Source organism: Rhinolophus ferrumequinum, chromosome 25, assembly GCF_004115265.2.
Source record: "Rhinolophus ferrumequinum isolate MPI-CBG mRhiFer1 chromosome 25, mRhiFer1_v1.p, whole genome shotgun sequence".
Lineage (NCBI taxonomy): Eukaryota > Metazoa > Chordata > Mammalia > Chiroptera > Rhinolophidae > Rhinolophus > Rhinolophus ferrumequinum.
This window is the reverse complement of record NC_046308.1, coordinates 10,536,405-10,663,153: the sequence shown is the minus strand read 5'-3', so window position 1 is coordinate 10,663,153 and position 126,749 is coordinate 10,536,405. Positions and strand designations below refer to the sequence as shown.

At 46.7% G+C, this 126,749-nt stretch overlaps 3 protein-coding genes and 1 long non-coding RNA gene across 8 annotated transcripts; 3 read left to right on the top strand and 1 right to left on the bottom strand.

The window, feature by feature from the left end:
* The first annotated feature begins 16,883 nt into the window (after window positions 1-16,883).
* HRK (harakiri, BCL2 interacting protein) lies at window positions 16,884-31,756 on the top strand. Its single transcript, XM_033097508.1, has 2 exons — window positions 16,884-17,215; window positions 30,291-31,756. Exon 1 carries the CDS (start codon window positions 16,884-16,886, stop codon window positions 17,157-17,159), a length of 276 nt encoding a protein of 91 aa, XP_032953399.1. The 3' UTR covers window positions 17,160-17,215; window positions 30,291-31,756.
* A 20-nt stretch (window positions 31,757-31,776) lies between these two features.
* RNFT2 (ring finger protein, transmembrane 2) lies at window positions 31,777-99,866 on the bottom strand. 2 transcript variants are annotated; one of them, XM_033097502.1, is made up of 10 exons: window positions 99,690-99,866; window positions 99,130-99,188; window positions 94,050-94,528; window positions 92,001-92,077; window positions 88,387-88,487; window positions 85,159-85,312; window positions 47,725-47,874; window positions 46,385-46,450; window positions 46,152-46,253; window positions 31,777-32,922 (listed from the first exon to the last, which is right to left on the bottom strand). In XM_033097502.1, the coding sequence occupies exons 1-10, from the start codon at window positions 99,711-99,713 to the stop codon at window positions 32,890-32,892; spliced, it is 1,245 nt and encodes a 414-aa protein (XP_032953393.1). In that variant the 5' UTR covers window positions 99,714-99,866; the 3' UTR covers window positions 31,777-32,889. The 2 variants fall into 2 exon arrangements, with proteins under 2 accessions (XP_032953393.1, XP_032953392.1); XM_033097501.1 differs by lacking the exon at window positions 31,777-32,922 and adding an exon at window positions 37,029-39,943.
* A 2,078-nt stretch (window positions 99,867-101,944) lies between these two features.
* SPRING1 (SREBF pathway regulator in golgi 1) lies at window positions 101,945-117,644 on the top strand. 4 transcript variants are annotated; one of them, XM_033097506.1, is made up of 5 exons: window positions 101,945-102,159; window positions 110,209-110,365; window positions 113,923-114,074; window positions 114,476-114,589; window positions 116,301-116,436. In XM_033097506.1, exons 1-5 carry the CDS (start codon window positions 102,046-102,048, stop codon window positions 116,367-116,369), a joined length of 606 nt encoding a protein of 201 aa, XP_032953397.1. In that variant the 5' UTR covers window positions 101,945-102,045; the 3' UTR covers window positions 116,370-116,436. The 4 variants fall into 4 exon arrangements, with proteins under 4 accessions (XP_032953397.1, XP_032953398.1, XP_032953394.1 ...); XM_033097503.1 differs by lacking the exon at window positions 116,301-116,436 and adding an exon at window positions 116,464-117,644 and having other exon boundaries at window positions 101,950-102,159; XM_033097505.1 differs by lacking the exon at window positions 116,301-116,436 and adding an exon at window positions 116,464-117,644 and having other exon boundaries at window positions 101,972-102,223.
* LOC117017379 (uncharacterized) lies at window positions 103,360-105,261 on the top strand. Its single transcript, XR_004422073.1, has 3 exons — window positions 103,360-103,549; window positions 103,885-103,986; window positions 104,264-105,261. It is a non-coding gene; the product is annotated as an uncharacterized LOC117017379 (long non-coding RNA).
* Window positions 117,645-126,749: the final 9,105 nt, after the last annotated feature.

The following is a 126,749-nucleotide window of genomic DNA, read 5'->3' as shown; positions in this document are numbered from 1 at the left end:
GTTCTCAGGATGCCCCTGGACCAGCATCACCCAGGAACTTGCTAGGAATGCAAATTCTCAGACTACTGAGTCAGAAACTCTGGGGATGCAACCCCAGCGGTGTGTGTTTTCACAGTCCTCCCAGGTGATGCTGATACACGATGTGGTTGGAGAACCACTATCCCAGAAGACCGTATGAATGGCCTGGCTTGGTCACATTTCCAACCCTTAGTTGGGGCACAGGGCTTACAAGGGGCTGGATTTTCTGGACCACATGAAGTGGGGGGTGGGGGGTGAGGGGTGGCAGAGATCCCCAACACAGAAGAAGGAGGAAGGGATACTGGGCCAAACTAAAACACCTACAGGGCTATCATTGTTGATATGTGGTTCATTTCCCCTCGGAACCCCCAGCTTAAGTCTGCCAGAGCCCCAGAAAGATGGCTGAAAAATGGCCACCATTCTTCCCTCAAGTACCTCCTGTCTCACTGTCCTCCTTGGACCAGTCACACACTGTGTACTAAGGTGCTAGAAGGTTTTTATTGCAGTGTCAGGTAGGTCTTGAAACAGTAGTGAGGATTGGGGACAAAAGCCGAGACTGTTAATTGGTTTGTTCTCATGTGCAAGGTAAGAAGGCTTCTCAGTTTTCCACTGCTGCTGTAACAACACATTAACTGGCTTAAAACAACACAGTTATTCTCTTACTGTTCTGAAAGCCAGAAGTCCAAAATCCCTTTCACTGGGCTGAAATCAAGGTGTGCTGGCAGGATCGTGCTTTCTCCAGAGGCCCTAGAGGTAAATCTGATGTTTTGCCTTTTCCAGCTCCCGGCACTGCATTCCTTGGTGTGTGGCTCCTTCCTCCATCTTCAAAGATGCTGGCAGTGTAGCCTCTTGCTTTAGTCATCGCATGCCCTCTGCCTCTGTATTCAAATCTCCCTCTGCCTCCCTCTTCTAAGGACACTTGTGATGACACTGGGCCCACTGAATAATCCAAGATGCTCTCCTCATCTCAAGATCCTTAATTTAGTCACATCTGCAAAACTTTTTTATCATCTAAGGTAACATTCACAGGCTCCAGGGATTAAGACCTGGACATCTTTGAGGACCATTGTTGAGCCTACCGCAGAAGCCCGTCAGTGACTGCAGACTCAAATAGCCTACCAGTGACTCCAGGAATCAAAAATGAGGCAAGTGGGCCAGGTGTGGATTGTAGAAATTGGATTCCCATTCATCCAGTGTGGGAAACCAATACTCTGCTCCACCCAACAAATCTTGGATCTTAGTCCAGATCTTCTAAAAATCAGCAAATTATGAGCAACAAATTCCACTTTTTGAAGAACAAAGATTTTTATTAAAACAGTAAGTTGCATTCAGTAGCCTTCAAACCCCACAGTAGTTCATTCTTGAACAATCCATGATTAGGACAAAACTCCTTTCAACTTTCATTAGGAGATCTCCTTAGCTCTTGCAAGGAGGGACTGGAGAATGACCCCTCACTTGGGGTCACTAGTGTTTGGAGAACACCAGGAGACTAATACAGGAACCAATAAAAGGCAAGATTAGAAACTTTAGAAACTTTAAGTTTAGAAACTTTGGAAACTTTAACTAAGAAACTTTAACTAAGGGGTGGCTGATTAGCTCAGTTGGTTAGCGTGTGGTGCTAATAACACTAAGGTTGCAGGTTTGATCCCCTCACGGGCCACTGGGAGCTGTGCCCTCCTTAAAAAAAAAAAAAAAAGCAAACTTTAAGTAAAACATCCGAATGATATAAGTAGCCATTTTGATATCAACAGGACCCCGATGTACTCATCACTCTAGGCATTATTGTCCTTTGCTGCTGTTTTATGCCTTCATATTAGCAAATATAAAATTCTGTGGAGGAAAACAAACTAAAAAAAAACCTTGGCTTTTAAAAAAAGAAAAACCGTCTGTAGCAAGGAACACTTTGCTTGTTCTTGAGCACTTTCCCTTCAATATTTCCATTTGTTTGTAATACTGCATATAAAAAAAAAAGGGATTCAGCTGCAGTTACAGTGGTTCTAAAGGAGGTTGTTCCATTTGGACACCACTCCCCACCTCTCTTTCTCTCTCCCCAATCCCCTCCTGCTTTTATTTATTTTTATTTTTTTCTTTCTTATTTTTTTAAACTTTTAATTTTTTTTTAATTTTTTTATTGTAAGTGTGTTTTTCCAGGACCCATCAACTCCAAGTCAAGTAGTTGTTTCAATCTAGTCATGGAGGGCACAGCTCACAGTGGCCCATGTGGGGATCGAACCAGCAACCTTGTTGTTAAGAGCACCTCACTCTAACCAACTGAGCTAACCAGCTGCCCCCCTCTCCTGCTTTTACTGAAGCTCCCTCCTCCCCACTTTCACTGCTCCATCCTGGTTCCAAGACCCTTCCCTCTGAAAGCCTTACCCTCCTCCAGAGAAGGAACAGCTTATGTCTTTGGGTCCCTTTTATTTGTCTTGAAAATTCAGCTCCAGTCTGAGGCTCATCAGAGAGGCTTTGTTCAACCCCCGCTGTCACAGAAGGAAGAAGCCATGGGTCTGCAGGATGGATGCTCTCACTCCAGCTCAGACTCTGAGACTGCAAGAAGCCATTTCGTCACCTCAGAAGCCACGCACCAAAACAAGCATGAGTTTTTCCTGACGCCGTCCCAGTCAGGGCTCACAGGAAGGAAAGACATTCTGGTTGTTAGCATGACTTTGCCCCTAACTCTGATGAAACAAGGAGCCCAACGTTATTTTTTTTATTGCAAATCATCCCTCCCCACTTGTTTTTTTGCAACCCCAACCACATTTTTCCTGTCTCAGCAAAGGACACCACTAGCCTGATGCTTCAACCAGAAAGCATCAGGTTCTCGCTCTCCTTTTCTTCTCACATCAGCAAGTCCTGACATGTCTACCTTCACAATATATCTTGAACCGTTTCGTTTCTCTCCTTCTCCCCTGCCTCCATCCTAGTCCAAGTAGGGTTACCAGATAAAAGTACAGAAGCCCCATTAAATCGGAATTTCCGATAGACAACTTTTTTTGGTATAAGTATGCCCGTGCAAAATTTGACTTTCAGATAAGTAAAGAATAACTTTTAGTACAAGTATGTCCTATGCAATATGTGAGACATACTTATACTAAAAAAAAAAATTCTTTGCTTATCTAAAATTCCAATGTAACGAGGCGTCCTGTATTTTATTGGCTGAATTGGGCAGCTCCAAGTCCAAAACACCATCATGGCACCTGGATCACTATACTTACTCCGCTATACTTACTTACTGGTCTCCCTGACTCTGCTCCCGGCAATGGATCACACACCTGCTAGACAGCTTTTGCAAAAGTGAATCAGATCAGGACACTCCTCTATTTTAATACACCACTGTTCCTGAAAGAACAAACAAAATCATCTTTACAAACAGCTTTATTCAGGTATAATTGACATTCTGTTCAATTCATTCATGTAGAGTGTACAATTCAATGGCTTTTAGAATATTCACAGATATGTGCAATAATCACCACATTTTAGAACATTTTCACCACCCCAAAAAATAAACCCAACTCCTGTTAGCCATCATCCCTAATTCTCCCCAAGGCAACCACAGTTCTACTTTCTATCTTTATAGATTTCTATATTCTGGACATTTCATACACTAAATGGAATCACGTAATATGTGGTCCTTTGACAAAGTGGTTTCTAGGTTCATCCACGTTGTATAATGTATCGGTACATCATTGCTTTTTATGGCTGAATTATATTCTGCTGTATGGATAGACCACATTTTGTTTATCCATTCATCCATTGATGGACATTTGGGTTGTTTCCACCTTTCGGCGACTGTGAATAACACTGCTATGAACATTCACGTACAGGTTTTCATTTCTCTTCGGAATGGAATTCTAAGGAATTCTTAGGAATGGAATTGCTGGGTTAAATCACTTTTAATCATGTTTAATCATTTGGGGAACAGCTACACTTTGTTTGTTCAAAGTGGCTGTACTGCTTTATATCCCGACGAGCAGTGTATGAGAATTCAGCGTGTACACCTTCCTATTCAAACCTATCTGTGGTCTGAAGAAGCTACGCCCTTTTCCACCTCAGGGGCCTTTGCACACACTTCCCTCTTCCTAAAATACCATTCCCACATCACTCCTGAACACAGCTGCCCTCCTTCACCCTTCCGCTCTCAGCTGACATGTGACCTCCTCAGACAAGCCATCCTGAGCACCTCATCTAAGGAATGTGTCCACACACAATTTTCTATATCACTGAAATTGAGCCTTCCCTTCAGGGGTAAATAGTTTTCTTTATTATTTATTTGTGTGTCTCCCCCCGTAGAATGTAGGCTCCCTGAGGGTGGGAACCACATCTATCTTGTTTGTCCCGGGTTCTCAGCCCCTCACACAGAGTCTGGTTCCTAGGATGTGCTCAATAATTGTTGGTTGAATGAATGAATGAATGAACGAATTAATCCATGAATGATGGAACCAGGAGAGGGCAGAGGGATTTCTGAGGTTTGTGTCCACACATAATAGATACTCAATAAACCGCTGTCTTGCTGAAGAGGCTGCAAGTAATAAAGACATGCACAACCACACACACACACATAGACACACAGTAGCACAGAGAAAGATGAATTCACTCCTTTAAGGAAGAAGTGAGGGGGTGGCCATAGCGCAGTCGGAAAAAAAAGTGAGGGATGTCGTTGTTGGTCTCCTGCTTTCTGTTTTCATAGAAAAATCACTTGGAGCACTTTGGTGCACTGAGCACTTTGGAACTCTAATTGCAGGTGACACACAAATGGAAAGAAAAATAGGAAATCAAACATTTGATCCAATCAGTTGCGATTTATATGGGCACTTAATAGCAGCAAAGTGCCCTAAGCCGCTCAGAATTATCTCAAGCACTTTGCAGGTAGACATCACAGGAGCCGTCACGAGGATGAAGTCAGGGATGTCTATTATGTGCCTGCATTCTTTGGAGACGTGTCAGTGTTGTGAATCTTAATATCCAGTTTCACAAGATTTCTCCAAGGTCAATGCCATATAAGACTTTCTAAAGTTTGACTCTAGCCCTTCTCTGTAGCCTGATATCTCAACACTTTGCCTCCTCACCTCTAAGCTCTAATCCTCTCAACCTCTTACAGCTTCCCATCCCATCATGCTCTCTCTTCCTTGGAACTCTCATCTTCTCTCACTTGCACCGGCCTAACCCTACCAGGTTTTATTTTAGAGGTCACTTCCTCCAAGAAGCCTTCCCTGCCTTTCTCCTTCTCCAGACTGGGTTAAGATTCTTAGGTGGACTTCTGGTTCTGCACGAGCCTTGAAGTCTCCACTCCATCCTAAGAATTAAAAAGCTGAACAGAATGACAAATCAACAACTCTTCTTGAATCTGTAAGAGAAGCGAGGACACAGGACAAAGCACGGCTCCCAAGGCTGCAGGAACAGACAGGTAAACACAGCGAGTCCCGACTTACTGGAGCAGAAACCCACAAGGGGAAACCACTGTAGGAAACAGTTCCAATTATTATCAATTATTCAAAAATAACAGTTACAATGAATTCAATTATGTATGTTTATGTATACATTTTATTGCATGCACATATATGCTTAAGAATGCTTATATATAAGTGAAATGAATGACAGCAATGATACAAGAGATGGGAGGGAGGAATTAGGATTATTTTGTTATTATAAGGTACTCACACTACCTGTGAAGTTGTATAATATATTTGAAAGTGGACTTGGATTAGTTATAAATGTGTATTGCAAATTCTAAGGCAACTACTAAAAATAGTAAAAAAAAAAAAAAAAGAAGTATAACTGATATACTAAGAAAGGAGTAAAATAGAAACATATAAAATGATCAATTAAAACCACAAAAGGCAGAAAAAGAGTGGAAGACAAAAACAGCAATAAAGAAAAAGGGCAACAAATAACAAATAGAAAATAGTAACAAATATGGTTGCTATTAACCAAATATGGTTAGATATGAATCCAACCATACCAATACCATTTTGAAAAGCAATGGTCTAAATGCACCAAATGAAAAGACAGAGATTGTCAGAGTGGATCAAAAAACAAAGCCCCAATATATGTTGTTTACAAGAAATCCACTTTAAATATAGAGATATATAGAGTAAAAATAAATGGATGGAGACAAATATACCATGCTAACATTAATCAAAAGAAAACAGGGGTAGCTATGTTATTTTTAGACAGAGCAGACTTCATAGCAAGAAAGTTATCAGGGATACAGAGGGCATTACATAATGATAATGGGATTAGTTCTCCAAGAAGACATAACAATCCTTAACTTGTATGTGCCTAACAATAAAGCATCAAATTGTGTGCAGCAAAAACTGATGTAGAATAGTCAGGAGAAACAGATGAATCCACTCTCATAGTTGGAGACTTGAACACCCTTCTATCAGAAAAGGACAGATCCAGCAGGAAGAAAATCAGTAAGGACATACCTTCATCGTCACCACCATCCATCAACTGTGCATAATGGACGCCTACAGACAGACCACTTCATCCAACAACAGTACAATACACATTCTTCTTAGGCTCACTCGGAACATTCACCGAGACAGACCACGCTCTGGGCCATAAAACACAGCTTAAAAATTTTAAAGAATAGAAAGAATACAGTGTCTGCCTGTAAACCACAACAGAATTAAATTAGACATCAATAACAGAAAGATAATTTGGGGAAAATACCCAAATATATGGAGATTAAACAACACACTTCTAAATAACACATGAAGAAGACATCCAAAGAGAAATTTAAAAGCATTTTCAACTAAATGAAAATGAAAACACAACTTGTCAAAATTTGTGGCATGCAGGACAGTGCTGAGAAGGAAATTTACAGCATTAAATGCATATACTTGAAAAGAAGAAAGATCTAAAATCAATAATCTAAGTTTCCACCTTAGGAAACTAGAAAAAGAAGAGCATGTGAAATCCAATGTAAGCAGAAGAAAAGAAACAGTAAGGATTGGAGCAGAAATCAATGAAATGAAAAAGAGGAACTCAATAGAGACAAGCAGCAAAATCAAAAGCTGTTTCTTTGAAAAGATCAATAAAATTGATAAGCCTCTAGTCAGGCTAACTAAGAACAAGAGAGAGGATGTAAAATTACTAACATCACAAATGAAAGAGGGGATATCACTATAGATCCCATGGACATTAAAAGGATAATAAAGGGATACCATGAACAACTCTGCCCATAAATTTGATAACCTAGATGAAATGGACCAATTCCTTGAAAGATAAAATCTGCCAAAACTAAATCAAGAGGAAATAGACAATCTGGATAGGCTTATATCTATTAAAGAAATTGAATCAATCATTAACAACCTTCCAAAATAGAAAGCACCAGGCCCAAACGGGTTCACTGGCGAATTTTACCAAACATTTAAGGAACAAATTATACCAGTCTCTACAATCTCTTTCAGAGGGTAGAAGCAGAGGGAATACTTCCTAACTCATTCTACGGGGCAGCATTGCCCTAATACTAAAACTGGACAAAGACCTTACCAGAAAAGAAAACTATAAACTAATATCTTTCATGAACAGATGCAAAAATTCTCAACAAAATATTAGCAAGTCAAATCCAACAACGTGTATAAAAAATGATACACCACAACCAGGTGGGATTTATCCCAGGTCTGCAAGGTTGGTTCACCATTCAAAAATCAATTAATGTAATCCATCACATTGACAGGCTGAAAAAGAAAAATTACTCGATCATATCAATAGATGCAGGAAAAGAATGTGACGAAATCCAACACCCATTCATGAAAACTCTCAGTAAACTAGGACTAGAGGGGAATTACCTCCACTAGATAAAGGCTATCTGCAAAAAACCTCCAGCTAACATACCTGACGGTGAGAAACTAGAAGCTTTTCTACTAAGGTCAGAAACAAGGCAAAGAGGTTCCCTCTTACCACTTCTTTTCAACATCATCCTGGAAGATTCTTAGGTTGAAAGACAGAAATCCAACTTAAAACGACTTTAGCTAAAAAGAATTTATTTTCGCTGTGGGAAGTGCAAGGATAGAAGTAAACTCAGGCTGTCAATCAAAGCTTCAGACTTCTCTTGCTGGTGTTTTTCTCTCCCTGCCTCCCTCTCTCTGTAATCTTGGGCAAGTCACTTGACTTCTATTACCCCTGCTTTCCTCATTGGCAAAATATAAAAGACAATCTAGACTAATGAGGCCACACACACACACACACACACACACACACACACACGCAGAGTGGCTAACTGAGGGGGTCTGGGTGCAGCCCAAGAATTTACACTTCAAACAAATTCTCACACATTCCTGATGTTGCTGTTCCAGGGACCCCACATCTTGAGATGATTTTCCTGGGGACTTTTCAAATCTGAAATTCGACGGATTTAAAAGTTGTTGGAATAAGTAAAGGAAAAGATTAATAACAAGGTTAGGTTTTCAGATTTGGAATCATGATGATGTGTTGGGGGTTGGCAATTTTTCAATTGTGCAGAAATATGTATAACATAAAATTTACCATCTTAACTACTTTTAAGTGGAGAATTCAGGGCCATTAAGTACACCCACCACGTTGTGCCACCATCCCCACCACCATCTCCAGAAATTTTTCATCATCCCAAACTGAAATTTTGTCCCCATTAAGCTCTCACTCCCCGTCTCCCTTCCTCCCAGCCCCTGGCACCCACTATTCCACTGTCTGTCTATGGATTTGACAGCTCTAGGTACCTCATATAAGTGAAATCATGCAGTATTTGCCCTTTTGTGTCTGGTTTATTTCACTTAGTGTAGTGTTTCCAAGATTCATCCACGTTGTAGATGGTGTCAGAATTACCTTCCTTTTTAAGGCTGAATACTCTTCCATTGTAAGGATAGACCACATTTGGTTTGTTCAGTCATCTGTCTTTTGACTTAGGTGTCAGGACTTGCATTTGAACAAAGGTGGAACATCGAACATACTTATTGTCATGGTTATTGTAGGGTTTCCGAGGAACCAATCTAAGCTGGAGACTGGCATACAGATTTATTAGGGACGGCCTTGGGAGTGCCACCTGTGGAAAGGAGGAGAAAGGAGCAGGATTGGGCACAGGGAAAAGTTGAGCTGTGATGTGGTGCTTGTGACCGGGCGTGCTGTACCTTAAAGTTGTCGCAAGTTGTGGCAAAGGGACCAGGCCTTTACACCCCCATGTTAATGAGTCAGTGGATACAGACGGCCCCTAGAAGGAAACACAATCTTGGGCGAGGCAGTTTCTACAACTGAAGCCATCTATCCCACATGGGACTAACAGCTGGGGGCGGTCTTCCAGCAACACTTATAGCACCTGGAAATACCTCCTTCCTTCCCAAAGGGAAGTGTGTCCTCAACTTGGCTGCACATTGGAATTACTTTAGGATCTGTCAAAGCTACTGCTGTCTGGCTCCCACCCCAGACATTCTGATTTAATAGGTCTGGGGTGTGTCCTGAGCCTCAGGATTTAAAAAAGCTCCCCAGGTACAGCAAAAATGGAAAAATCACTGCTGAGGAGTTCTGAGAAGTGCACCACAGTGCATGCCAGAGTTATTCATCAATTGTCCTACTCTTTTCCATGCATCTCCCCACTTTGCAGAGTCCCTTACTATTTTATCTCCTGGGAGGGGCTCTGGGAACATATATCCCATAGGTCCTGGATTTTCATTTGCTAATCTATTGTGCATCAGTCAGTGTTCAACTGTAGAGGACAGAAAAGCAATGATCACACTGAGTTAAGTTGCTTACAGGTTTGGTGAGAGGGCTGAAGAAATAGACACCAGGCTCGGCTCTCAGGAACAGTCCCAGACCACACCTAAGAAAGGGCCTTCCTTCTGCAGGAGGCAGGAAACTGGCCACACATCTATCTCCAACCATCTCCTGAGGCCAGGGGGGGCGGGGTGGAATGGCCCACAGAGCTACCAACCTCTGTGACCTAGTAGTGCAGAGGGTCCTAAGACTGGCAGCGTCTACCAGCATCACGGGACCAAAGGAGGGCGAGAAATTCCCAGAAAGCAGAGGGTGAACGCTGGGCAGGTAGAAGTGATACAGAAAAAGATACAAGACGCTGTAATAACCAGGGAAATCCTTATTTGTGTACTTTTCCTCAAAGTAATATGGGAAAACGCAAAGATGTCACAGAAAGCTGACCTTCATTATTTCAAAACTTGGCATCAAATTCCTGAAATTGAAATATGTTCAACTGCTAGTAAGTGCATGTATATCTTCCCAAAGTCCCTTTTGTCAACTGCCCCATTGCTATTTCTACCTCCAGCTCCCAGAGGCGAAGGCAAAACCACTATTGTGAATTTCATGTGTGTCCTTTCACCCGTTTTAAAGAAACTCAAGTGCGTGTGTCAGTGGATAATTTCTACGATTGTTTCATGTGTGTTTCAAATTTATACAAACTGCACAAATAATTGTGCAAATGCCTGTTTTTATTCAACACTATGTTTTTGAAATACATCTATCTATAAATCTGGTTCATGCCTTATAATTCTTTACAATATCCCACAGCACAAATATACCACATTTTATCTACCCACTCTCCTCTTGGAGGGTATTTTTGTTGCTTCCTAATTTTGGTGATTTCAAACAATACTGCAGTGAAGATCTCTGAGCACCACTGCAAGACTTTCTCTAGAGCAACAGATACCGTCGTTTGCTCCTCCTTTGCCATGAAAACCCTGACTTCTTTTGGATAGCTTTGCGCCCAATCTCAAGCAATAAGTCATAATTCATCTAAGGCAGGGGTTGGCAAAATGTTTCTGTAAAGGGCAAGACAGTAAATAAGTTAGGCTTGCAACCCTGCAGTTTCTGTCACAAGTGTGCAATTCTGCTGTTACAGTGTAAAAGCACACATAGATAATGCATAAATGTATGGGTGTGAGTGTGTTCCAATAAAACTTTATTTACAAAAATAGATGGGTTCACCAAAGAAGATATACAGATAGCAAATAAACACATAAAAAGATGTTGAACATCATTAGCCTTTAGGCAAAAGCAAATTAACACCACAACAAGATATCACTACACACCTGTCAGAATGGCTAAAATAAAAAAAATTTAAAAAGTGACAACACCAAATGCCAGAGAGGATGTTGAAAAACTGGGATCACTCATCCATTGCTGGTGGGAATGTAAAATGGTACAGCCACTCTGGAAGACAGTTTGGCAGATTCTTAGAAAATGAAACATGCAACTATCTTAGGACCCAACAATTGCATTCCTGGGCATTTATCCCTGAAAAGGGCCAGACAGTAATATTTTAGGCATTACAGGTCATAAAGTTTCGGTTGCAACTATTCAGCTCTGCTGTTGTAGCACAAAAACATCCAGAGATAATATATTAATGTGTGATCCTGACTGTGTTCCAATAAGATTATTACAGGGGGTGGCCGGTTAGCTCAGTTGGTTAGAGCATGGTGCTAATAACATCAAGGTTGCAGGTTGTATCCCCACATGGGCCACTGTGAGCTGAGCTCTCCTTAAAAAAAAAAAGATTATTACAAAAACAGGCAGTGGACTGGATTGGTCCACAAACCCATAGTTTTCTATCCTCTGCTATGGACTTGTTGTTAAGTATATAATAAAAATCTTTATGATTTAAGTCTCTACCAGTTGGACTTTCTGTAACTTGTACCAAATGCATACTAGCTGATATATCTAGGGCAGGGTTTCTCACGCTTGGTACTACTGACATTTTGGGCCAAATAATTCTTTGTCATCTGTGCATTATAGGACATTAAATGGCATCCCTCGCTTTTCTACCCATTAGAGGCTAATAGCACCCTTCAATTTTGACAACCAAAAATGTCTCCAGATATTGCCACATGTCTCCTGGGGAACAAATTTGTCCCCAGTTGAGAACGACTAATCTGGAGTCGATAGCTAGAAATGCAATCACCTGGTCACAGGCCATATCTATTTTCTTTTTTTCCAGGTCTGCCAGATTGTTCTTCAGCATTTATCCTCATTTACCCTCTCATCAATATAATTTCAAGTTTAGTGATTCACTTGTTTAAACTAAGCTCCGTTGCCTTCAATAAAGTGATTATTGCCTGAGCAAAGGACAATATGTCTGAATTTTCACAGCAGGAGTGCAGGTTTAATCAACCCTGTCTCTTGTGACTCTAGTAATCAAAGCATTAGGGTTTATTTAGTGAGGTTTACCCTTTATGCTTAAAGTATTGATGAGACTATAATTATGGGATGGTTAATTTTTTTCTTCCCTGCTGTGGACATGCGTCTGCTTGTTCCCCCTTTACTTACAATAAAAAGATCCTTAAGGGAGAGGTATCAAGTGAACAATTAGGAGATCCCTGGAGGAGGCGTTACCCCATCTTTTCAGGTATCAGACGGTGAAACAGGATAAATGTAAGAGATGAGGGCTGTCCTGCTCTGAGTCTATTGAATGGAAGGGACTTTCCTGGGAGTAACTGTGATGTAATTGAACACTGAACTCACTGAAACCTGAATCCTCTTGTTTTCCCAGTGGGTTTGGGTCAGGGTCCCCATTCTGTTTCTTAAGTGGATACTTAATAATCCTGATATGTCAACAAGGACCATAACTAACACTTATTGAGTGCCAAGCACTTGGCTAAACACTTGGTACGGTCTCTCTTTTAATCCTCACAACAACCCAATGAAGTACCATGGATATTATTCCCATTTTACAGATGAAAAAGTGGAGGCTCAGGAATGTGAAAAATATGCCCGAAGGTACCTAGCTATTGCTTGGTGGGGCTAGGGTTCGAACCCAGGTCTCTCTGGCTCAGAGTGTGAAACCACGCTGCTATGACTCTTTGATTCAAGAGCTCTGTTGTTCACCAACTCCTGGCATCCAATCTGGCCTTGGCACTAATACATGGCTTTAGGAAACACAGCTGTTTGGAGGCAGCAACAGCTGTTCATTCATTTACCACTTCACCAAGCCACACGAATTAAAACACCATAAGGTAAGGCTCACTTGGTCTCAAACACCAGGATAGGTAATTATTGTTTTAATTAAAGAAAAGAAATCCTCCTCCCCTTCCTGCTCAAAACACTTGAGCAGTGATTTCTGCAGGAGGTAAGGAAATGATTTGGGACAAGAAATTTTTTGTGTTATTGATGATAACAATTCTATGTACATCACTGTGTATGTCTGAAAGAAAGACAAATCAGGATGCTTACCATTCATTCATTTATCCATTCAGTCATTCCTTGAGTCTTCCTTTCAACAAATATTTACTGAACCCCTGCTATGTGCTCTGCCCAATTTTAAGCACTGGGGTATCAGAGGAAGCCTTCATGGACTAAAAAATTCTGTCTTATTTCTTCACTCTATGAGAGAGAGGTAACACATCCTTGCAACTGGTAGGGAAAGTTTTCTCTGTATTTCATGAAGTATTTCTCAAAATAACCCCCTAAAACAACCCCTCCTTTAAACATCTCCAACAGGGCATGAAAAAGGAAGGAGGGGGAACAGGCGAACAGTCCCCAGAATGCAACCCTTCTCACAAAGAACCCACAAAGCTGTGCAAGCACATGCTGGCAGTAAAAGCAGCCAAAGTCGGGTGAATATCTGCTTCTAACATCCCTTTCAGGAGAGTCCTCACGTCTCATTGGCTCTGTATTCATTTGCTCAGGTTGTCACAACCAAGTGCCACAGACTGAGTGGCTGCAACAGCAGAAAGTTATCTTCTCCCAGTTCTGAGGCCAGCAGTCCCCGATCAAGGGGTCGGCGGGGTAAGTTTCTTCCGAGGCCTCAGCTTGCAGATGCCACCTTCTTGTGCCCCTGGTGGCCCTCCCTTTTTAAAAATAAGGACACCAATCAGGTTGGATTAGGGCCCCACTCAAATGACCTCACTTAATTACAGTCACATTTGAGGTACTGGGGCTTAGGACTTCCATAGAAAAACTTGGGGGGGGCGGACACCGTTCAGCCCGTAACAGCCTCCCTCCCTCTTCCCAAATCCCCGATGGTGAAATAATACTAAAGAGCAGCCCAACATCTGGGGTCCCACAGCTATATGACCTTGGAGAAGTGATTTCAATGCTCCACCGCATTTAGTCATCCATAATCCAGGATAAATAATAGTACCTGTGCCATGAGATGGGTTGTTAGGAGGGTTACATGAGTTGATATGTCTGAGCACTTAGAACAGTGCCCAGCGCACAGTCAGCACTATGTAAGTATTTATTAAATTAAGCATTAAAAGAAAACACTCCTTTTTTCTAAAGTGTTAGGACAGCCTTCTGTTGTTACTCTCCCGAAGTAGTTGCCTTTTCTGGACAACACTTAACATCAGCAAAAGAATCACCAATTCACTGTAGGGGAACCGGATGTACTCTTTGAGGGTGCGGGCCCTCCAACATCCTTCAAAGCACACTGTTTAGGGACAACACGATCTACTTAAAAAGATTATCAGCAGCCAAACTTTATTAAACGCGGATGACACGGCGGACACCGTGCTAAGGGGGATTTATTTCAGTATGATTTTATTTCACTCTGTGAGGTAGGTACTATTATTATTCCCACTTTACAGTCAAGGAAGGGAGGCTCCAAAGAGCCTCATCTCTAGGCCGCATTCCCCGAGTAGTGAACAGTGGAATCGGCCAGAACTCCAGTGTGCGCCAATCAGGGAATGTCCGACGACCAGTATGTGTGGTGGTGGTGGGGGGTGGTTGTGGGGTGTGGGGACCTTCTCTTTCCCCCCACTTTTCCATCACCCTCTTCTCTTCTCCCTCTGCTGAATGACACATCCCCATGGCCAACGCTGTACTCTCTTTGCTACAGAAAACATCCAAGCGGCTGGGCCCCAACCCAGCGCCACCTTGCGAGCCCAGCATTTCGAGGGGCAGGCTTCCAAACAGGGTAATAATCGTCCCATTAAAATTAATGTCCATGAAGTGAGCCGTTAAAAGCGTGCAGATTAAAAAGGGGGGGTGGGCGGGAGGAGGGAACGGTTCAGTTTAAATCCAAAGGGCCTTTTAAATAGACACTGTAGCTTCATTCTTGGAACACTACACCCGGCAATGGCTCAGGTCCCCTCTGCAAAGACTAGGGGGGATTAAGGAGGTGAGTCCCAAGAGAATGGGCAAGTGGTTCTGGCCAGAAGCAAAGGGAACCAAGGTTTATCCGGGGCCCACTGCATGCCAGGTGCTTGGCACACATTTTTCTCATTTAATCTCTGCTGCCGTGATCCTGAGAAGGAGGTATTATTATTCCCAGATTACAGGGGGCAGTATAAAACCGTGGTTAAGAGTTTAGAGCCTGCCACAGACAGTTCTAGTTTAGATCCAGGTTCATTCTTCACAAACTGTGAGTTTGGGCAAGTGGCCTCACCTCCCTGTGCCTCAACTTCCTCATCTGCAAAATAGGATAGTAATAGCAACCCCCCCCCTGCCCCCCAACTGTTGGGAGATTTACTTTAGGCAGCCAGGCAGGGACCATAGCCCAGGAACTTACATACAAGGCACTGAGGAAGTGTTGGCCATGATTAGGGGTAAGAGAATGGGGCTGGTTGACAGTAGGGGCCACCAAGATCACATAGCAGAGCTGATATCTGAGCCCTGACATGCTGTAGAGGAGGAAAAATCTCTCCTCATACTAAATCCAGACCCAAACTAAGTGCAATTGTCTTGAAGAATCTTTTCCCAGTGACCAAAGGACTTACCAGGCCTTGGCAACACTGCCTGTGGGGAGCAGAGAATCAAAGATTCCTCATTTCTGAATCTCAAAAGTTATCTGAATCCCAATGGATTTAAGATCGGAGAAGGTCTCATTCTCCCTCAAAGAATCCTGGGAGCCCCCTCGCCCATCTGTAACTTCACTATCAGGAACAACTCCACACTTTCTAGTCTGGAGGGACCTAGGACAGTCGGTTTAGAAAGAGAGGGGCTCATGTCCCCGTGGAACCCCAACCCCTGTCGACCCCTTAGGGTCTTTACTGCGCATCGAACTGTGATCACCACTAGAAACTGTAACCCCGGCAGCAAAATAATATTCACAAAGGAAGCCGACAAAAATGAGTTTCCTTCTAGAAAGCCCCTGGTGAGGGTCTTTCCGCTGTGAGTGCGGAGCGCAGAGAATGCGGGCGAGGGCTGAGGCTCGACCTCTGCAACCCCCACCGCGCCTCCATCAGGGTTTCTAGCAGCGCGGGGGGCGGGTGCCGTCTGGCCAAGAAGAGCAGTGGGGTGGGGAGGAGGGGTTGGGGCGTGTGTCCAGTGTGCCCAAATCCGAAGCCTACAGGTGCCGAGTGAGACCTGAAAGTAGGCAGGTTGGGTTGAATCTGGCCCTCTCGTAAGATTTTGAACCAACCCACCTCCCCAAAACAAAACAATAGCCTTGGACTATTTTTGAATAATGCAGCCGAATTCGATATCAGCTTTATCCAAAACGGCAAACAAGCCTGCTTCCTTGGCCAAATTGGAACTGGAGCTGAATTCAGGAAAAAACGGAAGGAGAAAAACCTTTCCTGGCGTTCCACGCCTCCACTGGGGTCCCCTGCGACATCCCCCGCCCTAGCCCGGGACCTCCGCGGCGAGGCGTCCTATCTCGCGTCCCAGCGCCGCGCTCCTCTGCTCCCAAACCGCGCGCCCCCTCGCTGCCGGCGCCGCTAGGGTTAAAAGTTACCTCTCGGTTTCTTCTGCCTGCAGCCCCCCCCTCCCGGGGCCGGATGATGTAACCCACCCTCCCCCAGCCCTCCCCGCCCCCCTCCACCATGTGACACTTTAATTAATAATAGCGCCGTCAGCACAACAAACGCACAACACAAGGAGAAACTTGGTGTCCAGGGGAGGTCCCCGGCGGCTGGAGCGCGGCGGAGGCAGGCGCAGAGGCCGGAGGCAAAGGAGGCGAGGGGCGGCCCGAGAGCGGGGAGGGAACGAGGCGAGCGGTCATGTGCCCGTGCCCCCTGCACCGCGGCCGCGGCCCCCCAGCCGTGTGCGCCTGCAGTGCAGGCCGCCTGGGTCTGCGCTCGTCCGCGGCGCAGCTCACCGCCGCCCGGCTCAAGGCGCTCGGCGACGAGCTGCACCAGCGCACCATGTGGCGGCGCCGCGCGCGGAGCCGGAGGGCGCCGGCGCCCGGCGCGCTCCCCACCTACTGGCCCTGGCTGTGCGCGGCCGCGCAGGTGGCGGCGCTGGCGGCCTGGCTGCTCGGCAGGCGGAACTTGTAGGAACGCGGGGCTTCTTGGTGGGGCCGGAGCCGAGACCCAGCCGGAGCGAGCAACAGGTACGCTAGCCAGCCAGCGAGCGCCAGGGCGCGGCAGCTGGGGACTGGAGACGCTAGGCTGGCCAGGGAGCGGGAGAGCGGCAAGTTTGGCTTTCTTCCCTTCCCATCTCCTTCCTCTACTCCCTTCTCTCGCAAGGATCCCCGTGCCCCTCCTATCCAGTCCCCATCTCTCCTTCCAAGTGTCAGGTCCACCGTTTCTGTCCCCTTCTCTCCGACTCCTTACGCGCATCTTGCCATTCCCTCCAAAGGGGTGGCTTTTGGAGGACTTCAGCCTCCATAATCAAGTAAACACACAAGTAAAAAGTGTGCTTGCTGTGACAACAGAGTTACAAGCCACGCCAAATAATTATAATCTATCGCTGTTTCAAGACAAGCCCCCCCCCCCGCCCCATCCTCTTCCGAGCCGCCTGGCGGTCCTAAATCGCCACCGTCTCCATCATCGCCACTCCCCGTTCTAAGTGTCACTCCTCCAGTTTCTGTTCCCTATTCTCCCGCGCCCCGAGCGCATCTCGCGACTTCTCCCCCTCCAGGTTTCTGGCTGGCTCTCTTTCTCCCAAAGGCCCGCGCGCTTTACAGTTTTCCTCCGCTCTGCCAACTTCTTCGCTCTTTCTCCAGCGAGGTGTCCCGTTTAAGGATCGTGGCCCACTCTTCACCAGACGGTTGGAACTGAGCTGGAGGAGATGCCCCCGCAGTAGGCTGGGATCTGAGGTTCTTAGGGAAACTCCGTGGGGAAGTCTTAATGAAAGGGCATTTATTGAGCTCCTTCTGGGTGTTAGGCCCTGTTTAGCGAGGGAATGTTTGAGAGCTTGCAGAATGCTAGGCATTGCGCGGTGGTGGGGGTGGGGAGTGAGTATTGAGCGCCTACTGTGTTTGGCGCTCCAGTGGGAGTGAGGTACTGAGCACCTACTGTGCTCTAGGCTCTTGGGGTTGGGGAATTATTCATCCCCAACTGTGTGCCTGGCACTACGTTTAGGCACTTTGAGGGAGCAAACGTGTAAGAAATGTCTTTTCAGATTCTGGAATAGAGAGGAGAGCTGCAGAGCATGGGGGTGGAGAGAATCAGGCTGAGTCCACCATAGGCAGGTCTAGGGTGGGAAGGTGAAGGTCGAAGGTGAGAAAGCCAGAGACACCAAGATGCCACGGCCCACGATGCCCCGCGCTCAGGTCGCGTCTCAGCCCCACCGAGCGTTGACATCCTGGGAAGCTGGCGCGGCGCCCGGAGGCGAGGCCCGAGCGTCTGCGCCCGCGGGAGAGAGACGGCAGCCGGAGCGTGGGGGGTGGCAGCGCCCCGGGAGCTGCGGGGGTGCGCAGGGTGTGGAGCCGTGGAAGCGCAGGCGAAAGATGTCGCGTGGGCCTGCGCAGCCCGGGCTGCTGGCGAAGAGGTGAGCGCTTCGGGGCGCTCCTGCCCGACTCCGGAGGTCCCATACGCTACTACTCTCTCGGGAAAGAGGGTCTTCTTCGACCGGTAGAGGCCAGGCTGGGGCTGCCAAATCTTCAGGGGAGGGAACAACATTTTGGACCGGACGCAGGGAGCAGAAAAGGGAGGAGAGAGAGAGAGAGTAGAGAGAGAGAGAGAGAGAGAGAGAGAGAGAGAGGAGATGAGAGAGATGCGAAGCCAAAGCGTGGAATTTGGGAAAAGGAGGGGGAGAAAAGGTTGGAAAGAGAAGGAAAAAAAACAAAACAAAACCGGTGGCGAGACAGGGAAAGAAGCAAGGTCGCGCGCGGGAGCTGGAGAAAAAGCCTAGAGAACAAGTTGCACGCTAGTAGGAAAGTGGGCTAGAAGGAACGATGGAAGCTGGAAGAATCCAGAAGAAATGAGGAGGCGGGCTAGGACACGGCTTCCTCTGGTCTTGGGGTCCAGGTTAGGTTTTGGGAACGCGTTCTCTTCCCAGGAAAAGGCGGGGATGCTGGGCGCCCCACCCAGGGGGCGGGAACGTCCGGCCAGAGCCCCACTATGTGTGCGCGTCATGGCTGGAAGTGCTCCCGGACCCCAAGGAGGAGGCTGCCGGCCATGCGACATGTGAGGGGGACGGAGAGGAGTTTCGCTGGTGCGGCGCCGGCAGATAATTGTGACCGTAGAGAGTTTATTTTCCCCTCCTTACTCTGCTTCAGCGCCAGAGTTCTCTGCACTGCGTCCTGACTGCAGGCCACCCCTTCACCACATCCCTGGGTTCTCCACCCGCCCTCTGTGTCCGCTCGGGAGCCCCCAGCAGCCACACCCTCTGGTGTTCTCCCCCCGGGGGTGCCCTGACCTCAGGATGTCCCTCTCAGCTTTCCTCCAGCGCCTCCCCTCATTCCCTCAGGACACCGGTAGGATTGTGTACCCCCACCCCCTCCTGTGCTCCATCCAGGGGTTCGCCTTGCTCGGGCTCCCAGCCTCGGTTCCTAATTCACTGCCTGCTACCTGCAGCGCAGGCCTTTTCTTGTGTTTTTGGCTTAATTGGGGAAACCCATCTTTCTCCAGCACTGGTAAGTTATGAGGAAGTGAAAGGAAATCCATGAGGAGAAAGACTTTGCTGAGTTGTGTGTGTGGTCCTCTCCACTGCTCCTACCCTGGAGGAGAGATGGAAATGCTCATAGGATACCTTAGGGGGTTCAGAGAGCCCTGAGACAGCCACATAGGACAGACAAGTCTCCTCTGAGGCATGAAGGGGGAGCTTAGATGCAAGCAGGACGACAGTTTCAGCAATCTTGTTTTGAGCCTCTGCTGTGAGCCAGCAATTCTTTTCTCAGAAGTCATCATTAAAGAAACAACAAAACCTGAGGCTCAGTTTTCCCGTATGTACAATGGGGACAATAATAGTACTTAATGCACAGATGTTGCCAAGAGGGTACAATAAACTCATACACAGAAAGCTCTAGAACAGTGCCTGGCGCATAAGAAGTGGATAAAATATGAACTAGCATGATTATGACTGTGCATTTCTTTCTTTCCCAAAGTAGACAACATTTTGCCATTGTCATTTGCTGGCAATTCCACACCATTCCTACTTGCCCTTTTGGAGAATTAGGGCTAGATGGGCCAGGATAGTAAACCAGTTAAGAGCATGGGTTTAGGGATCAGATGGAAATGGATTTAAGTCCCAACCCAGGAACTTGCTGCCTGTGTGACTCTGGGTAAGAACCACAACCTCTCTGAGCCTTTTTGTATAAACTGAAGCAGTACTTCTCTCAGGGTTGTGGAAGGATGATAGGGGAGCATCCATTAATGTGCCCAGTGCAGTGCCTGGCATTTTAGTTCACATCAACAGAGGATGTTTATGAAATAGTTAATGCCATTCTTACTGTTTCAAAGGGGAGGACTGAGGCAGAGAGAGTCCACCTGTAGTCATCCCCAAGGATCAGTGGCAAAGTCAGAAATGGAATTGGAGTTTCTGTCTTTGAAGGCCTGCAGCACACAGCCCCGACAGATGACTTGGGAGGTGCAGGGGATTGAGAAATACTGGGGAGCATAGCAGAGTGGGCAGTGAGCCTGGAATTCCTACCCTGGAGAGATTCCACTTCTGAGAGGGCCTCACTGGGAGGCCGGGACCGCCAAGGGAGGATGGGTGCGATTTAAGCAGTCACTGCTCTAAGATACCGGAGAGAGGGGAACAAAAGATGTTTTATGGTGAGTGCTGGCTGGTGGGAGGGAGGCCTGGGAGGGAGGGAGGAAGTATTCCTGGAGAAGGAGAGGGGAGGGAGAGAATGGAGCCCAGGGATCTGCCTGCGAGGGGGCTGGGGTGAGAAGAATCTTGCCTTGGGACTAAGAAGGGGAGAAGAGGGGACTCTGCAGGCCCAAGAGGTGACATGGTCGGGGCAGGGAAGATAAGGAGCCAGCAGGAGCCTGCTTTCATGAATAATGACAGCCTGGCCCACCAGCCAGACGCGCTCACTGGTTCTTGGCAGGTACTTTGGGGATGAAGTGGTTAAACCTGGAGGCACATCCCTCAGGCCTCCCTTCCGGCCTGCACCCCTGCCAGCATTACTGTTAGAGCTTGAAAGCCTAGGCGAGGCGAGGGAGAGAGCAGAACGGAAGGAGACAGCTGTTGGGGAGGAACCCCCGGGAAGGGGCCAGATGTGCAGCCTTCCTGCCACATGGTCCCTGTCTGGAGTCATCCGCTGCCCAGTGAGAGGCCAGGGCACAAGTGACTGAGCTGTGGGTGTAAAAATAGTCACGCCCAGGATAGTTAAATACAACCCCAAATGTGGACTGGGTGATTTAGCAACTGCACCTCTAGTTTTTGAAAAGTTAGCTTTTCAGACCTGTACCGGGGTAGGAAGGAGTGGAGTGGGGGCTTCTGTTTCCCCTCTGATCATCACCATGTGTGATAGGTGATGCCCCACAGTGTCCCTAGCCCCCGGCGACTTGCTTGTCCCATAGTAAGTGTACAGTAACTATGTGATGAATACAGGAATCACTCAGAATCTATGCAAGATGGGTACTATTGTTTCCCAACTTCAACATCTTTCACTTATTCACCTAGTAATTATCAAGTGCCTACTGTGCGCAGGGCACTGTGGACACAGGAAACACCAAGATAGAGAAGCCCCTGCTCTCAGGAAGCCTGTGTTTTACTCGGAAGAGCCAAAACGCCTAAGTCAATAAAGATTGTTTTGGTTACTATTGCAGTGTAACGACTCCAAAACTTAGTGGCTTCAAACAACCACTCGAATATACTCACACGTAGGAACTCAGCTGGGCAGAGCCGGGGTGAGTGGGCTCTGCTCCAGGCTGGCTGGGACTGGAATCATGGTGAGGGAATTGTGGGGGAATTGTGGTTTACAGATCTGGCTGTTGACGCTGGATGCCAGCTGGGAATGTACACTCAGGCTCCTCGTGGCCCGGGCTTCCCCCACAGCTTGGTTATTAGAGTCTGACAAGGGCACTTCGAGCTCCAAAATCAAATGTCCTGGGGGAGGGGGCGGGGGCTAGGTGGGAGCTGCTTGGCTTTTTTCTGACCAAGCTTCAAGAAGTCACTTTGGTGAGAAGCAAGTCACAAAAGCCCCCAGATTCAAGGAGAGTGTAACTAGATGCTGCCCAATGGGGGACTGGAAAGGTCCTAGAATCACGTGTGTGCAGGAGATATTGTGGTGGCCATTTGGGGATTATGCAATCTAACACAGAGATCAGTTCAGAAGGTGCCAAGGGCGCCGAAGGTCATACACAAAGGTGCTGTAATAGCGAGAGCCCGAGTGACCCCCGCCCTGCAGTGGTTTGGAATGCCCACTTTGAACAGGAACCAGGGGACTAGTGCCCTGAATGGCAAGGAGCCAGCCATGTGAAGACCTGAAGAAAGGTGTGCTGGGAAGAGAGGCTAGCACGCCCGGTGGCCTGGAGGTGAGACTTTGCACGGTGTGTTTGAGGACGAGAAGAAACGAGCAGTGTGGCTAATTCCATATGATCTTGGAGGAGAAGACGTCAGAGAGGTAGGCAGGGCTAGATCAGGCCAACCGTAGGGAGTCTGAGTTTTGTTCCGAGCACAGTGGGAAGAAGGGCCTGGGGAAAGCAAGCTCAGAGCGACTTTCATAAGGAATGGGATTCGCAAGTGCCAACAGTGCACGAAGAGACCCTTTACAAGAGGAGAATTCGATGTGATGCCCTAAAGGGGGCTCTAACATTCCATCATCATGCATTTGCAAACACGAATTGAGCACCAGCTCAGAGCTAGGCACCAGGATGCAGGGATGCAGAGATGAAGCAGTCCCAGCCCCTGGCTTCAGATGTCCCTAGACTTCTGGGACGGGAGACCTAGCTTCTCAGTGGAAGGGAACCAGTTCATGGATGCCCGACCCTCAGTGCCCTCAGAAAGTTGTTGGGCCACTGGCGGATTTCCATCGCCTAGGCAATTTCACCTTTCAACTCAGTATCATCCTTCTCTTTCCTCTCTAAACTGGTACCCGCTATTGCGTGGGAGAATCTCTGTTTTAGCACCCATTTTGGTGAGATGCATCTTTTTAATTTTTGCTGGATACGCAGAAAAGAGAAAGCTCCTTTACCCTCCTGGAGAGAAAAAACTGGCGGCCTCATGACTGTGCCATCATTGAACCTTTGACTCCATAGGCCATAAACTCGGGCAAGATGGAATTAAATTGCTTTGGGAAACGCTATGTAATGTTCCTATTGTTTCAAGGAAAACAACCCCACATTTTCTTGATTTCAAAAAAACATCGCAAGTTCATTATGTATCGAATATTCGGAAAATGCTGGTCAAAGAAAATTTTAGTCAATTGTTTTTATCTCACTACCCATTGTTAACATTTCGATAGATTTCTTTCCATTCTAAAAATGCATCGGTAGATTCTTTGACACGGGGAATCACTTAAACATATTCTGTGCACCCTGACTTTTTCATTCTATCACAGGCACTTCTCCACGCCTTACAATATTTTCTCTGACACACTTCTTCGAGGCTGCCTTAGTATTTTCATTATTTCACTGCTCCATCATTTACCTTTCCAGTCCACCCATTAGACATCTAGATTCTTCCCAATTTGGCGAAGACTCTCCTTGTATATAACTCTGGCACATCACAGATGATTTTCTTAAGAAAGCCCACAAGTGTATCAAAGCATAGGAAAACATTCTTTTATCATAAAGGTTGTCTAAAGAGTATAAAATCTTGTCCTAAAGGTCCAGAAGGGCTTTCTAGACAAACACTGTCATCTGTTCCCATTTTTCATTCATGTCACGGGCCTCTATACATAATCTGTTATCGGCGTGGCCCTTGAGTTGGCTGTTCCTCTCCTCAGCTAAATTGCGTTGTCTTTTGTGGAACGTCCTTTGCAGATGGCACCTCTAGCCATGGTTGGAGTGCATACGAGGGCAGGTGACTCCTTGCATGCTTCAGGGATAGGCTCCGAGTCACAGTCATGTCACTGAGGGTTTGGAGAGCTTCTCTGCCTGCTTGGCTGTACCTGTCACCATGGGACAGCCACGTACCATATTCTTCTGATATTCTTGGATCCATCACATGGGACTTAATAAAAGACCACAGGACACCAAACATACTGATGAAACTTAGACAAAGTGGCTTCGGGTGGGGGGTCTTCAGAGAGTGGGATGGATTCAGGGGCAGTGGGATGGATTCAAGACGATGTACCATTTGCAAAGACAGCCCAGATTTAAAATGTTGTAGCCTGGGTGCACACCATTGGGGCCTAAATTCTTGATCCGGGAAATTTAACCACTGGTAACTTTATTCACCCAGATTTTATGCTGAGGCAGGACAGCTGGGTGGAAAGTGACATGAACCCTGGAGGCAGGTTGACTTTCAGATCAGGTCTTGATCTGCCATTTCCCGGCTGTGGGGACCTCAGGCCTGTCCCTTTACCTTCTGAGCAGTATGCGGCACATTACTGATGTTCAGAAATTAGTAAAGGATAGTGTTGTTCTTATTTGGTGTAAAATTCAGTCCACGGGCCCATATTCATAGTATGGTGGGACTCATAGGGGACTTTCCTGAGCCTTTGCAGAAGTCAGTTGCTGATTCTGCTTCTTCCACTCTGTGGCTCACCAATAGCCTGCTTAGAGCCACTGAACTAGGGCTGGGAGAACCTCCAGGACAGGACTTCCCAACCTGAGTGAGTGACACTCGCCTCCAGGTCCCAAAGGATGCCGGCCATGTTTATTTTGGCCCATCACCGTATCCCCGCACTTGGCATGGCAACCAGCACAGAGCAGGCATTCACTCACTACTGAGTGAATGAATGGATGGATGGATGAATTTCGGGAGGCCTCAGGGGATTTGGGAATACTTAGAAATTACAAATAAAATTGTCTGATTTCATACTCCTCTTCTTCCCCCCACTTGAGAGAGAAACCCTGGCTTTCATCTGATTCTCAAAAGACCTGTGACCCAAAAGGTCACTGTTCTAGAAACACAATCAGAGCTACACAGGACTTTAGAGACTACCTAACTCAACTCCCTTACCTTAGAGATGGGGAAATCGAGGCACAGAGTTAGCTACTGAGGGTTAAGATGAGGTGGGCTTACATGCCAGCTGACTCTGAGTTTACAGGCAAAAATTGAAACCTAGTGGGCTCCCAGCTGAATCTGGCCTGCAGTTGAATTTTTTTCACCTTGCATGTTTTGTCCCCTCAACATTTACACATCAGGCACCTTCGCAGTGCCAATTCTTTATGTAAAAGCCTGTATTTCTAGTTTTTCTTGGGCAAATGGAACATCTGACAATACCAAGTCTGTATTTCCACACGGCAGCAAAGGCTGGAGATGAGCCTTTTAGATGGGACATAAACTCTCCAGTTACCCCCTCCCGTCCTCCTGGGAGCACTTTACTGGGCCCCATACATTAAATTTTTGACCCCCCGATTTAGAGGACCCCCTGCCAGACATCCCTTGATGCACACACACACACACACACACACACACACACGTATCCTATTTTAAATAAATGATTTCATACTATTCATGCTGTTTGATAATCTGCTTTCCCCCGAATAAAAAACAGGTTGCTGAGATCTTCCCATGTCAACAAAGAAAGGTTTTCATCATTCTTTCTAATGGCTGCAAGGTGTGTCCATTGTTGGAGGGACCATGCGTTACTTATTTGGCCATCTCTCCAGGGACATCTATGCTGTTTCCCATTTTCTGATCGTGTAAACGAGGTGTAGTGACCATCCTTGTTTGGATAACTTTGCAAAAGCAGTGACATTCCTTAGAGGTGAAATTGTTGGGTCAAAGAATGGGGCATGTCATACCGGGTGGTAGTACATACGGCCAAGTTTTGGCCCGTTGGATCTGGTGCAGATTCTGTGCTGAGCTAATGCCTCCCGTCTCTCAGTGCTTAGCTTCCTGGAAGTCAAGTGGGTTTGGCATTTAAGGCATTTGGCATTGAATGCCTTATGGCATAACCTCATCGGGGTGGGAGGTTGGAGTCTGGTCTCTCTCCACAGATTTTACATAATTAATAACTATTTACTGATAGCATTGATAACTATTCAGGTAGCAGGGGGCTGGGCAGAGGGGGGCAAATACTTTTTCCAGGAGCTGCCAAATGGCCTCTTCCTTTTTCACACGCCCAAAACTTAGCTTTCTGCTCTTTCAGCCCCCTCACCAGTCTTCTCAGATCCTTACTGGGCAGCATGAGCTCCACGGATGGAGATGTAAGAAGTGACACAGACCAGAGCAATCTTCTCTCTAGGAAGGTTCTCGTGGAGAGCTTTGTCCCAGGGGTCCTAGGTACTACGTAGGCTCAACAACCGCTGGTACCATCTGAACTCCATGGGCAAAATCAACCCATTGAAACCAAGATGGAAGAGTGGGGAAGTTGCCACCGTTCTTCACTTGTTCACTCTTGTTCAACGTGTTGAATTGAAGACCTACTATGTGCGGGCATTGTGCTGGGCCCCCGGGGCTTCATGATAGGGTGGGGGGGGGATGTAGTGTCTGCAGATGCACAGAAAACATTTTGGGAGGCTCAGGGGTGGAGTGAAGGGGGCTTTCCTTTTATTTCTATAGCCTTTTCTGTTTGAGTTTGTAAGTTACCACATGTGGAAATAGCAAGAGCAAAAACACGTACTCTTTTTTTTCAATGAAAAATTGTGGCCCCTTAGTGTGGCCCCAAAAGTCCTCACTCTTCTCAGATGGAGGGAAAAGGGTGTGAGCCTCCCCCGCTTTATCTAATGTGGCAACAGAGTTCACAGGCCACAGCTTTCTGCCTTCAGCACCCACAACTGCAGCCCAGGGTGGAAGGACCCTCCGTGTTTCACCTTCTCTCCCCCTCTGCCCGCCCGCCTCCTCCACGTTGTGGTGAAAAGTGGAAATAGGGACATTTTTTAAAGGTGTTTCATGAATCATTTCTGTTGTGAGCTTTGGTTGTGCGTCAGCATTCGAGAAAGTTCTATAGGAGCCAACTTTGAGGAAAAAATATCCAGGGGCAGGACAGTGGCTTATGGCGGGGGCCGGGGTGGACTCAATGTTTTAAATGGTACAATTACTACTTGCTCCTTGCAAAAAAACAAAACAAAACATAAACAATACAGAAGTAAGTATATAAAGTAAAGCATTGCAAGGGCCCTTTCCTCTGTTCCCAAAGCCACTACCTAGGTAACTCATAGTCTGGAGTATATAAAACAATAACAATAATAATAACAACAAAGGCAGACCTTACTATGTTGCCAGACTTCTAAGTGCCTCACATACGTTAATACTTTTACTCTTACATCAACACAATGAGATTTGCTATTACTCTCTCCCCTTTTCCATGAAAGGAAAGTGAGGCCCAGAGGTTAAATAACTAGCTAAAAGTCACACAGCTTTTATGGGTCTGAGTCAAGATTCCAGCTCATGAGTGGGTCTCCAAAGTCTGTGCTATTAACCATTACACTATTTTGCCTCTCTGCCACACTTTTTATATGGAGATACACACATGTATTCATTAATGGGAAAATGATCTGGGATCATGCTATTTAGCTATTTGCTCATTTCAATTAAGAATCATAGCCATCTTTCTGTCTCAGCATGGTTAGATTGACCTCTTTCTAATATGCATGTAGCTTAATTGTTAATCCAGTCTCCAATTAATGTTTGCTCCTGTTATAAATAAAGGTGGAGGGAAAACCCTTGAGCACTTTTATGTCACTACTTCTGTGGGTTAGATCCCCAGCTTAGGGTGTCCTATTTAAGATCCCCAAGTGTGCGCACAGGCCCACTTTCGAGTTGGGGCTGGGCACGGGCACACACACTCAGTGCTGTGCAACGGTGTGCTTCTGACGTGCATGTTTCACTATAGACACCAACCTGTAACCAACACATACATGGGTGTGGGAATTCATCCATTTAGCAGCCCTGGGAAACCCTTAGAAAGAGTCATAGACTCAGTGATTTACAGGTAGGAGAAGTGACAATCAGTTGCTGGGCCTACTTAGTTTTGCAAGAAAATGCCATTCCTTTTGTGAATGCAGTCCATCACAGCTTGAGACGTACAGTCTCTCTCACCTCTCCCGATGCCCTTATTTTCCCTTCATCATCTGCATTCAGCTCCCAGACAGCCACAACCTTCCTGTGTGACGTCGCTGAGTAGGATCCTTGAAACTATCAGCTGATGTAGATGATGGGGTCCAGGGTTGCTCATGTAGAAAGTGGGGTCCGCGTTTATGATTCACCTCTTTCGTGCAGTCACACGTATTGCTCAGGGTCCAAGTGAGGCAGAGAGCACCCCCAAACTGAGTAATCAGAGATTTAGTAAGGGTTGGACGACAAAGTGTGGGCAGGGTTCAGGAAACCAATGGGGGACAATGCAGTACCACTGAGCTGACAACACCCCTGACCTGCAGGGCTGAGACGAGGGAATAAGACCTGGAGCTTGGAGAGGGGCAGGGAGCTGAAGCAGAGAGCCGCCTGGCAGGCACTGGGGTCCGTCTGTGGCCCCGATCTTGCTGTCCCATGAAGGCCTTCTGTTGCGTAGAGCTGGCAGGAAGCCAGAGACCTCGGTAGCCTGTTGGTGCAGTTCCTACAGGTCAATATCCCGGACTTTTTCCAATTTGGAGGAAACACAGGGATCCCTCTCCCACTTTCTCTTGTACACCACTTGGCTTGCCTTACTTACATGGCAGTTCTTACACCACCTACCTGCTTTGGAGTGATGTGTGAAGTGCTTTTATCTCCTCTGCTAACTTGCAGCCCTTGCTAATTCTCTACCCTCATCTGTCCCCAGGGCTGACCAAGCTCCCACTGGGTCCCTGACCTAGGAGTGGTGTCTCATTCCTCCTGCCTTTCCTCATCCTGTTTTTTCTCCCTTCCTCCCCAATCCCCCTTCCCTCTTCTTTCCTCTTCTCCTTTTCCTCCTCTTCTTCCTCTTCCTTCTCCTGGGTTCCCTCCCGTCCTCCACCTTCTTCTGATGTAATTCACCTACCCTAAAACCCACCCTTTAAATGTAACAAGTCAATGGTTTTTATTATATTCACAGAGTCGTACAACCATCTCCACAATCAATTTTAGAACATTTTTGTTCCCCCAACAGAAACCCTGTACGTATTAGCAATCAGTTCTTCCCATTTCCCCCAGCCCTGGGCAACCACTAGTCTACTTTCTGTCTCTAAAGATTTGTCTCCTACGGACATTTCATTTAAGTGGAATCATACAATACTTGTTCTTTTATGTCTGGTTTCCTTTTAGCATAATGTCTTCATGGTTTATGTGTGTTGTATCATGTGTCAGTACTTCCCTTTTTATGACAGAATAATATTCCATTGCATGGAAATACCTCACTGTATTTATCCATTTATCAGCTGATGGACATTTAGGTTGTTTCCACTTTTTGGCTACTAGGACTAATGCTCCTTCGGACATTTGTGTACAACTTTTTTGTGTGGATGTGTGTTTTTGATTCTCTAGGATATGTACCGTTTTTTCCTGCCCTGCCTAGAGCCCCTCGTCTTATCCTGACTAATGCCTGACGTCCTTGGCAGGGGTCTGCCTCTTTCCTTTAGGAGCTTTCTCTGACTCTCCCTCTCCCTCAAGAGCTCCCTCTCCTCTGGGCTCCGATAATCCATGTTTACCCAGATTGTATGACCTTCACATGACCCTGTCGGTGACTTCTCATCTCTCCCTGTTGGCCTCTGAGTCCCTCAAAGGCTAGAACTATGTCCTTGGATCTGTAACACTTAGTGTGGTGCTTGGCAATGGATGAATGGATGGATGAATGAATGAATGAATGAATGAGAGCAGAGACTGTCTTCCAAGTCTGCCTTCAATATGGATATATGAAATGAATAGGTGAAGACCCTCTTCCTGATTTGGAGGAGCAAAATGGTAGCGTGGCAATGCAGTCTCCTTTTGAATCTTAGAAGCTGCCTGTGTAAACATCTGAAAACAGAGAGGGGTGTGTGCGTGCGCAGAGATGTATGTTTAGGGAAGGCTGCTATGCGGGCAGAGCTTTGCGGGGAGCACAAAGACTAGCTTTGGGGGGAACGTTTCCTCCAAAACCTCAGCTTTGTATCTAGCAGCTCTCCCCATCCCCCGCCACCTCCCGACACACAGGCTGGCTGTGCAGAAGCCCAAGGCACTGACGTCATCCCCAGTGGCTGTGTGCACGTGCCTACTGACCGAAATACAAATCTTTATTTCTGCAGGTTGGTGAAAACCCTGTGTCCTTGGAGAAAGCTGGTTCCCATTTTCCTGAGGGGGAGCCCAGAGCTTGAAAGGCCGCGTTGGCACTTCGAGAAGGAAGTGGAGAATAAAGACAGTGCCTGGGGCACTAGAAGCATCGCGGAATGGGACTGGGGACGCCCTTTGGATATCCAGCTGCAGAAACAGACGCCCCAATGCTATTGACACACAGCTCTCTCTATATATAAAAAAATATGAATATTACTATTCAGTGCATGCCTGTCGAGGACGTGGTCCCCTCCCTTCTCTGCATCTTCCCATGTGAACTCTGATAGTCTTTCATGTCTGGGGCACCGGAAGAGAGATGCCTACTGTGTACCGAGAAAATTTGCAAAGACTGGTGGGAATTAGCCTGAGTCAACCAACCACCTGGGGAGGGATGCTTGGTGGAGTGAGAGGTGACATTGCAAAAGGCAAAATAAGAAAAGTGGGGAGGATTCAAGGCCAGTTGGTAGGGGCCGTCTGGGATACCTCCATTTCCAAGTCTTGACAAGTCCCAGCCTCTCTATACCTACCTAGATAGCTAGTCCCACTGTCACATCAAGACAAATGGGATTTTTTTTTTTTCCTGCCAATCTGGTGTCTCCGGTGCTTCTCTTCAATTTTGCTGGTGCTAAGTGTGTTCTTGCTGGGTGCTGCCGTGATATTCTGTTGCCAGACAGGGGACAAGAGAGATTTATATTTTGCTGTTTCGGATTCATTTTTTAAAGGGACGAGGGAAAAGTGCCACTTGAGAGTCTCGTCTCTTTCTCTGTGTGGGAACGAATATCCAGAGGCGTTTTGGAGCAAACCTTCGGGGTCTGGGAAGGAGAATGGAAGGGGTTGGCACTGAGTGGCATGTTGGTTACGAAGTGGAAAGCTGACCTCATATGTGACTTGTTTGCTGTCTCCTCCACCCCAGAAAAAGTATCCTGGGAGTTCAGCCCACAGCCGCCCTCACTCCCCAAGGGGATTTCAGGGCTTAGGTTTTATGGATTAAAGAGCCAAGAAATGGCTATGTTCTGGTCAAGGGTGATTTATAAGCAAGGGATGTCGGGGGAGGGAGCGGGTCATTTAAATGAAATGCACCAGCGTCTCACTGACTGACAGAGGGTCTGATTCCCGCTGCCCCCCCCCCCATAAGCTCCTATTTTCAGAAGTTTCTAGAAGGGCTAAAAAAAGATGTGTGCTGGACCGAGACTTGGCTGCAAAGACTCTTCAGGGAACAATGATTATTTTTTTGCTTTCATTTTAAAAAGTCCAACAAAAACAGGTATTATTCCTCTGTGCAGGGTATCACACACTGATGTTTTCAAAGCTGAGATGGTGAGGCGCCAGGCTGCAGTTTCAGTCATTCTACAAGGCTGGATTTGTAGGTCACCACCCAGTACGTATAGACGCGGTGTCCACTGGGCTGGTTAGCAGACACCCTTCCACTTCTAAGAAGTCGGCAGAGGGATCAGCCGTTCTCATGGGGCTGCATGAGAATAATTCCCCATAGGCTTTGCTGAAAATGACCAGGCCCTTTAGAATGTAGGACCTTTCACAGCGCTGCTGCAAGCTGGGAGCTGTCTTTCTTTAAAAAACAAAAAATAAAAAAAATCCATGCCCAATGTTTTCCTAAACAGCCCTTTAAAGAAAAATGCAACCCAAACGGCTAAAGGTGAGGGCAGCTCCCACCTCCTACCCCCACACAGCCTGGAACGTAGCAAAGCGAAAAGGAAAGCTTGTTTATGGAGAACTTGTTTTATTTCATGGCTGGAGCCCTCCCTGCAGTTATGTTTACAGGGAATGGGCGTGGAGGCAAGATCTTCAGGGAGCAGCAGGTGACATCCCCACCAAGCTGCGAACTTAGAGAAGGCAACATTAATTGGAATGATAGGAAAGATTATTCTCTGCTTTTACTTAGACACCAGAGTCTTTCCAGCTCATCCCATTTGGGGGAGGGGCTTTCCATTATCATCGATGTATGTAATCACAGCTGTTTGCTGCTTTTAAGGCTGCACCTTCAAGACGGGTGGGGACATGCTGACCACGTAGACACAGAAGTAAGCGGAAAGGTCAGAGAATCCCTTTTTCAACCCTGATTTGCCGATTAGCTCACGACAGTTCCGCTGGAGGATCCAAACTCCAAATGCTGGGGTTGGTGTTTTGGGCAATTTTGATTTCAATGAAGCCACACTGCTGAGAGAACTGGGCACCCATGACCTCCTCATGGAGCTTTGCAGCCAAGTCCCGTGTACATATTCTCTTGTATTATTAGAAACCGTGTATTTATCTAATCCTGGTTTTTCTTGCACATCATTAATTTGAGTGCACTTCTCGACTGCCCCGATTTTTGACAAGGGGTTGTTTTTAATGCTTGTTTTTATATGAGATTTGACTTCTTGATGGACATTTGTATTAGGAAATTGACGCATGATATATATGTATATATTACCTTCACTGTCTCTCCTGTTGCATTACTTGGATTGCATGAGATAGTGGGGTGGTGGTTTTCTTTTAAAAATATTTCCACAGTGTGCAAAGTGCTGGCACCAGTTCTCCCTCTCCCCCCATCCCTTTTCTCCGGCTGCCAAGGAGTCATTGATTTTGATTAGTTTCACTGCAGAGCGTCTGTGAAGAGAGAGAGAGAGAGGGAGGGAGGCTTTGAAATAAATTTTAAAAAAGACCTCATATCGGGTTTCAGCAGACAGCAGTGTGTGTGTGTGTGTGTGTGTGTGTGTGTGTGTGTGCGCGCGCCTGCACAAAGCAGAGGGAGGCCTCTGAGATCATTGTTTAGGTAGCTTACTGCATAATGAGGTGAGGAGCAAATGGAAGGGTCTCCTCCTTCCTGACCGGTGCTGGTGGTTCTCAGAGGGTGGGGGTCCAGGAGCCATTGGGATTGCAGTCTCCTGGGATGTCCACATTCCAAAGTAGATCCATTCCCTTTTGGAAGCTTCTCTCCTCTACCCCATCTTCTGCAATGAAGGAACCCCTTTTCAAATTTGGGGTTCCATTTCATATTCCATTTGGCATAGGTGTAGCTTGAGTAACAGGTTTCTTTGGGGGAGCCTAGTCACCTCTTTGTCTGCTGTCCATGGTCCTGGGCCATGAACGTCTCTGAGAAGCGATCGCTATTTTTTCCGCTTTCATTGCGATCCTGGAGACTTTTCACTTCTTCCAGTGGTCTCATTTAAAAATTCTTTTCTATGTTGATGACAAATGGTGATTTGAACAATACTGTCACAGAACAATGGAGCTGTGACTTCGATTTCACAATTTACGTATCTGATCTCATGTGCTCCTAGGCTCTATTATATCATGTTTCTGACAGTGACAAAATATCACTTCCCCTTGCTGGGAAATTGGGAGAGTCCTCTGATCCTACACAAGTATCTTTTGGGGACACTGGTTTGTCATTGTGGACTTTTTGAGTGTCCACCTGGATTAGCTGCAGTGACCAGCACACGGGTTTTCTCCTATGCTGCTACCAAGTCCTCTTCTGAATGTTCCCTTAAGTCCACCTGGGCCAATCAGAGGGTCAGAAGCTTTAGGGGTTGTGGGGGGAGGGGGCAGGCTAGACACTCTGACCTAGTCCCATGGGAGCTGACCGAAAGAGGAAGTTGATGTCAAAGTGTCATTTTAAAGCTTAACACAGAACGTTTATTTTTGAAATTTTAATCCGTTCATTCAACACCTATTTACGGAGCACCTACAATGTGCCAGGTTGTAGAATCCCATCTGGGAAGAGACTTACTTATTAATTGTGACAGGGCAGCCCTGCTTGGAACAAAGGATGCTAAATGTCCCTTCTCAGTCTGGTTCACAGTTTTTAACAGATTTGTCAGGTCATCGCGGTGACCCCAAGCCTTGCTGGCAGATTGTTCTATAGTATTTATATTTCCAGAGCGCACACTATCATGAAAGCAATTAAAGAGACTACAGTCTCAACTCATTTCCTGCACGAAGAGACTGGTTCTTGCTGCTTCACACAGTAACGAGAGCTGCCGTGTATGGAGTGCTCACTGCTCCCAAGCACTTCACTAGTGCTTTGTGCATTTCCACCTCAGTTATTCCTCACCCCTACTCTGGAAGATGGTATTGTTATGATTCCCATTTTACAGTTGAGGAAACTGAGGCTCAGAGAGGTTATGCAACTTAGCCTAAGGCCACACAAGGAGTGAAGTGGCTGAGCCAAGATTTGGACTCAGGTCTGTGTGATCCCCTAAGCCCACGAGCTGACTGTCCTGTTAGGCTGGATCCCTTCTTGAGCTGGTCCCAAGGCATTGCTAGCTAGTTGAAGGGCAAGCCCAAGCCAGGGGCCCAGCAGGGAGCAGGAGAGCCTGATTTAGGTTTATTATGTGTTGTATTTGGGGACACTGAAGGGCAGGTGAGATGGTTTACTTGGGGTTTTATGTATTTGTCCCCTGCCCTTTGTGTTCCTGATTTCTACAAGATCCCTGGGAGGTGCATCTGATTTGCAAACAGGGCCTATTTGACTTACTTCCTAGGACACGGGAAGCTTTTCTTACCTCCTTCCTGTCCCCTCTCCCACCTGAACCCTCAAGTTCTCCCCAAGATCTTTTGCACTATAAGCGCCCAGGAGCCTGTGTGTGTATGGGGTGGGGATGGTTGTGGGGTATTTGGAATCTCGGTGAGGCCTCTGGCTCAGCTGGAGAGGCAATAAGCTTGGGGACATTCCGTTCTGGGTTCTGACCTTGCTGGTTCGTTTGCTCTTTTGTAAGAGGAATTTCATACCTTGGAGATGCTTTGTACATATTTGTAATGACTTTATTAAAAAACTGGTTGTGCGCTTCCAGCCAAAGACCTTTGTGTTTTCATTTTTGTGGAAGGTTGGTCCCCAAAGACTACAGGGGGACCTAGCTGTACACCTCAACCTCTGTGGGGCTGAAGGCCACAAACTCACCTTCCTTCTTTGTCTCCTGTTTCTGAGAACCACCCCCAAGGGGAGGGTGGCATAAGTAGCACCCTTGGACTGGGCAACCGGTTGGGGGACCTTACCAAACAGTTCAAGGTCAGTGCACAAAACCGTCACTTAGGTATGTCATCACGTAGAGAAGCTAATGAGCCTGCAGATTGAGGTCTCCAACTACAGGCAGATGGTCACTCTGGTGGGGTCCTTTCACCTGCATTTACCTGGTCTGAGATGTCCCAAAAGACCAAGTTCTAGAATCTTCCAAAGAATAGCGGGTTGAGGACAGGTTGTTTTTCTAGAGAACAGATCCCGTCGTTTTCTTTGCTGACCCTCCCCTCCCCCATTCAGTCCATGTGACCGACAGCAGCTGACTCCATTCTCCCACCCACCTCTGTCCCCACCTCCTGGGCTCAACACCTGACCCAGGCCTGGCCAGCGTTCCAAGTCCCAAAGGCTAAAGTGACTGGTTTGGGGACAAACTACTGAGTCAGCCTCGGACTCCTGCTGGAGATTTGGGGAAGCAGAAGCTTTCTTTGCTGGGCTTGGGAAGACGGTAGAACGTAAGGAGAAACTACTGGAAACCGTCGTACTACTACATGGAATCCAACTGCCTGAAAATTAAACCATCAGAGGAAAACAGAATCGAGGGCTGGAAAGCCACGATTCTAATATCATCACTGGAGCCCCTGAATCCAGCTGTACCTGAAGCCCATGCTGCTACATGAACCAACTCAAGTCCTTCTTTCATTTAAGCTATAATTGAGGTGGTTTTCAAGTAACTGCAACCCGAAAAGTTGTGCCTGATGATGTTTTTGTGACGGCTTCATAATACTGCCCTGAAAGGCAGGAAATGTCACCGAGTGCTGTTACAGTTGACCTTTGAACAACACAGGTTTGAACTGCACGGGTCCATTTCTATGCATATATTTTCAGTAAGTACGGTAACTGTATTTTCTCTCCCTTTTGGTTTTTCTCAACATTTTCTTTCCTCTGGCTTACTTTAATGTAAGAATATAGTATATAATACATATAACATACAAAATATGTGTGAATCAACTATTTACGTTATCGGTAAGGCTTCCGGTCAATAGTAGGCTATTTAGCAGTAGTAGTAAAGTTTCGGGGGGAGTCAAAAGTTATATATGGATTTTCGACTGCACAGGGGGTTGGCACCCCTTCACTCCTGTGTTGTTCAAGGGTCAACTGTAATTTACATTTAAAATATCCATCATAATCTCTGAGGCCTGGAAAACCCTTCTTAAATCAGCCTATACATTCGGGTCCACACAACCGGTCGTGAACCACTATAGTGGGCACTGTAGGTGCCACACCCAGATCCCTTCAGATGCCTTTTACCAGTTCTGTGTTTCATCCAGCACCCTGCGTGCTCTGTGGCATGACACCGTCAGAGGCCTGGGGCCTCATCAACGGAGAGCCTGAGAGGTCCCCTCTACCAATCAACCCATAGCCAGTGTGGAGAATAAAAACCTCAGCGTGGGACAAACTCTGAGGTGTAACGGATGCTCCAGAGCCCCCTGTGGGACCCAGCTGCAATTTCTCAGAAAGGCGCCCTCTTGTTTGGCCCATCCCCCTTCCTTCTCCTGTTCCACTCATTCCCTTGCTGGTTTCTCCTGGGAGCACTTCCTTAAAAATCACGTGCCACTCAGCGGGATCTGCTTTGGGCAAAAGCCAACATCAGCTATCCACCCAGGGCATGAAATGCTCCTTTGCATTGTCTCCTAAACAGTTCCTCCTGGCCTCAAGGGGTGACGGGAGACACAAGGCCACGATCGTAAGTTTTCATCGACAGGTGACATTTATTGGCAGAATGGAACTTAGGGGGACATTAAAAACACCAAAGGCGGCTGTTTGGCCCAGAGCAAAAAGTCCTGAGCGATTCCAGGACTCGCTTTACATTTCCTCTTTCCCACCGGAGTCTCAGCAGCCTGGAGTTCTTCCAATGCCTCTCTCACTCTCCACTTAGGAAGGTGATGAACCTGTTACATCCAGGCGCAAAGCCTGCCTTTTTATTCCCTCGCACTTACGATGCTCAAGACCTTTTACATTAGGGAGGCCATTTCCAAGGACTTCGTGGAACTTGAGTCAGTGAATCATAAAATATGAAGAGCAGGGTACTCAGATCTGATACTCGATGGATTCTGCTTATAACAAATGAGATTCAGAGCCAAGACAGGTAAGGGAGAGTGGCATTGTTCTTCCTTTCCAACAGCGACTCTTGGACACTCATGTTGGGAACACACATGGGGTGATGTTTGGAAAACCCTGCGCTGGCCACTGTTCCTCCCTAGAGCAGAAGTTAAATCCTCCTACCTGAAAGAAAACCTCCAAACAGGACTCTTCCCCAGAGGGTAGGGGATAAACAAAATCCTAAATTAAATCATCCCACCTGCCCCAGAGTGTCCCCTACATGGGACACTATAGTGTCAGAGGCATGGCTTGGTATTTGCAGAATGTCAGATTTTTTTTTTTTGGCGTGGCATGAGTGTCACTGACAAACCCCATTGGTGTATTCACCAGTAACCGACACTGTTAATTTCCCTGGTTCCAGTAGATGATACACTAGCTTTTTGTCACCCTGGCGATGGCCACAGGGAGATGAAGGGATTTCGCAAAGTCGTGCCGAGTTTAGAATCCAGAATTCCAGGCCTGATTCCCAACAGAATGCTCTATCTGCTCCTTCACACGCTGCCACTTTAATAAGTCTTCTCCAGCTCCAATTTCTCATGCCTCTTTGACGGCATCTGCAGGCAGGGAGATCTTTCTGATAAAAACCAGCTGCCGAAGCTCTTGTTGCTTGCCTTTGGTTCTTCCTCAAGGCGTGTGTGCGTGCATGTGCATTGTGTGTGTGGTGTGTGTGTGTGTAAGGGGGGGACAGAGCAGCCACAGCCACCAGGCCCTATTTCCCTCCGCTTCCCCTTCCGACTTGATTATCCAGGCAAGTGGGATTGTAACATCATGGCCATTGCCATAGTAACAGAGCTTGAAAGATGCCACGCTGCCCTGGAAGGGATGTCTTGCTGGGTACCCGAAGAGAGCCAAGGATGTCAGGGAAAAAAAAAGGTCCTGGCTTGATAGCACACAGGGGCAAATGTCCTGAATCTATTGGGGATGGGGTGGGCATATTAATACTGGCTGAGAGTAAGGTGGCGGAGGCTCCCACCGTTTCTTCTGGGGCTTTCTTGCTAATCCGCTCACTAGCCACCCAGATTGCTTTGTCTGTAATGGTGTGGGCGCCAGCCTGTTGTGCTGAGGTTGACAATGAGAGAAGCGAGTTGGGAGAGGGGCCGGGCCGGCAAGATTCCAGTGGCTTCTATGTGATCACCTGTGCCACTCCCAGCTTTCAAAGCAGGGAGGGAAGCTGTTCTGTCGTAGAGATTAGTAGCTGCTACAGAGATTACAGAAATACTCATGGCTTTGTGCTCTCTGCCAACACCTGGGCTTGTGGACAAATCCGTAATGTGGATTGTCCCTTTTGCTCTGAAGGCTACCACGGGAGAAGTGACATCCAAAAGCGCGGTTGACAAGCCTGAGATTTAGGAGAGGGAGAGGACAAGAACCAGAGGAGGAGAGAAACACAGATGGGTGTGGAGACCCAGTGGGATCTGCCTTTGGGCCAAAGCTGGTCTGTTTTGGTACCCACACAGCGCTAAGCATCCCAGCCCAGAGCCTGGGAAAATAGCCATTTTAGGACCAAGTCTTTCTGTGGGCCCAGCCACAGTTCAATTTCAGGAGCTAGCATTCACCATGAGCATTCTCAGGATACCTGGGCCACCGTGGACATCAAAATCACCTTTTGCGCTTTTACGAAACCATGTCTGCCAGGCCCCGCACCTTCAGTGTCTGAGCAGCGGGCCAGCACGGTGGTTAAGAGCGTGGGCTCTGAAGCCAGACAGGCCTGGGCTGGAAACTCGGCCCACCATTGCCAGCTGGGTGACCCTGGCATAGCTACCACATCGAGCTCGGTGCCTCAGTCTCCTCAGCTGTACAATGGAGGAAACAATATGTCTACCCCCGAGCTGTCGTGAGGATCACAGGACATCATTCAGGCAGGACGCTAGGTGCTGTGCCTGGCTCACTCTAAGTATCTGATACACTAAGTTATTGTAGGTAGAAGGTGGGGCCCGGCATTTGTGTTTGAAAAGGACTTCACAGCGATCCTTATCTGTAGCCCTGGGCCATTTGGGGGGAGACAGTGATCTCTAGGCCCCGCCCCAGTTTGCAGCATCACATATTTGGTCAACTCCAGTTAAAATACGCTGCAACAGGTGGGGCCCTGACTATTTCCAGTTTCTTGACTTGGAGGGGGTCGGAGACCTACCTGGGAGGAGACCGAATCTGAAATAGGAGGTTCCCCCTTTGTAGGGGAGGGATGCACACACTGGACCACAGACCAAGAGGGGAAGGTGAAGGTGGGAAGGACAGTGGCCCGGCTTTAGGGGAGGAGGTGGAGAAAGCAAGAGGCAGGACAGTCCGTCTTGCGGCCTGTTTTCCAGGAAGTCCCCCGAGCTGGACCCAACGACACTGGCCCTCCGCCATCTCCCTGGGTGTGCCGCAGCTTTAGCCCTAATACACCTGGAAGTGTGCCGAAGTAGCCCCATCCTTCCAGCAGCGCAGGGTGTCCACGGCAACGGAGCGGCAGAGTGGGCAGGTGCGCTCACGATCCAGCCAGAGGCAGAGGCACTCCTCACAGAACACGTGCTGCGGGAACAGCAATGAGTGCCACCAGGGCTGCTTTACCGAGTGTCCACTACGTGTCCACCTTGGTCGTAGGGGCTGGGGGCGCAGCAGCGAACAAAACAGACAACTCCTGCCTTCACGGAGCTTGCACTGGAGTTGGGGAGACAACTGGCAAAATGAATCTCTACAATGTAGAGTGTGTCAGTTTTAAGTGCTAAAATGGAAAGCAGGGCAGAGGGGATGGGGCATGTTTGGGAGGGCTGCCATGTGAAACAGGGTGGCCCGGGAGGACTTCACTGAGATATTGACATTTGGGTAAAACCTGAAGGAGGGTGAGGCGTGAGTCCTGATGATACCTGGGAAAAGAGTGCTTCAGGCAGAGGGAACAGCATGTGCAAAGGCCCTGAGGCAGGAGTGTGCCTGGTGTGCTGGAGGAACAGTAAGGAGAGTGTGGCTGAGCCTGGAGTGGTGAGTGGGAGGGGGAGACGAGGTCAGAGTTGGTGAGGGCGGTGGGCTGCAGATTGTAGGCCACTGTGTGGACCGTGGCTTTTATTCTGAGAGAAGTAGGGAGCCATGGCAGGGCTCTGAGCAGAAGAGTGACTTGATATGATTTGCATTTGTAAAAGATCCCTTTGGCAACTGGGTTGAGAACAGACCACAGGGGTCAAGAGAAATGCAGGGAGCCTGGAAACATTCACGGGTTCCACCACTTTCTGGCTATAACTTGGACAAGTGATTTAACCTCCCTGTGCCTCAGTTTCCTCATCTGTAAAACAGGGATAATAGTAGTCTTCTCACAGGGAGATTAACTAACGTTAAAAGCACTTAGACATGACAATCAAATGAAGTACACAATTCTTGACTGGATCCCGGATGGAAGGCAAAACCCTAGCTATTAAGGACAGTTTGAAGACAACTGGAGAAATTTGAAAATTGGCATTTTATATCAATTTAAAATTTCCTGGGTGTGATAGTGGAATTGTGGTTATAGGAGAGAATGCCCTTGTTCTTGGGAGAGTATGCTGAAATATTTAGGGATGAACAGTCAAACTGTCAGCAGCTTATATGCAACAGGGTTAGGGGGAAAAATTTACAAGAAAGGCCAATGTGGTAAAGCGTTAATGGTTAGAGAATCTACACGAAGGGCAGAAGGGTGTTCATTTTACTATCCTTCAACTCTTCTGTAGGCTTGACATTTTTCAAAACAAAATCTTTGGGGACAATGTTAATATAAAAGTCTAGGCAATATCTTTTTTGAAAGAATAAATAAGGAAAAAAGGCAATTAGAACAATGCCTGGCAAATAGTAAGTGTTCTATAAGTGTTGGCTACTACACAGTAATAGTTATCATTATATTCTATTTTCTGTCTCTGGAAGCCAAACTGGAGGCATGGTATACAGTAGGTGCCTAATTGTGGAGAGTGCTCTAAAGGAGCTTCATGGTGCTATATGGGTATGTAACAGGAGGACCTGTTTTATTTTGGGGCGGGGGAGGTCGTCCAGGAAGGCTTCCTGGATGTGGGGACACTTGTGTGTAGGATTGACGGGTGTATAGGAGTTAACTGGGTGAAGAGAGGGGGCGGGGATAGAGTATTCCAGGCTGAAGGGAAGACGTGTGCAAAGCTCTGGGATGGGAAGGCATCCGAGCACTCAAGGACGGCTATTGTGGCCATAGGGAGGTGGGCGTAGGGGAGGGGGAGAGAGGAGGTGGGCAGGCCTCGTGGAGCTTGAAGGCCATGCCGGGCTCCTCACCATGCTCTGAAGGGCAGGACCCAGGGGTCGGCAGGCCCAGCAACTGCCCAGGAGGGCGGTGACTATTGCTGTTGCATTCCCCCTGCCCAGCCCCGAACCTGCACAGAGTAGGGACTCTGTAACTGTAGCTGACAAATGAATGCCAGAGCAGATGAGAGCATCTGGAGATACTGGGATGAATAAAGTCTGGTCCCTGCCCTCCAGGAGCGCACAGTCTCCTCGTCAGAGAATTAGGCAGGACAGAATGTGGTGCGAAAGTTAGAGATTCAGAGCGCGTAAGTCCACTCAGAGGAATGCATGATCCTGGACTGCCTCCAGCATCTGGAGAAAGGGCTGAGCACCTACAGAGGGAGGGGAAGGAGGGGGCCTTCTGGGCTGGGAAGGATGGGGTCGGTTTATGGTCAGCGGGGGATGCAGGCGGTGCTGAGCTGTGAACAGTTTCCTGGCTGTGTCTCCTAGAGCATGAAGTGGGGTCAGGTGTCCCTGGGGTTGGATGGGTCACCCCACTCTCACCAGCGTTCCATCCAGACTCCCTGGGTTTTACTCAAGGAATCAGAGCAGGCTTTCTGAGTTATCACAGTCACTATTTTCTCCTCTGTACAATACAGTTACTATTTCCTCATCAAGATGTCTGTAAGGACGAAAACAGACAAGGGCTATCACAGAGCATCAAGTGTGAGGCGCCTGGAAGCTCAAAATCTATCGGAGTCCCCATTCTCTCGCCCCCTTTCCTTTACATCATAACACTCAAAAGAAAAGAAAACAAACTCAGAGTGGCCAAGAACTGGAGGGCAGTTTGTTTTCTAATTGTACTCTGGCTCTTCTCTTTGGCAGGGAAGGCTTTAAGTAAGCCAAGTTTCTGACTTTGTGTTCAGAATGCTTACTCTCTGACCCCCTATGGCCTGGCAGGGGGCATGCCACAAATACTGTGGAGTGACTAACGGGGCAAGTGCGTTCTGTCTGAGCAGAGTGCTCTACCCCCTGGCCCCATGCAGTGTCTGTCTGACGAGCCTGAATGGACAATCGGCTCCTCAGGCGCTGGCTCTGGGGACACGGGGGTGGGGGCTGGGTGTGAGTGACACACTGATCTTAACTTGATGACTCTGTGAAGGAGAGACAGGATGTTCCTTTAGCCTAGTGGGCTCTTCATCTATCTGTTCTTCTGTTCATCTATCCACTGATCTATCATCCATCTACCCACCGTTTCACCCACTCATTTCTCACTTATTCACCCACCCATCTGTCCATCCATTGCCCATCTACCCAGTCCCCACACATTTATACTTCTATCTACACACTTTTGCACTCACCCTCCCTTGCCTCTACCTGGCCACTGTCCATCTCCATCCCATCCATCCATCCACCCATCCGTCCATCCATCCCATTCCATCACATCCCATTCATCACATTTCATCCATCCATCCATCACATTTCATCCATCCCATCCATCCATCCATCCATCCATCCATCCATCCATCCATCCATCCCATTCCATCCATCCATCCCATTCCATCCATCCATCCACCCATCCATCCATCCATCCCATCCATCTATCCATCCATCCGTCCATCCATCCCATTCCATCCATCCATCTATCACATTTCATCCATCCATCCCATCCCATCCATCCATCCATCCATCCATCCATCCATCCATCCATCCATCACATTCCATCCATCCATCACATTTCATCCATCCACCCCCATCCATTCATTTAATTTTTACTGACTCAGCACTGTGACTCTGCTGCTAAACAAGACAGACCTGGTCACCACTCTCAAGTTGCTAATAATCTGGCAAAGAGGAGGCAGACCTTCTACAACCAGGTGCCTAATTAACTATCTAGCTGACCACTGGGATAAGAGCCATGAAGGGATCTATGAGACAATATAGCTGGGAGCACCACCTAGTCCGGAGGGAACATTTGACTCATTCAATCATTCGTTCAATGCACCTTGGAATTAACTATGCCCTTTGACCTGTGGAAGTCCCCTCGGCCGTTCCAGGCCCCGAGCAGCAGAGCGGGACTGAGGTGTGTGCTCTGCCTGGCCATGTGTGGGCGTTTCAATCACCACGGGTGTGGCTGTTGCTCCTAGATCTCGGACAATGGTGTCACCCCCTCCCACGAATTCTCATCCAGCTCTGGGAAGTTGGCGTAGTACCAGGAGAAGACTGGGAGAGAGACAAACAAACTAAAGCTCGGAGAGATTGCCAGAAGGGAAGAAGGAAGACTTTCACCTTGACATCATGTTCAAATAATCGCTGCTACTGAGAAGGAAATACAGATGGCTCTGAAGCATATGAAAAGATGCTCAACTGAGCTCATAATTAGAGAAATGCAAATTAAAACTGCACTGAGATAGCGTTTGTCACCTGTCAGATTGGCAAAGCTCAAAAAAAGGCTCCATAATGCAGCATGTTGGTGAGGGAGGGGAGCAAGGGGTCGTGTGGCACTCGCACTGGGAGTGTAAACGGATACACTCTTTATGGAGGGCAATTTAGCAATATCTGTCAAAACTGTATACCCTCTGACCTAGTAATTCCATCACTAGGAATCTATCCTACCAAGAGCCCGCACATGTGTGAAATGGAAGGCGTGCCAACAAGAGCTAATATTTATTGAACGCTGACCACGTGCCAGGCGTAGTTCTAAATGCTTCGCTTGAATTAACTCCTTTAATCAACACGATGGGCCCAGGCAGGTGCTATAGAGCTCCCCATTTCTGACCTCTCCTGACAGCCATGTCTGTAATAACAAAAGATGATGAGCCACTAACTGCCCAGAGAGGAGAATGGTTCAACAAGTATGGTCTGTCCATAAAATGGGATGGTATGCAAACAAAGAGCCATTTCTTAAGTCAGAGTTCCAAGTCAAAAAGGGAAGACGCAGAACGCAGCTTAGGTAGACGTATGCTGCAACTTACGTCTTGAAAAAGACGTTCGTGCGTGTGTTTAAATTCTACAAAGGCATCTCTGGAAAGACATAAAGGAAACTGGTAACAATGGCTGCCTCTGTGGGTAGTTAGGGGTCTGGAGAGCTGGGGACAGGGGTAGGAGGCCTGCCACCACTTTCCTTTTTATAGCTTTAAAACACTTTTTAAAATAAATTTTTATTTTGGAATAATTTTAGACTTGCAAAAGTTGCAGTTAGTAACGAAAGTCCTCGTGTACCCCTCATCCAGTTTTTGTTACCCCTAATGTTATCATCTTGCATTACCGTGGTACTTTGGTCACACTGCTACGTTCCTATTGATTAAACTCCAGACTTTCTTTGGATTTCATCAGACTAGCTTTCCTACTCATGCCCTTTCTCTGTGTCAGGATCCAGACCAGATCCCACATGGCTTTTAGTCATCATGACTCCTCACTCATGAATTCCTTAGTCTGAATTTTGACTCATACAAATACATTCTCGATTTTCAAATAAATAAAAAAAATGAAAAACAAAACCTCCTAAAATCCCCCAACAGCAAAAACAGAAAACATTTTGCTGATGCCAAAAAAAAAAAAGACCCCCACCTCCTGTCTTCTCACCCTTAGAAGGTGGTGCTGGTGGGTGAGCCATATGCTTGCCCAGTCCTTCTAGTCTGCAGGCTAGGCCTCCTCCAAAAAGCCTTTCCAACCAGGAGCTCATCGCGCTCTATCCGGGTCCCCCGGGAGGCTGCATGAATCTCTCTTACACCGCACTTATCACCGCCTGCCTTGTTTCACGGTTATTTATGTATGTGTCTCCCCAAGGAGACCGTGGGCTTCCAGGAGGGGACAGGGTCTGTGCGCCCTCTGCCTCCCCTCCCTGGTGTCTGATAGGACGCTTGACTCATACACATTTGCTGAATTGACATCTCAGCCCCTGATGTCAGAAGGAGGAGGAGGAGGAGAAGGAGGAGGGATACATTTAGGGAGCTAGAAAGGACTGAGCAGTACTTACTGTGATAGGTTGGTGACCCACAACTAATAATGCGAGCAAACGGCAACAATAATTGTAACAATACTGATAATTATAATAACAACTCTTATGGCTGAGTAATTTAAATTTAGTTCTTTCCATAGATGATCTCATTTAAGCATAATGATAGCTCTATGAAGTAGGCATTATTGTGATACCCATTTTATAAATGAGAAAAACCAAGGATCAGGGAGATGTAGGGAGATGTAGCGACCCTCCCAGGGTCCAGATTTATATCAGGATATTCTGACACTACGCCATATAGGATTTTTCATTGTTGACATTTTATCAGTGAAACTGAGGCTCAGAGAGGTGAAGTAACCTGCCCAAGGCCACCCAGCTAGTAAGAGGCAGAGCGGAGATTTGAACCTGGGTCTGGCTGACTCCATTCCTGACCACACTGTTCTTAAAGACCCATCCCAGAGCCACGAAGTCTGGTCAAAGAACCTGAGACTTTTGCATGGGGTGGGGCCTGCTGATCCCCCATCTTCAGTCTCTGATGGGGTCTTCAGTCCCCCCAGCCCTGCTCACCTGGCACATAAGGATCAGAGGCTCCCGGAACTCAGCCTGGCAGATGGCACAGATATCGCCGGCTTCTGTGCATTGTTGCCCAGTGGCCCGGACGCCGTAATTCTGTTCGCGGAAAAGGAGAGAGACAAACACAGCTGTGGACCCTCGCTGGAGCGATCTCAGAGGCATGACGAGATCTGTTTCTGGCTCCTGCTTCCTGGGACTTTGGCCAGGACCACATGAAGCAGACTCACCTGAGAGGTGCAGAGAAGCTTCAAGGCTTTCCTAACTCCACCCACACGGCCACAGATGTCAAAGGACTGAAAGGAGAGCAGGGTGATAGTTGAAAAATATCCAAGGACCATACAGGATGTCTCTCACCACTCCAGAACAACTCCCATGGACCCCCTCGTCTTTGCCTCTGAGCATGTTTAGGACACTCCCTGCCATTTGAAAGTCCTCATTCCCATCAATTTTGCTTGGCTTTGGTCTTCCTGCCTTATGTCAACAGCGTCCCATGCTACCTGGGCCAGGAGAGCAAATACATGCATTTCCCCATTCCCAAGCCCAAGGCAGGCATTGCTAATCGATGTCAGCACTCTTCTTCTGAGCCCAGCCAGGGCCTGATAATCCTTCTTCACCCCACACTCCAGTCAGCCACTGCCAATCGATCAGGATCAGCAGGCAAGATGAGCCGCAGTGGCTGACACTGCATGGACTGCCTGGCTAGCCCAGCTTGGAGGAAGAAAGAGAAGAACACATGCTTTCCCCCAGGATCCCCCCAGAAAGAGAGAAAGAAAAAGAAAGAGGAGGATGTACTTATTGTTAGGGGGGGAAAACTGATTTGTACTAATGATGAAAAGAGAAGCACCCATACTGATGTGAAGAGTTGAGGGTGTGCAATTTAAGAGGAACAGAAAACAAGCTCAGTGGCCATGCTGCACGTGGGTGAAGAGCTGCAGGCTTTGGAGGCAGGCTGCCTGGGTTGGATGCTCATGCTGTTATCCCTAGCGGAGTGACACTGGGCAAGTGACTTCTCTCTGAGCCTCAGTTTCCTTGCCAATAAAATGGGAGTAATAATGGTAGGTATCTTGAAGGGTTGTTGTGAAAAAGACTATCATATGGTTAGATGTATCGGCAAGAAATTAGGGCGGATTTCACCCTAAAAAGGAGTAAAGTGCCGATACGTGCTACCATGTGGAGGAACCTTGGAAACATGATATTAAGGGAAAGAAGCCAGACACACAAGGTCACGCGTTATTATGATTCCATTTAGGTGAAATGTCCAGACTAGGCAAATCCATCGAGACAGAAAGAATAGCTGTTGCCAGGGGCTGGGGGTGGGAGGTTGGAGGAGTGGGGAGTAACTGCTTAAGGGATACGGGGTTTCTTTTTGGGGTGATCAACACATCTTGGAACTAGACAGAGTGGCACTGCACGGCGAATCTGCTAAATGCCACTGAGTTTTGTGTCGTATGAATTTTACCTCGATTGAAAACAAGAGACGTTAGGGTGCTATTCTAAGTTCCCCACTTGTCCCCCAGGCCCAGCTAGTGAATGGGACCCTCCATAGGCCAGCCCTCCTGCACCTCACCTTGCAGAGGCTGTAGAGGATCATGAGGACCCCTCCCAGAAAGTAGCTGTTGGAGGTGTCGTCCCCCATGATGTATTTATACCACAGCTGGATGGGGACAAGCGATCGGAACAGCTGGCTCAACTCCTCGATGACCAGATAGAACTTTCCCTGCAACCACACAGAAAGCATCAATTATTATTAGCAGTAAAGACCCAAAGGACTCAGCCCGGGGGGCCCACCGCCCGGGCAGTAATGACATTCCAGGTCATAGGCAGGCCATTAATCAGCTTGGGAAAGCACTCAGGCCTGCTCCTAATGGGCCTGAGATATGGCTGGGGAGACGTGGCCCCTGCCCGTTGCCCTCACCCGCTGCCCACCAGCCCAGAAGATCAGAGCTCCGAGGATCGTGTTGCAGGGAGGGAGAAACCGGACACCTTTGGCAGAGAGCTGGAGGGAGGGTCACTCCCTGGTGCCTGCTGTGGCTTGGAGCCTCAAAGCCAAATGTGAGGGCATAGTCCCTGCACGGCACACAGATCACCCTCGTCCCCAGAGGGCTGACCAGGCATCACAGCCACCGCCCTCAGGGACATGGGCAGGATTTACCCCAGGATACAGGTAAGGGCAGGCTGAGAGGTGGACAGGGGGAAGATATGCATTTTCGTTCCCAGCTCCATCACTGACTGTCACCAAGAAGGCAGGATTATACCTGGTGAAAGGACATGGACCTGGGGACTTAGATGGGGCCAGGTTTGAATCTTATTTTGCTGCAGGTTCGTGAGGAGCCTCTGTTTCTGCATCTACAGAATGGAAGTCACAGTTCCTACCTTGTGGGGTTACTCTGAGGGTTCAAGGAGATAAACAGGAAAAGCATGCAGTATTGTACTTGGCACAGAACTGTGCTCAACAAGTTCTATTTCCCTACCTCCCTTTGCCCTTGGACAAGTCCCTCAAGCTTTCTGTGGCCTGTGTTATAAAATGAAGATGAAAACGGCCCCAGCCTGTCATGTCGAATCAAGTTAAACATACACCTACTTACGACCCAGCAATTCCACTCCTAGGTATGTACCCAAGATAAATGAAAACATGTGTCCACTTGTATGCTAACGGTCAAAGCAGCTTTATTCATAATATCCCTATACTGGAAACAGCCCACATGTCCACCAGTGGAAGAGTGTATAAACAAACTGTGGTATATTTATACAATAGGGTACTACTATATTTCCCTGAAAGTAAGACCTAGCCGGGCCATCAGCTCTAGTGCGTCTTTTGGAGCAAAAATTAATATAAGATCCGGTCTTATTTTAATATAACATAAGACCAGGTATAATAATATAATATAATAATATAATACTGGGTCTTATATTAATTTTTGCTCCATTAGAGCTGATGGTCCGGCTAGGTCTTATTTTCAGGGAAACACGGTACTCGGCAATAAAAATGAGCAAATAGCTGATCTACACAACATGGATGAAACTCACAGACATTACATCAAAGGAGACAGTACCATAAGAGTATATATTGTATAATTCTGATTTATATGAAGTCCTAGGATATATAACACTAACCTGTAGTGACAGAAATCAGATCAGTGGTTCCTGGGATGTGGGGGGAGGGGCGAGATGCAAGAGGGTACCACAAAAATTTTGGGGAGTGATAGAAATATTTTATCTTGTGATTGGGATGGTGGTTACACGGGTGTATATATTTGCCAAAACTCATTGAAATATATGCTTCAAATCTGTGCATTTTATTGTATTTTTAAATTATACTTCAATAAAATTGATTGAAACAAATGAACAAACAAACAAATAGCCCTGTCCCAGGCATGCACAGCCTTAAAATGTAAATAATCTTTGCTCCAGCAGTTCTACTTCTAGGAATTTATCCTAACAAAATAATCAAGGGTGTGTGCTAAGACGTGCCGACAGGAATGGTCAGTGCAGCATTCTTTGTAACAGTACAAACAAAAACAAGCAACAAACTAAATGTACAAAAAGAGGATCTGATTACCGTAGACATCTCAATAGAAAGCCCTACAGTCATTCAAATAGTATCCTGAAAAATAGGTACTTCACGGAAAAGAAACCCAGCACAGACCGAAAAGAAAGGTTAACATCCCTAATAAGTCATATCGACAGCCTGAACTCCTTGCTTGGATGCACTGAGAAGAATGCAGTATCACTTCTGTGGTATTCTGGTCAAAAACTCATAACCCCAAAAAGAGACAAAGCCAGAATAACTGTCTACAAAGTCACTGTCCAGCACTCTTCAAAAGTGTTAAGATCACAAAAGACAAAGAAAAGACCAACGAACTGTCAGATCGTAGATTAAGAAACATGACATATAAATGCAATGTGGGATTTGGGATTCAGTCCTGGAGTAGGAAAAATATGGGAGTGGGAGCGTTGGCAAAATCTGAGTCAGGTCTATAGTTTCCTTGATAGTAGCCTTATGGAACATATGGAGTTGACTTCCTGGCTTTGCTAACTGCAACTTTGTTGAATCAGATGGTAACACTCGGGGAGGCTGCCTGAAGAGTCTGTGGGAGCTTGTTGTACTATTTTTGCAACTTTCCTTTAAGTCTAAAATTATGTCAAAATAAAAAGTTAAAAAAGAAATTATTCTGGTGATGGATACTATTGACTCAGGGAAATGCTCCTAACTATAGTTCCAAGTGGGAAAGACAGAGAATGCAGAAACGCTCATTTTCTTTGTGTTTTTCTGCCTTTTCTAAATTTTTTGTACTGATCATGTGATATGTTTAAATTAGAGGGGGAGAAAAGGTTATAAAAACATGCTGTGTATCTACGATGTATGTGGAAGTGGACAGAGAGACTTTAGAGCCACCCAATTATATTCCATCTTGATGGGCTGGACACAGGCCACTTGGAAGGGGACCCCTTGAAGCAGGTGTGCCCACTTCTGCTAAGGACCAAGCAAAGGCATCCAGTCGACCACTCATCCCACTGCTTGACCTCTGTGACTGGCTGCCTCCTCACTGTGAGGTCATTGCTTCCCAAGGGGGACTCCCAGCAGTCCCTGATACAAGGAAATATTCCCCTGGAGGGATATACTAGTTTCCCTCTGCTGCCTGGGGGAAGGCGGCAGTCAGTGGGGAGCACAGGTGTGGGGGATGGCCACCATGTTTGTTTTACATGCCAATGGCGTGATGGGTGCAGCAGCTCAGTGGATGGCGACGGTTGCCCAACTCTGTCCACGTTCTGACAGCAAGCCCCAAGCTCTGCTGAATACTCAGCCTGTGAGCTCTGTTTTTCTGAACCACCCAACCTCAGCTGCCTCATGCTTCCCTCACTGCTCTCAACTGCTCCCAACTACTGCACGTTCCATCTATTCTGGACCACAGCCAGTCTCTCCCAACTTCCAACCTTCACTTGCTTTTGTCACTCTTCCTTGAACCTCTGAAGTGTACCGCCAAAGAACTCTCTTTTCCTTTCTTCCTTTCCTCCTTCACATCCATCCATCCGTCTTTCCTTCCTTTCCTTCTCTTTCCCTCCTACTCATTGATGGCCCCTTTTCCCCCTCCCTCCCTCGCTTCCTTCCATTACTGATGATGGGAACTCCAACACATCCCAGGACTTCAGAGCAGGCTCAGGTACCAGTTTCTCAGCCCTTCTTTCAGTTGTTTCACTATATTGACCAAGCTCCTCCCCTGCAGATGGAATACTGGTCCCCTCCTCTGCCGAACTAACACCTGTTCATCTTTTGGATCTCAGCTAACTGTTAACTCCTATGAGAAGCTTTCCCCAACTCCTTAATTAAATTAGGTGTTCCAGTTACACCCTCTGAAATCAACCCTCCAGAGCACTTCTCACAATATTTAAAACACTATTTTGGTACCTGTCTGTCCCACTGGATCGGGATCCCCATAAGCGTAAAGATAATTTAGCTTCTGGTTGTATCCCCAGCATGTAGCACATAGTAGGGGTTCATTTAATAACTGAGGAACTCTGAAGCTAAAGATTCTATACTCATTACTCACGTCAACTTCCTAGAGTTTGCTGATGAAGAAAAAGAGTTGGAACATCAAAGAGAAAATATCTCTTTATAAGTAAGCACCAGTGTCACAGAAAATAAAATAAAGGGAGTGAGTGCCTGTATGGCACCATGCTAAAGGTAGCAATTAGCTGCCAGGGGGTGGGCCACTTGGAGGAGACAAAACCACCGGGGAAAACTGGGCATATACCAGTGAAGCCATCTCTCTCTAATTAAGCAGTTTTATAATTCCAGGTTTCTTAAGCATGTTATTTCTGACGACCACCAAATGGAACGTGTGGTTTCTCCGGGGTGTCAGAGAACAAGGAAAGCGATCAGATTATGAGCCTTCTGGCCTCCCTGCCACCCGTGAAGGGAGAACGGTAGCAACTGCTACAAGACTGGGGTACTGAGAGTTCTCTACTGAGATTCTCATCAAGGGCGCGGGGAGGCAGATTCTGTTCCAACGTCCTTACTGCTAGAATGTGGGGGTTGGGCAAGAGTGAAATGGGAAACAAGGAGATAACAGGGGGCTGACTCTGGAAAGGGGTGGGAAATGAAGGAGACTGGGATGCTGAGCAGCAGAAGAAATGAACACAGAAGGAATATAATTTTTGAGAATGCGCCTACACGGGAAAGATGATTTGAAGTATTATGGGGATGAAGAGGAAGGGAGAGGAGACACAACAAGATAGTTGTTAGCAGCGTAAATGTATAAAGAATGGATAGAGATCAAAATATTTTTCTGCATCAAGAATAATAATGAAGATTTACATAGCTTTGCCTGTTCATGAATTTCTTTCATACACATTATCTCATCTCCAGACACAGGACAGTATAGTGGGTAAGGACGTAGGATTTGGGGCTCCAAGGTCAGATCTGCCACCTACCAACTTGGTTGATCTAGACAAAAACTTAACCTCTCTGAGCCTCAGTTTCCTCATCTGCAAATGGGGTTGAAAAAATATATACATATATGCACACATTAGTTTGCTGGCAAATCAGCTCTCTAGAAAACAACAACAACAACGATGAAAAGGCCTGATTTGTGTGTTTGCCAATTTCTATGGTGTAAATACTCCCACAAGGCCAATTTCAAACTACCAAGGGTTTAACAAGTGCTTACAAATTTTCTGAAAATTTAACTATTGCTCTCATAAGCCTGTGCAACCTGGCTGTAACACACCAGTGTGACTGTGAGGTTTCAATGAGTGAATGAACCTAAAATGTGGGTACCCAGGAAGGGCCCCGTATGTGATTAAGAGCTAGTAATGAACCTCACGATAATCCAGGGATGTGGGCACTGTGACTGTCATTTTTTAGAAGTGAGAAACTGGGGTGGCCAGTTATCTCCGTTAGTTAGAGTATGGTGCTTATCGCACCAAGGTTGCCGGTTCGAACCCCACATGGGCCACTGTAAGCTGTGCCCTCCTTGAAAAAAATAAAAGAAATTGCCTGCTACTAGAAGTGAGAAGCCTCAGGTCCAAAAGAACTAAGGAATACTAGAGTGAGGCAAAAGGGCTGTCTGGGACTTCCAAACCCAGGCCTCAGGACACCTGGCAGCTTTCACTGCCTTCCTGTGGCTTGCTGTTCTTCCTCCAACTGCCATGTTGTAAGAAGACAATGCAACATGGAGCGATCACGTGAAGAGGCCACGTGGAGAGGGACAGGCTCTGAGGCTACCTGAGGAAGAAGCGAGCCAACGCAGCCCAGATACAGGATCCTGGGCAAGTCATGCTGAGGCATCAGACCTGTGAGTGAAGAAGCCATCTTGGATGGTCCAGCCGCAGCAGACATTACGTGGAGACCCGCTGTCCCCAGTCTGTCCAGATAGAACTTCTGACCCCCGGAGTCATGGGAAATAATAAAATGGTTGTTATTTTAAAAGAAAGAAAGAAAAAAATCTAAAGCACTCATCTAAGGCTACTTAGTGAGTGCTAGGGATTGAACTATGTCCCCACAAAATTCATATGTTGAAACCTTAATGTTCGATGTGATGGTATCTGCAGAAGGGGCCTTTGGTCGGAAATTAGGTTCGGAGGGTGGAGCCCTCATGAATGGGATTACTGCCCTTGTAAGAAGCAACATGATCTTTCTCTCTCTCTCTCTCACTCTCTCTCTCTGCCATGTGAGGACACAGAAAGAAAAAAGCCATTTTGCAAGCTGGGAAGAGAGTCCTCACTAGACATAAGAATAGGCCGACACCTTGATCTTGGGCTTCCCAGCCTCCAGAACTGTGAGAAATAAATGTCTGTCATTTAAGCCACCCAGCCTGTGGCATTTTGTTACAGCAGCCTGAGCAGACAAATGCAGCTGGCCAGTAGGCCACCTGTGATTTGAATGGAGGTCTTCTTTTCTTATCTTGTGACTGGGTTCAAGTCCCAGCTGTCACTTTCTAGGTGCTTACTTTTGGCAAGGTCCTTCCTCTCCCTGTGCCAGAACCCGTGTGGTCATCCTCGATTCTCCCTTCTCTCATCACCAGCATCTAGGCTGTCTGCAAACCCTGTTGGAAACAGCTCCTTAACTGACCCCTTCTTCTGTCCTGGTCCCCCTCTGGTTTATTCTTCACACGGCAGCCAAAATGAGCTTTCCAAAATACAAGGCAACTCAAATCATTAGATTGGGCTCGAACTTGCCAGTGTCTTCTGTCTCACTAGGAGTGACATCGGAAACCCTTGCCATGTCCTCCAATCCTAGAGCTCTGCCCCCAGCCCACATGTCTGAGGGGGCCTGTTTCTTAAAACAAGTCCAGCACATTCCTACCCCAGGGCCTTTGCATTTGCTTTCCCCTCGCCCTGGAGCATCCTTCCTCCTGATACCTGTCAGCTGGCTCCTTCACTTCCCTTGGCTCTCAGCACAAATGTCACCTTGTCAGGAAAGAACACTGAACAATGTACATAAAACAGCACCCCTGGATTCCCCACTTCTCCTTGACATTCCCCCCCGCCACCCCCGTATTCTGCGTTTCTTTTCTTTATTGCATTCACTGCCAAACATATTTCTTCACATGAGAATATATGCTCCTGAAATGCAGGGACTCTATGTCTTTTTGGCACTACTATTTCTGTCTACAGAACTAGAACAGTGCTTGGCACCAAAGAGGGTGCTCAATACATGTCTGCTGAATGAATTAGGGGCCTCAGTGTTCTCGTCTATAAACCAGAGATAATAATAATAAGTCCCTTGAAGGGTTGTGATGTTAGTAACAGCAAATATATACGTTGAAGGCTTATTATTTGCCAGGGGCTGTTCTAAGTACTTTGTATTAATTAATTTAATCCTCACAACAACCTATGAGATAGGAGCTACTATTATGTCCATTTTGAAGAAGAGTAAACCAAGGTACAAAGAAGTTAGGCCACTTGCTCAAGGTCACACAACTTGCAGGTGGCAGAGACAGAATATGAATATAGGCAGGCTGGCTCTATTTGTCAGAAAAATAAGTAGCACATGTAAAGAGCTTAACACAAGGTGTGGCATACCACAATGTTACATATTGGCTATTATTATTATTATTATTATTATTACTATTAGGTTGGAGCAAAAGTAATTGCGGTTTAAAAGGTTAAAAATAATTGCAAAAACCCCAATTACTTTTGCACCAACCTAATACTTGCAGCCAGCAAAAAGCAGCTCATTTTGGACTAAGAGAGATAAGTCAGTCACCCTGGGTGCTGCCTGTCCCCTAGGGTCTGATGTGTAGATGGCTGGTGATGTTTGCCAGTGCTTCTTAAGCCTGGCTTGGTGGGTTAGCATTCCAAAACCTTGTGCCAAAAAGCCAGCAACACTGCCACGAGGGCAGCAATACCTGTGCCTCCTCCCAGAATGTTCTTTACAGAACACAAGTCTGACCATTAGGGATCCCTGTTAATAACCCTCCATGGCTCCCCACCACCCTCAGGACAAAAGCTAAATGGCTTACCATGCCCTCTTGACCTGGCCCCGTCTACACTGCAGCCACATGGCACCTTGGAAGCTCCAGGCGTGTGCTATGTTCCTGCTCACCTCTGCACAGCTGGTCTTTTCCATCCCCCATCGCAGCTTGCCACTCTGTCACTGAGCTTCCATGAATCGGCTCCCCCAAATCTATTCTGCTTTGGGGGAAAACTTGGGACCTTGACAGTGTCCACGATTCAAAATTACTGGGAGCATCCAACTAAATCAGTGTTTCTCAAAGTGTGATCCGGGATCCTAAAGGTCCCAAACCCCTTTCAGGGGGTCTGTGAAGTCAAAACTATCTCCATAATATTTCTAAGACATTATTTGACATTTTTATGAACCAGTGTACCGTGAAGTCTTTCCTAAGACTACATTACATGGCAACGAATATGGGAATGCAAGTATCTTCTACTAAGCCAAACATTAAAGAAATCTATAAAAACATAAAAAGAAAATCCCCTCTTCTCGGTAACTAAAATATAGTTATGTCTCATTAAAATGCTATTTATGTTAACATGTAATGGGTGATTACTCTAAATCAATTAGTAAGTATCCTACAAAGTTCTGTTTTAATTCTATCATAGATAGCTATAACCCATGTAAACAGAAGCTCTTTGAGGGGTCTTCTTCAATACCTTTTAAAAGTGTAAAGAGGTCCTGAGTCTAAAATGTTTTAAAACTCCCGAGAGACACCTGGCACAGAGTAAGTGCTCAATACCTTTGACGACGATAATGATGGTGGCAAACTGTTTCTTTGACGAGGCTGTGAACTGAGTACAAAGTACCATATCCTGTTCACCATCTTTCCTCTATGTTTAGTCAGGGTATGTCCCTCTCTGCTGTCTGTCACCCCGCATCCTTTTTCCCCTTCCTTCTTAGTGCTAGAGTCCTCCATTTTTTAGCTAGATGCACAGCTGTCTTGAACACAGATTATATCTCCCAGCTTCCCTTGCATCTACATGCCATTTTAGTCACCAAGATAGAGTATAAGCGTCACGTGGCAACTTCAGAGAATCTTCTACCTTATTCTTCCCCTCTATCTCCAGCCCGCTGCCTGGTACTTGGATGTGATGGCTGGTGCTCTGGCCACCATCTTGGACCATAAGGAAGAGTCCCACACCCGAAGACTGGAGAAGCAGTAAACCAGAAGGTGCTTTTGGGCTTTATATGGAAAGAAATAAACTGTAAAAATTTAAGCTACTATTATTTTTGGTTATTTGCTGTTACGAGCTTATTCTAACTAATACAAAGGGTTTGGCACCCAGTAGGTGATCAACAAGTGTTTGTTGAATGAATGAATGAACAAGGAATTCAATAACCTTGTGACTCAAACAGCGAGTTATTCTACAGGTGTGGCTCACAGAGAACCCTGATACCAAAGGTGCTAGGAACCAAAGATGTGCATATAAATAAGTGCATATAAAATGATGAGGTTAGGAGAGAGGACAGGGGTTTGTTCAGTGTCTGCTGGGTTGGGGACCAGAGCATCATGGGAAGGACACACAGTGCAGAAGGAAGCAGGAAGAATTGTGGCACTGGGTGTGGGTCTCAGCTCTGCCTCTTCCAAGATGGTAAGGCCCTGGAGTCTGAGCAAATACAACAGTGAAGAGCATGGACTTTGGAGTCAGATGACCTGGGTTTGAATTCTGACTCTGTCTCTTACTGGGGCAAGTTAATTTATCCCTCTATGCCTCAGTTTCCACATTGGTAAAATGGGGCTAATACTAGTCCCTACCTCCTAAGGCTCCTGGGAAGATAAATGAGCTAAAGCACGTCAAGTGTTGAGTTCAGTGCCTGGCACATGGAAAGCACTGCTGCCGCTGCTAGCAGTCTAGCAAGTATAAATCCTCTTATGGAGGAAATGAATTAGGCCTGAATAAGTAGGATGGCAGTGGACTAAGAAGGCAGGATGGAAAAGAATTGATTTTTATATTAAGCATTTGTACTGTGAAACAGTGTTAAAAGTGTGGAGTTTGAAGTCAGATAGCTAGGTGTGCATCCTGCCTAGCTGTGTGGCCTCGGGCAAGTGGCTCTCCCTCTCTGGGCCTCGGTGTGCTGTTCTGGTGATGGGAGTGTTAACCAGCTGTGACATTCCGGGCCTCTAAACACTGTTACAAGAATTATTGGTATAAGAGTCTGTAGTACAGTGTCTCTTTAGGTTGTAAGTGACAGAAAGCTAACTTGAAGTAGGTTACACAAAGAATGAGATGCACTGGGTCACAAAACTGGGGAGCAAGGGGTGGCTCTGGTTTCCAGTACACCTAGATCTCGGAGCTTGAACAGTGCAGTCAAAGATCTCTCTGTGTTCCTCCAGTTCTATCTTTCCATCTCTCCTCCTCTTCCTGTTTAAACTTCCTTTTCTCCTGACAAGGGCAGGCAGTCTCTCCAGGTGGCAATCATGAGAAGGAAGAGAAAGCAGGGGGTGGAGGAGGAGGACTTAGCTCTTACTATGTGCTAGGCACCACTCTGCACAACATTTTGAGGTTGGTGCTATTAATCCTCCCATTTTGCAAATGAGGAAACTGAGGCAGAGAGGACAGGTAACCTGCTCCTGGTAACACAGCTAGAAAATGCTGCATTGACTTTTAACTGGTAGGAAAGATGACCACTGGTAGCCTCAAGCCAACTCTTACAGCTTGAACTCCAACATAAAGAGAGACCGTGTTTCTCCCTTGGCCCTTTTACCACACTGAATGGCAAACGTCGGATAGTCCTACTGGGGTCAAGCCTTCTTCACCGTTGGAACCAAGCTCGGAGGCCAAATCCGGCCATGGCGTTCTATCATTGGTTGGGCCTGGTCACATGGCCACAGATGTGGGCGGGGCGCCGTGACAGACAGCCTCACCAGAACTCCAGGGAGAGGGCGAGGCGTTTCCCCCAAAGAAAGGGGCTGTCAAGAGGAGGAGGCCGGAAAGTTTCCCTGAACCAAAGTACCAGGTCAAACAGAGTCATCATTGCAAAGCCCTGCTTTAATGTGGGAGGTGGTGATAGTGGGGTGGGGATGGAGGTGGGGACGGGGGTGGGGGAATAGATAAGCAGGAACTGCGTCCAGCCTCCAGGGCCACAGGGGCCCCTCGGAAGTGCAAAGGGCCCTTCAGCCTCCCGGGTGGTTTTCCCTCATTTGCTTTTCTAGCCCAGGACTGCTCGTTAGCTCCCACACCCACAGGGGACGGGGCCACACTTCCTGCTCTGAAATGGGCGGGCTGGACAGGAGCAAGGGGCTGAAAACAAAGACTTGTTTTTCTGGGAAGGCAGCCTGCGGGTCTGTTATGATTGCAGGCTGCGCGGGGGGACCACAGCTGACAAAGCTCTTAAGAACAAAACAGCTGGAACAACGACCATCAGCTGAGGGGCAGGCGGGCCCAATCTTGGTTTCTCCATTTTGCAGATGCTGGGAGTAAGGGATAGCGTAATAACCAAATTCAGAACAGTGTGCCCAGGAGTGCTGGTGGTAGGTGGAAGACGTGTACAGGGAACCGGGAGTAGAAGGAAGGCTAAAAGGATGCAGGGACGGAGCGAAAGAGATAGACACAGGAGAGAAAAAAGGGAAGGTGGGCAGAAGAGAGGAAAGGACAGAGTTAGAGACCAGAAGAAATAGGGCACCCAGGAGAGAGAGACCACGCAAAGGGGGACAGGGAGGAGAGGAAAAAGCGAAGAAAGACATGTATTATTAAGCACTCACTATGGGCCAGAAATTCTACATCAGATGTTCCCCTGGTGAGGCAGTTGTGGTCTATTCCCATTTCTCAGATGGAAAAGCTCAACAGAGTCATGGGAGGGAGGAATAGAGTATGGGAGACTAAGCTAGTGAAAGCGTTGTAAGATGGACGAGAACAGAAACTAGCAGAAAAAGAGAACTAGGGCTGGCTCAGTTTGGTGATGAAAGTTTCTCTGTGAAATATAGTACCTGTGTACTGCCCCCAAACTCTGACAACCCTAGGTTATGGACCATGTTAGGAACTCCAGTTAACAGGCCAGGAAAGAGAGGCTCAAAGAGGCCAGGCAGGTGGTCCAAGTTTATAGACGGGGTAGAGCCAGGATTTAAATCCAGTCTGACTTCCCATCTCCTGCTTTGAGCCATCATGAGGAACAGAGGAAGGGAGACTCTAGGAGATAAAGTGAGATGTGAGGAAAGAGAAGAAAAGATACAAGGTGTGTGTGGTGGGAGAAAACTAAAGCGGAATGGGAAAAGTCAGAATAATGGGTACGCTTGGCAGGAGTACTGGCCAGAAAGAGGAATGAAAGAGACTTCCAAGTACTAGAAGTGTTCTATATCTGCGCTGCCCGATACAATAGCCACTGGTCATGGGGCTAGTGAGCACTTGAAATACGGCTAAATCCGAACTGGGATGTACTGAAAGTATAAAAAACACAGGGAATTTGTCTTAGAAAAACAAAAAGGTAAAATATCTCACTAAATTTTTTTTCTATTGATTTCATGTTGAAATGATTAATACTTTGGACATACTGGGATAAATAAAATATATTATTAGATTAATGTCACCTGTTCCTAATTACTTAACATGGCTACTAGAACATTTTCAATTGCCTATGTGGCTTGCATTATATTTCTATTGGAGAACGCTAATATCTAGAAACATATGGACATGCATATGTAAAAACTCATCGAGCTTAGTATACTTATAATTAGAGCACTGTACAGTATGTAATTTATATCTCAAAATAAAAAACAAAAAAAGAAGAGCGAGCCAGGAAAGAGAGGCTGAGAGTGGGGCAGGTGGGGGGGCGAGGCTGGTGGGGCGGGGCCAGAGGCCAGTGGCTGCGTGTTACCTGGCAACGGGCGCTGCCGGTGACGTCACCGGCTGGCGGCAGCCATTAATCTCCCTCCGGGCGGCCTGCCTACCTCCTCCTCCCCGGGGCCGGATGAGATCACCGTGGCGGGCGGCCGGCTGTCCCCGCGCTCCCAACAAATCGACTCCTCGCCGAGCGCCGGCATCTCATGATCTCATGGCCCCGCGGGACGGCGCCGGCCGATGAGGTCACAGCCCCGCGCCCCCGGCCGCCCGGGTCTGCACACCTCCAGCTCCCCTCCAGCTGCGGGTCGGGGGCCTCCGGGAGACCCCCGCGCCGGTTCCAAGCCCAAGCCCCAAGCCTCTTTGGCCTCTGCGGACAAAGGAGGTCGCTGTTTGTGATAGGCAAAGCCGCCTTTACCATGCTTTTGACCCGTCTTCGTTCGCCCTCTCTCTTATTTGAACCTTTCCCCCTTACGGCCATGTGTCCAGCAGGGAGTGACCGCACCAGCTCCCTTGGACTTGAGGTCAGGAACGGTGCGAGGTGACTTGCGTGCATGATTTCACAAGCGCGCAGTGAAGGAAATTCTATTTTTAGCTCTCTTACAGGCTGGGGAACTGAGGCTCGGGGATAAGGGACCCGCACCAGGTTACCCAGGCAGGAAAGAGCGGGGCAAGGACTTGAACTGGATGTTGTGAGTTAGCACTTTGACTCTCCTCTTTGGCCCCCTAGTTGTACCCAACACCTCTCTGCACCTTTCTCCCAGTTCCTCCCTGCTCTGATGGGAACAGTGATAATGGCCCACGCTTGCTGAGTGCCCACGATGTCCCGGGCACTTTATATTAAAAGTCACTGTTCCATATGACAAACCCACAGAAGAAGTATTATAAGGACTAGTTTGCAGATGAGAACGGAAGGTTCAGAGAGGTGAAATGACTTGCAGAGCTGGGATATGATTCTACAGCACAGCCTTTCCATTACTTTACCTTCTCCAGAAAAAGATTCAGGCATCTTGTTGACAGTGAACAATATACCCTGTCTCCTCTCTCCCTCCCCCAGGGTTAGCCATCAAATGCAGTCAAAGAGAGGCCAGCGAGACCCTCTTAGAGAGCTTCCAACTCACTGGCCAGCAGCAGGTTCTCCATCACTTACTAACTGCTCATTAACACGGCTCCTCAGCAGATCTCCAGCAGAATACACTGCCAGGGCCCATAGGGAGGAAGGGAAATAACATTTACTGAGTGGCTGTGACGAGCCAGGCACTGAGTCAGGGCATATTACCAAGGGCAAAGGTGTGAGGGGGTAATTTCCAGCTTCATTTTGTGGATGAGAAACCTGAATTTATTTTAACCAGAGTCAGATGGCAAGGAAGTCCAGGTGTCAGCTCAAATAGCATTTCCACAGAGAAAGCTCTCCCTATTTCCCTAAATGAATCCTTCATGCATTGATTTATTTTCTGCCTAGCGCTTATCGCAATTTGAAGTTTTATATTTGTATTTGTTTAATGGTGATCTCCCCAACTAAATGAAAGCAGGGACCCGGTTTCATTCACCACTCACTGCATCCTTATACCCACGCAGTGCCTGGCATACAGTCGACACTCAATAAATATTTCTGGTGTGAATGCAAAGAACTGGTGGCTCAGGCTGGTGAGCAGGGCTGCTAGTCAAACCCAGGTTTGAGCACCACGCTTGGACTTACTCCTTGCTTGCTAGGAAGTCGAAGCCTCTTGGTACATGTACCTCACTCAAAGTAATATCCCTCTGGTGCTCACTCAGAGCCTATTATAATAATTCTACGTTTACTACAGTTCTGATAAACTTGACGTTCAGGTTTCCCAACCGGCAGTATCCTTGCTTGGTAACAGAGAGGAGAGGGCAGGAGGAGGAACTTGGCAGCAAATTAGGTATGGAAGGAAGGAAATATAATGCTTATGCCCACTCTGGTCTTTAGTAATACTCAGCAAGGAAAGAGACATAAAAACTACAAAAAAGCAGACTCAAGGAAAATGAAGGAATGGTAACCACAAAAATTCCGTGGTTTCTTATGGGCAGAGAGAGGGAGGGAGATGGATGGAACCCAGGAGGCGTGCACAGGGAACTTCTAAGGCACTATTAATTTTCTACGTTTTAAGCTGGGTATATGAGTATTTATTACTTTTTAATACCTTACATGTGTTATATATATATATATATATATTTAAAAAAAGCCACAAGTTGAAAATTTGCTTGCCGACTTTTTAAATTGACTGTAACAACCCCCCGAAGAAGGGGGCAAATGAGTCCCCCCAATTTGTATGAGGCTCAGATTCAGCGTTCATCATTTTGCCTAAGATCAGAGCTAATAAGTGGCCGAGGTGGGATTTGAATCCAGGTCTGTCTGATGTCAGCACGATCATACCCACCATCACATCCTGCCTCCTGATAAATGGATACTCAGTATTAAAGACCAGAGCCAGTGAGAAAACCTGCCACCTTCTCCCTCCCACTCCCAATTCCGATAAAGATCCTGTCTCTGCTCTTCTGGCTTCTATGCCTAGGATGAAGAGGAGACCAGAAAGCATGCCAATGGCTGAGATCGGCCTCTGGTGCTGTGGCCCCAGGGGCCACCTGCAAAAGAGCCTTTGGGGCCCGGCCGAGGCCCCACAGGAGTCGCTAGGCAGTGAGGAGAAATCTGCCTCTCAACAGCAGCCAGTTGGGCGCCCAATTTCATTGGCTGTGGTTCCCTTGACTTAAGAGCCTCACCTGATGAATACAAAGGGCCCAGGCCACGTGTCCCAGCAACTTGCACATGAGAGGTTCCTTGCAAACAGGGCTCTGCTCCCCAGGACCCAGGAGAGGCCTAATTATAAGGTGTTGATGATGAAGCCTGAAGTGGCCTGGGACCCTGTGAGCTGCCTGCAGAAAGGTGGCCTCTTCCCTCTGTCCCAGTCCCAGGTGGATGGATGTGCTTAGTACCTGTGTCAGCTATAATCTTATGCACAAACGCTCTGGGCCGCAACTGCCCAAGCCTGCCTGCCTCCTAAAGCACTAGGGCTTAGGTGCAAGGGAGGCAGACATGGGCAGAAGGTGCCTCCCTTCCTGGCAGTCTAGAGCCCATGACTTGAAACTAGATAGACACGGGCCCCGCTTGCCCGTCTGGCCATTTTGCCCCAGTCATATCACTTCTCTGGGTCTCAGTTTCCTCATCTGCAAAGTGGGGGATGTGGCAGGCTGAATAATGACCTCCCAAAGTTGTCCACGTCCTAGTCCCTGGAACCTGTGAATATGTTACGTTACATGGCACAAGGAATTTTGTGCATGTGCAGGTGTGATTAAAAGATGGGAAGATTACCCTGGATTATCGGAGTGGGCCTGATACAATCACAAAGGTCCTTGTCAGAAGGAGGTAGGAGGGTCCGAGTGAAGGAAGCAGAGTTTAAGAGAGATGTGCTTTGAAAATGGACAAAGGGGCCACAAGCCAAGGAACGCAGGCAGCCTCTAGAAGCTGGAAAAGGCAAGGGAATGGATTCTCCCCTGTAGCCTCCAGAAGGAACCCAGCCCTGCCGACACGTGGACTTTCGCTTCGTGAGACTGATTTTGGACTTCTAACCTCAAACTGATAAGACGCATTTGTTGTTTTAAGCCACTAAGTTTGCCATCATTTGTTATAGTAGTAATAGGACATGAATACAGGGAAGAAATAGTTCCTACTGTCAGGAAGACAGTATCAGGATCTAGTGGTCAGAGGATCTTTATTTAAGGTCTCCCCCTGAAGGGCTGGCTCTATGGCAGGATGAGAGAAGGCCAATGCCTGGGGCTGGGAGTGGCCTCTGGTGCTGTGGCCCCTGCTACCTCTCCGGCTGTTCCTTCTACCACCAGGACCGGCTACATAATTTGTGATGCCCAGTGGAAAATGAAACTGTGTGGTCACTGTTGAAAAATTGTTAATACCACCAACTCAGCAGCAGCAGAGCATGAAGCCAAACGTGGGGCCCTTCTGCACAGACTGCACACCCATGAAGCTGGCCTTGCCCCCTATTCTGCTCCAGCCATACTGACTTGCTCTTGAACTTCCCAAGCATGCTCCCACCCCAGGGCCTTTGCACATGCTGTTTCCCTTGCCTGGAACTCTCTTCCCCAGATATCTGCATGGCACACTTCCTTGCTGCTTTCAAGTGTTTGCACAAAAGCCACCTTCTCAGTGAGGCCTTCTCGGACCACCCTATTTAAAAGAGCAACCCCCACCAAGGCGTTCATTTTATTTTTCTCCACCTGACATATTGTTTATTTATTTCAGCATCCTGTTTACGTAAGTCCCTTGAAAGTGGATACTGCGTCTTATTCACTGCTGTATCCCTGGGACGTAAAGCAGGGCCTGGCACAGAATAGGTGGTCAAAAAAAAAAAAATGGTTGGATGGATGTAAAGGGACTAGGACAACGCTTGGCATGTGGTGTGTGTGCCGTGACTGGCTTTTGCAATGTTGCAATGACAACATTACAGTCTTTATTTCTAGGGAATGACAGAGGGTGAGGGGTGGTGTCATACCTTCCCAGGCCCCCTTTCCTCTGCCTGCTTTTGTTTTTTCACTACATAAATAAATCGGGGCTACCCTGCTTGAACTGCAGTGATTGAAAGGCTTCATTCACAGGCACGACCTTGTTTAAACTTCACATCAGTATGATTACTAGCCCCACTTTACAGATGACGAAACTGAGGCTTAGAGAAGTCTCCTGACTCACCCAAGGCCCCATGGCTATTAGGTTGAACAGCTGAGATGGAACCTGCTCGTCTGACCCCAAGTCTAGTAAGACCCTCCCAACTGACTGCACATGGCCTGCTTCAGAGACCATAAGCCTTTGCAACACATTTAACTAATTACTTAGTTCTACCTATGTGTTCTGAGTACCTACTATGTGCTATGCGCTGTGCTAGGGATACAATGACTCATACGAGAGACCTGGTTTATGCTCATTACCAAGCACGTAGCCTAGGGGGAGAGACCAGCCAGCAATCGCAACGTCCCATGATGCACGCAAAACAGACATAATCCAGGGACCTTGGGAGCACACAGATGGGGCTAGGGTCAGGTCCTTCCCAGGGAAAGTGAGGTATAAACAGAGACCTGAGGGCAATTAGGGGTCAGCCAGATGGGGCTAGGGGTCAGGGAGGCAGTGTTCCCAGCAGAGGGAACAGCCGCTGCTAAGGCCTGGAGGTGACAGAACAAGAGCATGACTGGGGACAGGAGACCAAGAGAAGTTCAAAACATCTGGCAGGTGACGGATGGGATGTCAAGCTGGAAAGACAGGTGAGGCCCAGGCAAGCATTCCAAGTCTCCTTTGCCTTTGAACGGCTTCAAGATTATAACAATGCACTGAAACCCTTATAACAGAAACAGCCCTAGACACACAAGCCTGGCTGCAGGTACCCCCACTAGTGTGCGGAAAAGCTTCTCTCGGTAACACCAGGCCCCAGGAGCCTGCGGCAAACCCGCCAAGCCCATGAGGGAACAGAGGACACCCCTCCTCTGTCCTGCTGCCCCTGGCATCCCTGCTGCCATCACTCACCATGTATTTATATAGGGCTGCCGAGAATAAGGACATAGCAGGGAAGAAGTCTGAGTCCCGGGGGTGCTTTCCCTCTGTCCTGTCCTTATCCTTCCTCTGGTGTCTTTCTCTCTCATCTCTCTGTCAGCCCCCTGAAGGCAGGAAAGGTCTTATCCTCACAGCAAAGATTTAGCAGGCACTGAAAACCCTGTGCTAAGCCTTCCACATCCATTACCTCGTTTGCTCCTCACTGGGCTCCTCCCTGCGGCAGGTAATATTACCTGTCAGTCCCCTATACGAAGCTTGAACATACGAACTCACTCACCTGAGGCTGCACAGCTAATGGCAAAGCCAGATTCAAACTCAGACTGCTCCTAGACCCAGCCCAGGGCTGGACACATACAGGTAATTAGGAACTGTAACATTTCTTTCCTTCTTTGGCCCATTCCACGTCTGACTTTGGCACTTCTGGGCCTTAAAAAGAAGAGCCAGAGGTCTGCCAAGCCTTGGAGGGCTCTCAGCCGCTGAACAAGGCCTAAGGCCTGGTTTTTACCTCCAACCCCCAATCTCGAACCTCCTGCAGACTCCTGCCCCGTGAGGATCATGAGGGAGAATGCACCAAAAGAAAAACAAATACAGTAGTTCCCCCTTATCCCTGGGGGACACGTGCCAAGACCCCCAGCGGATGCATGAAACCACGGACAGTACCATATCCTATATATGCTATGCTTTTTCCTATACATATACACCTATGATAAACTTTTATTTATAAATTAGGCACAATAAGAGATTAACAACAATGACAATAAAATAGAACAATCATAACAATAGACTGTAATAAAAGTTATGTGAATGTGGTCTCTCTCTGATACTCAAGACGGCTACTAAGTGACTAATGGGCAGGGAGCATATACAGCGTGGAAACCATGGACAAAGGGATGATTCATGTCCCGGGACATGGAGCAGGACAGCGCGAGATTTCATTATGCGACTCAGAAAGGTGCACGATTTAAAACTCATAACCTGTTTATTTCTGGAATTTTCCATTTAATATTTTCAGACCACAATTGACTACAGGTAACTGAAACTGTGGGAAGCGAAACCACGGATAAGAAGGGATGGCTGTGCATACACATACATACACGTACACACACACACACGCACACACACGCACACACACACACACACACGGAGCATCTACTATATGTCAGAAATTGCTCAAAGCACAACCATGTGCACTGTCTCAACTTATGTTTTAGCTCACTTCACATCTCCCCTAAAACCCTGAGAGGTACACGGCATTACCTCTTTTACAGATGAGGAAACTGAGGAAAAGTGTGGGGCGGTGACTAGCCAGAGGTGATACAGATGGAAATGGCAGAAGCAGGGTTCAAACGGGGATGGATCCGCCTGCCTCTGGAGCCCAAGCTCTTGCTAATCAACTCTGGAACATTTTTGGACAAGCTGAAAGTTGAGAAATGTAAGCGGTGGGTTCCCTTGGGCCAAATATCAGTTCCAAGTCCCTTCCTGCCCTCCCCAGGGACGGAAGAACATCTGGGGGAAACATGAGACAGGACAGCCCCACCCACAGCAGTGGGAGCCAACGACAGAAAACCTGCAGAGCGGCTGCCCCCGCATAACTTCAGGCTCCCACCCGGAGGGAGGAGGTGAAGTGGACACCTCCAAGGTCACCTCAGGGAGCATGGCTGCCTTGGTAGTCATTTAGCTGGAGAAGAGCAAAATAATCACCACTTAGCTAATTACTCCCCGCATCACCCCAGCCTAGGAGCTGCCACCACTTTCCTACAAGGTGGCTGGGAAAGGTAGGGCAGGGTGGGCCTGAGAGCCAGGGATTGGGGTCTCCCCGCCTTGCCCTATATGCAAATTCACACCGACCATTTACAGGCGCTAGCTCATTTGAGAGTCACCGCATACCTACTACATACGTGTCACTGTGCCTAAGCATGAGCATGCCAGACGACATCCTTGAAGGTGTTCTGGAAAGATGCACACGTCAGACTGTTTCCCTCTTCTGTTCTGGGGCTCCAGCCGTCCCCGCTCCTTGGCATGCCCTTTCGGCTTTGCTTTACCCGGCTAACGTCCACCCATCCTAACTCCGTTCCGAGGTCACCCTAGCCAGGAAGACTTTGCTGGGGGCTGGGTGAGGTGCTCCTCGGTTTTCCAAGAGTGCCCTGGGGTTACTGCTTTCCTCCCTGCCGCCCCATCAGACTATGAGCTTTGAGCTTGGAAAGTCCTGGGTCTGGGTCACCCCCAGGTCTAGCAGGATGCCTGGCACTCTATTGATGTCTATGTAGAATGAATATATGAGCAGATAAATCATATGAACTGGAACCAGTAACTTGGGGGCCTTGATTTCCTCATCTGTAGACTAAGAAAGTTCTTCCGGGTCTAACAGTATGTGAATAAGAGGGCAGGGGTGTAGCTCTGCCTCTGAGGGATTGGAGGGGCCTCTGGAATGTCCAAACAGGGCATTAATTCATTGTGGTTTGGCCCCTGCCAAGGCCAGGCCAACGCCTTGGGGATCCACGCAGCCCCCGCCAAGGGAGCTGGTGCATACATTCAAGTGCTCTTCAAGTGCAAGGAACTGAAACTGACTCTAGGCCCTGCTAAGACAAAAAGGACTTTGGAAGGATGCTGGCTTATCTCAGCCTTCAAAGGAACGGCGGACTGCCAGGCCACCTCACAGCTGAAGAGGAAGGACCGCTCCTCTTGACTGGAGCGTCTCTAACTTGACATGCACGTGATCTGGTTAAAACGCAGACGGAGCCGTGATGCTGCTCCCAGGTGCTGAATGAATGAAAGCTTCCAACCTCTGGGCTCCTCGGTTCCTAGGACAGGACCCTGATGGACCCCGCTTGGGCCGGGTGCCTGGCCAAGATTACCAGCGAGGGGCAGGGGAGTCGAGGCACCGAGAACAGCCACGGCCCAGGCTCCCGTTCCTACATATCCAGTTATTCCCAGAGGAGGGTGGGTGGTGGGATGGGGTGACCACCCTAAGATGGGTTCACTGCAGCTGAGCGGAGCTGGGCCAGCTCGCTCCACAGTGACCATCTGAGCTGCTGAGAGGTATCATCTTTCAACCTGGAAAGTGATTTGCAAAGGCCCGGTGCTGGGGTGCGGGGGTGGCAGGAGTTTCGATAGCAGCTGTGCTCCTAATTTCCCCAGGAGGAGGCTTGGCCGCCCCTCCTCCGTGCTGAGTGTTTGCCATTAAAAACAAACAGTATCATTTGGTTCAATATAAAATGAATTAAAGGAAATTAAACTGAGGAGGCCATGTGGCAAGCCTTGTCTTCCATTGTCTGAAGCCGTTTGTCATCTTCCCCAGTGGGGAGCAACAGCTTGGGGGGTGTGGAACTGAGCAGGACTAGATAAATAAATAAATAAAACGCAAAGGCTCCCCCAACAACTGGGCGGAAGCTGGAGGCTGAGGCTTGGGAAATCCCAGGTGCTGGCTCAGGCCCTGTCCCTTCTGGGTCCCTTGGTGATAGAATGTAGCCTTTGAGAGTCTCCCAGGGAACGGCGTGAAGGGAAACAAACAAAACAAAACAAGATCAACAACAAAAAATGATGTGTGGGCCCCTGAGACAGAAGGGGGCAGGGTAGCGAAGGGAGGAGATTCTGGACCAGAGGGCCTGGTTGATGAGGGCGTGTGGCGCCTGGATTGGTGGGGAGTGATCGTGAGGGTTCCTCAGTTGTGGGAAGAGAATTTGCTGCTGCCTTCTGAGGTGGGATAAGGGAGTTAAGCGGGCAGGGGTGGGGAAAGATGGGCAGAGAGGACTGTGCAGCGGTTCAGAGTGGGGGTTCTAGAACCAGACTGACCGAGTTCAAATCCTAGTCCTGCCATCTTACCAGCTGTGTGTCCTTGGCAAGTCACTCACCCTCTCTGTGCCTCAGTTTCCTCATCTGCAAACTGGGGAAAGTAATAGTCTCTACGTCATGAGGCTGTTGTGAGAATGAAATTAGTTCAGGTCTATGAAGCATTTAGAACAGTACTAGGCACATTAGCTATTTGTTATTATTCTATTATATTATCATAGAATTTTAAAAATATTATTATTATGGGTCCCTTGGTACCTGGAAGACCTAGCCTTAAGTAATAGCTCGGCACCACAGACTTGCTGTGTGACCCTGGGTAATTGAACACACCTTGCTGGGCCTCGGGTCCCGCTTTGACAAACCCCGGATAATCATTCTGGGACAGAGACCGCTGGTGCCTCCCAAAATCCATTCTCCCCTTCCTCCTCCAAATTAAGCATCCTGATTTTTGCCCAGGTCTACTGGCACCCAGCTATAAAAGAATGCTCCCCAGCTACCCATGGAGCAACTGTGACTAAGTCCTGGCCAATGAGATGTAAGTGAAAGTGACGGGAGTGATTTCAGGAAAGTCACCTACAAAGGGAGAAGTACAACTCATGACTGCTGATGCAAAAATCTTTAGCAAAATAGTAGCACTCAGAATCCAGAAGGATAATATGTCATGATCAAATGGGTTTGTTCCAAGAATGCAAGACTTAATAGGAAATCTAATCATGCAGTTATTCATACGAACAGATCTAAGGGGGAAAAAAATCGAATGCTTTTTGATCAAATTCAACCACCATTTTTTTCTTTGAAAAATTGTAATAAATTGGATTAGATGGATACTTCCTTGACACAAAACATCAGCCTCAGTCCCCAAATGAGCATCTTGTTTAGTGGGGGATTGTGATGGTTAGTTTTTATGTTTCAATTTAGGCTACAGTATCCAGTTATGCAGTCAAACACTAATCTAGGTGTTGCATCCAAGGTATTTTGTCAATGTAATTAACATCTATAATCCTTGACTTTAAGTAAGGATTAAAGTCCCCTTGATAGTCTGGGGAGGCTTCAGCCAATAAGCTGCGGAGCCACAGAAGTCTGCAGATGCCAGAATGGTCCATTTTCTTTTTAAGGAAGAACTTAGTTAAGGCTTAGGCTTCATCTTATACTCTGACATTGATTGATAGAGGCTGTCTGGATACTGCTGCATTGAGATAAATCTGGGTACAGCAGGGCCATGATAGATTAGTGATGCCTGACACAAGCACAGGCTGCTAAACCGAGGCTCCTAGGCTGCTTGCCATTTCAGACTTCAGCACTTCTGTAGGGGTTAGTAGGCATCTGGCTACAAACTTTAAGCAGAACAAGAAAGAAAAAATCCTAGGGATGACTTGATCATAAGAGGTCTTGCAGGCTGTCTGTTGCCTTAGGGTAAAACTAAAAATTAGCCTGGCTATTTCACATGGTCAAGTTCTTAAAAGTGACATTTGGCCAAACTCACTTCTGTTGGTTTCCAGAGCCTCCTGGCCGTATTTCACCCCTAGGGGTCTTCTATAATATTTCCCAAAGTGTCTATCTGGTGCAAAGTACTGAGCTCCCCCTTAAACAGAGCCTCCTGCAAAAGCCAAGCTGGAAGGAATCAGGAATGTAAATTTCAGATAAGGGTTAGCAAACTTTTTCTTAAAGGGCCACACACTAAATATTTTAGGTTTTGTGGGTCATACAGATTCTGCTGCCATTAACTCTACCATTAAAGCACGAAAGCAGCCCACACAATATGTAAATATCTGAACGTGGCTATATTCCACTAAAATTTTATTTACCAAAACAAGCGCTGGGTCCACAGGTTGTAGTTTGTCAACCCCTGAATTAAATTCTGCAGCACAGCATGCTCCTCAGTAAAAGGGCTCCATGGTTAGTAAGTTGGGGAAATGTCAAAGTGCAATGAGTTTCCTGACTGCAGGACTTCTCAGAGCCTTTACTAAGTTAATGTGCAAGTGATGGATAATGTTTAAAGCATTGCCCAAAGTGATCTCACCACAGAATGCCTTTTTATAAAATGCCCATTAAAATCTCCCTAAGTCCCCAGAATCATAGTTTAGTAAATGGTATTTTGTTCCATCTGATTTTGGTTAGATTCTGACTTTCTTGCTTGCTTTAAATTATAAATGGATAACTGCTAACGATCTCTTTCTTCTTTAGAATAACAATAATTAACTAACCACTTGACCTGTGTTATTGTCATTCTCACAATAGGGTTATAAGTCCTGATATTCCCATTTTAAAGATGGGGACACTGAGGCTCAGTGAGGTTAATCAGGGTCCCACAGGCAGAAGATGGTGGAGCCGGAATTTGAACCTGTTTACTTTCAGAGTCTGTGCTCTTTCCATGACCCCACAGTGCCTCCAGAGAAAGATACTTTCTCGCTTGTCTTTCTTGCTTACATGCTCTAGAATCTTCTTGGTAACGACAGATATGGAGGTATGTGTTTTTAAAGCATAAAAAACACTAATCAATAGATAATACTAGTACTGCTAATGATTAGTATCTTGGCTGTGGGTTGTTCTGTTCCAGTGAAACCTACTGATGAAAAAAGGACCAACACCTTCAGAAACAGCTGCTGACAGAACACCTGCTGGGCTCACATCTTGGCTTCGCTGCTCACCAGCTGGGTGACTTTCCTGGGTGACTCTGACCTTTAGTTTCCTTATCTGTAAAATGGGAATAACAGCGGCACCTATCTCATAGTATGGTTCAGAGGGCCAAATGAAAAGATGCACATAAAGCACTTTGCACAGTGGAGACATAAACAGGAAGAAGACCTGAGAAATATTAGCTGTTGTTCTTATTGTTACGTCTTAAGTCAAAGGAGCTGGGTTTGGGTCTTGGCTCTGCCACTGACAAGCCTGGTGACCCCTGGCAGACTGTTTAGCTTCCCCGAGCCTCAGTTTTATCTGTAAAGTGGGTTTAGGAAAACTTGGCCATCCCCTCTCACAGGGTCACTATAAGGAGTTTTTAAGAGGTGGGAGGCATCAGTGAATGAGACAGACATGTGTCCACCCCTCGGAATTTATGGTCCAGAGGAAGAGAGAATAATCCAGACGGTGACAGCGCAGAGTGGTAGTAAGTGCTGGGACAGCGGGAGCCACAGGAAAGTAAATGAGGGAACTAACACTGCCTTAAGGGCACAAGGGGGAAGTGACATCTAAACTGAGTCCAGGAGAGCTACAGCATCAACGGTTCAAAGGGGGCTAACCGATTCCCAGCGATCCAAAGGGTCCTTACAGGCATTCTTTTTAAAAATCTAAAATAAATCTACACAGTTTCCACAATACAAAAATCTGGCCACGTATGAAGAAAAGTCTAAGTCTAATATAGCGCCTGCTATGACACATGCAATCGAATCCTCACAACACCCTTTGAGGTAATGTGATGTGTATCCCCCAAATTTCCTCCGTTCCTCACCCGGACTGTGAGTAGGATGAGATATCTCACCTGGATGATGTTACACTATGAAAAGGATTTTACACATGTAATTAAGGGTACTAATCAGTTGACTCTTAGTTCATCAAGAGGGAGATTATGGGGGGGCAATCTAATCACATGTGCCCTAGTTCATCAAAAGGGAAATTATGGGGGGGCGAAATCTAATCACATGTGCCCTTTAAAAGCAGAAGGGGAAGTCAGAGAGATGTGAAGCAGGACAGGGATCCCACACACTGTTTCTAGCTTGATGATGGAAGAGGCCACATTAAAAGGCCAGAGAGTGGTCTCTGGGAGCTGAGAATGAACCCCGGCCGACAGCCAGCATGTAAAGGGTCCTCGGTCCTCCAGCCGCACAGAACTGGATTCTGCCAACGGCCTGAATGAGCCTGGAAGTAGAATCTCCTCCAGAACCTCCAGATAGGAGCCAGCCTGGCCAACCCTTTGACTTTGACCTTGTGAGACCCTATCCAGAGAACAAGGGCAAGCCCACCTGGCTTCTGACCTACAGAACTGTGAACTAATCACGGGGTGTTCTTTAAGCCGCTGACTTGGTGGTAATTTGTTAGACAGCCGCTGAACACTCATACAGGCAGGCACCGTTATTATCTCATTTTATAGATGAGGAAATGAAAGCAAGCAGAGGTGAAGTAACTCGCAGGGTCACACAGCTGGTAAATGGCAAAGGGTTTCTCAAACAGAATTTGAACACAGGCTGTCTGGCTTTTAACCATTACGCTGCTTTCTATAGGTATGTGTCTGGAACAATCTCCAACATAGATGGTTAAATAAAAAAAAAACACAGCAAAGTAGGAGCTGTGTGTAGACTATTGCTATGTGAATGTATATAAGTGAGTAGGAAGAACATATACATGAATTTGCTTGTATAATATAGTTGACCTTTGAACAATGTGGGGGTTAGGGTCACTGAACCCCCCACACAGTTGAAAATCTGAGTCTAACTTTTGACCCCTCCCAAAAAAACCCTTAACTACTACTAGCCTACTATTGACCAGAAGCCTCACCGATAACATAAATAGTTAGTTGATTAATGCATATTTTGTATGTTATATGTATTATATACTGTATTCTTACAATAAAGTAAACTAGAGAAAATGTTATTAAGAAAATCATACGGAAAATACACAATATGTATCGAAAAAAAATCTACGTCTTAGTGGACCACACACAGTTCAAACCTGTGTCGTTCAGGGTCAACTATATATGTATACAATAGCTATGAAAAGATGCAGGCAGGATATTATCTCCTAGGAGAGGCAATGTGAGTCTGGGGGCAGGAAAGGCGAGGAGACTTTTCATCATATAGTTTTTGGTGTTTTGACTTCTGAACCCTATGACTGTATAACCTATTTAAACAATGAAGTATCCTCAAAAAATAAGGTGATGATAGAAAGTTAGGAGATAGAGCTGAATGGATGAAAGTACACTCTCAAAAGAGCCCAGAACTGTAGGTAAATTGGTCCATGGGTATATCAGCGCTGCCCTAACAAAGTACCACAAACAGGGCGGCTTAACCAACAGAAAGTTATTGTCGTATAGCTCTGGAAGCTGGGAGTCTTGAGATTGAGGTGTCGGCAGGGTTGGTTTCTTTGGAGGCCTCTCTCCTTGGATTGAAGATGGCTGTTCTCTCTTTGTGTCTTCCCTCTGTGTACATTTCCTCTTTTTATAAGGACACCAACCATATTAGATTAGGATCCACCTGAATGACTTCATTTGCACTTAACAACCTCTATATAGAATCTTTCTCCAAATACAGACCAGACACATTCTGAGGTTATAGGAGTTAGGACTTCAACATACGAATTTTGACAAGACACAATTCAGCCCATAACAATAGGGGAGCTGACCCAGGAACATAAAGCAAACACTGAAATGAATGCAGGTTTTCTTAACCTCGGCACTACTGATATTTGGGACTGGATTATTCTTGGTTTCGGGGAGCTGTCCTGTGTGTGGTAGGATGTTTAGCAGCATCCCCAACTTTGACACACTAAATACCACTATAGTAACCCCTCCCAATTGTGACAACCAAAAATGTCTCCAGAAATTGCCAAATGTCCTAGCTGGGACCACAGCTTTGACCCCTTCTAGCCCTGCTGTGCAAGGATTTGGGATAAGTGCAGCTGGCTCTTCGAGAAGTTCTGCCTTTATCCACAGAACGGTGTGCTGTAAGAACCACAGCTCAGACCTAGGAATCCCAGGCCTGCCCTGGTGTGGAGAGATGTCTGCTCGGGAGTGCTGGAGTGCTGGCGGGGAGAGGGGAATGCTTGATCTCCGGGAGGGAAGAAGACACAATCAATGGGAAACCACTATGAGAGCACAAGTGCTGGTTTCCGGGCCCAGAAAACAGGGATTTTAATGGCACAAAAAGCCTCATGAATCCTCTCGGCTCGCATGTCAGAGAAAACCACCTTTCTTACTTCTGTCTGCCCTCCCCACACCATACCCTGTACTTAGAGACAAACCACCGGGGCTGAGAGCTCAAGGAATCTTGCCCTACGTATTGAATCCCGTTGTCCAGGGCTTGGCTACGCAGGCTGAACTAGGAGTGAGTTATGATTTCGGGCGTGGGAAGGGCTTCTGCCCTCCTATTTTTATGGAAAAGACAGAAGGATGGTCAAATACTGTGTTCTTTGGAGAAAACAGTTCAGCTAAGCCTTTCCTTGTTTTGGATACTGCCTGGCCTTCTGTCTTCGGATAACCTTGAGAAGATAACAATGGGAGATGAGGAAGCTGACGGCTCCAAAGAGTGAGGTCCCTTTTCCAAGGTGACACAGGTTATAAGTTCAGGAGCCAGGATTGGAATCCAGTTTTGCTGACTCAAGTGGGGTGTTCTTTCTGTTCTTGTAGGGCTGGCTCCATTCACCAGTGACCCACCAGAAAGTTCTTAGAGAAGTGCCTGCTGTGTGTTTCCCCATCTGAGAAATGGGCAGAATGGCAGCTGCCTGCTACCCACACTACTGGGAGGGTGAATCAACCCTGTCCTAAGAATGTTCTAGAATGGTGCTGTCCAATGGAACATTCCACAATGATGGAAATGTTCTATATCTGTGCTGCCCAACACGGTAGCCACGAGCCATGGGTGGCTATCAAGCATTTGAAACGTGGCTGGTGTAACAGAAGAGCTGAATTTTAAATTTCACTAATTTACATTTTAATAGCCCCAGGTGGCTTGTGGCTACCCTAGTGAACAGCGCGGCTTTAGAACCCTGGTCCAGGAGTATTTCATTTTAACCAAGGAGCAATGTGGACAAATCCACTTTTTAATGATTACTGCCATTTATAGTAAGAGTCGGAGTGCACGTGTATGTTCTGGGGACAAGGGATTTGCTTTTTTTCACTAGGCGTGGGTTAGGTTAATTTAAAAACAAGTTTCATTCGCAGAGGATAACGTGAGAGGATGAAGGTTAGGATGGCAGCTTACTCATTTTTGTATCCTCAGGGTCTAGGTCCCGAAGAACGTCAGTGGGATTGGTGAGAGAAAGGAGACCAAGCAGAGCCCTACAGGGTGGGGCAGCGGCGGGCCTGGTTTCAAGCCCCTAATCAGTAATTAACATGGGGCTCTTCATTCAGCCCATAATGTCTATTGCGTGTTTCCAGGGAGTCAAGACAGACCTAGCGGTCCTTGTTCTCAGGAGTCCCCATTCTAGGAGTGGGACACAGACAAGAAACAGAAAACAATCTGATCATTTCAGACACTGGTACATGTTCGGAAAGAAAGAAAATGGCAGTGTGATGGTAATGCAGGTAAGACACGACCATTTTCCACAGGGAGGTGACAGGGTCTCAGAAGAAGTGACATTGGCATGAGACTTGAATGACGGAAAGGAGACAGCCACGGGAACGTAGGGAAAACTTCCCCAGACAGAGGCAACAGTCAGTGCAAAGGGCCTGAGAAGCAAGGTGCTGGATGCTCCGGGAGGACCGCAAGGCCACCCGCGGCGGGTCCAGAGTGAGCAAGGGACAGAGTCATGGGTGATGAGGTCAGAGAAGTGGGTAGAAGCCAGATCAGGCAGCGCCAAGATGTATGCGTTATATAAGTTATCAGGATTTATAATGACAAGTGGCCGCGCTAGACACCGGCCAGCGTGATGGTTTGGGACTGAGGTGGAAGCTCAGGGGTCATGAGATCGTTACTCTCATCTCCATCTTGGCCGGCCCATGGGCCTGGCTCTCCTGGGCGGCCCAGGTGTGAGAGGGTTCCCGACAGGCCTTTGGAGTCGGAAGGCATGTGGGAATTGGTGGCTCGCTCAGCCTCACACATCAGGGACCGTGGGGCCATCAAGCAAACCCAAATACCAGAAGCCCTTCCAGTATAATGATTATAACATTAAAAACCAGCCCACCCTCTCAGTGGATGGCATGGAGGCGCAGCAAGCGGCATCTGTGCTGTGAGCCATTAGGGCTCCCTGACAGATGTGCTCTTCTCCCCCGCACCCCCCAGCTGCAAATGAAGACCCGTCCTTTTCTTCTGCCCAGACAAGGATTGATGAGAATTCCGAAGAGCACTCAGACAGGCAAGGAAAGGCTGTGAACCTTTTCCAAGCCTGCAATTTATCTTGAGAAGACTATTCACATCCCTTTTTACAGGCTGGATTATGCTCTGACCTGGCACATTAATCTCGCCGAATAAAATAATAATCATCAGAAAAAGGGAGCTGGACAGTTGCCAGGGACACATTAATAACTGTCGCCCACACCTTGGCAGGGCAGGGAAGGGGTGCCGGGTTCCATCCCCGCCCCCTTGCCCCCAGCAGTGCCCATTTGAAGGAGAAGGAAGTGAGGTAGCTATAGCCTGAACTTGGGGATGTTTTATATGGATGGTGTATGGGGACCCTGCTCCTCACTCAACTCGGCAGATTTGACCAAATGAATCCAGGGAAGCTGGATGGGAGGGAGTGTGGTCTACTAGCTCAGCGCAGGGCTTCTGGACTTGGACTGCCTGCGTTCACATCCTCACGCAGCCTTTTACAAGCTGGGTGGCCTTGGGCCACTAACTGATCACTGCATTTGGGATAAAAACAGCACCTGCCAGGAATGTCCAACGATGTAGCTGCCGTGGTAAGCAATTGGGTGGTTCCTCAAAAAGTACGACATAGAATGACCATAGGACCCAGCAATTCCACTCTTAGGTATTTACCCAGAAAAACTCTGCTCAAACGGATACAATGTTTCCCCGAAAATGAGACCTAGTCGGACGTCCCTAATGCATCTTTTGGAGCAAAAATTCATAGAAGACCCGGTCTTATATCTTATATAATAGTAAAATAAGACCGGGTCTTCTATGAATTTTTGCTCCAAAAGATGCATTAGCACCGATGGTCCGGCCAGGTCTCATTTTCGGGGAAATACGGTACTTGTCCACGAACGGTCACAGCAGTAACATTCACAACAGCCAAAACGTGGAAACCACCCACACGTCGATCAGGAGATGAATGGGTAAACAAATGGTGGTCTAGCCACATAATGGAATATTATTCAGCCACAGAAAGCGATGACACATGCTACAATGTGGATGAACCTTGAAAACATTATGCTGAGGGAAGGAAGTCGGACACAAAAGACCACATACTGTGTGATTCCACTTATATGAAACGTCCAGAATCGGTAAATCCAGAGACAGAAAGCAGATGAGTGGTTCCCAGGAGTTGGGGGCAGGGGGAGTGACAGCTAATGGGTAAAGGGTTTCCTTTTGGGGTGATGAAAATGTCTTGGGACTAGACAGAGGTGACGGTGACACAACACTGTCAATGTGCTGGATGCCACTGGTCAATCTGATTACCAGGGAAGTTTATGTGAATGTCACCTCAATAATAATAATAAAAAACCAACCCACAAAACAGTAGCAGGTGCTTTGTAAGACACAGGGCAGAAGGAAATGAGAGCAGTTCTGGCTCATACTAAGGGCTGACTCTACAGTAGCTGCTCTTATGCTTCCAGTGTTGTTACTATAAGGTTTGCCATCTTTGGCAAGTTATTTAACTCAGTCTCTGCTCTGTGAAAAGAGGCATCAACGTACCTACCCTCTCAGGACTGTTAAGATTAAGTAAGACGATGTCTTCAGGAGACTAAACTCCATGAGTACATGGATTTGTGTTCACTTGTTCACATATGTATTCTCAGTGCCCAGAACAGTGCCTGGCACACAGCTGGTGCTCAGCAAATATTTCTTGAGCAAATGGCATTGCTTAACACACTGCCGGGCTCCTGGTAATTACTCAGTAATGTTTAGCCATATTTATAAGTTTGGCTGCCAGAACTCTTTGAGGCTCCCTACCTGGTCCTTTCTAGCACAGAGAAGTGAGTACTACTTTGCCTGTGGATTTGTGTTTTCATGACAGAGGTATTTGAACACCTACCAAATACAAGAGGTATGAGCTAAGCTGAGAATGAAATCTAAGCTCTCACTGCTACTACAAGAGGAGGTGGTGAGAGTTAGTATAACTGACTAGACTATCGACACATCCACTCCATCCATCCATCCATCCATCCATCCATCCATCCATCCACCCATCCATCCAAATATCCATCTATCCAAATATCCATCCATCCATCCATCCATCCAATCGCTTGCCTACCCATCTATTTACATATCCACCAACCTTCCCATCCAGCCACCCAATTCATCCATCTACCTATATATACATTCACCTATCCATTCCCCACCCCCCAAACATATATACATACATACAATGAACACTTCTGAGTACATATCAGCTACTAGTGATCCATCAACAAACAAGCTAGATGTGTTTATTTCCCGCTGCCACAGAAGTTAAAATCAAGCAGATAAGAGAGACAACTAAACAAGCAATTACTGTCAGGGTGGTGAGTGCTGGAACAGGGGGAGTCCAGGGTGGTGTGAGTCCTCAGGAGGGCCATGAACCCTAGCCTGAGGGGGCAGGGAAGGTTAAGAGGCTGTGATCTGCAGAAGCAGCAGGAGTTAGTTAAGCCCGCGTAAGGGAAAGGGTCTCTAAGGCAGAAGGCTCAGCAGGTGTTGAGGGCAGGAGACAGAGCAACACACAGCCCTCTCCGGATGCTGTGTGAGTTAGTTACTCAGTATCTCAGCGCCTCGGTTTTCTCATCTGGAAAATGGGATAAGAACATCTACCACATCTCCGATTGGGACTAGTTAAAGCATATAAAGAAATAAAAGAAATAGGGTCTGACTGAAGAGCAGAGTGAGGGGTGGGCAGAAGAAAGGGAACAGAAAGAGTAAGGATGCCAGGTAGGTGGGTGGGACCAGTGGTGAAGAGCAGCGGAGCCTCACCTGCCTCCTCTCCAGGCAATGACCAACCCCTCCCTCCATCCACACACATTAAGTCTTTTTATCTTTGCAGCATCTCAAAGAGGGTTTGGTTAACATCTCGGGAAGAGACATGTTCAGAGATGTTAAGTGACTCTCCCAGGGCCCCGTGGCTAGGAAGTGGCAGGGTGCACAATGGCGCAGGAGCGTCAGCATCTGGTCCATTCAGTGCCTGGCAGATGATCTCTTCAAGTGGCCATGGCCTTGGGAGTTGGAAGACTTGTATTCTGATTCTGTAACTGACCAGTTGGGTGTTTCCTGAACGAATGATCTTCACCCTCTTTCAGCCTCAGTATAATAAGTGAAATAATGGCCACCCAAAGGCACCAGGTCCTAATGCCTGGAACCTGTGAATGTGACGTCATCTGGAAGAAGGGTCTTTGAAGATAGGCGTAAGTGAAGGCTCTTGGCGGGGAGAGTATACTGGATTGTGCAGGTAGACCCTAAATGCGACACATGTGTCCTTATAAAAGACAGGTAGGGGGAGATTCACACACAGAAGAGAAGGCTACGTGACCACAGAAGCAGAGGTTGGAATGATGGAGCCACAACCTAAGGGACATGAGCAGCCACCATGAGCTGGAATAGGAAAGGACAGCTCCTCCCCTAATATCCAGAGGGAGTGCTGTCCGGCCGACACCTTAATTTCGGCCCAGTGACACTGATTTTGGACTTCTGGCCTCTAGAAGTGTAAGAACAAATCAGGCATGGGGGTAATTTGTTACAGTAGCCACAGGGAAGGAATACTCAGCGGTTCATCTAGAAAGAGGGGATAATAAATCGTCACAGTGTCACAGAGGTGTTGCGAGCCTTACGTGAGTCAGGACATAGGAAAGCACCTAGCAAGAACCAGAACGTACCAGGTGATAGTAGCCATTAAACTGCCTACCTGGATTCCTTATCTTTCTCTCATACCCACTTTGAGGTGAAGCGCTGGCCTGGAATAAGAGCCCTGTGACTCTGAGAAGCCACCTGCCCTCTCCACCTTCCATCTCCTCACCCCTCAATGACAGAAACAGTACGTACCTGAGGAAAGGAAGGGAGCTGTGATCACCTCAGCCCGGAAGGGGTGATGGAAGGACGTACTTACTGGACCTTCACAGAAGGCTGTCTGCAGAAGGCCCCCCATAATGGAAACTGTGTGTTCAGACTTATGGTACTTCCCACCTCCGTGAAAGGAGATGGTGGTAACGATAGTACCCACCGCGTGGGGCGGTTGTGCGGATTCAATGAGTAAATGTGTGTAAAGCACCTGGAACAATGATGACCTGTGGTAACCCAGCTGGGAGGAAAGAAACCAGGTGTGGCCGCTAGAAGAGTAACCCGTACCCCCAAAGGTGTGCAGTTCTAATCCTCCAAAGCTGTGAATGTGTTAGCTTCCATGGCAAAAGGAACTTTGCAGAGGTGAGTAAGGATCTGGAGATGGGGAGATTCCCCTGGATTCTCTGGGTGGGTTCAATGTAATCCCAAGGGTCCTCCTAAGACAGACGTGGGTGAGAGTCAGAGGAGATGTGGCAACAAAAGCAGAGGTCAGGGAGAGAAAGGAGAGGGGGACCCAACCTGCTGTTGACAACTCTGAGGATGGAGGCAGGAACCCCTGCCGACGCCTAGAATTTACCCCGGTGAAACCCATTTTGGAATTTTGACCTCCAGAGAGCTATAAGAATAAATTTCTGTTGCTGTAAGCCACTAATGTGGTTTTAATATGGCACTTTGTTACAGCTGCCACAGGAGACTAAGACATCAGGGAAATAAATACCTCTGCCTCTCTCTCCTTTCAGGCCTCCCAATGGCCGAACCCACTTGGAAGCCAGGGGCCACTCAAGCCTGTTGATATAGTTTACCCAGGTCAGCTTCTTGGACTGACAGCAGGTTGAGAAAGGTGGAGAGTGTATCTGGAGGAGCAGAAGGAAGGCATCCAGCAAAATTATCATCCCCGTTTTACAGATAAGGGGACTGATGCACAGAGAGGCTAAGTGACTTATCCAAGGTCACACAGCTAATTGGAAGCGCTAGTAGTCATGAATACACTTAGAAGTATTGCAAATCATTCACCAAGTGCTTACTATGTGCTGGGCAAGGGGCAAAGCACTTTCTATTTCTCACCAGCAACAGTTCTTACGAGGTTCATCCTTAGGAGGAACAAGCTATTATCGTCCTGAGTTGACAGGTGAGGAAACCAAGAGTTCAGGTAGGTTTTGTTATCTGCCTAAATTCACACTGCTAGGAAGGGGTAGAGCTGGGACCCGAATGTCAACATGTCCAACGTTGCAGGCCACGGGCATAACCATTAGGCCATGCTGCTTCCCAGGGTCAAGTCCCCAGTGCCTACCTGGTACGTGGCATGAGCTCAAATGGTAATGGTTATTATGGTCTCGGGAAGGGCAAGTGGGGGGCATCTCAGGACTTTTTTAGACCTGTTTCCCTCTTGAACTTCTTCTCTGTGTCTCTCCTTTTTTTTTTTTTTTTGTATTGATGCTATTTTAGATTTCCTGGCACCGTGTCTGAGCACCAGAGCTGTGTCTTCATCTAAGTAAACTTCAACAGCCTAGGATTTTGGCTCCATCAGATAGATGACATGGTGGGGGAAGTGACGGTGAGGCATATGGGGACCACACCAGACTCAGATTACCCTGGTGTGAAATACTAAGAAATATACAGATTGGTCTCTGTTCTCCTTCTACCCGGGTTCCTGACATGGAGCTCAAGAAGACTTAGGAGAATCAGAAGAGCTAGGAGAATCTTTTGTTCTACCATGTAGTCCTTGATCCCAGGTCCTGACACAGAGCTCCTAAGACCTTTGCAATTTCCTGAGTGATGGGGGCATCTGACAACAAACTCTTAACTCTCTTGGAATTTCCTAGAGTGTCTTTTGTTCAAATGAGGTGACCCTAGGTGGACTCCTGGGTGGGGGCTGGTCATCAGAAAGACCAAGCCATAAATAGAAGCTTGGGACTTTTCAGTCCCACCTTTCTCATTCCTGAGAGGGGACAGGGGCTAGAATGAAGTTAATAACTGATCATGCTCACATGATGAAGCCACCATAAAAATCCCAACAGGACGGGGTTCAGAGAGCTTCTGAGCTGGTGAACACATCTCCATGCTGGGAGGATGGTGCACCCCAACTCCACGGGGACAGAAGCTCTTGTGCTCAGGACCCTTCTAAACCTTGCCCTATGTACCTCTTCAGCTGGCTGTTCATCTGTATCCTTTATCACATCCTTTATTAATGATAATAATTATATTATTTAATAAACATACAATAAATTATAGGAAGTACTATTATATGAAGATGGAGGAACCGACCTCCAGAACCGTGAGATAAATTTATGTTGCTTTAAGCCACTAACATGAAGTATATAATAAAAACATATTTAATAAAAATTATATATTAAATAATTACATATTTAATGAATAATTGAAAAATAGTCATGAACAAACTGGTAAATGTAAGTACGTGTTTTTCTGAGTTCTGTGATCTGTTCTAGCAAATGACTGAACCATGGATAGGGTCATGGCCTGATTTATAACCGGTCAGTTAGAAGCACGGTGACAAGCACAGGTGACAACCTGGACTTGTGATTGGCATCTGAAATGTGGAGGGGGCAGGACAGAGCCCTTAATCTGTGGAAGCTGATGCTATCTCTAGGTAGATGGTGGCAGAACCGAGGTCAATTGTAGGACACCCAGCTGGTGTCAGAGAATTGCATGATGGATGGAAAACCCACATATCCGGTGTCAGAAGTATTGAGTGTGTGAGTAAAGAAGAAACACAGGAGTGTGTTTTTCCTATATGCCTGGCCAGTGGGTTTGGTCAGTTGTCACGCAAGATGGACGGCCAATGTGCTCTTCTGACAACCAATGCCTGGAACAAATTCTGAGCTTTCTGAAGTTGAAAAGGTGGCAGTTTTTGCAGCATGGAAAGCAGGAGTCTCCAGAGATTGTTTTGTCCATCTGCCTCTGTCCAGAGTCCCTGCTTTGCGTCTTCTTGCAGGGGCACTGGCAACAATTATATCCTAAAGGTGATGCTTTATCCCGGCCTTACTCAGCCCTCTGAATTATAGTGGTTATCCCTCCCAAGATCTCTTCGACCCCACATCCACCTGCAGGCCTTTCCCTATATTACATTGCAAAATACCATTGCCATCACTCCCCTTCCTATGTCCACATCAGACATCACTAATCAATCACAGAGTTCTTTCCTTCTGAGGCTCAGTACCCTTTACAAAATATGCTCCAAAGCCACAAAGAGTCAAAACCTGGAAGAGCCATTCTACCCTGGGAGAAGCAGGACCCAGGGCTTGTCAACATGTTTTGTCCCTTCTCAGGTGAAATTTAGATGAAAGTTGCATCAAGGGCAGCTTTGAACAATGGAACAGGAAATACACTTGGAGTAGAGGTGTGGAAGGCATGTGGTAACAACAAAGAACCATGCTCAGCTTCAAGGAATTATAAGAGGTAGGTGCTAGGATCTACTGGCTCAGGCTGTGTTCATTTGATATGCTGACATTAGCTTTGCCCACATTCATCCTTTTCTCCTCCACATGGCACCCTGAATCCCCTGCATGATCAGCGTGATTGAGGTTACTTGGTGGCTACGGGCAGCACCTACCTTGGACTTGACGGCCAGGACAATCTTGGGCAGGGCCACGATGAGGCACTTGAGGGCGATGGTGATGTACTTCAGCACAAAGTCTGCGATCCCTACAATCCACAGCAGGTCGAAGAAGTCTAGAGTCTCCAGGTTGGGCTTTAGAAATATGAGGCTGTGGGGAGGATTCAGAGTCAGGATGCTCACTTAGGATCACTTCTACCCAGTCTGGGAGCCTTGTAAATACCACCTATAGAAAGACGTCTGTGTCCTGTTCCTAAATCTGCTAACTTCCTGTGTGACCTCAGGTGGGTATCTTAACCTCTCTGAGCCTTAGTCCCCCTGAGGGTTAACAGATGAGACTGGCCTGGAGTAGCATTAGTTAAGGTCCTCTCCAGTTTTATGGGTCCACAATAGTTTTCACAAGAGGAAGCAGAAGGAAGAAAAGCAGTCCAACATTGTGAAGGAGGGAGGGAGAGAAGGAGAAAAGAGGAAAACCGATGTGCCACTGTGCTAAGCTCTTGACTCTGTGTCTCACTGTCCTGCACAATGAGCATTGCTTCTCTCCCCACTTTATAAGAGATACTGATGCTTGGAGAGGTGAGGTTAAGTAGCCCAAGGTCACAGATAATGGGCATTTCGACAGACGAACTTGAATCCAGGCTTCTTCATTTATTGGACTCCGGGCAAATAATGTTTTCTCTATAAGCCTCAGTGTTTTCACTAATAAAATGGGAATCATTCCCTTCCTCAGAGTGTCATTGGCGGGATTTGATGAGATGATTGACATCCCTGTATAAGACTACAGCCTCTGCCAGGTAGCCATGACAATAATAACAGCAACTCTATGAGGCAGGTACTATTATCTACCCCATTTTACAGATGAGGCACAGAAAGGTTAAAGTAATGCGCACAAGGTCCTGCAAATATTAATCCTTACTCTCAGTCCTTACACGACAGCAGTGCTACTTGGAGTGGGTAAACTCATTTTACCCAACTGTAACCAGGTAAGTTAACCTCGCGCTTGACTTCTGTACTTACCTCACTGGAGACAGACACATGCTGTTCTCAAACTGGCACCTGTCCATGGACCACACTTTGAGGGGCATTGCTCACCACCTCTGAGGCAGATGGTGTTGTTTGTAATAATACAAATAGTAGCTAAAGGCTCTTGGCTCTTTACATCACACTTGCCCTGCTCTACACACTTTATATGTTTTCCTTCATTTTGTCTTCCCAAAGCCTCTATGAAGGAGGTGCTGTGATTATCCCGTTTGGAGCTGGGGAAACGGAGGTGCTAAGAGGTGGTGTCGCCTGCCCACAGCATTATCAGCTAGAATGTGGAGCTAGGACTGGCACCAGCACCCACCCTGTGCTGCTCCCCTCACTTCTTTCCCACTGGATTCGAGGCTCTGAGCGAAGGCCAGATTGAGTCCTACGGTATCTGTCCTCTCTAAAGCGGGGAACAGTGCACACAACCCAGAGTGGATGCTTTCTGGATGCTTCCAACATACTCCGCTGGGCTGGTGGAACACAGCGCAAACCAAGGCCTCCTTATTACAGAATCCTAGGAATGAACTGGTCTATTTTTTTACTTTTATTTTTCAAAACCTATTTCTATGTATAATAAATACCTTTATAAGGAGCTAGAGTAGGGCAAAATCAACGAAAACCATCGATTTGGGCAATCTCTCCTAATCCCTCAGCTCCTTACATCCTAGCCCTCTCCGTAGAATTTTTCGCATCCCACTTTGAGTGGCCATTCATGTTATAATATGGGAGGGGCTGGCAGCCCCCAGCTCCCTGCTCTTGTCCTTGCCTGGGGGAAACGCAGGCTGGCTGGCTGACTTCCACGCTCTGCTTCTCTATCATGCTTCTGGGATTGCAATAAAATGAAGATCTGCCTTCCACTTCCCATTTTCTTTCAGAAACATAAGTCGGTGTGAAATTCACCTATCTGGGCTGTAGTTCACTGTCTTAGCGTTTTTTCTGTTTTGCACTTAGTGTTTTTTCCTGGGCATTTGGAGGAGGGGCAGTGCAAAAGTGTTTTTCCACCTAACGTACACTGTGAACTCGAATCAACTGATATATTTTATTGTCGGTTTTGCTCCTTATTAGGTACCACCACCCACAGGAATAGTAATTCATCATAAAAGAATAATATTAATTATGATATGACGATGATATGTCAAATGTTTCGTGGTTTACGCAGTACTTTTCATGTATTATAACATTTGGCCTCCCTAATAATTAGCCTGTTCAGGTGGGTAAGGCAAGAATTAACTGGGTCCCAATTTCACAAATGAGGAAATGAGTGGGGTCTCTGAGGGGTTCCATTATTTGCCACAGGGCACAAAGCTGGTCAGTGGCAGGACTTATTCTCTGACATTGGTCATCAGACTTCAAATCCTAGGAAGACTCCAATTGGCTGTGAAGGGCTACTTACTGGGACTAAGACTTATTAGGAAGGGCTTCAGTAAGCCTCAGTTTCCTCACCTGTGAAATGGGGACAGCAGCACCCTGCTGGGTCACTGAGAGGACAAAATAAAATAATGGCTATTGCTAGCACAAACACACTCTCGAGTTGACATCCATTAGGAAGAGGGCTCAGCTTCATTGCTTTTCTCCCTAAAGCACTCTCTCTCTTTCTGCGTTGCCAGTTTGACTCAGCCCTGGTTTGATGGGGGCACAGAAGGCTGAGCCTGACACTGTGATCATGGCCAGAGAATGACATGAGCTGGAAATTCATCCAAGGTTCTGGGAAACTCCACCTCCCAGAGCCTTCCCCAGGACCTTGATATTCTGGGCCAGACAACTAATGCAGTGTGTGAGGAGATGGGAGTTGATGTCTTGGCACTAACTCCCCAACTGCCCTTCTAGGGTGGCCCCAGAAAGTGGAGAAACTGCTCATTTGTCACAGTCCATGTGTAAAACAGAGGTACATGATCTGAAAGCTTGGCTTGAGTTTCTACCCCATCCATCCTGGAGGCCCTCACTGGCCAGCCCTCCCCGACCAGTCACTATGTGGCTACTAGAAGATGTAAAATGAACTATGTGGCTCGTCTTATTATTTCTAGCAGGAGAGTTCTGCTCTGGGCCTGTGTGTACAGAACAACAGGGTGGAACTTGAAAGTTACAATGTGATATAACGCGGCTGCATTGTTCTCAAGTGGAGGGGTTGTGTGTCCCAAGCCCAACAATGCCCCGCCACCACCACTTTCCCACTGGGGGTCAGACTCCCCTGCTTACCTGTTGTACAGCTGCTGGGAACTGAACGTATAGAGTACATAGAGGGTGTTGCCTGCCAGAAAGGCCAAGATCCACAAGATAACCAGCACCGACCTCTTCTCCTGGAGATAAAGCAAGAGATCTGTGGGGATGCGGCAATGCTAAAAGTGCACATGGCAGAATATTCCAGAATGCTTTCTGACATGTGGCAACTTTTCCTTTTCTCAAAGGTTTGGAGGGAGCAGGGCTAATGGTGAAAGGGGTGTTGGCATCTTCCTAGTCCACTGGAACCCAAGGGTGGTTATAGAGAAGGTGACAGAAATGTGGAAACCTGCTTGGAGAACTACCGGGAAAGGCAGGAAAGCCACAGTCGTTAGCAGCACAGATTTTGGATCTGGAAGCCTGAGTTCAAATCCTTGGTCGGCTACTCGGGGACTGTCCAACGCTGGGCAAGTTACTTAAACTTTTTTCATTTCCCTTTCCTCATCTGTAAAATGGGTATACAGTGTCTCTCTCTGATAAAGCTGTGAGAATTAATGTGCATGAAATGCTCAGAACACTGTCTGACACGTAGTAAATGTTAGTTCTCATTTACTATTAGGAAGCAGAGAGAAGTTAAGCAACTGTTGCTCAAGAGCACATGTTTTAAGCCTCAGTGCCCTCATTTAAAAATGGGGGTTTTGTTAAATATTAAGTAAAATTCATGAATGTCAACATTCAGTCTGGCGCAGGCTCACATTTTGTGCTTGCTAAATGGTGGGACCTAGTATTCAGACTTTACAACCCAGCAGACGATTCACATCTATACAAGCTAGAAACTTCTGCTCTCAATTTTTCTAGCATGGTCCTCCGGCCTACTGCTCTGGACCCGACCGTTCATTGTGGGTCCACATTTCTAAGATTAAATTCAAACTTATATACTTGGCCGTCAAAACCCTTCACAACCCGGCTCCATTTCTTTCTCCAGCCTCATTTCTGTTTAGTCCCCAGGAAGACAAGCTGGAAAACGTTCTCGGTTTGCTGTTTCCCAGCAGCTTCTCGGCCTGAGAACAATCCCAGGAAATTTCTGGAGGTGGCGCCGGGCAGGGCGCGTCCCCGCCTATGTGCCCTGGGAGACATACACAGACCCTCGTGGTGATGCTGATTTTCAAAAGCTTGTCTCTTCCTGGACCAGGGCGGCTGCATTGCTGGAATAGGATGAGGTCATAACTTTCCCAGTGTAACCTTCCCTGCGGTTTCGGTAAATGCTCCACTGTCTTCAGACATAGCTCAGTGCCCTACACACCCTTACGACGCGTATTTTCGCAGAGTAGACAAAATAAATGCATCTCCATCCAGCCATTATTCCAGGAGTGGTCAAGGTTAACGACCCGAGAAACCACCTCCAACCAACCAACTGCTCTTATCAATGTGATTAACCCACTCGGCAGCTCTTTTTACCCCAATAAATAATGGATTCCCGTTTAACCCACTGTAGACTCAAAGCAAAGGGGGAAGAGAAAGAAGGACTTAGCAATGCCCTCAGAAGCCAGACCCTCAAGGACAAAGGGGGAGTTCCCTAGTAGTAAGTTGAGATTCCTAAACTTACTGAGGGTCACGCAGACTTTCCTCCACAGGAAATGAGTACAGACAGGCAAAACATTACCCATGTCTTCATAAGGTTCAGGACCCGTAGAAGCCTGTCCACAGATACAGGCGTCCTAAAATTCAAGTCAAGGCACCATTTGGATGTTACTGCATTTGAGAGACAGCCGGCCCCCAAAGCCTCCCTTTATGGTCTTGATCAACCTGCTGTTCTAATAGCAGAAGAAAGAGGTTTGCATGAAGATGAGACTAAGGGTCAGGAAGAACCTCTGGCTCCATGTCCAACTCTGGACCTCAATGGGCGCGTGTGTCAGGTGGAGACTGAGTCGTCCTCCATACCTCATGCAGGCCCATGTGCTTTTGAAAAGCAAACGACGCCAAAGAAGGATCAGAGAGGATAGGATGGTGGCTGTTATGGGATCACACGCACCGCACAAAGTATAGGCTTGTTGAAATAAGCTCAATTAAATGTTTCTACCGTGTTTCCCCGAAAATAAGACCTAGCCGGACCATCAGCTCTAATACATCTTTTGGAGGAAAAATTAATATAAGACCTGGTCTTATTTTAATATAAGACAGTCTTATATTATAATATAATGTAATGTGTATTATAATATACATTATATAATATAATGTAACATAATGTAATACCAGGTCTTACGTAACACTGGGTCTTATATTAATTTTTACTCCAAAAGATGCAGTAGAGCTGATGGCCCAGCTAGGTCTTATTTTCGGGGAAACACGGTACGTGCCAGGCACTGTGCTAAACACCTTGTCTGCACTATCTCATTTAATCCTCTCTATCGGTGTATGAAGTTGGTGTGAATCGTTCCTTTTCTAGAGGTGGCACCTGAGCTGAGCTCACCGAGATAACCTGTCTAAGAGGCGTAGGTGGGTGGACGAGCTGGGATTTGAACTTGGAGTGAGCACAGCCCGTGGGCTCAATGCCTGGGTTCATATCCTGATGCCACCATTTGCACCAGCTGTGTGACCTCAGGCAAGAAACTCAGAGTCTCTGAGCTGCTGTTTCCTATTGGGAAAATGCGATAAGAATGACTCTGTCTCCCTCTCAGGTTGCTGGGACAAACGTGCGTGATGAACTGTGCAAATGGGCCCAGCACTGTGCTGGGCATGGTTAGTGCCCTGCTATTAGAAGGTACCCAGCAGTTTCAGGGGGATGGCCTTAACCATGAGGGTAGGTTGGAAGTGAGCTAACTGGTTGAGTACCAGGAGGGTAAAGGGACTGGGCTGCGACTTGTGAGGGAAATACTGCTGGTGGAAGGGCCTGGGAGAGGATGGTATATCTGGGGATCTGCCCAGGGGTGGCAGACGTAAGAATGGCCTCCCAAAGATGTCTTGTCCTAATCACTGCAACCTGTGAATATGTTAGGTCACGTGGCAAAGGGAATTACTATTGCTCTCAGCTGACCTTGAGATGGGGAGAGACTCGTGGATCATCCAGGTGGACCCAATGTCATTCCAAGAGTCCCTAAAAGTGGAAGGGCCAGTTTGCCCAGTGGTTAGAGCGCAGTGCACATAATACCAAGGTCGCCGGTTCGATTCTCACGTGGGCCAGTGAGCTGCGCCCTTCACAACTAGATTGAAAACAAGTCTCCACAACTAGATTGAAGACGACTTGACATGGGGCTGATGGCTCCTGGAAAAACACAATGTTGCCCAATATTCCCTAATAAAAATTAAAAAAAAAAAAAGTGAAAGAGGGAGGCAGAAGAGGAGAGTCAGAGGGAGATGTGACTCAGGAAGGATGGTTACAGAGGTGCAACACTATTGGCTCAAAGAGGAGGATAGGGCCAGAAGCCAAAGAACGTGGGTGACCTTTAGAACTGGGAAAAGGTGAGGAAACAGATTCTCCTCTAAACCCTCCAGAAGGAACGTGTTCTTGTTGACACCTTGAGCTCAGCCTAGAGAGATCCACTTCAGACTTCTGTTCGACCCGTCTACAAGATAAAACATTGATGTTTCAAGCCACTAAGCTTGTGGTCATTTGTTACAGTAGCCATAGGAGACCAGTTGGCTGGGTGACTCACCTTCAGAGAGACCTGTTCTCGGAGCGTTGAGTTGGCGTAGGCAAAGGTGCTGGCCATCCCGATGCACACGGCAATGCCTGCAGGACACAGAAGGGCCCAGCTCCACCAAGCAGACTCATTAGGTCCCGGCCCTGGCTTACTAGGGGCTGGGAGCAACATTAAAAAGGCACATCCCTGGTCCCCTTGGAGTTTACAGGCTAACCACAGAGGAGAGAGAAAATCTCATTTCGGGGGGATTTGGGTTGCCACGTAAATCACGGGAATCCCTGAACCACTCTGAGTATAGGCCTCTGAGGTAGGGATGGAACTGACGCCATCGCGGGGTATTTTATAGAACTGGGTTAAAAGCATGGGCTGTGCAGTCTGGTAAGACCTGGGTTCAAATCACGCTTCTGCCACCTCCTCTCTGTGTGAGCTTAGGCTAGTCACCGCACCTCTCTGAGCCCCATTTTCCTCATCTATAAAATGGACAGAATAATAACAGTTCTTACACCATGGAAGGATAATGCTTATAAAGCATAATCTCTAGCAGTTAGTAAATGGCACCTATTATTATTTCTACTTTCAAAAAGAATTTGAGGTGTGTTTCTTTGCAATAAAAGCATGCATAGACAAAGACCAGACGATCCATAAGGAATGAAAGTTTAACGTCAGAGGGGGATAAAAGTCCTACTGGCAGGAAAACATGACCCTGGCAGAAGGGGGAACAGAACTGAATTTCATCCCACAATTCATCCCATTGGCCCTGTTTGCTGAGTTACAATCTTGGAATTCTCCCTTGATAGGGGTTTTCAAATCCCACCTTTCGTAACCTGTGGGCAGGCCTCTGCTTTCACACGATGTGCACGGCTTGTCATGCTCGGAGTTCACTTTTACGTTTTTATTAGCACGTGTACTCCGGTTGTTTCTCCGGATCTACTTTGTCAAAAATGCATTTCTTCACTGGAAATGTGTAAGATAAAATCTAGTCAACCCCCTACCATCCTTTGTCCTATTTTCCTCTTTGATAAGAAAAACAAATAAACCTGCCAACTGAAAAAGAAAATGACCATCCTTGAGAATAAAATGTTGAGTTTCCTGGAATTCAGGGTAAAGGGGAACACGCCGGCTTCCCTTTCTAGGAATAGAAAAGGAGGGGCTGCCATGGTAGCACCCCAACAAGGAAAGTGGGGAGATGTGAGTCAGCTAGAGCTCACCAGAAAGGGGCAAACACGATAAGAAGGATGGCCTCGTCTCCTCTAGATATTGTCTTATGGGACGTTGTAGGCCATGAGACAATTCCTGCCATACTTCCTCCTACAGGACTAAAACGACAGCCTAAAACTCTGCAGGGCACAGCACCATCTTGATCTAATAACAGTAAGTAATAATCCTAACAATGGCCCCGAGACTATTTATTGAACATTAAATGTACGTCAAGTTCTAGGCCAAGCACTTTATGAATTGTTATCTTACTTCCTAATAATACTAACAATAGGTAGTATTTATTGAGCACCTACTCTGTGCCTGGTTCAGTGTTAAGTATTTTGCATGTATTATAATGAATATAATGAAAACAATTGACACTTGCATAGCACTGTCTTAAGTGGTTTACACATATTAATTCATTTAACCTCACTGCAATCTCATGAAGTATGTCCTATTATAACCCTCATTATAATCCTCATTTTATGGGTGACGGGCCTGAGGCACAGAGAGGTTAAATAACGTACCCAGCATCACACAGCTAGGAAGGGGCTGAGGCTGGGTTCAGACCCAAGTCGTGTGAACTCTTAGTTATTACACTCCACTTCTTCACACCAACCAACCAGCTGAGGCAACTTTTATCACCACCTGCACTGGACAGATGAGGAAACCGAGGCTCAGAGATGGTGAGTGACTTGCCCGAGGTCACACAGCTAATCTGTCAGAATTTGAACCCAGGTCTGATGCAGAATCCCATACTCTTGAGCACTTTGCACTATGAGGGTCTCTGCTGCCTTTCCCTGGCACTTGGGATGGAGAGCACCCCTATCTCGCAGTTGAAGCCCTCATGACTCCCGGACTCACCGAGCTTATGCTGGAAGCACAGTTTGGCCAGGAGGATCAGGATGAAGGGCAGCCCTTTCTGGAGCCAGCAGACCACAGCCTTCAGCTCGGACAGGGCAGGGGCGGGAGTGCTGGGCTGTTCGTCACTCCCCTCGTCTGAGTGAGCACGGTGGTCCCCACCCACATGCTGCAGCAGCGAACTTCCCCGGTGGCCGCTGTGGTGGAAGTGGTGGTGGGGCTGGCGGTGGTGGTAGGCGCCCCCCTCGCCCCGCCCCCCGCCTTCCTCCCTGGACGCGGGCATCTGGATGAACACGTCCCCGCCGCCGGCCGAGGCCCCCAGCACCAGGCTGGATGGGAATGGGGGAGTGGGAAGGCTGCCTGTTGGGAGGCCGGAAAGGCTGGAGAAGAGCGCTGGCGGGGAGGCCACTTCTGCCTTCAGACTCTCAAAGACGCCCCCTTCATCCACGCTTGCCTCGGAGCTGAGTGCTTGGCTGCGGTTTCTGGGCCAGAAGGGAAGAGAAAGCCCCACCAAGTCAGCAGAGAGAAGGACAGTCATCCAGGGGAGGATGGGGGACAAATAACAGTGTCAGTGTCATAAGTTGACTTGTTTCCCACCCCCCAAACTCCTAGGTTGAAGCTCTAACTCCCAGGACCTCAGAGTATAACTGTATTTGGAGTCAGGGTCTTTGCAGAGGTGACTAAGTTAAAATAAGGTCCTTAAGGCGGCCCTCATCCAATAGGACTGGTGTCGTAATAAGAAGAAATCGGGACATAGACAGACACAGAGACAGGACCATTTGAAGACAGGGAGAGCTGGCCATCTACAAGCCAAGGAGAAGGGCTGCAGAAGAAACCGACCCTGCCGACACTTTGATCTTGGACTTCCAGCCTCCAGAACTGTGAGAAAATACATTTCTGTTGTTTAAGGCCCCCAAGTCTGTGATACCTTGTCACTGCAGGCCTAGCAAACTCATACAAACGATAACAGCAACAGGGTAATAATCTTTATTGAAAATTTACTATGTACCAGTTTTCTAAGTGCTTTCCTTTAACTCCTTAAACCCTCCTATGAATTCTGTGAAGTACAAATAATACCGCCATGTGACCGATGAAGAAACAAACAGACACCAAGAGAGCAACTTGTCCAGAGTTGCACAGCTGGTAAGGGATGGAGCCAGGGGTACACAGTCCCAGGCAGACTAACTCTAGAGCCCACTTTCTTGACTGCTGTACTTTAATGAAAAGGAAGCAGAGTTCTATGGTTCTAGAATAACCTCAGGAACCCAAGAGCCCCCTGGCTCAGTAATGTTCAAGTTCAACGATTTCCGAGTCCCCAGAAAGGTCCAGCCTTGGTCACAGCTGGCATGTGGAGGGCAGCAGACAGTAATGGGAAGATTTAATAGAGAAGCCACATTTGAACCCCAGTTCTATCTTTCCTAGGGGCCTGAACAACCCTGGATTGTTTTTTCTCTCCTGAAAAATGGGCCTCAACATTATTCGTGCATAGAATTCCTGTGGGATCAAATTCAGAATACCCTTTTCAATGGACCAGCGTTCAATAACTGGGAACTATTACCTCTAGTCCCTAGGGAAAGAGCTCCAGGGCCGACCGCCTTTTCTAGTTCCAAGTGGGGACCTCTTGTATGGGAATCAGGCAAAGGATTCCGTGGCCTTTACCAGAAGGAGCACAGAGCCCAGAGGTAACCCCTGCGGTTAGCCCAGAACTGGGTGCACTTTCCCACAAACACCCTGCCCCAGAATTCTGGATGCCATCTCTCTCCTCTTGGGTTTGTCCTCTCTTCAAAAGGAATCAGGACGTGGAAACTCAGTCTACACAACACATACAAGTGGGGCTGATTTGCTCTATGCACATGTGTCGGGGGAGGAGCAAAGAGCCTTTCACCCTGAAACAGGGCCCCCAAGACACCTCCATAGAGCCCTAAGGCACTCCAAATATATCATGACCTTACTGAAAGCCCGAGCTGAGTTCCACTCATCCTCTGGACCCCACAACCCAGGGTACACAGTAGGTGTTTAATAAAACATATGCTGGCTCTCATCCAGGCACAAAATGATAGCAGGAGGGGAACTATACATAGGTTTCACACTTGACCCTGTATGATTTATTCTCTACTCAGAGACCAGGGTGCATTTTAAGAAACATACATTCGATTATTTCACTAAAAGGGCTTCCCATTCTAAACTTCCTCCCACAGTTTCAGATAAACCCTATAGATAGGGAGTAATAGCATTCCCATTTTACAGATAGAGAAACTGAGGCTCAGAGAGATGAACCTGTCAGATACCCTGGATTATCTGGCCCCAAACTTAAAGAGGTGTGTCCCTCTCTAACTATCCAAGGGCTTTTACTGTAGTGCCTTTGCACAGGCTGTCCCCTTCTCCAGATGTTACCTCTACCCTGTCCCAACTTGGTACCTATGCTCATCACTCAGATTTCAACTAAAATCTCTCTTGCTTGGTGGCGCCTGTCCTACCCCCAGACAGTGACAGTCTCCTAGCTCCTAGTTGTCACTGCATGCTAACCTCACCTGCATGGGATTGATCACGTCATCCTTTTACTGCTTACCTGCGACTCTCAACCCTGGCTGCACATTAGAATCAGGAGAACTTTCGAAAAATATAGGTGACCGGGACCCAGTGTCGAGCATCTGAATCAAAATCTTTGGGGGTGAGCTCTGGCATCTCTGCCTTTAGAGCCCCAGGTGATTCTAATGTATAGTCAGCACTGAGGACAGCAGTTTAGATTGGGCCCTATGCCATGAAGTCAAAGACCACGATTGTTTGCCCCCATTATGTCTCTCCAACCCAGCACAATGCATGTGCCATACGGCACATGTTCAAGAAATACTGTTTGAAAGAATGAATGAATGAGCATACTAAAGGCTCTGAGAAGGCCTGCAATTGAAAAAAGTAATTTTGTTTAAACCTAGTGTTTCCCAAACTTATTTCACCATGGACTTCTTTTTAGCTTTGGAAAACCTATTAATGCTGTGAAACCCAGCAAGGGACATGCTGGTCTGGAAATATCTCTGGGTTCACAAAGTTGCCCCAGGGGGTAAGTTATCATAAATCTGGTGCAAGGAGGGAAGTTGAAGATGGCTACCCCACTCTCCTACCACATGGCTCATCCCTGTTCCCTCTAAAACCCCAGGAAATGTGTGGTCCTACTCCCTTGGGTTTGGGATAATAATAAAGGTAATATTAATAATGACAACAACAACTGACACCATGGCTATGATCCCCAAGGGGCCTCGAGCTTTTTCTGCGCTTTATGAAGCTGAGCTAAGAAAGAAGGAGTCCTGGTAGGTGCCCACAGTGGCCCCCACGGGGCCCTGAAAAGCCTTCCTGGCTCCCTTAAGCTGGCCAGCACTCTGAGTTCACTGGGCTCAGGGGGCCTCCAGTATAACCAGGGAGGGGCCCACCAAGGGGCTTTTCATAGCTGGCCTGCCTTCCCTGGGCCCTGGTACACAGCAGAGATTTCAGACTAAGTGGGAAAGAATATTCCTTGGGGAGGCAGAGGCTGTGCTTCCAACTTAATCACTTAAGGGCTAGAGAGGGAGGCAGCCCGGGAGAGGAGCGGATCTGCCCAGACAGGAGGCAGCCAAAATGTACTGGCTCAAAGCACAGACTCTTGGGGGCAAATGGACTGGGGTCCGAATCTCAGCCCTGCCGCTTCCTGGCTGTGTGACGTTAAGTAGTTTACTTCCCCTCTCGGAGCCTCAGTTTCCTCATCTGTAAAAATGGTGGTTAAAAATAGTCCTGACTTCATCAGTGACAGAGAGTAAATACACAATACACGATGGCCTGTATTTTTCTGTCCCCAAAGATCTCGTGGTTCACTTGAAAGCAGACAGCAATTCTGACTTCAGAGGTTAGAAAGGCTCTAACAGGTGTGCTTATTACTTGGATGCTTTATTTGTGCATTTTCACACTCAGTCACTCCTTCATAAGCAACCTGAGTTTCAGTAACTGCCATTTATGGGTGGGGAAACTGAGGACTAGGCATGAAGTCACTCCAAAGGTGGGAAGTGGCTGAGCTGGGATTTGGCCAAGGGCTGTCTGATTTAAGGCCAGAGCTCTGCCCTGCAGAACAGGCAGGCTTGATGCAAAACTCAGTCCCAATGTGGGACTGGTGGGTACTCTGATTTTGCAGCCAATCTCAGAGTTGCAGGGGAACTGGAATGGGATGTGAGGGAGGAAAAGCTTGGCTGCCAGCATGGTGGGGTTGGGGGGGGGAGGGCCTGGGGCTGGGAGATTGTCACAGCCTGAGAACGTGTCCCATGGCGTGTTCTCTCTTGGGCTTACCTAGAGAAATTCTAGGTAATTCATCAGTGTTTTAACTGTGTTTTCTTAGATTCTCTATTTGGCTATTTGGCATCCAACTAATTATAGGGCCAAACTAATAGCCAAAGTTGTTTATATCTCCCTTTCAATCCAGAGCCCATATCCCCAACCACTTCTTGGTCTAATGCTCACACATCCAGCCAATATTTCTCCTGTCCCAAATCACCCAGGACCAGGTACCAGACAACCTGCGACTACCCTATAGCCCAGCGCCCGCGGTAGTTTGTTACTCCAACTACACAATGCTAAGCTGTTTCCCCCGCTCTGCCTTGATCTGTGCAGAAAACACAATAAAAGCAGTGGCTCATGCTTTCACTTTGTTCCTCCTTTCTGCCTCCTGACAGACCCTGGCACTTCCCAATGTGGCCCTACGTGGTGTGACATGCCCCCTTCTCTCGGGCAATGTAAGTAATAAGGATCTTCTTTCAATGGCATTAGCCTCTCCATGTTGTTACTTAGTCACCTCCATACATTAAAATCCTGTGGGTACCATCACTGAGACAATGAGTCAAGTGGACCACCTATCACACAGGCTTTGAGAATTACCGTAAGCGCAATAGCCAGCTGTTATGTATTGAGTAGTATATGCCATCACTGGGTAAAGCAGTTTCCAATCGCATCTCCTTTGCTCCTCTATCAAGTACCCTGAGAAGCAGCTATTCAATCCAGTTTTGGGTTGCCCCTGCCCACCCAAAGCCCAGAGTCCCCAGATGGAAGGAAACCAGGAGATGCTTACCTTTCAGGTGGAATGTTATCCGTGTTACTGCTGTGGCGTCTCTGCATTTTCCTTAAGACCTGAAAGCCAACACACGGCATGAGCCAGAGTCTCCCAACATTTTGCCTATCAGATTACCACGGCACCCATAAATAAGGACTACTCTTATCTCATATCCCTAGAGCTCTCTGACATTTTCCAAACCCTGTTTCCGTCCATTATGCCATTCAACATTCAATCCCACCGAGGAAAGTGTTATCACCCCATTTCACAGATGAGGATCTTGAGACCCAGAGGTGGAAGACGTCCTCATGGGATACGAGAAGGCAGTGAACTGTGCAGCAAAGTGGTGATGGATGAGGTGAAGTGAGCCGCGACTGGCGGCAGGAGACACGGATTCTGGACTGATGTTACCCTGAACTTGCTGTGCAACTGTGGACAAATCAGTAACCTCTCTGTTGCCTCAGATGCCTCATCTGTTAAATGGGAGGGGGCGGAGTGGCCAAACCCAAAGCTTCTTTCCAGCCCCCACAATGAATAAAGTGGTAATGAAGATGTGAGTTCTCATGGAGACACGTCACCTTGTTCACTGTAAGGAGCCACATGGACTTCAGAACTCCATGTTGACGACACCGGAGGTAGGCATTCAGGGCTCCTGATGGCGATGTGACCACTGGATTCCAGAAGAAGCCGCTTCCCCCTGCTCTTCCTCTGCAGAGGGATGCACGGGTCAGGGGAGTTCACGAGAGACTCCAAACCCTGGATGGAACAGAAGACTCACATGAATAGTCCATGAGATACCTTGAACCTGAGAAGAAGTAAGTCTTGGGGCATCATGGGTAGCTGTGAGCACATGATTCTGTCTGGTTAGCCTCTCAACGATCTCTTCTTAGGACTCCTGAGGATGGTCATGATCTCAATATATTTTGTCCTAATGTCAAACTACCGTGTTTCCCCCAAAATAAGATGCATTAGGGCTTTTGTTCAGGGGATGTCCTGCTGAAAAATCATGCTATCGCTTATTTTCCGGTTAGGTCTTATTTTCGGGGAAACACAGAATTAATGAGTCGCTATTGGGGAATACAGAACATATGTGTTAGACCCACAGTGGCTTTCCATTGCAATCAGAATAAAACCCAATCTCCGTTCACCACCTACAGGTTCTACCTGATGTAACTCACCTGTTTCCCACTTCATTTTCCTCCACTCTCCCTTTAAGCATTCCCCTCCAGCCACACTACCTTTCTGTTCCTTAAACATGCCAGTTGTGCCTACCTCAGGGCCTTTGAACTTGCTGTTCCTTCCCTCTGGAATGCTTGTCCTTCTGGCTAGCTCCTTCAGGTCAAATGTCACCTCCTCCCAGAGGTCTTCTCTCACCCTCCTGACCCACCATAACATTGCCCTGTTTTACCTTCATCATAGCAATTTCTGACTTACATGTTTGCTTATTTATTTATGATGCATTCCCCCACTAGAAGATAAGTGCCACAAAAGCAGGGAGCCTGTCTGACTGGTTTGCCCCGGTACCTCAGCATCTAGAACACTGACTAGCACAGAGCAGCACTCAACAAGTATTTACTCAATGAGCACAACATCTATGGGTCTCTCAGTTACCTTTTGCTACACCCCTTACTCCCTCCCAGCCCTTTCACCCTAAAGAAGAAATAAAGGTTGTAGACTTTCCATGAATAGGTTTAGTCTTGAATATTTTTTTGTATGGGGACAAAATATGCTATCTGATTCTTTTAGTGCAAGGCGCCATAATTGACCGTTGAGTGACTTCCTAATCCTGACCAGCCTTCTTCCGGGGTCAGCATTGGTGTTACTAGGGCCACTGATTAAGGAGAAAACCCACTAGCTAAGCCTCCTTTTACTTTTGTAAAATCAGCTAAGGAATGGGTCAGCAGCACCATCTTTATATATGAAGAAAAGCTCATTATGTAAACATTCCTCAAGAACTTGTAATGTCCCCTTAATGTCTTCCTCACAACGATCCTCCATCACCTGAAAATACTTGGGGAAAATAAAAGTCTCCCAAAGCTTCCATCCACAAATTTGACACAACGTCTTAAATGAAATGCCCAAGATTCTACTTTCAGAGGTTGGCTTTCAAAGGGTCTCCAGATATTCTGTTGGAAACAGGCCGTAAAAAAATTATTCCAATATTAAATTCTAGAACAAATTGTTGCACCTGGGATGCATCTGAATGCCTGACTGAACCCCTTTTGACCCTCTGCTTCATGCATCGTACTACATCCCTATGAAAAATCACACTAAGACTTTTCAATGCATGCTTTGTTTTAAGTTGAGCCCCGGGGCCGTTACATGACTGCACCGAAACGCATGCAGAGGAGCATCTCCTGCATCATTTGCATTGGAAGGAGACAAGTGCACTTTGGATAAAACGCCGCCATCGTTTTTAATTCCTGCAGCCAACGTTCAGCGCAAAACGCCCTAGATACTGCAAGAGTAGGAGACTAAACAGACCATCCCGGGGGGGCGGGGGGGGGGTTAAAAATAGCGTTCTTTTTACTTGCCCGGACAATTCAGCAATCACAGCAGCATCATTCACGTCCATCCAAGCCAATCGCTCGCGCAGCCCGGGGAGCACGTGACTACCGAGTGCTTCCGGTCTCTGCTGGGATTCTTTCTGCCGCTGACCCGACCAGCGCTAAGATCGGGACACGGCTACTCCCACCGCACGCACATGATTGCCCGCCCCTTTCCCGGGCTTCAGCCAATAGGAATCCGTCTCTTCGCAGGGACCAATGGTAATGAAGCCGAGCGAGGTCGGCTGGTGACGTAAGGGGAGTGGAGGCGGGACGTAGAGCGTAGTCACCAGGGGCGGCGTGGGTTGGCTTTTGGTAGCTGGCTGGGCTGAGGGCCGCGGGGCCGGCGCCCGGCGTGAGAGATGGGGCTGCCGGCTGTGTAGGGGCCATGCCGCCCGGGCCCCGGGCCTGTCCCGCTCCGCGCCCCGGCCGCCGCGCCCCGCGTCCGCGCCGGCATGGTGAACCTGGCGGCCATGGTGTGGCGCCGGCTTCTGCGGAAGAGGTGGGTGCTCGCCCTGGTCTTCGGGCTCTCGCTCGTCTACTTCCTCACCAGCACCTTGAAGCAGGTCAGTGGCCGCCCGCCCTCCCGCGTTTGCTCCGGGCGCCTCGGGCACCTCTCCCGGCCTCCCGGCTTCCCCCCGCGGTGGAGGAGTTGCCTCTGCAGCCGCGCTGCCCGTGTGTCCGGAGATGTGGGCATTCCTGTCCTGGGACTGCGGACGGGCGGAGGGACCTGCCCGTTTCGTTGGTTCCTGGGGAGGAAGACGCTCGTAGGCCCGGGGCCGAGCTGGGATGGAACCCAGTGCTGTGGGCCCTTGCTCCGCGGTGGTTATCACCCGACGGCCCCTACCTGCTTGCTGCCCGCCGGGTCCCGTGCCAAGAGGGGGCGTGCATTTCTCACTTCATCCTCGCTGCCGTCGTGGGAGGGGGCGTCCTGGTTAGAGCAGGGAAAGCGAGATCGAGAGGCCGAGGTGGTCGGGCCCGTCAGCGACCGAGCTGCGAGGCCAACGTTGGCCCATCTGGCCTGGGCCTTAATTCGGGGGCTCCGTGGTCCCCCTGAGAGACTCATCAGGAGCCACGAAGTGCCCTTTCTGTGCGTAACTTGGTTGGCTGGAATTTTCTTTTCACCCCCTTAGTTTTTCTTCTACGTGAGAACTTGAGAGAAAAGACAGGGTGGTTTGGTGGGAAACGTTACCCAACGCAGTAGTACCGTCCCGCTGGAGCGTTTGAGTTTTTAGAGGGAAGACCATCCGGAGGGTGTACCTTGGACAACCCTGGTGTGTGCTGTCGTCCTATGTAGCTATTGAAGGCTCCCCTTTTCCGTCTCTAGGGTCAGATTTGTACAGAAACGACATCATTGAATAGAAAATAAACTACACGGTCACCCTAGTTTTAGTGGTTGGCAGGGGAGCTGTGAAAAGGGAAGATAGCGCAGGCTGAGTGTTGGAAGCTTCTTTTATTAACCGGACGGGTGGCTGACGTTCATGTGAACCCAGCGCTTCCAGGACTTGTGTTTTCTGCCACCGCGCAGACGACTGCTCATGGGCACATGTTGTGCCTTCTCTGTCTGGCGGACTTCTGAATGTTGTAAGTGCGCCAGGACTCAGACGTCCGCCGTCCTCCCGAATGTTGTAAGTGCGCCAGGACTCAGACGTCCGCCGTCCTCCCAGCCTGATCAGGTGATCTCGGGCATCATTGTTTAAATACCAGCTGTATGGTCTTGGGATCCCAATTCATAGCTCCAGCCTAGACCAGTCCAGAAACCCCCAAATGCTTCTATCTGCTGCCTCCACAGTGTATCCTGAATCTGTTCACGTCTCCTAGTGGGCACTGCTGCCACCCTCAGCCCAGCTGTCTTCGTCTCCTGCCTGGACCGCTGCAGTACCCACCAACAGGTCTATGCTTTCTTCTTTGTCCTACAGTCAATTCTCTACCCCCACAGTAGGGTGATGATCTTTAAAAAATCTGTCACAGCGCTCCCTCATGTATAATTCTGTTTTGGGTTCTTACTGCACTGGGATACACCCCAGCCTCTGTTCCACGATTATGGTGAATCTTTTATGTCACTTCAGGTCAGGCTGGCTGTTACTGCCTCAGGCCAGACTGGGTGACACAATCTATATGACTTCAGTGCCTTGCCCAGAGACCTGCTTTATTTTCTTTGTGGTAGGAACTGAACGTTTCTTGGTCATTTACTTGTTTATCTGTCTCCTCTCACTCTCCCTTCTAGAATGTAATTTTCTTGAGAACAGAAGATGGTGTTGTTTATAGGATCCCAGCCCCTAGAATTCTGCCAGGCACTTCATGGGTACTCAAATATTGGACCAAATGCGTGAGTCTTTTCATTGGGATGACTTTTTCCTTTCTTAGTCTGGCACGCTCCTAATTTTTCATGTCTTGAATCAGACGCTGTCTTCTCTGTGACCTTCTCTACAACCACCTTTTCAGTGTTCAGTGCACTGTGTTCATTTTTTTTTCTTACAGTGTGTCTTTTTTAAAAACCTGTGATTTATGACCCTAATTGAGGTGTATTTTTTCGAGGGTGGGAGCTGATGATTGTGATTTCCCTAAAACTGTTGGCAAAATTTTTGTTTTGCACATTTCTGCAGGTCTGATTCCCCCACGGCCTAAGAAACACTAAGAAACACTTTAGCTATAACTTCCTTATCCCTGCCAGTCAGCGACCACTAGTCAACCTTCTGTCTCTATCGATTTGCCTATTTTGGACATTTCATATGAGTGGAACTTTACAATATATGGTCTTCTGTGTCTGGCTCCTGTCAGTTCGAGACCAATGCTTTCAAGGTTCATCCATGTTATAGTATGTGTTAGTACTTCATTTTTATGTCCAAATAATATTCCATTGTATGCATCTACCACATTTGGCTTTCCCGTTCATCAGTCGACGGACACCTGGGTTGTTTCCACCATTTGACTATTATGAAGAATGCTAACTACCAAGAACATTGGTGTACAAAGTTTTGTTTGGAAGTACGCTTTCAGTTCTCTTGGGTTTGGCCCTAGGAGTGGAATTGGTGGGTCATATGGTGACTCTTTCACTTTTTGAGAAACTGCCCGACTATTTTCTGAAGTAGTTACACCATTTGCAGTGAACTTTTCAGAGGCTATGCTTGTTACGTTTGATGTAGTATCAAAGAAGATTATCCATAATTATCTGGAAAAACCCTTAAAATATTCCCATTTCCCACTACACATCTGTGTCAGGTAGATTTTCTTCATGTGCTTCAATCCGAACAGCATACTGCAGAGGGAGATAAGAGAATCCAGCTGTCTTCCATGAAGCCAGACATTTAAAAGATTTGCAGAAATGGGAAAACCGTTTCCTCTTCTCATTAAATTTCTTTTTTTTTTTGTTTTGAAAACTATTTTCACACACATACACACAAACTGTTGAATAGGTTCATTGTTTGTTAAATGAATAATTTATCAAAAACAAATATTTTAAGAATTTATGTCTTAATTTCCAATATGATAAATGTCAAAAGCCATAATTCTCATAAACCCACATTTTGGGGTCCTCAATAACTTTTAAGAGTGTAAAAGCTCCTTGGGACCAAAAACTTGGAATGCATTCTGGCTGATGCGCTCCCGCGGGCATCTGAGTGTGCTGCTTGTGCTTTGCTGCTTTGGTTATCTGCTCAGGAGCCAGGCGACTTGAGGCGAGTTTGCTCCATGTTGCCTGTCCTCAGGTTCCTCATCTGTACAATGTGTGGCTCATGGGGGTGGGGAGGGAATTTGGGTTACTTGAGGCCACCGGAAACTTCCGCACTCCCTGTGACCCTGAGCTCTGCTTCACTGCGAAGAAGGCATGGAGCAGATGCTGGGATTTTTGCTTAGAGAATAGTTGATTATCCTCTACTGCTTTGAATTCCCCCGCTTTTTCGGTTTTCGTGTTAATTAATGCTTTGGGGGATAGTTGAAATTGTAGAAATGGGAGTGCAGGAGAAATTAGGGACAGTGGTGGGGATGCCATTGGCGGAGAGGATTGGGAACGGTGAGAGGTGCCAAGTGACTTGGGCACATTTCTTTAATAAATGTTTAGTGAACACCAGCCGTGTGGTAGGCACAGCCTGCTGGGTGATGGAGATGGGGGTGGCGGTGCAAAGCAGAGGAGGTCTTCCTCTTCAAGCACCTATACTCTGCTGGAGGGGAAGGGGCAGAAGTGGCAAATAAGCAAAGTTACTTCATTTAATGATTTAGAATATTTGAAGAAAACGAAACAAGATGGCGTGATAGAGCAGCCAGGAGGGCCTAACTCTGGGGCATATGAGCTGAGATTACAGAAATCCCAGTCTTGGAGTCAGAAGAGTCCTTAGAGGTGAATAAATGTTCAGGTGTGCAGTTCCTGACCGCCTCATGGCTATTTGCATAACCCCTTGAAAATATATTAACGTCTTCAGCTGTAAAGTAATGAAGTACGTAAATTGGTGCCAAGTTAGATACTGTTTAAAGTGGAATAAATCATAAGAGAAAGTTGCTAATCTGTTTTTTTGTTTTTCACTGATCACCAAGGTACATATATTTTTCAGAAAGTTTGTAAAGTACTACACAGGGTAGAGGAGGAAACCAATTACCCGTAATCTCACCAACCAGAGGGATTCACTGATGATATTTGGGCAACAGTTTTCTTCCTTCATTTTTCATGTTTTTAAAATATAATTGGGGCATACTATTTCTTCACTTTATATATATATATATATATATATATATATATATATATATATATCTGTATCTATTTGCTTATCTATATATATATCTATATATACAGTTCCCCCATCTTTTAGAGCTTTTTATAAGTAAACTTTTTATAACTAAAATTTTCCATGATCAAGTTGCATTTAGCCATTCCCCCAATGTTAGACACGTTGGATGACCTCTGGCCTTTATCCCTTTTTTTCCTGTTGTTTTTTCCTTCTTTTTTGGAGAACCATAAGCAAATCTTTTAATGACAATGCCTTCTGTTTAAATGCTTTACTACTTAAATGGGACATTTATTTCATTTGGTCCTTATGATAACCCCTGAAAAATAGGACAGTTAATATACCTTTTAAAATCAGATTAACATACATTAGTAATAAAACATTTCTGTAGCTCCTTATGAATTTATGAAGCAAGTTCTCATGTTTGTTTGAGCTCCTTTTGTTCCTGCCCCTTTCTTTGGACCCCAGCGTAACCTGTGTGGACATGTGTAGATAACGCTTTATCGACTGCTCTGGAGGTTCTTGGAGAATAGAGACCCTGACTACCTTTGTCTCTCTTTCCTTGATGCCTTGTAAGATCTTGATATCTTTGAATGAATGAATCTTGAATGAAAAAAACATATATGTACATATGTATGAAGATTCTTAAAATTGAGACAACGTAATAGGGTAAGTGGAACCGTGGGAAAGGTCTGAAATGGCCCATCCACTGAAGGAATCCTGTCAGTGCCCCTTCCACCACACCCACTACACACAAGTGAACATGTGCTAATTCGTTACATTTGCCACTTACACAGTCTCCTGTACAGTTTCTTTTGATTGGACAACTCTTATTCAGTCCTTTTGGCAAAGTCTTGAATATTCATGTCTGAAAACAAGTTCTAGTGCTGGGAGAATTGCCTTCCTGTTTACCAGGAATGTGATTATGTGGAAGAGGTCCTTCTGGGATACACTTGCCCATGAACTCTTGTTTTTTTCCCCCAGGAAGAATAACAAGATAGTTCAGAGTAATGTTAAGAGCACTTTTAACCTTGTTGTGAGATTCAGTGTACTGCACTTTGACCAGCCTCTTAACAGTCTTTATGGCCATTAATTTATCTAGGGTAGCATTTGACGATGGGTTTAGTTTGCACATGGCTTGATTACGCAGCTAACTGATAGGTCCCAGCAGAGCAGAGGAGTATGAATTTGCAGGTAGTTAAGCAGTATGCACCTAAGTGATTTGCCCCATGTTCCCAAGGCTTCTGCACTTAGCTCTTCTTACACCAACCGAGGAATACAGATGTTTTTGTGTAACCCATCCTATTCCTGCCAGTTCTTTCCTTTAAGAGAAACAAAAAAGGAGCAGAACAGAAATGAAAGCCACCTTGAAGGACTGCTTTACACTAGTAATTAAAGACCAAAATCCAGTCCTGGTGTGGTGGTTGTAAAATTGTAAGCACTGTTATATAAATGTTGGTAATATTACAAATGGGACGTGTAACTTTGGGAAGTTATTTGGCACTATTTAGCACTGACTGCTTTTAATAACTACTGCAACAAAGTATTCAAGAGCATAAACAAATTCTATATTTTTATTGCAGTGCTATCTATGATTGAAAATCAAACAAACCTGGGACGGGCTAAATGTTGATCTGTAGAGGATGTGTTTACTAAATTATGGCACACCAGCGTGATGGATTATTATATGGCCCTGAAAATGTGATTCTCAAGATGATGTAGGTACTTGAATGGTTTATCATCCAATTAGTGTCAAGAAGTGCTGAATGCAAAGCATCCTCATTTGTTAGTGCAAATGCCAGGGTCCAAGGCTAGAAGTTAATAGGCGAAAATAGGTACAGCTTCACTTACGTGATGGGATTGTGGACAATTTTTGTCTCTAACGTTGGTAATCAGTTTTTTTTTTAATTTTTAATTTTGGAATAATTATAGATTTACAGAAAAGTTTCAAGGAGAGTACAGAGTTCCCACAGATGCCTGACTTAGTGTTTCCTATTGTTAATGATAATTGTAATCATGTTTTTAACAATGTTTTTATTATTTTATTTTAAATTAAAAAGGAAAATATTCCAAATAGGATTTTTTTACAAAAGCTGTTAATCACTTATGGTGTTTCCATGTTAGTAGTCTGTAATATAGCTTTCTGTGCCTTTATCTCACCTCTTATAAACCTGTTTGTGTATGTTATTATAATTGTCATAATACAGTAAGATAATGTGCACATTATTTTGTAGTTGCTTTTTCACTTAATGTACCATGGACATCCTGTAGTCTACAACCCTGTCTATATTAAAATCATCTGTGTGCTTTTAAAAAGACTGATGCCCAGGTCCCATCTACAGAGATTTTTACTCAGTCTGGAATTGGGCTCAGGAATCAGAATTTGTTTTAAGGTTCCCTACATAAACTAACGTGCAAGTCAGGTTTAAGAACTGCCGTAGATAAATACATTATCAGTTATAGCCAGGTTTTTGGGGTATTTTTTGGTAATAGCCATAGCTGTCATAATAGCCACCTATATACCAGTGTTTATGCAATCATTTCTCTGTTGTTGGGTTTCCAGTTTTTTTTTTCCTATCACATAAGCAGTGCTATTTAAAATAAACCCAGGTGATCCTTTCCCGTCGGTACTTTCTATCGGATGGGCCTCAAAAATGTGTTTGTGGGGCCAAATTATGTGTGGATATGTTTATTTTAAATAGTAACAACTCTTCCCAGTTCTTTCCTAAAGAAACCTTAGTAACTATAAAGACCCTTTCCGTTATTTTAAAGTATTCAACCTTTGCCATCAAACTTGCAAGTTTAGTCCCTTTTGCTCAGTGACACATGACAGATCATTTTTTAAATTAATGTTTAAATTAAATTTATTGAGGTAACATTGGTTACTAAGATTCTTAATGTTGAAAGCCACAGAATTCTATTAAAATGGTGAAATGTTTAACGTATATAAAAAGTCTTTGGGGGGAGTTTTTTGTAATTCCCCCCCTCCAACTACAACAGTAGGTTGAAGAATTCAGAAGGTGGCTGGCTGTCTCATGCTTGGCTTGTTTTCTTGCACTTGGGCCCTTCCTCCTTAGTTTACTTAATAGTGCAGATATGGGAAAGGCAATTATAGAGCCTCATCCATAGCTTGGAGGCTAGCAGGAAAGGTCCAAACTCTTGCCTCTAGAGCAGCTGGCTCTTCACTTTGCATGTCTAGGTAAAGGGCTGGCTGGCAAGGGTGTCTTTTGTTAAAAGGATTATACACTCAGTATTTTTTTATAGAAGAAATTTGCAAGTTGACATGCTTCTTCTTTCCCCCAAAATCAACCTCCTAATTCTGGATTCCCGTACATTTAAGTACTCATAACTGCAAATGAAAGTGTATTGTGCTCTAGACGCGTCCGGGTATTGTCTGAAATGACAATTGTAAAATTTCTTTGAAGTTTCTTCTTCTCTTTTACATTCTATTCCACAATGTATTTGTTTTAATATCAAAAACTATTTTAAATGACTTGTCATCAGAAAGAAAAAGTTCAAAACCTTTTTCCTCCACATTTTTTCACAAAATTAACACTTTTATACACCTTTTTACTCATGTAATCCAGGGGCCTTGGTGTACGTACTCCAGTTTTGAAGCATAGCTCTACTTTATTACTTTTCCCTACAGGTTTGTTCTGCATTTGATTTTGTGACTTTGGCTCAGCCTTTGCTTTTATTTACCAGGGGAGTGCAGATTTCCAGTATGCAAGTTCCTTTACATTGTTTCTGTCCTGCTGCTGTAGTGTCTATGAAAAATTGGTAGAAAAGCAAGAAACGGTACTTGAACCTTCTCATTTATGGTCTCTTTGTAGGAGGAGAGGGCAGTGAGAGATCGGAATCTCCTCCAGGTTCAAGAGCGTGAACAGCCCATTCTCTGGAAAGTGCAGTTTAACTTGGGCAATAGCAGTCGGCCCAGCAACCAGTGCCGGAACTCCATTCAAGGGAAGCTCCTCATCACGGACGAACTAGGTGAGGCAAGGCGGCTGGCTTCCTTCTTCTCCTGCACTGGGGACGCACTCCGGTGTGACCATTCCTAGGGGTTTTTAGGAGCGATTTTATACAAGGCCTTTTCCCTTCTTGCTCGTTTTCAACATTTCTCCTATCTTTATCTTGCATACCTTACTCATCATTCGAGGTTCCACTCAACATGAGAGAAGCTTGGTTTGATAGTTCTAACATCGAAGTTCCTTGTGCCTGTAGCTTACAGGTTTAGGATTTTATCATGAGTCAGCCCCTAGGCTACTCCTGCCAATCTCTTCGCAGCCCCAGTATTTTCAGATCTTGCTAATCTTTTCTTCTCATCTTGGTGAACTCTATAAGATAAGAGCTCACTTTTCCTCCTTGGTGACCTGAAGAAGACCCCACACATATAATGTTGGCACTTAGGAAATGTACTTGTTGACTGACTGACTGATTGACTGACTGGATAATATCAAAAGAATTACAAACACATTCAAAATATGTTACTCCTGCAGTTAAAATATCTGTCTGTGTTGGCGCTTTCTCCCAGAGTCTTCTCACTTCTTTTTAGTCATGAAGCAAGGGGATTCCTGGGCCGGTGTGGTAGTTAGGTTAGACAACTGCTAAAGTTCTTACCACTTTATGATGGGCTCAGTCTTCCCGAAGAAAGACTCCCACTACTTCTTAGCCTGCATTAATTGCGCTCTTACTATGTGCTGGGCACTGAGCTAAAGCGCTCCTTGAATATCTCATTTGATTTTTGCAGCACTCCTATGAAGTGTAGGTATTGCTATCATACCTCGAAAGGTATTGTCACTTTGTAGGTGAAGACACAGGTACCACGAGGCTGAGGAACTTGCCCAACATGGGAAGGACTCTCGTAAACCATAAATGGGATGCCACTGTTACCCCAAACAAGGGATGCTTTCCCTCCATGTCTGCTATCTGAACTGTTTAGTTCCCTGAGTGTTTTACAGATGCTTCTTTAAACTGGTGGTTTGCAAATAATCTGGTTGGTTGGTTTGCAAGATTAAATTTTACTCTATTTCAAAGACTTTCAGAGCAAATGGTTACGGACATGACAGTACTGAAATTGGTGTAGCTAACCTTGAATTAGAATCTTCATCTGTACTTGGTGAAGTGGAACAAAATGAAGACGTGCTGTCTTTCACATATAGTGCATTGTTATTGTTATTATTATTTTAAAGTTTGCATTCCCAGCAAATAAAAAAAACAGTTTTTCTGAAAGGATCTCGGACCAGATGAGATTATTTGTAATTGAAAGAAGAATCAAAGGAAAACCCCCCATCTTGGGTAGAAGAGCTGGAAATTTTTGCACAAAAAAGGCACTGACTACTCAGCAGTGCTGCCAGTGCCAACCTCTGTTTTTAGGATTATGTTGGAAAACAAATACGATTGCAAATAACCTGCATGTTTTTGGTTTGTTTGTTTTAAACAGAGTAAAGTTTGGCGAAAGTACCTTACTTCCACAAGGTGACACAGCTAGGCAGCGGACAGACCTGGGACTAGGACTGAACGTGGAGTTCAGTGTTTTTTTTCTTATAGACTTGTTTTGTTTGTATGACACTCAGTGAGAAAACATGAAATCGTTTCCTCTGACTCGTTCAAGTGAGTCAGAGGCTCTCAGACTTCTTAAATCAAATGTTCCAAGAATCAATCAAAAACATTTAAGAGCCACAGGTTTTATTTTAACTCCATGAGTTTGGGAGAGGAGAGCAGTTTAAATAAAGAAAACTTGCAGAACTGTATGCTCTCTTGCAAGCAGAGGCCACCGTGAATATTGCCAGGGTAACACGTTATTAAATTAGGCAACCAATTAGAATTGTGGACTTTTCAAAGGTTAGAAGTTAATTTCTCAGTCAGTAACAGCACACCCTGCGGTTGTGATCTTACAGGACTCCTTGTTGGAAATGATGTTTGCATGAGTAGATTTATGATGCGAAAGGTGAAATCTCGATGAACTTTCTTTCACTAGGAACTAGAAAGACCTGTGATTTCAAGGCTACTGGCATTTAGCACTGGGGACAAAAAGAAAGCCTGAGATGGTGATGCTGAGAATGTGGAAGTGAGAAAAGGGCAGAAAGATAATTTCAACAAGTGGAGGTCAGGTCACATTATATTTTACATCTTCCAGACACAAGTGATAAGATTACTGTGTATTTATCATCTGGGGCCGAATTTCGAGAAACATGCAGGGTTATTTGGATTTTAAAAATTTGTTCATAATTCCTGTGAAGAAAGTGAGTAAGAATAGTTTGGAAGAATCCCAGAAACGTTTACGATAGCATTAGAATCTTCCTCTTAATTTGGAAGACAGAATGGCATATTAAAAATAACAGCAGAAAGCACCAGTTTCCAGGTAAGCCTCAAGTTTCCAAGTGTAAAGGAGGGCTCTTTTAGTCTCTTCCATTGGTTTTTTACTGGTGCCTCCTGCTTTTGCACAGTCTTTATTTTCCAGAGTAGTTTCTGAAAACAACCTTATACTTTAGGTCTCGTTCTCTGAGGGTTAAGAAGCTGGGGCATTTGGAATGGAATGATCTAGGAACAGGTGCTGTGCACCTGTGGGCCTGGCCGTACCCCTGTGGGGCCACGCGTGCACCTGGGAGCTCGTGTGTGCACCTGGGAGTTTCCCAAGGGCACACTGCTGCCCTCGCGCCAGTGCTCTCACATTTTTCTTTCCCACTCCCAGAAGGATGTAGAGAAATGTCTGTTTAGGAGCTCCAAAAAGTAAATTAGCTTTTCCAAAGAGATTCTTAAAGTTGGACGTGGATTGATTGGGTTGGGGGTGGTGAGAGATTGATTGATTTGTGTGTGTGTGTGTGTGTGTGTGCGCGCGCGCGCTCGCGCGCGCTTTTGCACACACGTGTGGGTAATGGGATTTATGAGGAGTGGAGGGAATTAGGATTTTTCTTCCTTGGGTGTTAGAGGACTCCTTTTCCCTGATGTTGAGGGGTAATCGCATCCCTGGCATGTGTAGTTACAAACAGCCTAAATCAATTTATAAAGGTTACTTTTATTTTAAAAAATCCTCCAAACTACAAAATAAATGGCAAGCATTTAAAAGATATTTGTAAAGAGTGTGGGAGTATTGTTTTTTTTTTTACATAGAAGCATCTCACTTTCAGGAATGAGTGCCTTGGTCTTTCCAATTTTCAGATTTTTGTTTGAAAAAATGACATTTTTCTTCAGGCATGGCTTGTGTAGGTTAGAACAGGAAAACACTGGTGTGATTTGACGTGGTGAGTAAGTCAAATAAATACACGACATCAGACCAACAACAGGCCGTTTTAGGTAGAGAGGATGTGGAGCCTACTTATGATCTGGGAGTCCGTCGTGTTTCCCGCTAATGGCTGCAGGAGGAAAGCAAAGCCCTCGTTACAGTGTCCGATTCCTGCCTCTCTGGTGCTTAGGACACTCCAGACTCGGGTGGGTTCTCGCTCTCTGTTCTTTGCATGCGGTGCCTTTCATTGCTCCTTGCACATCAGCCCTGCTAGGGAAGTGGGAGGGCTGCTGGTTCTGTACTCAGGGTAGTCTCTGATTTGCAGGATACGTTTGTGAAAGGAAGGATTTGCTGGTGAATGGCTGCTGTAACGTCAACGTCCCGGGCACTAAGCAGTACTGCTGTGATGGCTGCTTGTCCAACGGCTGCTGTAGCGCTTACGAGCACTGCGTCTCCTGCTGCCTGCAGCCCAACAAGGTATGGAGAGCTGCTCCTTGTTCTACATCTGCTTTTGTCTTTCTGCCTTTATTGTATGATGAGCATTGGCCTCTTCCCTGGAGATTCTTGTGAGGACAGAACTCTGAAGGGAACTTTGTACGCGTCAGAAATTGCTGCTGTGAAGTAGCCTTTGTCTGCAAGGAAAGGAAGTGGTTCCCAGTTACTTGAATGGTTCTTTTGCAGAATGGGCCATTGTATTGCTAATCAGATATCTAATGAATAAGATACCAGCACTCTTGCTGGCTCCTTGGAGCTGGCTGTCTCCCTTTCTCTACCCCACCCCCTCCATTATTAGTCTCTTAGTTTCGGAGAAATATCCAAGGTTACCTTGTGCTGCTGAGTCTGGAATTTATTACAGGTACTAACTTTTGTTTCCATAGCAACTTCTCCTGGAGCGCTTCCTCAACCGGGCAGCTGTGGCATTCCAGAACCTCTTCATGGCAGTCGAAGATCACTTTGAATTGTGTTTGGCTAAATGCCGGACCTCATCCCAGGTCAGCAGCTCTGATATTTCTATCTGGGGGATGGGCGGGTGGAAGTCAGGGGCTAAAAGAAAACTGAAAATAATGATAGTGGAGACGTGATTATGATATGGGGGTTGGGTGATACTGGAGAAGAGATTCCAATGAAGCTTTGTTTTGTGGAATGATAATGTTTAGAACGTCAACATGAGATTTATACAGTTAGGGAAGTAAAATATTTGTAGTATTAAATCAAGGTCTAATCAGCTGGCATCTCCGCTAACTGATTGGCATACCTACACTTTAAGTGGAAGCTTAAAATTATTTTTAAGTCTGGTTGGGATTCTAATAGTCTAATTTCTGAAAGAAGTTCTCCCGTCTTTGGCTGAGATGTGACAAAGGCTTTCCAGCAACCACTCATTGAAAGCAAGTAGTAATTTGTTCTGGGACAGAGTTGTGGTTTATTTTAGGATTTGAGGGGATGGGACAGGTGGATGTTTAAAAATACATGAATAAAGGTGTAGGTTGTCAAGCTCTCAATATTTATTATACTGTCATCAAATGCTTTGCTGTGGGCACTAAACATTGCACCTGCAGCTGAAAGCGTCTGCAAGTCTTTCGCTTTCCATCCCTCTGTGTCCTCGCCTCTCTGCTTTTGTGGTTGGGCAGTGCTCCGAGCCGTCTTTGTGAAACCACCAGACGTGTGTATTGCACAAGCACACTTCTGGCTTCTATTCATGGTGTCTCCAAGATTGTGCAGCTTCGTCAGAGATAACTGACTCATTTGTCATTTTCTGTAACTCTTGTACCCTTTGCCAGATTCCTGTGTCCACCTTTTGATTTTACGCCGTTTTTTATGTCTCTGGTCTGCTCTTTGAGCATTCAGCCTCATTGGATAAATGTTTCAGGGATTATAATGAGCATTTGAAAGCATAAAGAAATTCCTGATGGGCTTGTTTTGTGGGAAGAGCTTTCCACTTGAATGGGCTTTAAAGGAATGTGGAGGAAGGCTGAACACATGATTCATTTTGATTCAGATTCTGTCTCATTCTGAGAAACACTAGAAAAGGCGAAATATTTTCTTTCCTTAACTGATAAAACCCGGGAGTTATTTCACTTGTGAGTGAAGATGCTAAACTTTCTGACTTTGTCTTTTTATTGTAAAGAGAGATTTCCCAGTTGCCAATTTGTTTTGAGAGCAGTATCCCAAGAAAGAGAAGCTTTTGGCTACATGTCTAGAAATTGGATTAATACAATGGTAGATGTTTAGCATTCGTCTTGGACTAATTAATGAACTCTAGACTAGCCAAAAACTCAAGTTGCCTGTATGGAAAACAAATTACTGAAAAATGAACCATCGGGATGAATTTTTTAAATCACACTTCCCATTTGCTAAGTCGAATGAGGCTCGTGTGGTATTGTGGGATTTGGCTCGTGTGCCAAACCTTGAGGTACATGAAACGTTATGAAAGTGATCTGAAGTGTACCTCCTCCATCTCTGCAGGGTTTAGGACAGCGACTGAATTTCTCTGTGCAACGCAGGGTCAGGTGAAAAAAACACCCTTTGGATCTTACTCTAACATAAAATGGTTTGAGAAAAAATAGTTGTCTTGAGTTGCCCAGGTCACAGCGAGGTTGTTCAGAAACTCATTATTATGCATAAAGAGAAACAGACAAGCAGTGATGTCATGTCCATTTTCCTGTTCTTCATTGGCATTCTGCGTTGTCATTCGCCTTGTTCCAGAAAGTGCCTTGGAGCCTTTTAGTGACATTTGGAGATGGACTCGGCCAGGCTCCTGCAGGGAGTGTCTGACAGCCGTCTTGCTTTGACGTTCGTGGCTCGGAACGGGAGATGTGTGCGACTCTGCTCTCTCTCACGGCGCTCTTATCTTCCCTTTTGCCAACAGAGCGTGCAGCATGAGAACACCTATAGGGACCCTATAGCAAAGTACTGCTATGGAGACAGCCCTCCCGAGCTCTTCCCTGCATGATGGGCGCAGAAGACTTGCCGTGCTCATGGCTGTGGCACGTGCAGCCTGAAGCCAGGCGTCCGCAGTCGCTAGTCCGTGGGAAGAAGAGAGGCGTCGTGCGGAAACCATGGCTTTGACCACTTCTCGTGTTGTACTCTGTGGCTTCACTCCCCGCCGGGCTTTACCAGAAGGGACTGTTGTGTAAAGCCCCGTGGAAACACTAGAGGGTCACATTCGAAAAAGACAGAACTGCGGGCGACCTTGTGGAGGGGTTGGCACTTGGAGCGCCTCCCCCATCGCAGCTGCTCAGGGCCTGTGGTCACTCAAGTTCTCATCGGGGCCCTTCACTGTCAAGTTATTTATTGGATTTCTTTGGAGTAGTGGGAAAATGATAATGTTTAGGAAAATGCCTTGTGATAGTTAAATATATGCCAGGAAACTGTTGTTTGTCTTGTGTTCTTGAGTTTCATGAGTTAAATCATGCCTTCACCCAGATCAAATGTTTGGCCTCTCAGAAAGGGGCATGTGCTCTCAAGGTCGTTATTTTTGGTTTTGTTTTAACAGCATCCTCAGGAGTGGACCCTGAACACCATATGCTGACATCTAAAATTGTCTGAAATCTCAAAGACACTCTTCCACTCTAATCTGGTGCCAGCCTTCTAGCAGCTGGCACCATGTGCTCTCAGCTGTTTTTCTCGTGGTATCTGGGATACTTGGATACCTATGTGTGAACACTATTTTAACCACAAGTTCTGAGTTATTATCCTGGAGGATTTCGTGCTCGTTTCCTATGAAATGACTTGTCTGCTCAGTTGGGTCCCGTGGGAGCCTCAGGAAATTTACCTCCTCCTCTCCTGTCATGGAAACCCTGTGTTAGGGCGAGTCCTCGATGGAGACACATCTAGCAACTGGCTGTAAGCAGTAATCCTTTATTGCCCCAGCTGCAGGAGATGTAGCAGGTGCAGATGTTCAGTTTCCCTGTAATTTGCAAAGAAGAAGAGGAGGAAACCCAAGGAGTTTCTATCAAGGAGCTGTAAGAGACTCGCATCTACCCTAAGTGGGACCCATGAATGGACGCTGGACGTGCAGGGTGCTGGGCCACACGCTCTGGGTGCTCCCTGCGTTTCTAGGACAACACTAATTCTCCTTGGGTCAAGGCCAAGAGCGTTGGGTCCTCAGATCAAGATATGCCCCTCGAATGCTAGCACCACTCTGCTCAGGAGTTCCATTCACGCACAGCTCTTACCTGCAGTCCTTCACTGAGCGCGGGATTGAGCAAGGTCTTTTCCATTTTTTTTGTTGTTCACGTTGTTGACCTTGGAGCAGGGCACTAGTGTTACAATTTGCTTTCAACACTTTCCAGTGGAGCGTTTTTTTTGGGGTGGCCATGTTTGCCTTCCTGTATGTTTCTACAGTATGTAATAGCGGTTTCCCTTAACTTCCTCCTATTACTTCTTAACACTAATCTTACCAAAGTAGTTTGTACCCCTAAATAAGTTTCCTTAGAGGGTAAACTGGCAGTTGTTTTTAAATGTTCTATCACCAGAAATGTATTCACTTTGCAGTGGACTTTTCGGATTCTCTGTATTCATGGGTGCTAAATCAAACTTTGTATGTGAAAGAAATGTGCACATCTGGACGTTTTACCATCGCATTCTTTTTGGTAACTCAGTATGCTGTTTGAGTCTGTCTTCTGTTGGTTGTCACTAGTATCAGTCTGTTTGAGCTTATTTGAACTCTTGAGCAATATAACAGAGATTTGATGTGAAAACAGTTTATATCAATGGTTGTTAACCTGTGCCTGTTTACTTTGTACTTGAATATTGACGAGCACACTTTGCATTTTCCGTGCTTTCACAAGCAGTATCTACAATCTTGTGATAGAGAATTAAGCTTGCTTGTATTCGTACCTCCGAGATGAGGCCATGGTAAGAGGTGAAGTGACTTCCCAGACTCCCCACTGAGATTTAATGACAGAACCAAAACAAGAACTTCATCTTGGGCTCTGGGTTCACTGTCCTTTCCTCCACCTCTTGCCAGCTCCAACACTGACTCATCCGTAAACATCCCCCCTGAGAGCGTATAGATTTCAGTTGTCCAGGCCAAAAGAGGGGAGAGGTGGCATAAATAGCCAAATTGGGTCGATAATCCAAAGGTCATTTTCATTTGGCCCTGGAATATGTTTTTTGTACTTAAGTCAGTTAGGGGCGTGTTCGCTCTTGGAAACTCATAGCACTGCAAATGACATAATGAAACTACCCAGTCACCCAAGGATCTGAACTGTCGTCCTCCCCAGCCTTCCAACCCAGGACCTCTTCCTGCTCTCCAATCCCTGGTTTGTTTCTGGTTCCCCTGACTGAGGGTTTCTAGAATTACGGGCTTCGTCTTAGTTTTGTTTGCCCAGAGCTTAGCAAAGTGTATCTACTACATACTGCGATTTTAGAAAAAGATCAAAGACGGGACAAAACCCCTTTAGAAAAAAATTATTAAATATTGAGTGTTTGGAGTTATAGGTAATTGACTAATTCAAAGCATTTCCCCCAATTATGAATCTTAATTGCTATGCTTTTTGCTGAAGCGATAAAGGTAAGATACGTTAACCGGGAAAGAAGCATATAGTAAAGTGGGGGAGGGGTGCTGAGACAGGTGGGTACAAAGGAGGGAATGACCTGCTTCTGCCAGGCCAGGGACCCCGGGTGGCCTGGGACCTGGCCATGCCTGAGCTGGCATTGAAGGGTGAGCTCAGCAGTCTTGAAAAGCAGAAAATAGGAATTTAGAGCAGCGACTGTGGCTTTCTGCCTGTTGTTCCCAAAAGCAGACTTGGAGGGTCTCGGGGAAGGCGCAGGTGGTGTGGCTGGAAGGGACTCCAAGGAAGGCTCATGCAAGGCGTTTCCCATTGTTGAGATTTATAGATACATTTTAAACATACAGAGATGTTGCTTATTTGGTACAGGCACAGGCAGGAGAGAATTCTGCCTTATAGTTAGTAACTATTCCTTACTAATGGCACGCCCTTGGGCACTCAGGCCCTTCATCTGTAAAATGGGATCACATCTGTCCCTCATAGGATGGGCAGTATCGGGGAGACCCCGCGCTCCGCAGGAAGTCTGGTCAGCACCCAACAGGGGAGTGATGTCAGATAGTCAGCAGGGTGGGAATAGGTGGGCCCCTAGGGTGGAAGGGGGGTAATTACAGAGCTTTGGGTATTGTTTTGATTACTATTTTTAAAAGAACTCATGCTAAAGATAAAAAATTTCAGATCGGGTATATGATGAAAGTAATCGAAAATCACACAACCTAGAGATAAGCCCCAATCTTTTTTCTCTTCCCTCTTGACTTTCTAGGCAGAAAGGAGAACACTTTTTCCTTTTGAAAACAATCCTATAAGGGACAACCTTTTGTTACATGTAAGCCTATATAATAATTTTTAATGACCATATGGTGTCAGTTTCATGGATGTACAATGTTATTAATCTGCTGAGCACGTTTAGCTTATTACCATTTTTTTGCTACTACAAATAATGCATCGATGATACGGTTTTACATACACAGTTCTATATTTGTCTGATAACTATTTTCACCAATTTTTACTTTTATAGTGTATGGACGGGAGTGGCTCTGGCATACCCTTGAGACCTCTGTTACCATTTTTTAATTCTTTGCTAATGGAGCTCAATGTTCTAATTTGTATTTAATTTTGGGGAGGTGAACCCTTTTCCATGTTTTGGTTGGCCGTTTATCATTTAGATGTGAACTGCCTGTTGGCAGCGTTCTTACAGAGCCTTTTTACAGGAAGGAAACCTAACCCCCCTTTTCTTTTTTTCTGCTCCGTGTAGGATACCTACCTATGTGTGTACAGAAGCATATTTCTCAAATGTTAACAAACTAACTTTTCAGTTGCGACGTAGGGCAGCGAATGGGGTCAGTGGTGCCCCCAGGGGGCGTTTGCCAATGCCTGGAGACATTTTTCGCACAGCTGGGGGAGGTGGCGCATCTAGTGGATGGAGGCCCAGGAGGCCTCTCAGCATCCTACGGTGCCCAGGACAGAATCATATCCGGCTCCGAATGTCAGCCGTGCTGGGTGGAAGAGGCCCCACTCTCGGGTCACATTTCCCCCTTGGAACAGAAGGCTCGAGGAGCTGTGAGCTGACTTTATTATGTGCCTGCCTTTGCTTTCTTCAGTGCTGAAGTGCTGTTGATTGAATTACCCTGAACTCCCCCAGGACCTGTGACTTCCTCATAGGTCTGTACCAGCCAGGCTCTGCCTCCAGGAATGACATTATTACTGAGCCGTGGTGTCCTTCACACACTCCCGTAACCCAAGTGCAGACACCCTCCGAGCTGCAGGATGACCTGGAGCTTTCCACACAGGGCCCTGCCCCCCACAACGGATTGGCTCTCCCCAGCTCTGTGCATGCAGGGACTTCGGGGGTGGAGAGGTGGGAAATGCCACCATAGATTCCATAGGGAAAACGAGTCATTCTACTATAAAAAGGTGCATAAGTAAATAGTAATAATTTATAAAACAAAAACAAAAAGCCAGTGGGATTGTGAGACTTCTTTCTCCACAAGTGCTTTGCCTGACTCCGCAGCATGTCAGCGCATTGCCTCCCCGGCCCTCTCCGGTGGGGATGTTTCTTGCCTAGTTTTCATGGTGTGAGTCGAGTTTGGGTACCAGTGTCCCCGTTTCCGCTCTGTCACATGTCTGCAACGTTTCTTGTCCAGTCTGCTTTCACAGACATGAAGAGGAACAGGTGGCAATGGCCAGGCGCCGTGAGTGGGAGAAAACTGGGGGGGGTCCCGTTCGTGTGGTGACTCCATGTCCCAGCGGAACCGCGTCCCTTACCTCTGTGGGTGCACCTTGATTCATGTCTGATACGAAAGCCGAAACTGCTAGACTTTATAAAATGAAAATACAGTCTTTAATATTATAATACAGAAAGAAAACAACCAAATAGTACAGAAAGTTAACAACCAATGGGTCAAACAGTTAATTATGCAGATATTTGACTAGGAGTCCAGTTTTATTGTTTCGGAGGCCTGCACGTTGTGTGGACCCAGATGAACCAAACCATAGCGCTGCCAAAAATGCATTGTTTATCAGTGGGTGCTTTCGGAGTTATTGATAGGGTAAATAGTGTTTGCAGTCTTTGGACTTTTTTGTCAATTGTTTGTGCAATGGAGAGGAAGCAAGCTCTGGTCAGCTTGCTTCCAGATGATCACAGAATCAAAAGTGACATTGACTAAATGAGAAATCACCCTTCTCAGTGAAATTCAAGGTTTCCGACTGTGTAGGCCACACCTCACTATGGCTGAGGAGGGTGGGTGTGTGTGTGAAGTCCGTGAGTGGCACCCTAATTTTATTGACAAGAGCACAGGCACTATTGATTGACCTTGAGGAAATGAACCTCTTCTGGCTTTGGTTTCCTCATTTGTCCAATGAGGGTGATCGCTAAGGTATCTCGCAGATACAGAATTCTGATGTCTGGGACTAGCCAAAGATCCCACCACCAGAGACCAGAGCCCGTGTCTCCCCGCAGCTGAACCATGGCTGGGATTCTCACAGGGTGAGCGAGTGGAGACCAGCCACCTGGAGCCCATTTTCCTCAAACCAGGCCTTCTCCCTCTCTCTCGAAGATTACAACTGGGGCTGGCCATTTTTCTGCCTCTTCCTCCTCAAATTTTAAATAGACACCATATTCTTTTCTGCTGGGACCAACTTATCCTGTATCGTTGCTGTGCACCTGTGGAAACAGCTGCTGTGTTTTCCATCCTAAAAACAGCTGCCTTTTGGCAGGGCAGCAGAGAGCTACTGAGTAGCTGTACCTAACACAGTGCTAAATGATTGAGGTGCTTAACCTGAGCTACCAGAGCATCTCGGAGTTCCTAGTAAGGGCTTCCGCAGTCATTGCCCAGTAGAAGGTTTTCCTTTCAGTTCTTTTGTGATTATAAGGCAGACACCTTAAACTGGAAGAAGTGACATTTTAAAATGTGTGAAGTTACAAAGAAATTAAGTTGTGCTAAATGAGATTCTTAGCCCCCACAGATAACCACTAGTTGAAATTTCGACATAAAGTTTTGTTCACGGTTTGTATATAAACGTGTGTTTTGTCAGTACATAAATCAAGGTAGAATGCTGCTGTATGGTGTTTTACAATCAACAGTCCCGTTACATTTATTTAACCCAATTAGAGCTACTTAATTTACAAAGCAGGAAAATTCACAGTTTACTTGTATCATCCAGCCCCTAAAATAAAGTCAGGTTAGAGGTTAAAGTCAGGTTAGAAGCCCTTTTATAGTTGCACACAGTCTTGGCTTTGCATTTCTACATCTCTCTTCAGTGTCTGATTTTTACCCAGTGGGGAAAAAAGTCTTTCTGTTCTTCACGAATAAATTAGAGGCATTCCACCTCGGCCCGAGTAGACCTCCATGAAGCATGCTGAGGACGAAGCTGGTCATGGCAGGCTTCTCCTTTCTCGAGGGAGCTGAGGGAAAGATGGGGGAGACCCCGCCCCAAATCAAAGCAGGCCATTCATGTTAGGGAGCCACTCGATGCAGAAATTATAAAAATAAAAAAATATAAAAAGGTGGGGAAGGGCACGTGGACCATCTTGCTGGTTCAGTGAAAAGATGATCTGAGCTCAAGCCTGCCCAGATTTCCCCCAAAGCCAACTCTGCTCTATCAAGGGTCTGGTCCACATGACGGTTTTGGAGGGAACTGGGGACCTCGGTTTTTGAAGATGTCCCTCAGTGCTCTGTGGAACCCTCTGGAGTCTACCATGCTCACTCTTCCCCAGAGGCTCGGCGGCCTGGAGTCCTTCCACAGGCTGACTCAGTTTCTCCTGGGAGGTTCTTACCTGGGCAGCAGTTGCAGGGCTTGCTCTGGGAACTCGGTCCCTGACCTCCGTCCCCTTCCTGGGCTTTGTCTGCAGCCTGCTGAGTGCCAACTTGGGAGCCTGAGATAAATAGTCTTGCAGCAGCTTCGCGGTCAGCGGGGCTCATTTATTTGACACAAATAAGCTCATTGACCTGATTTAGCGCAGGGAGGAACTACAGAGTCGAGTCAAATATCATCTTAAAGCCTTGTCTTTTCACTGCAGCCTTTTCAGACCGCCAAGGACAGCCGCCTAGCTAAACGGTGAAGCATGCTTGTGAGCCCCATTTCAAAGGAAGAAGGGGAAGTGAGGATGGAGAGGTGGAGAGGAGAGAAGAATGAGGTGCTGGTGGCACAGTCACCAACAATTGCTTTTTGTGCCACTTGGTGGCACCAGTTCCATAGGTTTTCTGTCCTCAGCATAATCCTTGCCAAGAGATTGTGGGACTGCTGCGTGCATGGACTCCCTCTTCCTAAAAGTGATGCTGTGTCACTAGGTGGGGAACCACCTGATAGTGATGACAAATGAGGGCCTTTTCCCGGGTTCTGTCAATGTGTGCCACTCAGGAAAGGGGCCTTTCTGCTGCTCGTTCTGTCAGAGACCCGAGGCTTAACCCAGTGCCATGGCTGCCCCTTCTTCCTCTCCCATTTACCGAGACGCAAAGCACGGTAGGTCACTTGACCTTTCTCATCCAGACAAGGAAAACCCTGTGAAGTGCTTACAATGTACCGTTCTGCGTATGCGCCAGCAATGAATCTGCGCTTTCTCGTCTTCGTTTTATGGAGGAAGGCTCTGATGCACGGGTTAAATTTGGCTCGAGGTTACACCATTAGCTGGTGGAGCCACATGCGAACATTTATCAGAGCTGCTGAAGGTACTTGCAGGCCCAGCGGACAGCGCGTTGCTTTGGCACATAGTGATAACAGCTACCACCTTCTAGTCGTTTCCGGTGGGCAGGTGCTGAGCTAAGGCTTCTTTTTTAATCCTAAGAACCGCTCTTATGAAGTGAGTAGGTAGGTCTTTTTAGTCTCATTTTAAGGAAAAGAGCTCAGATTAAGTACTTTGCATAGGGACCCACTGTCTTGGTGGTTTAGACCAGGATTTTGATTGATCCCAGATCCTTCTTCCTCTTGAACTTGGACTTTCAGGCCCCATGATGTAGGAAGGGTTGCATTGGCTCTCAGTGCTAAGGAGGAAGGCCCTAGGGAGAGGGAGGTTCGCATGTCTCTGAAGTTTGCTGTTTGGCCTTGGGTTATCCTTGATTTAAGCACTGTTTCACCTTCTAGCTGCTGGTGTCTGCCCGGAAGGTTTTGAAGAACGTATTGGAAGGGGTACTTCGCCTTTCCTGGTGAGAGGGCTTTATCTTAATACCCACTGAGCAGAGTCCTTGTGAAGGGCTCAATTGTGTACCCCCAAAATTCATATGCTGAAGTCCCAACGCCCCATACCTCCAAATGTGACCGCATTTGGAGATAAGGCTTTAAAGAGATGATTAAGTTAAAATGAGGCCGTTAGGGCTGGTTATCATTCAGCAGGATTGGTCCTTATGAGAAGAGGGAGAGACACCAGAGCTGCGAGAAGGCAGCCATCTGTAAGCCAAGAGGGTGGCCTCAAGAGAAACCAAACCTGCCAACACCTCGATCTCGGACTTTCAGCCTCCAGAAGGGCAAGAAAATAAATGTCTGTGGTTTAAGCCCCCCAGTCTGTAGCATTTTGTTACGGCAGCTCAGGGTGACTAATACAGCCCTGGAAGGAAATGAGCGCGGAGTTAATATACAAATCCGAAGGGCAGTGCAGGGCCGGAGAAACACTGAGTTGCACGGCTAGAGTCCTTTCTGGCTCCAGTGTGTCTTTCCTGGGCCTCTTTACCCTTCTGTGAAAGTGTATACAGGATCATGCCTAAGGAGCCTTCCAGCACAGCCATGCTGGGACTCTAGTTGGTGGCTCCCAGGACCTGGAAAGGGTTCTTTTACATCAGTGCCGTTTAACCCGAGGGCGATTGTGGTCCCCAGGGCACACCGAAGACTTTCTTGATTGTCACAAGTGTGTAGGTAGAGGTGCTGTTGGCATCTAGTGGGGAGAGGCCAGGCTTGCTGTCCGACACCCTGTGTGCACAGGGCAGCCAGCCCCTTAGGCAAAGAATCGTCTGGCCCCAGATGTCCCAGATGCGGAGGTGGAGAAACCCTGGGTTAAACATTGTTGCCCCGTTGTTACCCCTCCTGGTGATGACGCTGAATTACCAGCCCCAGTGGTTCATTCAGCAGGTTTTTACTTAGCACTCACTGGGTGCCTAGCTGTGCTGGGCGCTAGGGAGATAAAGAACTGCAAGGTGGCCTTCTGGAATTTAAAATCGAGTCTATTGAGTGACTACCGTTTTACATTCTCATCAGCAATGTATGAGGATTCCAGTTTCTCCACATCGTCACCAACACTTGCCATTGTCTGTCGATTTGATGACAGCCATCCTAGTGGTTATGAAATGGTGTCTCACTGTGGCTTTGACTCGCATATCCCGATGGCTAGTGATGGTGAACACCTTTTTATGTACTTATTGGCCGTTTGTACGTCTACTTTAGAGAGAGGTCTGTCCTAATCCTTTGCCCATTTTTAAATTGGGTGGTCTTTTTATTGTTGAATTGTTAAAGTGCTTCTTTACACATTTAGGATACAAGTGCCTTATCAGATACATGATTTGCAAATGTTTTGTCCCCTTCTGTGAGTTGTCATTTCACTTTCTTGATGGGATTCTTTGAATCATAAAAGTTTAATTTCAACGAAGTTCAGTTTACCTAATTTTTCTTTTGTTACTGTGCTTTTGGTGTCATATCTAATACCCCTTGATTTTTAATGATACTATTCCTTGGAATGGATGTAATCTGAGGGGATAATTATTTGATTGTAACTTGCTTGAAGTTCTTTGTTTCGAATGCTGTGGGCATCTCCGAACTCACCACCACAGCTAGCTTTATCCTGGGGACAGCTGGAGTTAGACCACCAGCCATTTGCAATTTCGTCAGATCCCTGTAGCCTGTATAAACACGTCATTGTTCCACATGCCTCTTTTTCTTTCCCACGACGTGCTTAGAAGTGCTCAGACCTTTGCAAAACAATTGACATGGTGCACAAGTCTCAGTTGCCCTCTGTCCTTGACTTTTCACTGTCAATCCGCGCACTAACGCAACCTCGCAGGACCCTGTCGCCATCTGCTGGCAGAAATGGGAAAGCGCAATGCCAGGACTTGACGATTCTGCAGCTATTCTTTTCCTTTTTTCACTGATTCCTGGCAGATTGTCGAGTAGTAGATAATTCCTTTCATTCTGACTTATTCCTGTCACTTTGAATGACCTT

Coding starts and splice junctions, on each gene's coding strand:
- HRK (XM_033097508.1), top strand. CDS start 16,884: ATGTGCCCGTGCCCCCTGCACCGCGGCCGCGGCCCCCCAGCCGTGTGC.
- RNFT2 (XM_033097501.1), bottom strand. CDS start 99,713: ATGTGGCTCCTTACAGTGAACAAG. Junction 85,313..88,386: donor TCCCAGCAGCTGTACAACAG/GTAAGCAGGGGA, acceptor TCCTCCCCACAG/CCTCATATTTCTAAAGCCCA. Junction 39,944..46,151: donor CTCTGATCCTTATGTGCCAG/GTGAGCAGGGCT, acceptor CTGTTCCCGCAG/CACGTGTTCTGTGAGGAGTG.
- SPRING1 (XM_033097503.1), top strand. CDS start 102,046: ATGCCGCCCGGGCCCCGGGCCTGTCCCGCTCCGCGCCCCGGCCGCCGC. Junction 102,160..110,208: donor CGCCGGCTTCTGCGGAAGAG/GTGGGTGCTCGC, acceptor GTCTCTTTGTAG/GAGGAGAGGGCAGTGAGAGA. Junction 114,590..116,463: donor AATGCCGGACCTCATCCCAG/GTCAGCAGCTCT, acceptor TTTTGCCAACAG/AGCGTGCAGCATGAGAACAC.